The sequence below is a fragment of the Silurus aristotelis genome, assembly GCF_946808225.1.
Source record: "Silurus aristotelis genome assembly, chromosome: 6".
In the NCBI taxonomy this organism is placed as follows: Eukaryota; Metazoa; Chordata; class Actinopteri; order Siluriformes; family Siluridae; genus Silurus; species Silurus aristotelis.
The window spans coordinates 27706319-27850497 of record NC_139579.1 but is presented as its reverse complement, the minus strand read 5'-3'; the positions used below and the strand labels follow the sequence as shown (position 1 = coordinate 27850497).

The 144179-nt window shown below is 37.5% G+C and overlaps 5 protein-coding genes and 2 pseudogenes across 25 annotated transcripts in view; 2 read left to right on the top strand and 5 right to left on the bottom strand.

Moving 5' to 3' along the window:
* actn2b (actinin, alpha 2b) overlaps positions 1 to 11156 on the bottom strand; it is a 25667-nt gene extending 14511 nt beyond the window's left edge. Inside the window, exons 1-4 of the mRNA XM_083544597.1 lie at positions 10836 to 11156; positions 3106 to 3220; positions 2889 to 3008; positions 2538 to 2624 (exon numbers count right to left, since the gene is read on the bottom strand). Coding sequence (XP_083400723.1) covers positions 2538 to 2624; positions 2889 to 3008; positions 3106 to 3220; positions 10836 to 10961 — 448 coding nt within the window. The 5' untranslated portion in view covers positions 10962 to 11156. The remainder of the gene's footprint in view (positions 1 to 2537; positions 2625 to 2888; positions 3009 to 3105; positions 3221 to 10835) is intronic.
* Positions 11157 to 16525: 5369 nt separating this feature from the next.
* On the bottom strand, positions 16526 to 21685 carry LOC310727755 (cathepsin L-like peptidase; annotated as a pseudogene). The gene is made up of 7 exons (XR_014538368.1): positions 21451 to 21685; positions 19783 to 19949; positions 18976 to 19224; positions 17515 to 17706; positions 17116 to 17277; positions 16905 to 17008; positions 16526 to 16747 (listed from the first exon to the last, which is right to left on the bottom strand). The product of XR_014538368.1 is annotated as a cathepsin L-like peptidase (transcript).
* A 15026-nt stretch (positions 21686 to 36711) lies between these two features.
* On the top strand, positions 36712 to 44833 carry LOC310727754 (procathepsin L-like; annotated as a pseudogene). Its single transcript has 7 exons — positions 36712 to 36805; positions 36956 to 37098; positions 37676 to 37873; positions 38037 to 38225; positions 43512 to 43676; positions 44022 to 44127; positions 44734 to 44833. The product of its transcript is annotated as a procathepsin L-like (transcript).
* A 4462-nt stretch (positions 44834 to 49295) lies between these two features.
* LOC310727890 (procathepsin L-like) lies at positions 49296 to 53095 on the top strand. The gene is made up of 8 exons (XM_083544853.1): positions 49296 to 49392; positions 49607 to 49707; positions 49789 to 49931; positions 50709 to 50900; positions 51056 to 51247; positions 51682 to 51847; positions 52055 to 52160; positions 52439 to 53095. The coding sequence occupies exons 1-8, from the start codon at positions 49388 to 49390 to the stop codon at positions 52536 to 52538; spliced, it is 1005 nt and encodes a 334-aa protein (XP_083400979.1). The 5' UTR covers positions 49296 to 49387; the 3' UTR covers positions 52539 to 53095.
* Positions 53096 to 53214: 119 nt separating this feature from the next.
* LOC310728195 (uncharacterized protein) lies at positions 53215 to 56037 on the bottom strand. The gene is made up of 3 exons (XM_083545391.1): positions 55732 to 56037; positions 54437 to 54600; positions 53215 to 53836 (listed from the first exon to the last, which is right to left on the bottom strand). The coding sequence occupies exons 1-3, from the start codon at positions 55792 to 55794 to the stop codon at positions 53434 to 53436; spliced, it is 630 nt and encodes a 209-aa protein (XP_083401517.1). The 5' UTR covers positions 55795 to 56037; the 3' UTR covers positions 53215 to 53433.
* A 7843-nt stretch (positions 56038 to 63880) lies between these two features.
* slc2a1c (solute carrier family 2 member 1c) lies at positions 63881 to 70043 on the bottom strand. The gene is made up of 10 exons (XM_083544206.1): positions 69994 to 70043; positions 69461 to 69559; positions 68617 to 68777; positions 68304 to 68544; positions 68012 to 68174; positions 67675 to 67859; positions 66566 to 66670; positions 66255 to 66356; positions 65929 to 66132; positions 63881 to 64263 (listed from the first exon to the last, which is right to left on the bottom strand). Exons 1-10 carry the CDS (start codon positions 70006 to 70008, stop codon positions 64084 to 64086), a joined length of 1455 nt encoding a protein of 484 aa, XP_083400332.1. The 5' UTR covers positions 70009 to 70043; the 3' UTR covers positions 63881 to 64083.
* An 11372-nt stretch (positions 70044 to 81415) lies between these two features.
* Positions 81416 to 139724, bottom strand: smoc1 (SPARC related modular calcium binding 1). 19 transcript variants are annotated; one of them, XM_083544739.1, is made up of 16 exons: positions 139358 to 139698; positions 124000 to 124165; positions 123083 to 123166; positions 119393 to 119505; positions 118918 to 119017; positions 115588 to 115638; positions 114805 to 114852; positions 113499 to 113561; positions 111158 to 111214; positions 110951 to 111031; positions 102677 to 102869; positions 99477 to 99553; positions 98255 to 98360; positions 97262 to 97506; positions 95993 to 96046; positions 81416 to 83145 (listed from the first exon to the last, which is right to left on the bottom strand). In XM_083544739.1, exons 1-16 carry the CDS (start codon positions 139430 to 139432, stop codon positions 83129 to 83131), a joined length of 1530 nt encoding a protein of 509 aa, XP_083400865.1. In that variant the 5' UTR covers positions 139433 to 139698; the 3' UTR covers positions 81416 to 83128. The 19 variants fall into 19 exon arrangements, with proteins under 19 accessions (XP_083400865.1, XP_083400867.1, XP_083400854.1 ...); XM_083544741.1 differs by having other exon boundaries at positions 81416 to 83142; XM_083544728.1 differs by having other exon boundaries at positions 96013 to 96046.
* Between the last annotated feature and the right edge of the window lie 4455 nt (positions 139725 to 144179).

Sequence of the window (144179 nt, the reverse complement as noted above, 5' to 3'; positions counted from 1 at the left end):
CTTTCGTTTGCTATTGAAACGAAAAGATAATGTTGACAGAGCTGTCTTACATCAGAGTTCCCAAGTTAGCACCCTGATAGCGCCACTTACGCCTGTCAATCTCCTCACACTCGCATTCCTTAAATAACACAAAGCAAACCAGACAGCCTCTGTTTCCCGAAGTGACAAAGGAATCCAGTCGCCATTGCTCATGAGCAAACAGTGTCGAACCATCTGTGTTTTCTTTCTTGACCTTAACAAATATATAACCACTTTTATGTCGGAGTTGTTTTCAGCCTTCCTACAGTAGGTTCACCCCCTTGCTTTGCTCCTTGCACTGGCTTTTTGAAACTACTCGCATCAGATAAACACTTTGCCGGCAAGCATCAACCAAAAACAGACCAGCACCTGTCTCACCTGCACTGAATCACATTGCCTACAGGTTTAAACAATGCTCGACTGGTCTCAACATCTCTCAGGGTACAAAGAAGAAATGCCTCAAGACACTTCTATGTTCTGGTACCAAGATGGTGGAAGAAAATTCTGCTTGAGTCACTTGCAGCCTTCAAATGATGTCTAAAGACCTACCTCTTACAGAAGTACTATTCAAATTTCTCATAAGACCTTTAGACTGATGTGAATCTTAGCTTATGTCCTAATAAAAAATAAAATAAACCAGCATTAGCATGTATTTACTCACAAAGACCTTAAAGTAACGCTGCATAAAGGCATCAGGCAAATGTTAAAAATGTTAACTTATTCAACTTTACCTTATTTCTCACTTATATAAGTTTAACAAAATAATCCAGTACATGAGAAAAGGGTTAAAATCAATCTAGATATACATCTAAACCAACTCATTACACATAAAAAAAGGGAAATGGTTTATCCTCTATACATTATATAAGCTTACATTTCTGCTGAAGGAAAGATGTGCTTTGTACCTACTACTTAATTTACTACCACATACATTACATCTATCCTGAAGTACACTCTTGTATTTCAGCCTGATTTTATAACATCAGATCAGAAAGCATGAAGGTATTTACAATCTGGTTTCTCCTCAATGCTTGACTAAGTGTGCACTTACATGTATTAGAACTCCCCAAAATAATTTAACCACTCATCTTTTTCCACAATGAAATCAGAGTCTAATTCAGGACATGGCCGTTGTAACCAAGTGCACCGCTAAACATTGATATCAGCACCGATATACTCTGAAGATAACAATATTTCATTTTTTAATATACTAATTCATTTTTTTTGGAAGTTAGTTTCCATTCTAAGTTACATCTGTAAAAAGACAATCCTACCTTCACCAGCATCTCTCTTTTCTCTCTTTTCATTGTTAATAGTAAATCGGATATCTCCCTTACTTTTACCCTCTTCCTGTCTCAGTAAATAAGTGAATAAATGCAGCTTGCCTTACAGTACAACTCCTCTTCCCTGAATATGCAAGCAATGGGATTGTTCCAAAGTGCTTTACGTTAAAAAAATATCTCCAAATTAATGTTTAAGTCAAGTCAAGTCAAGTTTATTTGTATAGCGCTTTTCACAACAGATATTGTCTCAAAGCAGCTTTACAGAAAACAACAGTGAAGGTGAATGGTGTGCGTTTGTCCCTGATGAGCAAGCCGTGGCAACAGTGGCAAGGAAAAACTCCCTTAGATGATATGAGGAAGAAACCTTGAGAGGAACCAGACTCAAAGGGGAACCCATCCTCATATGGGTGACATCAAGAGTTTGGTCATAAATCTTTCAACAATACAGAACAATTTGTGATAATCATAGATCCAGCATCAGCTTCTCCATGCCAGGGCCTTTAAACACTCGGCATCTACTTCTCCATGATCATCCATAGATCCATAGGTTTATTTTCATATTTATTAATGCAGACTGCCCACCTGTGCTGTTACATGAAAACTTCTGACCAACTAGACTCCAGACTGTTTTAACTTGCCCAGCCGTTTCAACTTGCCTGGAAACTCATGAACTTCTCTCTAGTCATATCCGAACTTCCCAACAACCTTCACGACTCCCAAACACGGCTGCCACAGACTACAGTTCCCACTTACAATTACCAAGCTACAAATTAAGTGCGGCTGATCCTCTGGTTTCATCAGAACACTGCAGTTTCACAAAGCCATTTGTGTCTGCTGTTTCTCTCATTGCTGACTGATTGTCGATCCATCATTCATGTTTTTGTCCCCTTGAGTTTTCTTTATAGTAAAAAAAATTTACTGAACATTAAACAATGGTTGAGTCTGGTGGTGAATTGCACCAGATCATATTATAGCACACTTTATAACACAAACACTAACACCGCACTTTCAAACACACGCTCGCAAACAGCAGTGTGTCATGTGTGGTTAAAAGAAAGCTGGCCTTGGAGTTCACTTGTCTATATAATATTGTGTGTAGTAAACAATATACAATTTAGTTCTGAATATTTGATGTAATCCATGTCTCTTATTTCACATTAGGTTATGGTACAGTCTAACTACGTAGGAAATAGATTATTTCATTATTACATATATTCTTCTTATTATTATTTGTACCTTCTACGGAGATGTCCTGAATGGCGAATCTCAAGATGATGGTCCAGATCATTCCAAGAGTCATCTTCACGTTCCCGTCCACGATTTCTGCACACACAGCACATCAATATACACTCAGTGTGTCGACAAATGAGCTAGAGTTGTGTGAAAAGTCAAATACAACGAATCATACACTGTATAATATGTATGTTATCTACCTATATTGTATTATCAAAACAGCTACAACTAATATTGTGCCAGACACTGTGAAGAAAAAGGGAGGTGGAAAGAAAGGAAGTCAACGGGTGAGCTCTGAGATACTAAAAAAAAAATCAGATCATTGAACACTGATTTTGATTGATGAAGACGCACCTTCTGCTCCGATGGACACAAGCTTGACTCCTTTGCTGGTGATGTACTCGAGAGCTTTGTTGACGTTGGCGATTTTGTGAAATCGCATTTTCCCTCTGTCAGGTTTGGGTAATCTCTCACCTGTGACAGAAAAGAAAAAAGATGGCAAATTGATAAGAGGGTGGCTGGGAAATTATTTTTTTGTGTTTGTATATGTGCATGTGAATATACAGTATACCTGAGATAACTTCAAGCAGGAGCATGAGTTTGAGGCCATTCCTGAAGTCCTCCTCGATGTTCTCGATCTGTGTACCAGCCTTTCGCAGGTGGGAGTTACACCACGCAGTGAACGTCTAAGGGACACACACACATACACGCATGCAAATTTCAGACTATGTATCAATAACACTTATAGATTCTTTGGTTGACCATTGGGATGAACCTCTAAAAGGTTCTTATGGGTTATAAACAGTCATTTCCTTCACCAGAGTTTTTTTTACTTTCTTATAAAGTTAATAAAACAAGCTTTTGCAGGTTACCAAAACACTGATTTCTCTGTAAGTTAAAAGTCTAAAAGGCACATTTTTAACTGGATGTTTTAAAGCACCGACATTTGAGACTCCTTCCGTGAATGTCACAAAAACCCTCTTTCCAAATAAACTGTTTTTGGAAAGCAGAAAACCAGTGAAACAATTAGCACAATAACAACACAATGCTTATTAACAGACATAGAGAATTCCAGTCTAAGATATTACAATAGAAACTATAATGCCACTATATCTGTAGTGTATGCAATATTGTGTTTTTTTTTTATAGAAAACCAAGTCATTCTGTAGAATTAGAATGGAGAAATCAACATCCTTACGCTTAAATACTTGAAACAACTAATGCTTTATTGTTCCAAAGGTTGTTTGGGTGAATGTGTTACTCTAAAGGTATAAGATTACGGTTTAGCCAACGCCATCATCTCTGTGAGTCACACACCTGCCGGGTGGAGGATCACACACCATAAATCACCCTCAGACTTTCCTCTGACATGATGCCTGGGATTTCTTTGAGCAATTCCAGGAACAAGTCCATCTCTCTGACCTGAACTGATCTCCAGTAATATCTGACCTTCTCCTCACTTAGATACTGTAGAAGCCTTGTCATGTATAGATGGGGTTCATGTTTGTTATTCATACCCTAGGATCTCCGAATACTTATCCCTGGGCCACACACACACACACACACACACACACACACACACACACACACACACACACACACACACACACACACACACACACACTCCTATGTGAATAGATTGTGCAGAGCCAGAGATAACTGTAAGTCTAAAATGTCTTAACAATGTAAACTGAATAAAATGTATTTTTAAGTTTTTGTATTTTTATTTTTTTTAGTTGTCATCAGATCCTCCACTTAATTCAAACACAGTTTACACCATTCATACAGCACCCCCAAGCTACCATTTGGAGACCACTGACTTAGAGACCAAAATTCAGTTCCAGCATGACAATGCAGCTGTACACAAAACAAGATTGATGAAGACAGTGTGTTAAGGTTGCAATGGAAGAACTCGAGTGTCATTTAAAGAGCCTCTATCTTTACACTGAACACCTTTGGGATGAACTGGAACACTGACTAAAGTCTGCAACTCTGCATCTGCTTAATCTCACTAAGGTTCTTGAGGGTGAAAAGGTCTTTATACTTGTCACATGCACTTTACAGCACAGTTAAACTGTAATTCTTCATTTTAAAATCAGTCAAATTTGGGAAATATCAAGTTTTACTCATAGATGAGTCAATTAGGATTTTGTATGGTACCAAAGGCATGGAATTGGCACGGATTTATTACTCCACATTCCACTGACATCTCTCTAAAATGTGTCCCATAATAGACCATCTCACAAGACCTCCTACTGTTTATCTCCACGATAATCAACGGGTCCTTATCTAGTCATGTGCCAACTACCTTTAAGCGAGCGAGGGTTATTCCTATATTGTATTCCTATTCCTATTTTGAAACCTGCTCTGGATCCATTGGACATAAACAACTACAGATCGGTATCACTTCTCTCTTTTCTTTCTAAGACTCTGGAACACATTGTTTTTAACCTGAACACATTATTTCTGTCTATCTATCACAGTACAAAGTCCAAGATCCAAACCAGTCAGCCTACAAAGCAACACATTCCACAGCTCTTTTGGCTGTCTCTAAGAAACTACATGCTGCTCGATCAGCCAAGCTGTCATCTGTACTCATCCTTCTTGTCCTCTCAGCAGCATTTGACAGAGCCAACCATAAGTCTCTCATCTACCCTCAGGAGCCTCGGTATCTGCGGAGAAGCATGGTAATGTTTCCTACCTGGAAGGCAGCTCATACCAGGTAACATGGAGGGGGTCCACATCTGCTCCACACAGACTCCTCACTGGTGTCCCACAAGGCTCAATACATGGTCCTCTCCTTTTCTCCACCTATACTCACTATCTTGATGAAGTCATATCCTCACATGGGTTTTCTTACCTGTGCTATTCCAATGACACTCAACTCATATTCTTCCTTCTCTCAGATAACACAGATTCCACTCAAATCTCGGAATGCCTGGCAAATCTCAACCCCAGCAAAACCGAACTGCTGGTCATCCCAGGTAATTCATCTCCAGGTCAGGATCTCAGAATAACTTTTCATTAATCTCTATATAACTCTCTTCCCTTTAGCCACCACTCACAACCATAGGATAACTATGGACAATCAACTCTCCTTTTCCTCACATGTTGCTAATGTGACCTGTTCTTGCTGGTTCCTTCTTTACAACATCAGAAGGATTTGCCCATTTCTGTCCACACAGGCTGCTCAGGTGCTTGTTCAGTCTCTTGTCATTTCGAGACTGGACTACTGCAACTCTCTGCTGGCACGTCTGCCTCTAAACACTATTCGTCCATTGCAAATGATCCAAAAAGTAGCTGCGGGACTTGTGTTCAACCTGCCCGAGTTCTTTCACACCACTCCACTGCTACGCTCCCTCCACTGGCCTCCTTCACGCATCAGATGCAATACTGGTACTTGCCTATGAATCGAAAAATGGACCAGCAGCCCCTTACCTCAGAGACCTCATCACTTCTTTCACTGCACTACACTGTCTGAGATCATTAAGTGCTGCTCAACTGGTACCACCTTCTCTCAGGGTAAGAGGTAAGTATACCTCAAGGCTCTTCTCTGTTCTGGCACCGAGGTGGTAGAATGAACTTCCACCAGATGTCCCAACAGCAGAGTCACTGTCTATCTTCATGCGACAGGTGAAGACATACCTCTTCCTGAACCACTTAGACTAGCACAATTCCAGGTTTGCTTTGTCTTTTACAAAAAAAGGAAGTTGCTAAAGACCAGGGACCTACTAATTTTTAGCATAGAGTACTATAATTTGGGACACAGTAATTCAAATTCTTATATCTGTTTTAGTAGAGATAGCATTATAAAATAAAACATAGCACTGCATTTTAATTAGATGCAAAGCTTTACAAATTGCCTGCAATATTTAAAAGTTCTATATGTAATTCCTTGTAGAGCTACCTCATCCCTTATTTTTAGCTTTTGCCTAATGGCCTACTTCTTCTATTAATTATTTTTGCTCAACCTTTGGACTGTGTCTTTGACTGGATTTGTCTATGACCTTGGGCTGTTATTTTGACCCTGTTTTAAACTCTGTAGATAGGTTCGTGTTCTGTATCTTGAGATCTTGATTACAGTGACATTTACTGAGAGAGAAAATCACACAAGGCGTAAAACTTGTTTGAGCAGACGGAGTGCTAGTTGAACTAGACCCTTTTACAACATTATCTTTAGAGGAAACAGGAATACAGTGTATATAACAATACTATTAACAATACTATATACAGTATATATATATATATATATATATATATATATATATATATATATATATATATATATATATATATATATATATATATATAAATAATTAAATCTAATTAAATTTTTAACAACAATCTACTTTTAAACAAAACAGATTTGTAGTCTGAGCACCATTCCTTAGATTTTCATTTGTTTAGCAGCTACTAAGTAATAGAACAACTCATAGATTATAGTTACTGGTTTCTGGCATCACACACTAACCAACTGTCGCAAATTCCCAGTGCTATTACCAGTGTGCGAATCCTGCTTTAATGTCACATACTTTTGCCTATGTTCCCATGCCTTTATTCTGTTGTAGTACTGTCTCTATCCCTGACCTGTCATTGGTTAGTTGCTCTATTCTATTGTTTTCACCTGTTGTGTGTTTAGTTCATGGTAAGTTTAGTCTATTTATATCCTGTGCTGTCATAATATGGTCACAAAGTCAATACGTCTGACCTTTGTTTTCTAGCTAACACATTTGTTCAGGTTTTTAGACCCGTATTTTGTCTTGACTTATTGATGTTGCCTGGTCTTGGACTGCTCTAAATAAGGCACAAGTTGAGTTAGTGACCTTTCCTCACTTGCTACATGTCACAGTCATGTCATAAAATATTAGATAAAGTTTTACACGCCTACAGCCTGAACATTTATACATAAAATTGTCTTGAATGAATATCAGTCTATGCTGATACAAGCTTTTATAACTTAATTTGTATACATGGGTTTAAATCCCAGCACCACTAAGCTGCCATTGCTGGGCACTGCCCTTATCCCTCAATTGCTCAGCTGTATAACTGAGATAACTGTAACTTACTCTCGATAAGGGCATCAAAATACTGTAAATGTATATGACAAAACGAAGTCATGTAGACACACTTCTTTTTATGATATTCAGTGACATAAGGTCTTTAGTTGTTCTAATATGTATTATCAAATAAGGTTTAAATTATATTATCTAATACAGTGTACTTTAATTAACCTAGTTACCCATGCACATTAAAATCAACATCCTTAGAAATAAACAAAACTGAACAAAGGGAATGGTGTTTGAGAGAGAGTAAGATTGTAACCCGAATCATAACTGAGCTTTAAGCCATTAAAAGCAGGACTGAACCTGGTGTTGTCATCACAGAGATCAAAGCTTTAACGGTGCAGTCCAGAGCGCATTCTTGCCGAGGTAAGGTAAAATTAGCTTGTTGGCAGGGTATGCTGTGATAAGAGAGAGAGCGATGGATTCGAGTACGTGGGATGGGCACGAAGATGTGGAAGCTGGCCGTGACCCAAAGACTAGGATTGGATGGGAAAGAATTTCATTCATCCGCGGGGAGAGTGCGTGTCAGTTTGCTGAAGAGTGAACGATGTGGTGTGGTGTGGTGTGATGGACAAGTATTGATTTATACAATGGAAAATGCTAGTTTATGATTGGCTGGGTACAATAACAGCACATCCTAAAGTGTAAAGGAACAATGTATAAACTTGTGATGTGCCCTGAATTCAGTTCAAACAGCAATCAGAGCTACTGTTATAGAAAACCAACGCCTTTTGCTCAATCAGAATCAAGAATTTTTATCAAAGTGTGCTGTAATTAGAAGAGGAGAATGTATGGAGAGTTTGTGTGCTAAAGATGAATAGATGTCCTAGTTATAGCAAAGCCCCGCCACTTCACAGCTACTCAGCTATTGTTCCAAACAAAGGAATTCCTTGTCAAGGACATCGGATTAAACCACATACAGCCTTTTGGTCCTGGGGGTTAAATTTAGCCTCAGCATCCTCGCTAATCCTGAGCACGTCATCATGTGTCAGAAGCCATCTGTCGACAGCAAGCACATACCGAGCCTCTCAGGCTGTCCAAGTGCCGCTATTGTTAGCGATGATGCAGGATTGGGTGGTTTTCTGCATTATAACAACTATATAGCTAGTAATTTTTACTCACTGAAAGAAGGAATGGAAGTCCTGACATTTCCATCCCATTCAATTTTCCCCATCATGTAAAGTAGGAAACCCAAACCTGTTTCAACATCACAATGCCTCTGTGAGTGTCATGAACAGATGGTTTACTTTGGTTTGAGGGGTGGACAATCTTGAGTGGCCTGTTATAGAGCGCTGACCTCAACCCTATTGAACACCCATGGGATGAATTGGAATGCTGACCGCACCCCAGGCCTCCTCACCTCACCTACATTGGTACCTGACTTTTCTAACACCCTTATGGATACAATGGGCACAAATCTCCAGAAGCACAAGCATTTTTATATACAGGGAAACCTCGGTACTCGCGAACTTGACACTCGCAACCTCGATAGTTGTACTTAAAAACGACATTAAAATGTTTGAAAATCTATGTTATTACTCTATTATTCATTTAAAGTAAAAAAATAACATTTAGGACAAGTAATATACAATGTTTGTTGAGTTTACAGTACAGTACATGTACAAGTCTCCTTGAAAAAGGAACCATCAAAAGGCGAGAGTCAAAACCTTGCCATATTTTGTTACTCGCGACGGGTCATAGAACGTAACCCCCGCGAGTATCGAGGTTGCACTGTGTATTAAATAGTAGCAGCAGCAGCTCTGTGTGTCAACAGTGACATTATGCATCTACTATGTGATACTATGCGATTGCATCCTGAACGTCATCCTATGAACCATCAATCCCATGTGATGAATTGTTCAGTGTCTCAGAGTCTCTTGTCTGTCATTTTGCATGCAGTGTGAAACAGTTTTTTTGTTTTTTTTTAATTAACAACTGACTGCTGCAAAAGCTAAAAAAAAGTCATAGCCACATCTTGAAAAAAAGATTAAATGACTAAAGGTGGATATGTACATTAGAGGTGATGATACAGTGCACAATATAACCTTTTCGAAAGTTTATAAAACAAAATAGAGATAAATAGTGAGCTTTCTTGGGATGTAGTTCACAAAGTTCTAACTTACCTGTGCAGTATCTGCTTGTTCTGTAAATTCTGTAAAGCTGCTTTGAGACAATGTCCATTGTGAAAAGCGCTTTAGAAATCGACCTGACTTGTAGTCTTAAAAGTAAAAATTGCCCTATTATTGAACATTATTTAAACAGGAGAGTTGTTTCAGGCTGAAATAATACACTCTGAGAAAAGGAATCTGCCAGCAACCACTAAAAGTATAGTTTAGAAACTTTCAAGGAATTCTGAAGTACTCTTCCAAGAGTGTATATTTGGAAAAAGAGAAGCAGAAACTAAGCATACAGTATTTGCTGTAACAAATACATATAGGGATGTTTTGTACATTTATTTTGGGCTGAAATGCTTTTTTTATTTATTTATTTGCATTTAATAAAGAATGACATATCACAACATTTCATCAATTTTTAGGTTAACAGTTTATCCAAGCGTCTCTCTCTCTCTCTCTCTCTCTCTCTCTCTTCTGTTCTTAAAGTGTCTTAATTGAAAAGATTGTGTTTAATTATGTAATAACTTTTGGGATGTTTTGTTTAATGTAATTTTGACTGAAACACTCCTTCAAGGGTATTCTAGGAACTAAAGGTCATGCTAAACTGCGAAACAATGCCATTCGTCCTGGGCTTTAATGAAGGAGTATTGAACTGACATTTCAGTGTCTGAAATTATCCACTTAAACATAGTAATAAATAGATGGACACTTTTTTCAATTAATAAATATATGAAAATGACTACGTGGAATTTTTGCACAAGTTTCTTAGTATCCACTAATACAGACTTCACAAAGATCAGTTCAAGCAAAACTTCATGATCTGCTCCGAGTTGATCTCGTGCTTAAACAGACCAGATTCTCAAAACACAGCAAATTCTTTTTAAATATTTTTTTCTTTCTTTTTTTGTTGTGCAAAACAGTGCACATGAATCAACATCATGTATTTTTTATATGTAAGCTGAAATGCAGAAATGCATAATTATGACTATTAAACATAAAATATATGGAACATGTCGTTTCATATTTCTCAATGATGATTTTTTTGTTTGTTTTAAGCCAGATTTTCATTGTGGATACGTGTGTGTGTGTGTGTGTGTGTGTGTGTGTGTGTGTGTGTGTGTGACCTTGCGCTGTTGTTTCTCCCAGGCCGGGTCCAGCAGAAGGTCTCTGTCCCACTCATCCTCCTGCAACATGTACTCTTCCTGATAGAAGCCGTTATCGTACGGTACCGAGTTCTCCATCTCAATCATGTCGTTCTCCTCCGGGGCCGCGCGCGCGCTCACGTCTTTATTTTATTTTCTTGCTCAAAGGGACAGTTTTTTCTTTATTTTGTTCTCGCGTTTTTTTTTCTTTTTTAAACCCTCGAGTGTATTTGGATCTTCCTTTTTTTTCTTCTCTCACTCCTGCTGTCCTCCCGACCTGCTGGCCACGCGCGCGCACCGGCACAGCTGCCAATTAATACTGGCAGGTCACGTGATCTCTCTCTCTCTCTCTCTCTCTCTCTCTCTCTCTCTCTCTCTCTCTCTCTCTCACACACACACACACACACACACACACACGTTCTCTCTCTCTCTCTCTCTCTCTCTCTCTCTCTCTCTCTCTCTCACACACACACACGTTCTCTCTCTCTCTCTCTCTCTCTCTCTCTCTCTCTCACACACACGGTCTCTCTCTCTCTCTCTCACACACACACACACACACGTTTACTCTCTCTCTCTCTCTCTCTCTCTCTCTCTCTCTCTCACACACACACACACATACACACGTTCACATACAATCCGATTTCGTTTACGAATCAAATCCTTCTGTCTGAATCACTTAGTGAACGGATCCAAGCCTCATGAGTCCTTTGAGTCAGTTGAGTCAGTAGGGATTCTGCTTGCTTTTCCCATGGAATTCCACTAGAGGGCACTCGCCGAATTCTTAGGATTTACCGAATCCGTGGACTCATTAATCCCACTCACAAATCCCTCTGATCCGCCAGATCCGCTGAATCCCACTATTCAGGTGGATCAGCCAAGACACGTATAGGACCCCTGAAACTGAGTCTTTTGTGTTTCTGACCATGCAGGAAGTTTTCTGAACTACTTTAGTCAGCTACTTTGTTGCTACAGTTTCTTGCTAACAACCACTTTGAACAACTGTGGTGGTCAAGGCTGGTCAAGAATAGGTAAAAACAACAACATGGCTTTTTAATTGTAACTTCCACTATGTAAACTGCATTTAAAGATGGAATATAGGCTGTATTAAAATAACTGTTTTTATTTACAAATAACAAAATGAGTTTAAAATCATTAAATACAATCAAATTTGATAAAAGTAGTGGGCTACATTAATCATATAAGATATTTCCCACCTGTTTTTCCTTTGTTTTTCTTTTTTTTTTTCTTTTTAAACAGCTGGGGTCTTAGCTGGGGTGATAACGGCTATATCAAGATGTCAAAGAACAAGAATAACCAGTGTGTGATTGCCACAACAGCCGCCTATTCGCTAGTTTAAAGGGACATGTATTAATGGTTAAGTGATGAATATACAGTATAATATAATATAATATATATCCCTCTCCTTGAACTGCCACCTTAACGTGGTGGAGGGGTTTGAGTACTCGAATGACCCTAGGAGCTATGTTGTCCGGGGCTATATGCCCCTGGTAGGGTCTCCCAAGGCAAACAGGTCCTGGGCGACGGGTCAGACTAAGAGCGGTTCAAAACCCCTTATGAGAGATACTACATCAGGGACCGTGACGTCGCCCGGTATGGCGCAGCCGGTATGTGAGCGCCTGGTGGCCGGGCCTTCCCCCACAGGGTCCGGCCGGGCTCAGCCCGAAGGAGCGACGTGGGGCCGCCTTCCAGTGGGCTCACCACCTGCAGGAGGGACCGTAAGGGGCCGGTGCTAAGAGGATCGGGCAGCAGTCGAAGGCGGAGGCCTCGACAACCCGATCCCTGGACACGGAAGCTAGCTCTAGGGACATGGAATGTCACCTCACTGGCGGGGAAGGAGCCTGAGATTGTGCGTGAGGTTGAGAGGTTCCGACTAAAGATAGTCGGGATCACCTCTACGCACGGCCTGGGCTCTGGAACCACACTCCTCGAGAGAGGATGGACTCTTTACAACTCTGGAGCTGCCCATGGTGAAAGGCGTCGGGCTGGTGTGGGTTTGCTTATAGCCCCCCAGCTCAGCCGCCATGTGTTGGAGTTCACCCCGGTGAACGAGAGGGTCGTTTCCCTGCGCCTACGGGTCGGGGATAGGTCTCTCACTGTCGTGTGTGCCTACGGGCCAAACGACAGTATAGAGTACCCGGCCTTCTTGGGGTCTCTGGGAGGGGTGCTGGACAGTGCTCCGACTGGGGACTCCGTCGTTCTACTGGGAGACTTCAATGCACACGTGGGCAGCGACAGTGACACCTGGAGGGGCGTGATTGGGAGGAACGGCCCCCCTGATCTGAACCCAAACGGTGTTCAGTTATTGGACTTCTGTGCTAGTTACAGTTTGTCCATAACAAACACCATGTTCAAGCATAAGGGTGTCCATCAGTACACGTGGCACCAGGACACCCTAGGCCGTAGGTCGATGATCGACTTTGTGGTCGTTTCATCTGACCTGCGGCCGTATGTCTTGGACACTCGAGTAAAGAGAGGGGCGGAGCTGTCAACTGATCGCCACCTGGTGGTGAGTTGGATCCGATGGCGGGGGAGGAAGCTGGACAGACTCGGCAGACCCAAGCGTACTGTGAGGGTCTGCTGGGAACGTTTGGCCGAGCCTCCTGTCAGAGAGATCTTCAACTCCCACCTCCGGCGGAGCTTTGACCAGATCCCGAGGGAGGCCGGAGATATTGAGTCCGAGTGGACCATGTTCTCCACCTCCATTGTCGAAGCGGCCGCTTGGAGCTGTGGCAGTAAGGTCTCCGGTGCCTGTCGAGGCGGCAATCCCCGAACCCGGTGGTGGAAACCGGAAGTAAGGGATGCCGTCAAGCTGAAGAAGGAGTCCTACCTGGCCTGGTTGGCTTGTGGGAGTCCTGAGGCAGCTGACGGGTACCGGCAGGCCAAGCGAACTGCAGCCCGGGTGGTTATCGAGGCAAAAACTCGGGCCTGGGAGGAGTTCGGTGAGGCCATGGAGAAGGACTATCGGCTGGCCTCGAAGAGATTCTGGCAAACCGTCCGGCGCCTCAGGAGGGGAAAGCAGTGCCCCACCAATGCTGTTTACAGTAGAGGTGGGGAGCTGTTGACCTCAACTGGGGATGTCATTGGACGGTGGAAGGAATACTTCGAGGATCTCCTCAATCCCGCCGTCATGTCTTCCATTGAGGAAGTAGAGGCTGAGGGCTCAGAGGCGGACTCGTCCATCACCCAAGCTGAAGTCACCGAGGTAGTAAAGAAACTCCTCGGTGGCAGGGCACCGGGGGTGGATGAGATCCGCCCTGAGTACCTCAAGTCTCTGGATGTTGTGGGGCTGTCTTGGCTGACACGCCTCTGCAGCATCGCGTGGCGGTCGGGGACAGTGCCTCTGGAATGGCAGACCGGGGTGGTGGTCCCTCTTTTTAAGAAAGGGGACCGGAGGGTGTGTTCCAACTATAGGGGGATCACACTTTTCAGCCTACCTGGGAAAGTCTATGCCAGGGTACTGGAGAGGAGAATACGGCCGATAGTAGAACCTCGGATTCAGGAGGAACAATGTGGTTTTCGTCCAGGCCGTGGAACACTGGACCAGCTCTATACCCTCTACAGGGTGCTGGAGGGTTCATGGGAGTTTGCCCAACCAGTCCATATGTGCTTTGTGGATTTGGAAAAGGCATTCGACTGTGTCCCTCGCGGCGGCCTGTGGAGGGTGCTCCGGGAGTATGGGGTCGGGGGCCCTTTACTAAGGGCTGTCCGGTCCCTGTATGACCGAAGCAGGAGCTTGGTTCGCATTGCCGGTTGTAAGTCAGACTTGTTCCCGGTGCATGTTGGACTCCGGCAGGGCTGCCCTTTGTCACCGGTTCTGTTCATAATTTTTATGGACAGAATTTCTAGGCGCAGCCAGGGGTCGGAGGGTGTCCGGTTTGGTGACGACACGATTTCGTCTTTGCTCTTAGCAGATGATGTTGTCGTGTTGGCTTCATCAGACCAGGACCTTCAGCATGCACTGGGACGGTTTGCAGCCGAGTGTGAAGCGGCTGGGATGAGAATCAGCACCTCCAAATCCGAGGCCATGGTCCTCAGTCGGAAAAGGGTGGCTTGCCCACTTCAGGTTGGTGGGGAGTTCCTACCGCAAGTGGAGGAGTTTAAGTATCTTGGGGTTTTGTTCACGAGTTAGGGAAGGGTGGAACGGGAGATTGACAGACGGATCGGTGCAGCTTCTGCAGTAATGCGGTCGATGTACCGGTCTGTCGTGGTGAAGAAGGAGCTGAGCCGCAAGGCGAAACTTTCGATTTACCGGTCAATCTACGTTCCTACCCTCACCTATGGTCATGAGCTCTGGGTCATGACCGAAAGGACAAGATCCCGGATACAGGCGGCCGAAATGTGCTTCCTTCGCAGGGTGGCTGGGCGATCCCTTAGAGATAGGGTGAGAAGATGGATGGATGGATATAATATAATATAATATAATATAATATAATATAATATAATATAATATAATATAATATAATATATTCCTGCAATGAGTAAACCTTTTGATACTCTCCTACAGGTGGGTAGAAAGCAGGGCCAGCGCTAGCTATAGGCAGAGTAGGCAATTGCATAGGGCCTTAGGCTTGGATGGGGGTCTCCATAATGTAACAAACCTATACACTAGTTAACCAATAAAGATGGGCAGCTTAAGACACAGTTTTAAGCACAGCCACACTGCACTGATGCTTTTTTTTTTTTTTACACTTTCTATCAATATTTTCCTTTAACATTAGCTGCTCTTTTATATAAAATCCCATATATTTTTCCTCTGGACTCTTCTATTCACTTTTTTTATTAAAATGTATTTAATGAAAAACTTTTTTTTCCAATTTTCTATAAATGTTAATCTAGGAACTGTATGTTTTGTAACTTTGGAAACATCCATACCTATTTTGCATAGAATAGTGAAGTCATCACTGGTCATTGTATTTTCCCAAACATTCCATTCACATATCTTACATGCCTGTTCCATTCCTTTATTTACTAATGTTAAATCTGTAGCTGGTTTACTTTCATTTTCATATCTCCATGATATATGTCTATAGATAACAAGAAGAAGAAGAACAACAACAAGAACAACATCTACAACAAATATGTTTATTATCAAGAATTTATTGTGTAAGGTAAAATGATCCCATTATCTCAACGGTATATAGTGAGATTAGTGGAATGGAGATTTACTGGAGATAAAAAATCTTGTGCAGTATTGTTGGTGACAATGATGCATCCTCAGTGAGTCCTTATTGCTTAATTATTGGTTGTTGTTTTTTTAATCTTATGTTGTTGAGTTTTTTTTAAATATAAATACATTTTACTAAGATATTTTACAGTTACAAAGATCTAACACTTAAAACTTAACACAATAGCGATACTGTATGTATGTATGTATGTATGTATGTATGTATGTATGTACTGTGTATATATATATATATATATATATATATATATATATATATATATATATATATATATATATATATATATATATATATATATATATATATACACACCTGCTCATTCAAAGAGTTTTCTTTATTTTCATGACTATGGAAATTGTAGAGTCACACTGAAGGCATCAAAACTATGAATTAACACATGTGGAATTATATACATAACAAAAAAGTGAACTGAAAATATGTCATATTGTAGGTTCTTTAAAGTAGGCATCAAGAGAATGCCAAGAGTGTGCAAAGCAGTAATCTAAGCAAAAGGTGGCTACTTTGAAGCATGCATCCCAGTACAAAGATGGTAGAGCAAGTCTCACACCGAACAACCTGACTTTCATTGTCAACCAAAGGATAGCTGGTTTGAGAGGCAATACCACACAGGTTACCTTTGTTTCTGGAAATCTTCATATAGCCTTTATTACCCCAGCCAAGGCCCCAGCTTCAACAATTTTAGAATAAGGTAGAAATTAATGTTGGATTTGAACCATTTGTTCACCAAAAAAAAACACTTAAAATAATCTCATGATATCCACTTAACTTTGAGATGTTAACATTCTAGAAAACTAGGCAACTGCATTTATCATGAAATTATTTTTCTGTTCTTGACCAGCCAGTAATCTGTTCCATTACCAGTGCCGTAGCCAACAACAAGGACAGCATGGTTCAATTGTGAGTTGTTACAGGCAGGGTCATCATAGACACCTAAATCCATTGCAAAGATACACTTTGTAATTGAATGCAAACTGAATCCATTGTTTGAAGAAAATTCTACAGTAAAAAGTTAATGTCAAAGACTCTTTGAAACAAACCTGATGAATACAGTTTGAAGGAATCCAGGCCTACAAATATTGTGACAGAAATGGGTCCAATAGTGGCCACTGCTTCCTGCAGAGCTCCCTCAGATGGGGATGGCTCTTATAGCCAGTGCACTTGGCCCCAACAGTGGCTGGATTAAATCTACAAACCCCATCCTATGGTGGGAAGATCGAAAAGAATTCAGTATTGCTTAAGATCAAACAAAACAAATCAGATTATTTTTTTTATTACAATTTTTTTTAACCAGCAGAAATTTGCAATTTATTTTACACCCTATCGTTGTTGTTAATTTTTCTTTAAAAGAATGCCACCAAGTGTTTTATTTTCTTACATAAACTTATAACAGTTAATAAATAAATAATAAATATAACAGTTGCTGTCTGTTGCTTCACCTGATTCTCATAGGGGTAGGAGTCCTCTGTGTCAAGTCCTCCATTTTCTTGTACATATAAAAATGCTTTCTTCATAAAGCCACCTTGACAGCCATTGTTTCCATATTTTCCAGAGCAGTCTACCAGCTGCTGTTCACTGAGTGACACCAGTTTCCCAGTTTTCCTAAATGTCTGACCCTCCAGCGCTCCTGTCTGAGAGGATAGATATACAGTTGTAAAATAGAAAACAAATGATTGTCTTGTTAAGGCTCGTATACATTTTATGCATGTAATATATTATACAATGCTTTGGGAATGCTTCCACATGACCACACTTTAAATCACGTGTGTAATTTGTCCAAAGAAACGGTGCAACCTCACCGGCGGGGTGACGTCATGACCAGGACGTGCAGTGGAGACGGTGATAGCTACTGTTTGTTCAGGAAGCACTCTGTGTGTGTCTGTTATATACGAAAGGTAAGGTGCGGTTAAAATATATTTATGAATAGATAGCAAGCAATCCTTCTGGCGTGCTGCTTGCTTGGGAGCGGAGCATCCTCAGTCGGCTCTTGAGGAAGCCTTCTGCTTACATTGCCATAGGCTATCATAGGGCACTCTTCGAGGAGGGCACTCCTTGTGGTTCTGGCCCCGCTTTACGTCGCTGCCTCCATGCCATGATCTGCCCCTTTTTTCCCCAGACTTGCACAATGAGGTTACCAGGTCATGGAACAATGCTTATTTGGCCTGCCTCTTCATCCCCAATGTTTCTCTCTACACTAATGTATTAAGGCTGCAGGAATGCGTTTGTAGAACGATGCCCCGGGTTGAAGAGACGCTGGCTGGCTATCTCGCTTGACTGGTCTATGTCTGCCCTAGTCTTTACGGAGAGACACCTTTGGCTCACCCTGACAGGGATAGAGCTGTTCTACTGGACACCCCTGTGGTGCAGACTTGCCTTTTCAGCAAAGCCCTGCCCCAACCCCAGCCCTATTGTGAAATTCGGAGACGGAGTGTCGCCACTCGCACTCCCCCAGAATCTAGGGACCCTGGGAGGTGCTCCAGGCTGTGAATTGGGTTTCCGTGAGCCCCTCTTGTCTGGCCAGGCATGGGTAGTGCCTTCCTCTACCCTGGGTTTGTTCCCAACATGCCCTTGGTCTCCAGGCATTCTATCCTCCTTCTTTTCAGGCCCCCGACCAGGAGAAGCTTAACCGAGTGTGCCCATACGTCCACAGAACTGCATGTGGAGAAAGTTCGACCAGCTGTTTGCTGCAACGGTCCGTATATATATATATATATATATATATATATATATATATATATATATATATATATATATATATATATATATATATATATATATATATATATATATATATATGATTAAGAGCATGGTCATGTGGAAGTGTTGTTGACGCAGCGTCTTGTTCCCTCAGGGAACCAGGGTTACATGCATAAGCTAGAGACCTCCCTATTCCTTCTTACCGTTCTAAAGGCCCAGCAGGAGCCACAGCTAAACTGGTCTTTAATGTCAGTCACATAGCCCTTCTTTCTCCAGTCCACAGTAGTAGGCAAATCAGCTCTTTCTGACTGTTGGACAAATGTATCTGCATTGTGTTTCATGACACTGTTGAGAGATGCCTGGCAGCCCATAAACATGGTCCTGTACTCTTGATTAACCTGTTTGACAAAAGAATGACAGAGGAGATTACTGCAGCTACTTTCACTTTCTTTTTTTTGTCAATTCTAAGGATTGATTGTGTTCTAAGAACTGTGCTGTACAGTTAATGCCTGCAAGTAAAATGGCAAAGTGAAAGTCTGTGTGTGTTTCTTTAAAACTTAGAACATATTTACAGTATATTTATATACTTTACACTGACCAACTATACAAACCACCTGCCTAATATTGTGTAGGTCCCCTTTGTACCACCAGCAGCTCTCATCAAGGCATGGACTACAAAACACATCTAATGGTGTGCGGTGGTATCTGGCACCAAGGGGTTAGAAGCAGATTTATGTCTTTGTTGTTTTAAAGTTGTGACCCCCATAGTCAAGCCATCATAATTTTGCTCTTGTCAAGTCCCTAAAAATATTAACTTCAAGAATTGACTGTTCAGTTGCTGCCTACTATATACCACCCCTTGACAGGTGCCACTGTTATAAAATAATGAATGCTATTCACTTTACCTGGATATATGTATCTGAAGGATATGGTTAGTTACCAGGCCATGCAAATTTTTAATTTAGGCTTACAAATATGCAATAAAATATACCAAAATTTGCAACTTAAAAAAAAAAATAAAAAAAAAAAATCATCAGATCTGCAATTGACGTCATGCCAAGTCTGTAGCTCTCAATGCCTTGGTCAGCGAGGAGGTTGTGTGCCAGAACTAATTGGTGATTTTCCAGCCATGCCATCTTACGTTGACATTCCTCCTCTACAGACGAATAGATCTTACCTATGAGAAGACCACACTACAACTGAAAAAAATTATACATTTAAATTACAGTTTAAAAAGTTGACTGAGAGCAAGTACCACTTACGTTGTTGCTATTTTCAAACAAGCCTAAACATTGCAACCACAAATTCTGTATGGCTGGTATAGGTGTGTTCAACTACTGTAATTTCCGGACTATTAAGCGCACCCAAATATAAGCCGCACCCACTGAATTTTACAAAGATTTTGATTTTGAACATAAATAAGCTGCACCTGTCTATAAGCCGCAGGTGCCCACATTGAAACTAATGAACTTTACACCGGCTTTAACGAAAAACATTAACTGTTACACGGCTTGTATCTAAACAGTAGCCTACCAAGAAAGTCATTGTTCACTGTCTTCCTCCTTCCTTTTGGCATCGTCGTGCGTTTAAAAATCACCACCGGTGAAGCTTTTCTCCCGATGCCGTGCAGCTCAGAACACAGGTGAAGTGCATTTTTTCATGCCCGGTTGTTTTCAGCATGACGAATGATTCGCATTTCCTGTTGACAGTCTGAGTGAGCGGCAGGTCAAACGTCAGAGGAACATCATCCATATTTATGATGTGGTGCGGCCCGATTCAGTGGGAGCACATCTGATTTAATATAAAGAGTTTCAACCCGTTCGGTAATTTCATTGGTCTAATGTTATGGGGCTCAGTTTTTTGGCATGACGTTTGAGAAACCGGGAAAAACCCAGGAAAAATCCATAAATTAGCCGCTTCATTGTTGAAGCCGCGGGGTTCAAAGCGTGGGAAAAAAGTAGCGGCTTATAGTGCGGAAAATACGGTTTATTCAATAAAGGTATGTTTACCCATATCAGCACGTAATTAAATAAAATGGATCTATTCTGAAATAAAATTGTTACATCAACTAAAATGAATGATGTATTAATTAACAGTTACATATAAAATAAATACAGAAACCTGCACAGATCTGCATATATGCATACACATACACACAAACTGTGCCATGTACTTATACCATCAAATTACATAAAGGTTTTTATCCACTTTAACCTACTGTAACAATTGCTATGTCCAAATTTTCACTAATAAATTGTGTACATTTCCTGTAGATACATTTTCTGTGCAGCTTCAATGTTACTATTATATTGTTACTAGTGTAATTATTATAATTACTATGTATAGTAATTATTATTATATCCTAGATTTAGTATAATTGCTAGTAAATAGTAAATACGGTAAGATTAACAAAGAATTGAGATTAGAATTTAGTAGTAACAGATTAAATGCAACATGTGCTTACACTAGAAAATAATACTGACTAAACAGAAATTAAGCCCAGCTTCAATAGGATATTTGCAAGCATTGATAAAAAATTTTATTAATTAAAATATGGTTTAATCTATTTCTTAATTCTTTACACATCATGACTTAAAAGTGTTAAAAAAAATTTTCATTATCAATAAATACAAACTTAATATATTTTATACCCAATATTAAAAAAGAAGATTTCTTACCAAATTTAATTTTCCAGGCTTCAAACTCCACATCTTCTGGAGAGATATTGGTCTGACAAGCCAGAGTAACCAGAGCACTGACAACAAGCAAAACCTTCATTCTGCAAAGACTGGCAAGATATCTGGCCTGTGTTTTATCGAGTAAATAAACATTAAAAACCAGTAGCTTTTTAATTACTTCCCAAACATTACTCCTCCCCTCAACTCTCCCTGTGCCACATGTTTACTGCTTTTACTTTAATGAGAAATTAACACACTGGAAATCTAAACGTGAAACCAATTGTTGGGTTTTTCTAAAAATTGTTCTGTACAGCAAAAACTAAACATTTATAGACTTGCTCCCACTTAGCATACTGTGTGTATAGAAGTGTAGGGGTTATATTTTCCATCTTAGATTGGCTGGAATATAATACACACCTAGAGCACCCCTTATGTATAATATTTAATCATCACATTCAATTTTTGGATGGATCACCATGGATCATTGGTCTTGCCCCATTACAGCCATATTGCTACTGATTCAAAATGAAGCAGATTGTGCAAAATATGGATGCAGGAAATTATTCACTAAATATTTTATCACATGTTAAAATAAACTCATTACAACCTACTTGTACCCCTTTCTAAAAAAATCAATTTGGGTTTACTAGTTTTGGCTATGGGCTACTTATCAGAAGTTCTAGGGTTGGGGTTCATGCCCTAGCACTGCCAAGCAGCCATTATTGGGCCCTTGAGTAAGACCCTTAATTCTATCTGCTCCTAGGGTGGCACATTATATCTGGTTCATTATATCTTGGTTCATTTAAACTTCAGTTAATATAAAAAAAAAAATCATATATATATATATATATATATATATATATATATATATATATATATATATATATATATATATATATATATAATTTGTTTCAATGTATTGATTGATGCTGTTAAGTACTCATTTCTTTATTTATTTTACAAATTATTGTATTTCATTTGCATGACACTTACACATGCAAGGATTCCATATGTTATGTTAAAACTTTAAATGTAACATGCATTAATGCAAGGCTTTGACATTTATAATGGTTTTATTTTAGTAAAATCTATAAATAATAATAAATCAATCTGGCCTATTTACTGTATGTTCAGCCAAAATGTTCTGTAAAAAATATCTCCAAGCCTTAGCTTATCACCTGCATGATATGAGCTTGAACTTTTAAATGCCTGCAATTGTAGTGCATTTTTAGTCCATTTTTAGTCATCTGATTTTGTGGGATATTTTTCACATATGACATAAGTAGTTAATTTTTAGTTTATGTTTAAAAATCTAAAAGTAATATTCACTTAGTGCTACAGTGAAATATCTGCTAGACCTAACCACAACTCCTCTACTGCACATTCAGGTTTCTCGTTCACTAGCATATTTGACTAAAATATAAACAGAAGACATTATGAATATGATTTTGTCTCGATGAAGAATTTCCAAATCCACCTTCCATTTACACTGCCACGTTACCACTTCCCACTTTAACAATACACCTAAACATTTTGTGAATGCTGAGGCATCTTAATGAACAAATTAAAAAAGAATGATTGTGTCACGCGGCGAATGCGGAGACGGAGGCGGAAGTAGAAGCAGGCGTGTTTAATGAAAACAAAAAGGCAGCGCCAACTCAAAACACCCGCAGCGCGGGATAATCCGGTAAACGGCAGTTCGTAAATACTAGATCCACGGAGCGTGAGGGAGGAAGCGCGGCGAGGAGGCATCGACGGGAAAGTAATCCGAGGTGCGCTGGGGAAGAGGCACGCTACCGTGTAGAGAACGCGGAGTCCGGGAAGGGACGGAGCGTAGCAGGAGCCGCATACGCGGAGAGACGCACCACCGGGAACCTGCACAGAAGTACACACACGTACATGCACAATAACGGAAACCGTGAGGGTGTGAGTGTGGGGTTTTATATAGGTGGTGTGGGGGGGGCACGCACGCGAGCAGGAGCGCGATGCGTAAGGGAATCCCGGCATATGACAGCCTACGAAGGGGGCGTGGCAGGGGGATTCCTGACAGATTGTCATGTTTACCAACCCTTGGTGGCAGAATCTTGATGTCAGTTACCAGAACTTGTTTATCTTTCAGTCTCATCAACTATTTTGACATAAAAAAAAAAAAAAGATTTCCTTATTTCTTTTCTGCTAAATTTCAGACTTTCTACACTGTAAAAAATCCAACTTGCAAATTGTTAACTCAGTTTAAAAGTACAAGTTAGGTGGACAAATTTCTGAGCACAGTGTTGTTTTTACTTATAACAAAGATTTAACTGCATGTTTACTACTATTTTGTCCAATATTAATTAAAAATTAAGTTGGGAAAACCTAATATTTTGATGATGACCACCTAGACCACCAGGGATTGTTCAGGTAAGCTTTGCACTTTGCACAATCGCACTTAAATGGCTGAGTTCCACGGCTTTTTAATCGTCTTTTTATTGTTTTGGTTATTTTTTCCATCAAGGGACTGATTGCGAACATAGAATCTAGGTGGTTTTCTCTCTTGTTTGCAGCAGACACTGTCCAGTTTAACCCCTGCAGGTTTGACACGTAGCTTCCACAACTTGCTTCCAGAGGATCAGACAGTTCGGCAAGACAACCACAGTTTAGAAAATCTAATAACTGAATTTAAACTAACATAAAACACCATGTTTTTTAATGTTATGTTTATGCACATTTTGGTTGACGAAACAGCATTAAATAACTGGCATGATAACATCATCTTGTCTATCTGTTTCTTTCTCTTTTTTAGGATGTCATTAACATGGACTCGTATCAACAAATTCCAGTAGGAATCCTTTGTTTTGACCCAGAAAGTTCACACTAAACCCTTCCTGACTGTGCATCTGCCTCAGGCCTTCTGTCTTCTTATTGGACTAATTTATGCTGTGTGATAGAACTATCCAAAGTGTTTGAAAAATAATTAACATTTCACCCAGCAGGTATTTCTTTACCTTGAAAAGGTTGACTCTTGTTTTTAAAAGATGTAAAAAACTTTAAACTTGTTTGTATTTTAAAATGAAAAGTTAAGTAGAAATAAGAAAAAAGAAATGTTCTTCGTTGTTTGCTTGCTTTAGTATATAATTAAATGTTAGCAAAACGTTAAGTGGAGTAATTTGACAGAACAAGATACTTAAAAGCATTTAGTCTATTCAACTAAAACTAATTGTTAGAAAAACTTAAAATGTAAAGTTGTCTACTCAAGTTCAACATATGTAAACACAAGTTTATCAATTAACCATTACTTAATTTCTTTAGGGCAACCGTTTTCATCAAATAAAAATAACCTGAACTCATCCCGGCTTAGAGTATAGTACAATACCCAACTTCCTCTTTATCTCTGAGATTTAAGACAAGGATGTTGCACAGTTATGCTTATCCATAGGATATTATATTTATAAACTGTATCAATCAGGATTTTTGCCTCATCATAGCACAGAGATAACACTAGTTAAAGTGGTAAATTACCACTAGCCACTGATAAAAGTTATATATTTTTGCTTGGATTGTTGTATCTTAGTGCAGCTTTTGACTCCATCTATCATAAATCATCATGTACTCTGGCTCACAAAGTTTACTGAAATTAAACCACATATGGGCTGCTGATAAGAACACTCAGATGGGACTAAATAAATGCATAGCCAGTTTCTAATTAAATGCTGTTTATTTAAATAAAAGCATTCAAATCTGACAAAAGGCATCATTAAAAAGGCATTGTACACACATTCTTCCTTGTTTTTGCAACCATGAGCAACCTTTCTGGCAGTACAGGGGACCAATTGTGCTGTGATTGAACTAAATGATATATTCACAGCCATGCTTCAATATTAATTAAAAGCATAAGATTGTTTTTTTTTTTTTTTAGGAAGAAAAATGTAAAAACACACTACTCAATGCTATTCATAGTGATATACACTGATTACATACTTAACATGTACGTGTGTAAAAATGGCTTTTATATTTTGCTAAAAGTTTTCAATTGATTGTAATTGATGGTAATGGTAGCTCAGTCTTAGGCTCAGTAGTTGAGATGTTGGACTGGGTTATTTGAGTTCAAATCTTAGCACCATCAAGTGTGCTGGATAATTATTTTCACAAGTAACAAATTCAATAACAAAATTAAAATGGAAAGCAAAATAAACAAACAAAGTTCTGGATGCAGGTTTGTGGTGTCAAAGAAGACTTTATTATGCTTAAAGTTTAAAAGAACCATACAAGCTGCTGCTCCTGGGCCATTAAGCAAGGACTTTATCCGTCAACTGTACTGCTGAAAATTATATTGTTACGTTTCCACTGTAGCTAAGCCTAGGGAGAATGCAGGAGCAATTATAATGGTTTAATTGTCACAGGCTGTTTGGAGGTTAGAGAATGGTTCTTGCTTATAATGACAAACTAAATATGAGGAGACATCAAATAACATTTTAAGTGTGGCAAGGAAACTAGACTCACAGAGGATGGGGAATATAGAGAGTGCTAGGGTTAGGGTAAGACAGCATGACACCAAAGACAGGATAACAAAAGGGTGCCAGATACAGCAAAACAAAAAGTGGGGTGGGGGGCTGTTACGTGCAGAACAGCTAGAATGCAGTCAGGTATAGAGAAACAAGATAAGATAACATACCTTTATGTAAGATGTGTATGCATGTACACAGGCATAATCACAATCATCAGGTCATTTGAATTTTTTTACATGAAATACCTTTACCTTTACAGTACAAACAAACACATATGCAGTGTTGTACAGTTAGCTGTTGTGGCCCTTCACAAATATATGGATTAAAAAACTTTCCTAATTGTGAAATCCTGGGATGTAATAACTCCTTAATCTTTAAAATTTTGGTTTTTAATGTAAAACATGAAATTGCTTGTATTTTTTTTTATTACTGTAGTCATGAAAAATTAAACAATTTACATTAAAATAATAATAATAATAATAATAATAATAATAATAATAATAATAATAATAATAATACAATGACTGTTTGGTTAAATTATATAAAATATATACACTTTTTTATTATATAACATTAAGTGATCAAAGAATTGCACAAATTAAGCTGAATAAATACAAATAAATAAATAAGAAAATTGAATTAATTAGTTTACATTTACTTATTTACTCACTCAATATGTGTAATTGTCAGGAATTTCTCCTTTCAAGAGAAATGATTGAATCTGGACATAAAATGGTAAAAAAAAATCCATAGCGCTATTGTTTGATGCTAGCTACTTCCTGGTTGGTGGCTAACGCTAGCATTGTGGATTTTTGTGTGTTTTTATGCAAGCACAAAAAAAAAACTTATTTGTTCTGAGCATGCAAAACGTTTCTTTTATACCCCTGTCACTGTTATATATGTTTTGAAGTTTAATAATAATAATAATAATAATCATAATCATAATCATAATCATAATCATAATACTAATAAAAAATATTATTATTATTATTATTATTATTATTACTATTATTATTATTATTATTATTATTATTGTTATTATTATTATTAATAATAATTATTTAGTTCCTGAGGGAACTCAGATTTTAACCATGTTCCGCACATACTGTAAGAAGCATTAAATTTGGTATACACAAAATTGAAAGCCCTGTACCGAACAATATTGGTACGAATACCTGTACCGTTATACCCCAAACAAATACACATTACTGAATAAACACCACACTTATACACATATAATAAAATATATGGTATATATATATATATATATATATATATATATATATATATATATATATATATATATATATATATATATATATATATATATTTTAGACTGTTAGAAATGTAAAGGGAATAGAATTGTTTCAACCATATATTTTATTATATGCTTCAATTAAAAACATACAGTGAGGAAAATAAGTATTTGAACACCCTGCTATTTTGCAAGTTCTCCCACTTAGAAATCATGGAGGGGTCTGAAATTGTCATCGTAGGTGCATGTCCACTGTGAGAGACGTAATCTAAAAATCAATCCAGAAATCACAATGTATGATTTTTTAACTATTTATTTGTATGATACAGCTGCAAATAAGTATTTGAACACCTGAGAAAGTCAATGTTAATATTTGGTACAGTAGCCTTTGTTTGCAATTACAGAGGTCAAAAGTTTCCTGTAGTTTTTCACCAGGTTTGCACACACTGCAGGAGGGATTTTGGCCCACTCCTCCACACATATCTTCTCTAGATCAGTCAGGTTTCTGGCCTGTCACTGAGAAACACGGAGTTTGAGCTTCCTCTAAAGATTCTCTATTGGGTTTAGGTCTGGAGACTGGCTAGGCCACGCCAGAACCTTGATATGCTTCTTACAGAGCCACTCCTTGGTTATCCTGGCTGTGTGCTTCGGGTCATTGTCATGTTGGAAGACCAAGCCTCGACCCATCTAATAAACCAGCAAATAAATAGTAAAAAAAATCATACATTGTGATTTCTGGATTTTTCTTTTTTAGATTATGTCTCTCACAGTGGACATGCACCTACGATGACAATTTCAGACCCCTCCATGATTTCTAAATGGGAGAACTTGCAAAATAGCAGGGTGTTCAATTACTTATTTTCCTCACTGTATGTATTGGAAAGTGTGGTGTTTATTCAGTATTATATGTATATAATATATACATATGCATAATATAATATATGTTGCATGTTAAACTTTATATAATCAGCTTAAATAGTTTATAAAGTTTAATATATTTTAAACCTTATATAATTAGCTTTGTATAACCAGCTTTGAATATACAGATGCATCTCAATAAATTAGAATATCATTAAAAATATTTATTTTAGTAATTGAATACAAAACATAAAACTCGTACATTATATAGATTCATCATACACTGACAAATATATATAAAGTGTATATTTCTTTTAATTTCAATGATTATGGCTTACAGCTAATGAAAACTCAATATTCAATATCTCAGAAAATTAGAATATTGTGGAAAAAGTTCAATATTGGAGACTCGTGGTGTCACACTCTAATCAGCTAATTAAATCAAAACATTAAAACTGAGCCTTTAAATGGCATCTCAGTCTGGTTCAGGCTCCACAATCATGGGGAAAGTCTGCTGACTTGACAATTGTCCAGAAGATGATCACTGACACCCTGCACATGGAGGGTAAGACGCAAAAGTGCATCGCTAAATAAGCTGACTGTTCACAGAGTGCTGTATCCAAGCACAATAATGGAAAGTTAAATGGAAGGAAAAAATGTGGTAGAAAAAAGATGAAACCCATCCAAGAATTTGGGGGGATTCACAAAGAGTGGACTGCAGCTGGGGTCAGTGTTTCAAGAGCATCCACGCACAGACATATCCATGGGCTACAACTGACGCTTTCCTTGTGTCAAGCCACTCCTGAACCAGAGACAACGTCAGAGGTGTCTTACCTGGGCAAAGGACACAAAGGACTGGACTTTTGCGCAGTGGGCCAAAGTTGTCTTTTTTACCAAAGGAAAGAAAATTTCGCATTTTATTTGGAAATCAAGGTCCCAGAGTCTGGAAGAAGAAAGTAGAGGCACATAATCTAAGTTGCTTGAGGTCCAGTGTAAAGTTTGCACAGTCAGTGGTGATTTGGGGAGTCATGTCATCTGCTCGTGTTTTATCAAGTCCAAGGTCAGCACAGCCATCTACCAGGCGGTTTTAGAGCACTTAATGCTTCCCTCTGCTGACCAGCTTTATGGAGATGCTGATTTCATTTTCCAGCAGGATTTGGCACCTGCTCACACTGCTTAAAGCACCAAAGGTTGGTTAAATTACCATGGTGTTGGTGTGCTTGACTGGCCAGCAAACTCACCAGAACTAAAACCCAATCTATTGGGTATTGTTAAGATGAAAAGGAGGAACAAGAGACCAAAAAATGCAAATGAGCTGAAGGACACTGTCAAAGAAACCTGGGCTTCCTTACCCCCTTAGCAGTGCCACAGACTGATTACCTTTATGCTACGCCGAATTGAAGCAGTAATTAAAGCAAAAAGAGCCCCTACCAAGTATTGAGTACATACATAGTAAATTAACATACTTTCCAGAAGACCAACAATTCACTGAAAATGTTTTTGATTGGTCTTATGAAGTATTCACATTTTTTTAGATAGTGAATTGGTGTTTTTTTGTTAAATGTGAGCAAAATCATAAAAATGTAAAGAAATAAACACTTAAAATATATCAGTCTGTGTGTGATGAATCTATATATTATGAGTTTCACTTTTTGTATTTAATTACACCATTGAATACAATCAACTTTTTAATGATAGTTTAATTTATTAAGATGCACCTGTATAGTTACCTGATTTATGTTTGGTGTTACTTTTTATGAAATAAGATAGGTAAAATTTGTTCTGGGATCTTGGATAATTGTGTATACAGTATCTTTCTGTTAAAATTCTATTTACTTTCTTTTTACAAAATCTTTTTCTTCTATTCAGGATTACAGGTATATATAATGCAACTGCAAATGACGTTTACAGCAGAGCAGAAATGTCCTGATTTTTTCCCTGTGATTTTAAGATAACATATGTTTTTCTTGATAACACGATAATGACTCACAAGACCCAGAACTGATCTCAAGATAAAAAAAGTTTACTTGATTTTGTAACTTTTTTGATAGCCAGTTATTTTCCAAGATCATGTAATAGTAGTTGTAGTAGTAGTAGTAGTAATTATAGTAGTAATATTATATAGTAAAAGTGGTGGTATCAAATAGTTTTGACACTAGCTCTGTTCTCTCGTCATCTCTTTCAGTGATGCTCTTGAAGCGCATGTGCCACTCAAAACACCTCAGATGACTTATTGCAGAATCGCCGTATGTCAGACATATGCCATGTCAAACGTCTCTGTACGTTCACTTTTGCTCATGAAATCACAGACATGGTAACACACGGTCAGAATAGCACCAGTTCGCACCGTTAGCCTTGAAACATTTTGATACCAACTTATAGTTTAGAATAGTATAGTATAGTATAGTGTAGTTTAGTATAGTATAGTATAGTATAATTTTGTTAAAAATTTATAGTATGATAGTTATTATGCATTTTGACATACAGAAGTGTGGCATGTCTGTGGATGGGAATAAAAACAACAAAAGACTACATGATGTAATACTTCTTTTAGCCAATAAGAGAAAACTGTAGTAGACACAAGCTAATCAAAACTGAACAGTTAAAGACTGAAAGATCATAGCCTGGTTTGATGAACGTCTCCAGGTTACGTATGTAACCATGGTTCCCCAAGTGAAGGAGACACTGCGTCGGAATGATTCAGGAATGACCTCAGTGTTGTCTGTGCTCTGAATCATGTGTATAATCAAAAGCGCAGCATCACCGATGGGGTGACATCACGACTAGGAAGCTTAAAAGCACATGGAGTAAAACCAGCGGCAGCTTCTAAAAAGAGAAGGAAGGGATGCAGGCAGTGTGGCATAGAGACGCAGGGTCTCGTTCCTTCAGTAAACCATGGTTACATATGTTACCTGGAGACATTCCCCTTCAGGAACTTCAGCTGCGTCAGAAAGCTTTGGAAACGAGAGTCCAACCAAGCCAGGTTGACCACCATGGGGCCACCAGCAGGAGATGGACTCCATCCCGGTCAAACACCAATGTGGGAGGAAGCGCTGGAATGCCGCAGACTGTTTTTTTGCTTCCTAAAACTTTTTGCCGACCGCATTAACATTAGGACAGCAGGGCAGCCCTATCACTGTCGGAAATATCAGACAGGGTGAGTCAAATAGCCACACAAAGCTGCCACTCCTGAACCCCTGAGCAAGGCCCTTAACCCTATAGTTGCTTAGTTATAAGAATGAGAGTCGCTCTGGATAAGGGCATCTGTCTAATGCCATAAATGTTAAGTCTCTAACTGACAAGATATTTCACATTTAAGTGACAAAGCATCACCCAGGAGAAATAGCTAGTGAGCATCTTTTCGATCGGGGCATCGCCCCATAGTCACACTTCTTCAGTCCTACTATATTTTACACCTTAGGACTGATGGTGCGGTTCTGGGAAAAAAGGCAAGCCCCGGCCTGGAGGCAGTGATGTAGTTTGCAGGAAGCGCTCATCCAGCTTGCTAGGTCGACAAGCCTTCTGCTGTCCACCTCTAGGAGCTTCTTGAAAAAGACCGCCTGAGGGGTGGTCTCAGGGTACTCGGAGAACGCAAAGACAGAAGCAATGTTCCTCTTCCTGGTCACTTTTATCACCGAAAAGAAGGATCTAAACAGCTCCCACTTTTGCCGCACAAACACACACAGAGCGCTTCCTGAACAATAGAAGCTGCTGTTGGTTTCACTCCAAGTGCTTTTAAGGTTCCTGTTCATGACATTACCCCACCAGTGCCGCAGCACTTTCCATTGAACTGAATATACACATAATTCAGAGTGTGGAGAATGCAGAGGCATTCCCAAAGCGTTCAGATGCAGCTCGACTTGCTAAAGGGGGTCTCAGTTCATAATGAAGCACACAGAAGGCACGGTAAAATCTTAGCTCCACCACCATAAATCCATAGATCCAACCTGCCTTGTCTTCACTGTCCAGACTAGAAGTTGTGGTGTAATGGTGTGGGAAAAGTTTTGTTGGTAGACTTAGTTCAGTCAATCTTCGAATAATAAAATAGCTTGTATGAGAATTGTTAAGGATTATGCTGTTTTTTTTATGCTTCCCTATCTGTGAATGTCTATTTCCACTATAATAATGCACCATCACACAACGTAAAAGTCAACTTAAGCTGGTTTCATGAACAGGAAAATAAGTTCAGTGATCTTTACTTACCCTCCCATTTACGATATGAGAATCCAGGAGATTCACAGGATAAAAGTTCACCTGAAAAATCTGCAGGATTTGCATGATACAATCGTCACATTGACCAGAATCTCAAAGTAACAGTTTCAATTTCTGAATATATATTCCATGAAAAGTTAAGTTGCTTTAAGAGTAAATTGAGGATCTACCCAACATTAGTACAGTGTGATGGTGTATGTAAAATAGATGTAAAAAAAAGGACACATCTTTCTTTGGACCACTGTCAAAAATGCTTAATTGTGGATAGTTATGTGCTTTTTTTGCACCAAACAATTTTTGGGACATATACAATTATTATAACTTGATTTCATCGACTATAACACAATTTGTCAGATTGCATTCTGTGATTGATTTGATCTTGAATGTATTTTGTGAGAAAGCACTTTCCTTTAGCTACCCTACATGGGAGCCCAGATATGCAAAAGTTATAGGAGAATGTTGTCTCATGCAGAGAGTTATCTGTTCCCTCAACTCTGTATACAGGTATGCAAACATATGGAACATGGAACAATAAGTTCCATGAAGTCTGCATATCTGCCAATCTCATCACAAGAGACAAAACAGCTAGGGGTAGTCAAAACAATAACAGGCCTGGACAGAAAGTGCTTTTAGATACTTTCAAATACCATTTATCATTTTAGCAATGTGCAGCATACTGTATATCACAAAAGAGGCTCACATTCCTGTACAGAAAGTGATACTGAAATAAGTTAATGTTACACTATGTTTGGTCAAGATTAAAAATATATATGTATTTGGCAAATAGAGTGCAGGCCTGCAATAGAGAAAAAAATATTCTGGCATTGTCCTCTTTTTGTAGTGCTAATGTAATCTTAAACTTTTGATAAGGTCGTGCCAAAACCAGCATGATTATTGTTAACCAAATTTTAGCAGGATGTGTTGCATCCAGTGGCGGGCCGTGCATTTGGTACCTGGGCCTTCAGCGAGGACTAACCCGACTTAATCCACCTCTTAATACCACCACTATCACGTTGCGATTATAGAAACCATCAATACTATACAAAAACGCAATATAACAACACATGGCATTACAGAGAGAGAAGCATTTTTCATATGAAGGGGGAATACCATTTTACTAAAGCAAGAAACCCAGTTAATAAAACTCCTAACCTCTACACTACAACCGCAACTGTGCACCCAGTGTCGGCGCCAGAGCATACAGAATGAGCAAAAAGCTGCATCTGCCTTAACTGAGTTTCCAAGCCAGTCTCTTTTCTGAGACCACACCTGCAAAAATGACCTCTTTTTAGTACCAAACATGCGTGTTTGGATACATACTTAGTATGACTTGCATAGGTCCATCTATTCCCAAATCACCTGAGCAGGTGGCATCATTCCGGTTGAAACCAGTAGCTCTGCCATCACCGAGTCCTATCACTGGGGCGTCAACATTCTCATCAGTGGAGTTAGTAATACTTGAACTGAGCCGATGAACAGTTTTCTCTGTTGAGGTGGCGAACCATTTTCTTATATCCATTGTTAAAGATTTTTTTAATTAAAACAGTGTTTTGGTAAATGTTTTAGACGAACTTTAGAATAACGATTTCACTGACCATTTAGCCTATTGACTTACGTTACTGACGTAGTGGCAGCATGTATGTAATTGGCTGACTATGTTAGCACTGCATTATGGGTTAGTAATTTTTTACTAACCAATCAGAGGACGGAAAAATGCTGACGCTATTCTGTAAGGCGAATTTAAAATCTGATTGGTTAAAGAAACAGACCCGTTGGTAATATTTTCAATGGTAAAAGGCCAGCAGTATTGACTTTGAAGGCCCTGGGCAGATTAGATTGACATGTCGGCACATAGAGGCTGAAATCTAATTTGACAAAAAAATCTGACATCCACATACACGTACTGGAAGCAGTGCAGCCAAGAGAAATGCTATGAAAAGAAGAGAATAAACTGTTGGGAATTTATGAAATCTTAATGAATTAATGGTTGTAAATGTGGTTCAGTGCTCCTTGATAGTGTTCTGACCGCACGCAACTGGGTGCAACAAAGAAAATGGAAATCAAGTGAGTGCAAGGAAATAGAGTTCCACTGGGGCCTTTCAAAGCATACACTGCTGCTGGGTGAGATCACCAGTTCAAAAAACTGGTAGCTGTGCTATCAATTTAACAACAATTATTTTGTGCACTGGCAAGTCCCAGTTTTGTTTTACAGTGGTTGTAGTTACTGGTCAGATTTTAAAAGAAAAAAAGCTGACACTTGGAATCCTTTGCTGCAAAGCTCTGGCATTTTTAAAACCACTGATTGCTGTACATCATGAAGTTTGTTTTTTACTAGTTTTACAAATTCCAACATTCCTGGTAAAATAAAAAAAAGTCATTACATCACTGATAACAGGATTTCTCCAGCATTTTCAAGACTTTGTGGCTTTTGATACTGTTTATATTGGTCATATTGATTTCCCACAAATGTCTGATGTGCTGCAGGTATATTTAAAGTACAAGGTTGTGTCAAGTTTTATCTATTTTCACAGCACAAGTGGTTAAGCCTTAACACAAAACAAAAAAAATATTAAATATATGTTTTCTGGTAAATACATTGGCTAATGCATTCTTCTGTCAAATTACAAACAAAACAAACCTTCAAAAAGTACAGAGAAGAAAAGCAAAGGCACCCAGATAAACATAACATTCTGAATGCAAACAAACACTATTTAAATGATAAAAAAAAATAAGTATGAGCGAGTAATAGCGAGTTAACCAGCACAGACAGGAAAGCAGCAGGACCAGATGGCATCACAGTTCGGGTTCTGAAAGCCTGCACTGACTAACTAGCACCGGTGTTCACCAAGATATTCAACCTCTCCTTGGAACAGACTCTTGTCCTCTCATGCTTCAAACAGTTCATCTTTGTTCCTGTCCCAAAGAAACCCCAGCCCACCTGCCTCAACGACTACCACCCTGTAGCCCTGACCTCAGCAGTGATGAAGTGCTTTAAAAGACTTCATCACTGCATCACTAATGATGCTATCGCATATCTACACACAATGATTAACCAGAACTGGACTGCAGAAAATGAATTATGCGAAAATGCTACAGTTCAGCGTTTAACACCATAATTCCCTTCATGCTTACCTCTATGTTGAAGGTCCTGGTACTTCCTGTGTCAATGGATCTCCAACTTCCTGACAGACAGACCACAAGCCGTACAGCTCCTCAGAGTTGTGTTCTAAGCCCTCTGCTGTACTCAATGTACACTGACTCTGTGGCCACTTCAACCATAAAAGATGGTGCCAGGAGAACAAATCTTATATATATATACTGTATATACAATTCTTAACATTATTTTCATACTTTTAATATACTAATGCTTTATTTATACCTTGATTTATTTTTATCCTTATATTCTATTTCTATTTTTCATGGAGTTTTTTATTGTTCATGGACAGTCATAAAAAGCATTTTACTACAAGTCGTACTCTGTATGAATGTATATGTGACTAATGTAATTTTTATTTGAATTTCATTTATTATTTAGTGCTAAGGGATTGAGTCCAAAGTGCACAATTGTCTCAAACTGTATTGAAATAAGATATATTTAATAAAAACATGTTTCTGAAACATCTTTCCATAAATAGATATGACATAGTGTATCACACCCAAAGCCATCCTCTCCTCTATATAAAGTCCCAGACAGCACTCTGTTGCATCTTTATCTATAATTTATAAGATAATAGTTGGAAATTAGATCAAAGAATTTGTGGGATTTTTTTTGGTTCTTTTAATGAACCTAAGAACAAGTATTGTCTGAGCTCCTTAGTTACTTTAGTCTGTATCTGTAAATGAACTGACAAGTTCTAACTAAATCAGATATTATAGAAAGCACAACTCTGATCTTTGAGACTATATGTGCATATGTTCTATATGTCTGGTGGGCTTATTATGAATATTTGAAAATTAAAATAATAGTTAATTATTTCTTATTTGAAATCATCTTTAGCTAATACATCAAAATAATTTAATAGTTTATTATAATGATCCCATGGAGGTCAAAATACTTCAAAATAGAAAATGATTTTACACAACAGATTTTGAACAGATTTTAAGAAGGATTTAGAGCAAGTTCAAATCATTCTGGAGGAGCGATTATGGCTAGCATGTGACTCTAACAGACCAACAAAAAAGTTTTTTCTTGAAAATGTAATAATCTGAGCAGAGTCTAAAAGAACCACCTAGTGACAGAAAGGAACATTATACATTACATGACAATTTTCATCCAACAAGGAAACATGTTGTTTAAAGAACAGTTATGTTTTGAATGTAATGAAATTCAAATGACAAGGATTAAAAACATTTTATACAAATATATATATATATATATATATATATATATATATATATATATATATATATATATATATATATATATATATGAATGGTCTCATTATTTGCAGAATGAGAGTTTTGTTTTTTACCACTCTTGTGGCTATTGTGGCCAGTGCAGCCAGCATCTCCCTGGAAGACCTGGAGTTTAATGCCTGGAAATTTGGTGAAGTTTTTTTTTACGACTAATCAGAGTCAGGCATTTATGTAAATCCAAACTCTTCTAGATTGTCTGTCTTACATTTCAACAAATAATGCAATTAAAAGACCAACTACCTTTTGAAAAGACATGTCTAATTAATATTTCTCCTTCTAGGTAAGACCTATAAGTCTGTAGAAGAGGAATCTCAGCGTAAAATGACTTGGCTTGAAAATCGAAAACTGGTCCTGATACACAACATGCTGGCTGACCAGGGCATTGAGAGCTACAGACTCGGCATGAACAACTTTGCAGACATAGTGAGAAGATCATGATATGCAAATGTAGTATGCTTATATTATATATATGTCAAATGTATGCCTGAGGAACCAGCCCTATAGGTTTTAATCCAACCCATTACATTTATGGAGAATCTGTATCCGAAATGATATTTGTTCTCAGAAAATATTATTCCACTCTGGGACAAAATCAAGAAATCAACTCAGATACTGATACTTAGATATTTGGAAGTAATAATGATGTGTATTTCCTCATAAGCAAGCGAACAATTTGTCTCTAACTATGTATTTCTCCAAAATCACCTTCTTTCGGCCTGCTGCCATATTTCTCTTTGGCCTTTGTCTTCAAAATAACAAAGTGAATTCACAGCAACCTGAAAAACTGTAGAATAACTATATATACATATAGTTATTATAGTATATAATATATATTTATATATAGTTAGTTATATATATTTAAATATTAAATATTAAATATAAAAGAAAATTATAAAAACAGAAAGCATCATCTTTACTGCTGCTTATTGCATATAAGCTGCATGAGTAAGAACAAATTATCTCTTAAAAACTAATTTCACTGCTTCTTGATCTCCAACAGAGTAACCAGGAGTACAGAGAATCTGTGCTACAAGGCTGTCTGGCATCCTTCAACAGGACCCAGAAACACAGTGCAGCTACATTCCTTCGACAGGAAGGAGGAATCGATCTCCCACAAACTGTGGACTGGAGGAAAAAAGGCTATGTGACTGAGGTTAAGGACCAAATGGATTGTGGCTCTTGCTGGGCCTTCAGTGTGGTAAGGGCAAAGTTGTTTGTTACTGCAGATTGTTTTCTTAACTTCTGTCACCAAGCAATATTACACAGACAAGAATTGCAGGTCCTGGTGTAAAAAGACCCTTCTGTTACACTCCATTTACTGTTGTTTTTAAACTCTTCCTATATCATCTATATTCTCATAGACCGGGTCATTGGAGGGCCAGACATATAGGAAGACAGGTAAGCTGGTGTCACTGAGTGAGCAGCAGTTGGTTGACTGCTCCCATCAGTATGGGAACATGGGATGTAATGGATGCTGGATGGACCGGGCCTTTAAATACATTAAAGGCTATGGAATTGACACAGAGGAGTCCTACCCTTATGAGGCCAGAGTGAGTTAATCGTGGCACAATTAGTTACCCATGTGAGCAAAAAGGTAAGGACACCCCCAAATGTATTTGTACTAGTGTATCACATCAGGTGCAAATTATTAGAACACTATTACATAGCATTTTGAAGGAGTCTTACCTTATTTAAACCTCAGACATTTAGTTTGGTTTGCTTTTAATTGTTGAAGATTGTTGATGCTTATGAGTCTGGTAAAAGATATTTAAAAAAAAAAGATCTAGAAAGAATTTGTAATCAGCCATTCCACTGTCCGGAAAATCATTTACAAGTGGTGAACATTTAAACTACTGCCAACATGGCCAGGTCAGGCCATCTAAGCAAATTCACCCTGAGAGCAGCCAACAAGATGTTTAAGGAAGTCTCCAAAAACAGCACCTGTAGCAAGCTTTTGCTACAATTGATGTCAAATCGTATGAATCTACAATCAGAAAGAGACTGCACAACTTCAATTGTCATAGGAGGTGTGCAAGGAAAAAACCTTTGCTCTCTAAGTAAAACATGAGGGCAAGACTGAAGTTTGGCAAAGAACACAGAGACAAACGCCAAGACCTCTGGAATAATATGCTTTGGACAGATGAGTTTAGCATGTAATTGTTTGGACACCATAACAAAGCTTATGTTTGTCATAATCCAAATACAGCATTTTAGCAAAAAGGACGTTTCTAGGTTATGTATGTTACCCTGGTTCCCTGAGGGAACGAGAACGCTGCGGCAACAACGCTTTGGGAAAGCTTCTGTGCTCTGAATCACGTGTGTAATCAGTCCAACGGAAAAGTACAACGCCACTGGCTGGGTGACATCACAATCAGGAAGCTATAAAAGCACATGCCGTGGAGAAAGGGAACCAGGGTTACATATGTAACCTAGAGACATTACCTTTTAGGAACTCAAGCTGCTTCAACAACGCTGTGGGAACAAGTGTCCAATACCGCTAGACTGACCAATCCCTGCCTAGTGTGGATGGGCACAGCTAGGTTGAAGGACAGAGAGGCGGTCCTCGGAGGAAACATGTAATTAACGGGTTTTTACCCAGCGACTGCTCGGCAAGTGGAGCATTATAAACACCGATGGCGGACACGTTAACCCTTAGGGTGGAAGAAGACAACCCTTTGGCAAAATGTTCTTAAAGAAACTCAGCACTGGTCCAATTGGGCAGTTAACTGGGTCTAAATAGAGACTTACACACCCTGTAGTGTACACTTCGCGGCATTTGTGGAGGGAGCTCTGGATTGGAAAATGGTCTCTATGACAAGCAAAGTGCCTACTGCTTGAGAGAGAAGGTCCCTCCTGGGAAAAATTGGATCGACAAACCACGAAAAGACGGACTTCATCCTGGCGAACTCTCTCCAGAACTCCTGGGAGCAGCACTACAAAGGAAAAAGCATTCAGGTGGAACAGTCCGTACAGACCAGCACATGATGGCCACTTAGTTGTGAGAGGAAATCTTTTAGCGCCAGAAGCACAGCCAGCCCCTCCAGGCAGTTGATGTCTCACGAGAGATGGGGCCCTTTCCATAGACCTTAGGGGAAGTGGTCACTAATTTATTTTTTATTTTTTTTGGTTTTACCCCTTACCAATCGTCTACCTGAGTTCTCCGGCAAACACAGACACACACAGAGCACTTCCTAAACAATCAAAAGCTAGCGCTGTCTCCATGGCATGTGCTTTTATATTTTCCTGGTCGGGATGTCACCCCGCCGGTGACGTCACGTTTTTTCCGTTGGAAGGATTACTCATGTGATTTAGAGCAAGAAAACAAGAAAGCATTCTCAAAGCGTTGTTGACTCATCTCTAGTTCCTGTAAGAAAGCCTTATTTCTACTGTAAAACATGGAGGTGGTAGTGTTATGGTTTGGGGTGCTTTGCTGCCGCAGGACCTGGCCAGCTCACCATTAGAGAATCCACTATAAATTATACATTGTTTCAGAAGGTGTTTAAGAAACGTCTCTAGGTTATGTATGTAACCCTAGTTCCCCAAGTGAACGAGATGCTGCATCGTAACGCTTTGGGAACACGTGAGCTTTGAGAATGTGTGAGAGTGAGCTCTAAATCCGAATGGAGCGGGAAGACCAGAAGACTCATATGAGGAGAAAATAGCATCAATAATCTACCTGCTCAAGGTCTGCTTGTTCACAGAGAGGCCTCTCCTCAAAGGGCCATAGCAGACGATCAGTTGACCTGACTTCCTTCATGGACTCGTCCTGTGGACGTAAGTGTCTAGTGCTCAAACCAGACAGTGTCCCACCCAGGCCACAGAGAAAATGCGTCACCGGTGGGTCTTTGCTCAGTAATTGCCCCACAACAGGGGCATGCTACGCCAAAATCCATCCCAGCAAACTCTCTAGAACTGGTGGGGAAGGCATACAGGCGTAGCCTCGGCCATCCCTTAGCTATGGCGTTCATCCCTAGTGGGGCTTGAGTAAGGGAAAACCAGAGGGGACAGTGCAACGTCTCTTGAGAAGCAAACAGGTCCTTCTGAGCTTTGCTGAATCTCTCCCAAATCTGCTCCACCACATAAAGATGGAGCCGCCAGTGTTTTGACAGGGTGTCTGCTGCTTCTTTCAACCACCCCGGAATGTAAGCTGCTCTCAAGGAGAGGAGCTTCCCCTCAGTCTACAGCCTGTATAGGGGTGTGAGTGCAGAACGCTCAGATGTTTGATGTACATCACCAGCAAAGTGTTGTCCAAATGGATCAGCATGTGGTGATCTCTGAGGTCCGGGAGAAAATGCTTCAATGCTAGAATCACGGCTAGCATCTCTAGGCAATTGATGTGCCAAAGTAGACAGGGCCCTTCCCATAGACCTTGGCCACTCATGACCGCTAAGCATGACGCAATGAGCGGGAACTCCCAGCACGGGGCCCTGGGACAGGAACCCGGGATCTCTTCAAACATCAAAGGCATGTAGACATAATTGCGTGACCTTGATCGTACAGAGAGGGTTGCATGAGAACCCATGGGTCCTGAGCCACCAGTAAAGGGATCGTATGTGCAGAAGGCCAAGTGAAATCACATGCTGAAATCACATGCTGCCATAAGCCTAAGAAGTCTCTGGAACTGCTTGACAATAAGGGACTGCCCTTCTCTGACCCTCCTGACGGCTGTAAGGATGGACGCAATGCGGGCAGGAAAAAGCTGCGCACGCAAGTGTTGAATCCCATATGATGCCCAGATAAGTGGTTCTCTGTAATCGAGTGAGCACGCCAAGAAGTAACATCAACCAATTGTCGATATTTTACTTTGTGAAGGTCCAGGGTGAGAGGGCAAGGACAAATGGAAGAAAGCGATATTGGTAAGCTTTTGACCCGAAAGCAAACATCAGGAACTTCCTGTAAAAAGGGAGGATAGACACATGAACGTATGAATCCTTTAGATAATATTTGATAAAACATATGGCCCGACTTACAAATATATCTGGCCCACAAGATCATTTTATATATATATCTATTATTATTGTTATTAATGGCCCGCGATATGAATCGCTGATAACACACAAACTACAGATCCCATATTGCAGCGCTTCAGCTGCCTTGCCGAATGCTAGGTTACCTGGGAACATATCAGCGTTTGATTTGTTGTTATTTTGACGTTTACTTAAAAGCTAAATTTATATTTATTTATTCAGGGTTTTTTCGCAGCATGTTCATTTTTCTAACTGGTATAATTTTTTACAGGATATAGTTTTATGGAGAGCAAAATATTTTGTTATTTAAAGTTTAAATTGATTTATTCTGGAATAATAATCCTGTCCTTTTTTATTCATATTTATGTTAAAAAAAAAACATTTAGTTTTAGTGTTTTTATCCTGTTCAGCCCGTGACCTAATGTGTGCTTTGAGTTTTGGCACCCTGTGCAATTGAGTTTGACACCACTGCTTTAGATCTACAGTGATAAACAAGTCCTCGGATCTGATCTGAGACATGACCTGCTTGAGGGTGAGCACTCCCCTGGAGGGATGAAGGGACCACCTCGATGGCCTCCTTCCTTAGGAGAGTGCTTATTTCCTGTTCCATGACAAGAGCCTGCTCATCAAAACAGGGCAGACAAGACCTGAACTGAATAGTACATAAAATGTAAACCAACCTAACATGCTCTGCTCCCAAGCAAGCCACACCCGTAGCTCTTTGAAGCGTAGATAGAGAGGCGGAGCTGAATGCTCTCATCACAGGGGGAAGAAACTGCCGAAAGGCATGCTTCCGAAGACTGTGAGCGAGTGCTGGACTGGGCAGGTGAGGTTGGAGAAAGGGACAAGCCTGTCTCGAAATCCTCTCCGAGGTCTATTTGTGAGCCCCAGGAAGCGAGAGCAGGACCAGAACCAGACCAAGGACACAACTTGAAGAGTGCCCATTGGGAGCGGACCGATTGCATTGACATGCAAGCACAGTGCTCGCAGTCAGCGCCCTCGAGAACCGACCTAGCGTGCTCCACTCACAGTGGCTTGGATTTTTTATTTATTTATTTTTGACAAACAATAGACAAACAATTCAACATGAATACACGCAGAGCGCTTCATGAACAAACAGAAGCTGGCACCAGCTTCACTCCATGTGATTTTTATAGCTTCCTGGTTGTGTGACGCCAGGCGTCCAATTTGACTAATACCACATTATTTCAGAGCGTAGACAATGCAATCGTGTTCCCAAAGCATTGAGATGCAGCTCGATCCTGAAAGTGAACATTTTTCACAAAAAAATTAAGCTGAAGCAGAACTGGTCCTTGCAACATGACAATAACACGTAAATCCACCGAAGACTGGCTGAAAAATTTATGATTTGAAATGCATTGTGCATGCAAGAAACATCACTTAAACATCACACAGCTGAAAGAATTCTTTCATTGAGGAGTGGAGGAACTTTCTTTCAGGCAATGTCAGAAACTGTTAGATGACTATAAGAAACATCTCATTGAATTTATTTCAGCCAATAGGGTAAAGACTAGCCATTCGGGAATATTGTGTCCTAACTTTTTCCTCAGTTAAATGCTCTGCTGCATTGTTCTGCTGCAATCACATCACTTTCAGATACAAGTACAGATTAAAACATGATCATAAATTGACATGTTGACATTTCTTAACATTTCTTAATAAAGAAATATATATATATATATATATATATATATATATATATATATATATATATATATATATATATATATATATATGTGCTTATTGCAACTCTATTTAACTAGCTAGCTACAATTTCACAATATACAATAATATCCATTAAAAAAATCTATAGTGGTGTTAAGTGAGTATTTTTTTTTGTCTCTGCAGGATGGTACTGCAGGTTTAATCAAGCCACTGTTGGAGCTACCTGCACTGGCTTTGTGGACATAAAGAGTGGAGATGAGTATGCTCTACAGGAAGCCGTGGCGACCATTGGACCCATTTCTGTTGCCATAGATGCAAGCCATAGCTCCTTCCAATTCTATCAATCTGGTTACTTATAATGATAATGTGACAAAGTAATATTTAGTTGCTTACTTTTATTTACAATCATTTCTGGCGCTCTCACCGCCACAGCCCGGGTTCGATTCCTGGTCACCGAATCAAAGCCAGCCATTAAGGTTGCACAAGCCAGTGCACTCTTAGTGCCGGTCCCAAGGCCGGATAAATGGGGGGGTTGCGTTAGGAAGGGCATCCAGAATAAAAACGTGCCAAATCGAACATTCGGATCACGAATACGGATTATTCACTGTGGCAACCCCTAATGGGAGAAGCTAAATGAAAGTTTTTTTTAATTGCATCATTTTGAGACGTTTACCCTTACATTACTGATTAAAGGTATCTACATTGAGCCTAAGTGTAGCAGCATCATGGTCAATCATGCCGTTCTGATTGTCGGGTATGGCACAGAAGATGGAAAAGACTACCTGCTGGTCAAAAACAAGTAAAAAAAAACACCAAGAATACTAGCATGTTTTTTGGCTTTTGTGAATTCATCTTTGTACACCAATCAGGCATAACTTTATAGCTACTGATCAGGCATAACATTATAACCACTTGCCTAATATTGTGTTGGTTCCCTTTTTTTTTTTAATTTTTTTTTTTGCAAAACAGTCCTGACCTATCAAGCATTAACAGCAACTTTTTCAGCAAATTAAGCTACAGTAGCTCATCTGTTTTATCAGACCACACGGTCTATCCTTTGCCACCTATGACCCTGTTGCTGGTTCACCACTGTTTACCACTGCAGACCAACAACATCTCACAAGAGCTGCAGTTCTGGAGATGCTCTGACCCAGTTGTCTATCAATCACAATTTGTCCCTTTTTGAACTTGCTCTAATGCTTTAAACACATCAACCTTGTGAACAAAATTTTCACTTGCTGCCTAATTTATCCCACCCTCTAACATGTGCCATAATGAAGAGATGATCAGCGTTATTCACCTACCAGTTATAATGTTATAATCTCATAATGTTATGCCTGATCGGTGTATACTGTATTCTACTAATGTGTATTCTAAACTGTATTCCTTCCTTACTTTTTTTTAGCTGGGGTATCAAATGGGGTGACAATGGATATATCAAGATGTTACGGAACAAGCATAACCAGTGTGGTATTGCAAATTATGCCAGCTATCCTCTGGTTTAAAGTAGTGTACAAATGAAAGTCAATTATGTGACAGTATCTATAACGTTATAAAACTGACTTTAGCTGCAATTCTTTTTTACGTTAATCAATGGCAGGCAATTAGGGCCAGCAAGGACTTTTCTGCTGGTCTGAACCGGACTTACATATGTATAACATTCATTCATTCTCTCCCGCTTATCCGTAATTCGGGTCGCGGGGGCAGCAGTCTAAGCAGGCCCCTGCCTTTGACTGCTGCCCAATCCTCATAGCACCGTCCCTCACGGTCCCTCCTGCAGGTGGTGAGCCCACGGGAAGGCGGCCCCACGTCACGGACCTTGATATTTCCCTCGTAAGGGACCCCCGGAGCATAGAGGGTTAAGGGCCTTGCTCAAGGGCCCAAGAGTGGCAGCCTGGCGATACCGGGGCTTGAACCCCAGACCTTCCGATCGGCAACCCAGCGCCTTAACCGCTGGAGCCACCACACCCCCATATGTATAACATTTTTCTCAAATCTATTTTTTTCATTACATAGCTTTTCTCCAGCTTAACTGCTTCCTGGAGTGTATATTAATGTTAGAGTTTCTATTTAATCAGATTTCAGCCATCACTTCACATATTGCTAAGGTCAAAGGACTGTAGAATAAAGTACATGTTGCTTGAAGCTGTACCTTTAATCAATCAAATTTGAGTTGGTCACATCAATGACATCTAGCAGGTAAACAATATTGTCACTAGTCAGAGCTTGCAGCTGAATCAGTAGCAAACTGCTCAACATATTATTTATACATATAGTCTTTATAGCGTTGTTTAATTACTACACAATGGCAGACAGTGGGGAAAAAAAATTTTAGGTCACAAAAATCCTTACAAGGTTTTTTCAAGACAAACTTTTCAAGAAAATCTAGACATTGTGAGAAAAGGTCCACCAAAACAGTTGTTCAGTTTTTCATTAACCATTTATACTTGTGCAAAAACACACAATTTTCTTCATTCATTCAGGGCAGAGCAGTATCTTTGAAATAATTAAATGGCCAGGCCAAAGTCCGGAACCTATTTAAAAATCTTCGGAAAATATGTGGTGACAGTTATGAAGTTATGGCTCCTTATTATCGTTGGTGACAGCTAAGAAACCCACTACAGTCATCAAACTGTGTAGGAGACTGGGAGAAGAGTGGACAAAGATCTCACCAGAGCAGCAGCAGTGATGGCCTTTGGCCGCAGATGTGCTGAAGTCATTCAAAGCAGAAAATATTGTTTTGATCTCTTACCTCATGCTACAGTCATTGCTGTTCTATAATTTTGATCAATGTGTTTAACAGAAAATAAAGGTTTTTTGTTGTAGTGTCTTGGTTATTTTGAGGAAATACTTTTTTACTAGCACGGTATAGCCACAACTAAAATTCCTTACAATTTTAAACTATGAAGATTACAATAATAAAAAAAAATAAATCAAATGTTCATAAATGTTTCTCTTATTTTGAGCTCCACTGTATATATATAGATATACATTTGTATATATATTTGTATGTATATATAGATATACATAGAAATTGAATAATCGGATGTGCTCGAATGTGTGTGACAGTGATAACAATGATCAGTCCCTGAAGTGTTTTCTTGATTTGTCTTTTGGATTGACCTCAGTTTGTTTAAGTGGAAGATTTTTAGTCATCTCTTGCAATATCTTGCAAAAAATAACATTTGACTCTGTGTTGCACAATTCTGCAAGAAATATGCTAAAATGCAAAATATGGAGTCTGCTAGTAGTCGTATGACTTTTTGTGGACAAGCTGACTCAAACCACAGTTAAAACTTCAGAGATCATGGACAAGAATTTTGGGACAATATGCACAGTTTTTCAGTCACGATTGTAAAATATATTCTTGGAACCTACAACTTTTTGAGGGTTGATGAAGCTCAAAAACGCACTCTTCTGGGTCACCAGCATTGTCCTGCATCGTGGCATATTTATAGATGCCTGAAAAGTACTTGTGACCAGGATAACTCACCGGCTCCTTACATCCCTAAGATTATTCTTACCATTCTGTCTGCCCTAATTTCCTCTTCTTAACTCCTGTTTCTGATCCCTGTTCTGTCTCCCTGATTCCCCGGTTTGGACTTTAGACTCACTTTTGCTTTTTTGCTGAATCTCGCTAGGGGTCCCGCTCAGCCTTGATTGTCCACTAAGGGTGCTGCCTTGCCCCTGACACCTGCTGGGGGGGTTGCCCATCCTCAGAGCTCCACCTGAAACTCTTTCTGTGCATTAAAAAGAACACCCTTTAGCCTGCCTGCCATGCTACAGGCGTCGCTCTGCTCCTGAGCCACTTAGGACGTTGCTTCATTTGAGGATGTCGCTCCACTCCCGAGCCCTGCTAAGGGGCACCAGAGAGGGCACTGTTTCACTCCAGAGTCCCGCAGGGAGCGCCACCCAGCCTTTTGACTTTTCCCTTTCTTTCAAAATCAACAAATGAGTAAGAGCAGTTAACAGTGCTGGTCAAGGACACATTTCTGGAAGCCTGGTTTCCTAAACCTATTACTAATTCTATTAAATATACAACACAATAAAATTTATAATAGGATTAGGAAACCAGGCTTCCAGAAATGTGTCCTTGACCAGCACTGTTAACTGCTCTTACTCATTTGTGTATATATATATATATATATATATATATATATATATATATATATATATATATATATATATATATATATATATATATATATATATATATATATATACATTTATATATATATATATATATATATATATATATATATACACTTGCAATCAGAAATATTTAAACCCTATAGAGTTTTAGGGATTTGTAAATAAAAATCTTTTCAAAGTGCAGGAATTTGCTTTAGATGGCTTCTTAATGAGTTAAGTGATACATAAAATCAACACAGAGAATGTATATTGTAGTATTTGTGTGTAACAGTATATTTTGTTAAGATTGCCATGTCACAATTATTCAACCCCTATATAATGTTGTTGTTTTTGGTCATATGGACCAGCGGTATGTCTGTAGTGCACAAGGGCAGGCTTATGACCAGAAGAATACCATCCCCACAGTCAAGCATGGAGGTGGGTCAATAATGATGTGGGGCTGTTTTTCTGCGGCAGGAACTGGCAATCTTGATTGTGTACCTGGTATCATGGATTCCCAGAAATACCAGGTCATTATGAAGTAGAATGTGATGCCTTCTGTTGACAAATGAAACCTTGTTGATCATTGGATTTTCCAGCAAGACAATGATCCCAAGCACACCTCCAAATCAACCAAAGCTTGGTTGGGGAAAAGATGCTGGAGTGTCCTGGAGTGGCCTTCTCAGTCACCAGATTTAAATCCAATTGAAAATCTTTGGTGGGATTTGAAGAAGGCAGTTGCAGCACGGAAGCCGTCAAACATCACTGAGTTAGAGGCTTTTGCACGTGAAGAATGGGCAAAGATTCCACTCGAGAGGTGTAAGAAGCTTGTCAGCACTTATCGAAAACACTTGTTAGAAGTTATAAAAACTAAAGGACGCTCCACAACGTACTGAAGCTCGGGGTTGAATAATACTGCACATGCTCATGTGTTACAAGACTAACAATTTTCATTTGAAGTTCAAAGTTAAGTCAACTTTTGTTCTCAAAATAACTCAAATATGTATTAATAAATATTGTTTGTTATTTCACGAGGTTTTTTTTCATTTATTTTTATTACCTTTCATCAACATCACTGTATTGTCTATTGAGGTGAGGGGGTTGAATATTTCTGATTGCAAATTGGCCCCTCTGTCAAAATTTAGAACCCATTGTGGCCCGTGAGTCAAAAAGTTTGCCCATCCCTGGGCTAGGGAGTAGGGGATAAGGGCTCAGTGGCGGCATCTGGTGGCCAAAGCAAAAACAACCCAAAACTGTCCAGACCCTGACACAAAACTTCAGTTCTTGTGGGTAGTTCCCAGTCTGCAGTGGTCAGTATCCAAGGTGGTCCAAGGAAGAAACAGTGGTGAACCAGTGACAGGCTCATGGGCGGCCATGGCACATTAATGTAAGCAGGGAGAAAAGGTGGACCACTGGTCCAATTGAACAGACAAGCTCCTGTAGCTCAAATTGTATGTATATATATATATATATATATATATATATATATATATATATATATATATATATATATATATATATATATATATATATATATAAAAACTCACACACACACACACACACACACACACATACACAAACACACACACACACTTGTTGTGTCCTAAATATCAAAATATTAAAAAGATTTCATGTTTTATATGAAACATGCTTCAATTTTCTAATATGGTCGGCTCTGGACTAAGTTTCACCGTCTATATCATTGCGCTTTCCCTAATTTAACAATACATTACGAGAAACTAAGTAATGTATCAATTGCTACACCAGCATGTACAATCATTTCATGTTTAAATTACACAATTTCTCTAAAAAAAAAACTCTTTGTGGTCACGTGCAGCAGCTGATAAAAGCCACAGCAGGGTTATACAGACAGGAAGTGAGCTCTCTGCTTGTAGAAGAAGTCAAGAAAGTTTCAAGAAACACACAAAATGAGGTATGTACCATGTAAATCTGGATATAAGGATTAAGTAAACTGGCTCAATACAGTAAAGTCTGAGTTTTATCTAATGAGCTAAACACTTTGTGTAAAATTAAATGGTATTTATGAGGAAAAGGATGTGAGTATGAGTTTGGGGAAATGACACTGGCAGTTTTGAAGACAGTAAAATAAAGAAAACACACAATTACACTAAATGTTTTATTTGCAGAATGAAGGTTTTGATCATTATCACCAGTCTTGTGGTTCTGGTCAGTCCAGGCAGTGTCTATGAAGAAGACCTGGAGTTCGATGTCTGGAAATTGAAGTTTGGTGAGAACATTGGTATAGCAATTGGAAAAAAAATCTCCCTAAATATTGCTCTTTTGAATCTTTCTTTTCTTCTTTTCTTAGGTAAGATCTATAAGACCGTAGAGGAGGAATATAAGCGCAAGATGACTTGGATGGAAAATCGTAAGCTGGTCCTGGCACACAACATCCTGGCTGACCAGGGCATTAAGAGCTACAGACTTGGCATGACCTTCTTTGCAGACATGGTGAGCAATGAAAACATACAGTACGCTGTATACTATTAGCTGCATATAAGCATACAAGCTAGCTCCCTGGTGGTCTAGTGGTTAGGAGCGGCTCTCACCGCTGCGGCCCGGGTTCGATCCCCGGTCAGGGAACCAACCCCAGCCATTAGTGTTGCACAAGCCTTAGTGCCGGTCCCAAGCCCGGATAAATGGGGAGGGTTGCGTTAGGAAGGGCATCCAGCATAAAAACATGTGCCAAATCAAACATACGGTTGGTCCGCTATGGCGACCCCTAATGGGAGAAGCCGAAAGAAAGAAAGAAAGAAAGAAAGAAAGAAAGAAAGAAAGAAAGAAAGAAAGAAAGAAAGAAAGAAAGAAAGAAAGAAAGAAAGAAAGAAAGAAAGAAAGAAAGAAAAAAAAAAAAAAAGCATACAAGCTAGCATCTGTCCAATACAGGTTAAAATCTGACCAGGCAAAAAAGTGTGTTTGAAAATAAAATGGACCAAATGGACAATTGAGGAATTGAAAGGTTAGAAAAAAGACCTAACACATAAATAGAGTTTTCTGTTTTACAGTAGAAATGTATGTATACAATAATAAAATGTTAATAATTTCTACAGGATACAATATTTTTATTTAATAAAACACAAATATATTATCTAATGTTGATATTAAACAAAGAGTTACTTCAACGATGGATAATAATGTATGCTGCAGGCACTGTAAATTAAAGGAATAATTGATATGTTATTTGTCTACCTGTTATTTGTAATTACATCTTTACTGTATGTCTAACAGGATAATCAGGAGTACAGAACATCTGTGTTTAAGGGCTGCTTGGGATCCTTCAACAGGACCAAGAAGCACAGTACATTAACATTTGTCCGAGGTGGAGGTGTTTTGCCAAAAACTGTGGACTGGAGGAAAAAGGGTTACGTGACTAAGATTAAGGACCAGAAAGACTGCGGCTCATGCTGGGCCTTCAGTGCGGTAAGGATAGTGCTGAGACATGCAACATGGCCTTTTTATTCTTGCTTTTTACCTTAAAAGCCTCTAGATTTAACAAATGTTTATGTTTTTAGCTTGTGGTGTGTGTAGGCATGTTTATTTCTGTTTCACTCTGTTTTACATTTATTCATTGTTAGACAGGGGCACTGGAAGGTCAGACTCGAAGGAAGACGGGGAAGCTGGTGTCACTGAGTGAGCAGCAGTTGGTGGACTGCTCAGGGGATTATGGGAACTATGGTTGCATGGGAGGCTTGATGAACTCAGCTTTTGATTATGTTAAAGACAACAATGGGATTGACACAGAGAAGTCCTACCCATATGAGGCCATAGTGAGTAAAACATGAAAAGACTTTAACCAGATAAACAGATGTGCATGACTAGTTATGAAACATTTTGTAGGAAAGTGGTAAACAGTAGGTCAAAATTTTGCATTTTGTTTGAAGGTTGTAAATTCAAATCCCAGTATCACCTAATGATACTGTGGTGCCCTTACAGCTACAAGGCCTGTAGCTGCTCAATTTTAGAAATTAAATAATTGAAAGTTATTATAAAATATAACAGTTATTACAATACTAAATTAGAACATCTGCCAAATGCTATAAATGAAATTTTGTGAAATTGCATAAATCCCCTTTCTTGCTCATTGGAGAATGACAGCTGTTTTAGTAAATTGTAAATTTATTAATAATCCAGCTAGCATACAATTTCATAATATACAATAGTCTAGATCTCTGGTATGCCCTGTTCCTCTTTCCCTCTTTAGGATAACGACTGCAGGTTTAACCCGGACACTGTGGCAGCCACCTGCACTGGATATGTGGATATAAAAAGTGGAGATGAGAAAGCTTTACAGGAGGCCGTAGCCACTATCGGACCTATTTCTGTCGCCATCGATGCAGGCCACTCATCTTTCCAACTCTATAAATCTGGTGAGTCTCATATTTAACCAATATACTAATCCTGTTTTGACAATTGGTATTTGTTGATGCTGCCAGAACAATCTGAATCTTAATGCTGCTATTTAATTATAATTTTTTTTAAATATATATCATTAGTCCACTCATATACTGATTAAAATATAAAAGAATTGAGTATGTAATAATGGAATAATTAAACAATGTATGGCTGATTTAAAGGTATCTACAATGAGCCAAAGTGTAGCAGCACTTGGCTGGATCATGGTGTCCTGGCTGTTGGTTATGGCAAAAAAAAAACGAAAGACTACTGGCTTGTCAAGAATAGGTAAAAAAATCAAACAAAAAAAACCCATGAATTAATTTATAAATATTAATGTTTTATGTATTGCAACTTATAATAATTATAATAATAATAATAGTATTTTGTCTTTACATTTTTTTATTAAATAATCTAAAACAATGAAATAATTTAAAATAATTGTTTACATTGTTTAAATTTTTACTTAAAATTGTTTGTTAACTTTAAATGATATAATTGAGAAATACAGCCAGTGATCCATGTTAACCACTAAATTCCTTCCTAAAACGACAACTACTTCACAGCTGGGGTCTCAACTGGGGCGAAAATGGCTACATCATGATGTCGAGGAACAAGAACAACCAGTGTGGTATTGCAACAAATGCCAGCTATCCTTTGGTTTGAAAATCAATAAGACATATAGAACATTTACAGAACAATTATCATCAAAACCTCATAGTATAATATCTTCTACTTTTTGACACTAGCATTAACCTTTATGAACAATAAATTAATGGTGCTTATACAGTATAATTACACAAAATGATATTATGACATTACTGCGGCTACTGGAACTGTTAATCTCTAAGCTTAGTTTTCTTTGCTATGAAACCTTTGCCTTTTTTCTTTTTCTTGATGATCAAGGGTTATTAGATATTATGTACCATCAAACTATGAAATTTAACTGTCAGATAAAATCACTTAAATAAAAGTAATTTGACCCACATATCTTAGTGCACATGGTTATTTCAGCTTCATTATGCTCAACTCTAAACAATCTGTTCCTTTTCATTTATCTCATGCCATTTATTACCTTAATATCATTTGTCTCGAAGTGTAAAATGTTTAAGGTTGTAGTTGAATTCTAGGCCAAATAATAAACATTTGCACACAAATGTATGTCCTTTATTAATCACTTGCATTAAACACTTTAATAAAGTTAAAAACTGTGAACTATACAATTTGGCTACTTATTTAATAATTAGATTGTATATATATATACACACACACACACACACACACACACACACACACACACACACACACATAACATACTCATAACATACATGCATAACATCTTTACAGCTGACAAAGACACAGTTAAGAGCAGTGTTAGTACAAAGTAGGATAGAAATAATTTTAATGAGAGATAATGCTATGCATAATAGAGAAATTGCTGTTACTGATTAGTTTAGTAGTTTATTAGTTCATAGACATATTAATTACCTTATCCTCCTGGACTAAGCCCCTTATCTTGAATCCGCAATGTTTTGCTTGTGCCTGTCTTGGTGACTACAATTTACGAAAATTCAACCTTTATTATTGCATTGCCTACTGCGGACATTGTTCCAGTCACATTAATTCCTTTTCCAGAATGCATGATTTCATTCCCTGTTGCTTTTGCTCTTGTGAATGGACCCTTCTCATAATACATTTGATTGAACAGTGTCTCATTACATGAAATTTGCTCTTCATAAATACCAAAAGCAAAATAGTTTTCATACCGAATGTCGTAAGGTACAGAGAACATTATAGCAAGTTTACCGACAGAGTGCATGTTATCATTAAGGATCTTGTACATCAGGACTCCGGAGCAACCATATATTGAATATGAGCGTTTGGTAAAGGAGCAGACTTCAGTGGTCTTTTTTGCGACTGTAGGCTGAGGAGGATTGCAACAATAACCACTGCCGGTGTAGTTCCTAGAATAATAAGAATCAAATCATATATTCAAACAATTATAGTCAAAGATTTAAGGTCTAACATAATACATTTTTTAATAAAAAAAAAAAAGACGTAAAAAGAAGAAAGTAGTAACCAATATCTTAATATGTATTGTTGAATTAGGGGAAGTCCAATAAAAAAAAAAAAAAAAAAAAAAGGTAAAGATTAGTCCAGAACTAACAGTATTAAAAAATGTTTGCTTCATATTAAAATGTCAGCTCAGAGTATACAGTGTATATAGTAGTGTATATAGTGTATAGTGCAGCTGCAGTGTACTGTAACTATTTACAGAAGAAAGCATCATATACATAATATTTTTATTGTATTTATTTTCTATTTTTGATTCCATTTATGTAGACCAGGTTTCATTTATGAGAATTTGTTATTATTAAGATTTGAGGATGAACATACAAGTAACAGAAAGTTTATTTAAATTTATTTTGAAAAATGTATTTTGAAAGAATAAAAGCTTTAAAAAAAAAAATCTTTAATTAAGATAATCGAAAAATAAACAAACAGACAATTTTTTAAGTTACTGTACAGGTAAAAATGTGGTATAAATTAAAATTTGCACTTACTCTGGATTTGATAAGGTGTACATGTCCGTGAAATTTGTAATTTGAATGGACACGTTTAATATTGTGCTCATATTGCGGGATATTTGATCAATGTTGGTGCCACTCAGTGACACGCCAGCTGTAATACCTGGAGGTGTTATTTTAATAATAGTAGTGTCTGTTATCTGTTAAAAAGGAAAAACACAAATTATTCTCTACCTTGGAAAATACAGAACAGAAAATACTTACAGAAAATGAATGCTTTTATTCCATAATTAATATATGTCAAGAGATGACACCTCGGAGCATTGCATGTGTGGCATTTTCCAATCTCTTTTGTCACATGTTTAATGTGTGTTTGGTTGTTTATTAATTTAAATGTACATTTATAGGTTTTGGAAGATGCCCTTTTCCAGAGTGTCTTTGAATTATCTCATTCAAACAACTGGGCAGTTGAGGGTTAAGGGTCCTGCTTAAGGACCCAACTGTGGCAGCTCCGACAGATATTATTGATGCAATGAACAATGAACGCAGCTCATTATTGATACATACATTTGTAGTTACCTGTTGCACACTGAGTCAGTGCCTGTATTCAGTTCCTATTAATGTGCTTTGCTACTACAATAATCACACTTCCTGGACCCCAAGATTAACTGCTTCTGGCATCAGCAAATAATAGGCATTTTTATTACTGGTATGCATTATACTTTTTAGCTATACCTGCACAATGTTATGCTTAATAATTCTCTATAGCCTTAGTACCTTGGGAATTTTATCCAGTAAACAATATCTGTTTTCAGTTTCACAATGTAGTCTGTATCAATAGTCATTGTAATAAATTCTAGTATTCTATGGAACAAAGAGGTCTGTATTTAGCTTGTGGTAAATAGATGATACTTCATAGCATCCAGAATGATTGTAGAGTAGTGTTTTATATCACACAAAAATTGTAAGTCACTCATAGAATCAAATAAAGAAATATGTGAAGTTTCTTACCTAATATGCTACCAACTAATATATACCACCTTCTGGTATAACAGCAAACATACTGTAAGCAGCACTGTCATTAACGTGACAAAAATAAAGCCTTCAGTAGGCAATGTGCCCTGCGAGCCTATAAAGTCATTATAAAAGCCTAATTATTGTTTTATTGCTTATTATTTGTTTATTGGTTTTAACATATTTATTCCATTAACTTCAATATACCAGTAATCCACAATTATCACTTCAAGTGTAAAGATCACACAGTGATTTTATTTATCATATTTCATTATTCTTATTATTTATCATTCACTTACATTTCCTCAAAAACTTACCTCTGTCTTGCTTGTCCTATTCCGATAGCAGCAGAAGCATGACCATCCATAGGTTCCACACATACTAACAAAATGGTTCCAGAGATCTTCACAAACCTTTTGTATGTAATAGCCCTTGGTAGCATGGACTGACAGAAAACTCAGGAAAGCACCGATATTTAATGGAGATTTCAGGGAGTAAACAAGTATCCCTTTGGAATTTGATCAGGATAACTTTTGCTTTCACTTTTAAAGTGATCTTTGTCATTAGCCAGTGTAATAGATACTAGCACACTATGGAACAAAGAGGTCTGCGGTTAGCCTGGAGTGAATCGATGATACTATATAGCATCCAGAATAATTGTAATGTAGCGTATAATACCACACTTTTTTACACACAAAGCAGTGTATGTTACACATAGTAGCAAATTAAGAAATATTTACATAGAATCAGGTATAATATTGCTAACCACAATCATTCTGTACTGTACTTCCTCCAATGCTACCAACCTACCACCTTTTGATATGACAGCAAGTATATATATATATATACACGAATATATACAGTATGTATACCTCTCCCTTTTAGAATAGAATAGAATAGAATAGAATAGAATAGAATAGAATAGAATAGAATAGAATAGAATAACCTTTGTCACATATACATTACAGCACAATCAAATTTGTTCTTTGCATATCCAAGCTTGCCCAGTAGCTGGGGTCAGAGCCATGATATGCCACCCCTGGAGCATAGAGGGTTAAGGGCCTTGCTCAAGGACCCAAGAGTGTCAGCTTGGCGATACCGGTTTCTTGTTTTTGTGAAGTAACGTGTTCAGTAACGTGTTTCTATTTTAAAGGTGATAGTGTGTAAATGTAGATAAATAAAAGAACTTTCTTGCAAACAGAGCTAATCTTAAAACATTTTGATATGAGCTCATAATCATTATTACGGTGGCCGAGAAGTGCAAAACACATTAACAAATCCGAAAACAAATTAACAAATCCGAAAACAAATTAACAAATCCGAAAACAAATTAACAAATTCAAAAACAAAACAACAAATGGAAACTTACAGATCATTGGACAAGACACCTGTCAGTCAAGATATACAGGTGAGTGACAGGTGTCTCGTCCAATGAACTGTAAGTTTCTATTCACAAACTATACCTACCTTTTCCGGTTTGTCTGAATCGTTGCACGAAACAAATTAACAAATCCAAAAAACACAACGACAAGCCAGACAAACCGGAAAAGGTAGGTATAGTTTGTGAATGGAAACTTACCGATGATTGGATGAGACACCTGTCATCCAAAATATAAAGGAACTACAAAATCTTATAACTTTGTTTCTTGTACATGTGTAAAATTGTCCGTTTACGGTAAACTTTTTTATATTATTTGGATTAGTGCACCTTTAAATATTAAAAATAACAGAAATAAACATTGGCAAGCAAGGAGACACTGGAATTAATTCAACGACACTTTGAGGAAGGAAATTCAGATGTTGGAGATGCTGCAGTATATCATGACATAAAGATCTGAAAAATTGTACGATTTGGCACCTGTTTTACGCTGGATGACCTTCCTAACGCAACCCTACCCATTTATCCGGGCTTGGGACCGGCACTGTTTGTGCAACCCTAATGGCTGGGTTGGGTCCTGACCGGGAATTGAACCCGGGCCACGGTGGTGAGAGCACCAAAGCCTAACCACTAGACCACCAAGGAACCCAAACTGTGATAAACAATAACAGAGACGACTTTCTTGTTAATAATATACTTCTGATGGGAAAATTTTATATACAAAATCTAAATACTTGAAACCAACGTTTTTTTTTTTTGCATTTTATAATGAGTTTATTTCTTTTACAAAAGCCCTAAAAGTGATTAGAAAGAAAAATGCAATAAATCTTTTGTCCTTCATAGAAAAATATGATTTACAGTATAAACCATAGCCCTGTTTATTTTTTATAATTTTTTTTACTTAAATGTTATTATTATTATTATTATTATTATTATTATTATTATTATTATTATTATAAATTGTATTTATGTATGTGTATATATTTGTATTTTTATGCACCTGTTCTGTGTATTGTAATGTAAATTGTACATGTTATTGCCATGTTATTTGTATATGGTTAATTGCTTAATAAAAACATAAATAAATAAATAAATAAATAAATAAATAAATAAATAAATAAAAGGGGGGGGAAATGTTGTACTTCCTGTATATTTTGGATGACAGGTGTCCAATGATTGATAAGTTTCCATTCACAAACTATACCTACCTTTTCCGGTTTGTCTGGCTTGTCGTTGTGTTTTTTGGATTTGTTAATTTGTTTCGTGCAACGATTCAGACAAACCGGAAAAGGTAGGTAAAGTTTGTGAATAGAAACTTACAGTTCATTGGACGAGACACCTGTCACTCACCTGTATATCTTGACTGACAGGTGTCTTGTCCAATGATGTGTAAGTTTCCATTCACAAAACTATACCTACCCTTTCCGGTTTGTCGACTTGTGTTTTTTGGATTTGGTCATTTGTTTTCGAATTTGTTAATTTTTTTTCGGATTTGTTAGTGTTTTCTAATTTGTTAATTTGTTTTCGGAATAGTTAATTTGTTTTCGGATTTGTTGTTATGTTTTTGAATTTGTTAATTTGTTTTCGTATTTGTTAATGTGTTTTGCACTACTCGGCCACCGTACATTATAGCCAGTTTGAAACTGGGTATCCCCATGGTATCCAATGAAAAATGAAAGTACCAATGTCATTAATGCCAAACAAATAGCATCCCACTATAATGAGTTAAACACCAAGAGATCTCATGTCATGTATGGTCTTAAATAGTCTCAAATAGCCCCCTTGCACAGTAATACAGTGCTCCCAACTATCCTTCAACTTAGGTCATTTGTCCTGGAAGTCCTTTTTTCTTTTTTTTTTTTCTTTTTTTTTTGCAAAAACGTTACAGAGACAAATGTTAAAATTTATATTTGTAATTATTTATTTCTATAAAGCTGTTAACAATTGTTAACATTCTATAGAAAAAAATTGCAAAGAAAATTGTATGGAATTTTGTAGTTATATTTTTTTGTAAGTTATAGAGATAATAATATGAACTGCATCGAGTGTAATAAACAGGACTCAAGAAATGTGTGATGCATTCACAAGAGTTTGTTGTTTTACAATCTAAATATCCAAAAGTGTTGGTGCAAAGTTCATTAAAGAAGTGCAGCAAGAGTCCAAATACAAACAATTTATAAACACATCAGACAGCACAAAGCTTATACAATAGGAATTGTTGGCAAAGCGACGCGAATTTTAAATGGGAGTGTGCATTATATAGTGTACAGGAAATCAGTGGGGTAACTAAGGAAGTGTCCTAGAACTAAGGAAGTGTTCCAGGGACTGCTGAATTGTATTCTTTAAATACTTCGACCAAAACAAAACTTACAGAGATTTCCCCTTTGAACCGATCAGTGTTTGCAGTAGGGCTCAGCATGAGAAACAGCCTGCAGCTCTATGGCATGCTCTTCTGTCTTGTCATGTGTTTTCATTTTATATCCTCCACTGTACCATCATTCACTTCATCGCTCATGTGTCAGTAATACTTGCACCTGTTCTCAGTTTGACCTTTAAAATCTGTTTGTGTATTTAAATCCTTGTTATTCTCTGTTCTAGCCAAAGTAATGTTTAGTGTCTTCCTATCTGACTTTGCCAAGCCTGTCTTCTGTTACATGTCTCACTACAACAGTTATGGAGCTTTGTTTAGTTTTCTGATTTGTGTATTGTAAATGTCATAGAAATCAGCGTTTGAAGATCATTTGCCCATGCCTGTTTCCTCTTTCCTGTTTTACAGCTTTGACTCCCGGTTGTCTCTCAAATAAAAACGCAATTACGTCTATAATACCTCACAATGCATCACACATAGACACACGCATTCACCTCAAGTGTGCAATGGACATATGATCCACTGGAGGGCAGAATGTCAACATGAATTCCCTTTTACTGTATTTATTCATCTGAGGTGTAAAGAATAGCTGAAAACCATACTTAAGTTAACATATAGGTACCTTACTGCATAAGTTACTTAATTACATGCTAAAAATCAGTAATTCCAATTTGACTTGAGTAAAAGTCTCAGAGGATCTGCTTTGAACAGTACTTTAGTATTGGAGTACTCAGATTGAATGTAGGATCAAAGATGCACTAGTCCTTAATACTAAAACACATTAGTGAAAAAAAAAAAAAGTTGATTTGTAAGGTTTTATTTGTATTCCCAAAATACAAAAGAAATTGTACACCTTAAGAAAGCAATAATTTAAAAATTTTAAATAATTAATAAAATGACAGTATCATGTCACAAAGTTGAAGAACTATTATTATTGAATGGACAAATAAAATTAAGATTTCAATATCACCTCTTCTGCAGAATAAAAAAGCCATGGAAGATTAAGCTGCCATGCAAAATAGAATTGGTAATGGTCATTGTCAATTAGAATACAGTGGAGTTAAAGTAGATACTGAAACATTAATGTATTTGAAAAGAGTGTAAAAGTTGCTTATATCTTTGATACTTAGTAAAAGAAAAACTTGAAAAACTTAAGCTTTTTACCTATCTATCTATCTATCTATCTATCTATCTATCTATCTATCTATCTATCTATCTATCTATCTATCTATCTATCTATCTATCTATCTATCTATCTATCTATCTATCTATCTATCTATGCTCCGATTGTTTAAAATTACTCACTGAAATTTGGCTACTTATTTATTAATTAGATTATTTTGTGTTAGAGCTGAATTTTAGGTATGATGCAATTTGTAAATTATGCATATTACACTTAAAAAAGGGACCAGAAAAGACTGTTTTTAAGTGTGATGTTTTGCTAGATGGCACTGTTTTACCATTCAGACTGTTTCTCAGTTGGGAAGGATTCTGTTTTTTATCTTTTTTCTTGTTCACTCTTGTCCAGATGAAACTATTCTGTTTTTTTGATGCATCGTGATGCATCGTGCTCGAATCAGATTAAAATCATTGCAATTGCTTAATTCTGTTGAAAGATTTAAAAAGTTAAATGTCCTTTAGTAAAGATAAAATAAAAATGCAGTGAACTTAAAGAAAATATTTTAAATAACTGTCAGTTGCAAATGGTTTTTATTATTCTATCAAGTCAGATTGTTAAATAATGCTGCTATATTTTAAAGGTCTACTTAACTGGCCTGTAAAAAATTAGTGGCTTCTTTCTGGGGTTTCATTTTGTAACAAAACTGCATGTATTTGGATGTAGGTTTTTATAATTATTCAATAGACTTTAGCTACAAATTAGAAAGAAATTCCACTGTTCTTTTTTCTCGACAGTGTTATAGACAACAACTGATATATTCACAATCTTTGTGTCCTCAAGTCTAAGGTCAATTACCATTACCAAAGTCATCTGTTTTCTCTTGGAAATTTTTACTTCACCTTGAGTTATTTCACAGCCGTCCATATTAATCTAGTTTAAAGGTTAAAAGGCCTTGCTCATGACTCCAACATATTTGAGTATAGTAACTTTACCAAAAATCACATATGTTTCACATTATGTAATTATGTAAGGAATGTGATTCCAAAAGCATTTTGTCATTGTATGCCATGAAATGTTATATGTGCATGTATATATAACTGGATATAATATGTAGAGTATGTATTTACTAAATGTGATAAAAGAGAATCTATAAATGTGTGAAAAGAGATGCATCATGTTTGTAAGCTAATGACATTCTCCTGAATTTTCCCAGAATATTTCTATCACCAATACTTACAGCATCACCATATGTTAAAAGAAAAGTGTACAAGGGTAGTGAGGTAAACTGAGCAGATCACCAGGTCAGGACAGCACCAGCCTGCTGGTTTCTTATAGCAGGCATGTGCAGGACCAATACAGGAAATATCTTAAAGGATCCCCCAGCCAGATAACCGAATGTTTTGATGGCTACAGTCTGGAAAATATCTCCATAATTACACAGACAGGACTAAGGGGCTAAGGAGAAGCTTCTTCCCCAGAACCATCAAAACCTTGAACTTATGACCATTACCATGCTTCTGCTTAATCTCCAGCTGCATTACACATGACATTATTGAAAACGCAGAGAAATATACACACATACACAGACAAAGCACCTGATCATGCATTTTAAATATACATATATATTATATATAATATATACTATATTGCCAAAAGTATTGGGACACCTGACCTTTCCTGTTACACTATATGTGGCTCTTTTCCAAACTCTTAGCACAAAGCTGGAGTGCTGTAATGCCCCTGTGCATAAAGTGAGCTCCCTGAAGATATGGTTGGAGAGGAAGATCTTGATTGGCCTGCTATGGAGCTCTGTTCTCATCCCTAATGAACACCTATGGGATGAATTGGAACCCTGACTGCACCCCAGACCTCCTCACTTACATCAGTACCTGGGTTTCATAATTCCCTTGTGGCTGATGAACATAAAAATCCATAAGCACACTTTACAATCTAGTGGAACATATATATATATATATATATATATATATATATATATATATATATATATATATATATATATATATATATATATGAAATTAAAACCTCCAACACAACATATTTATTAACAAAGTCCTTTTTTTATTCATATTTAAAAATGTGCGATTAAATTGCGGTTAATCTTGACGATTTTGCGATTAAATATTTTCATCGATTGACAGCCCTAATAAATAGATAGATAGATAGATAGATAGATAGATAGATAGATAGATAGATAGATAGATAGATAGATAGATAGATAGATAGATAGATAGATAGATAGATAGATAGATAGATAGATAGATAGATAGATAGATAGATAGATAGATAGATAGATAGATAGACATGAGAGAGAGAGAGAGCGAGAGAGAGAGCGAGAGAGAGAGAGAGAGAGAGAGAGAGAGCGAGAGAGAGAGAGAGAGAGAGAGAGAGAGAGAGAGAGAGAGAGACCTTCACTGCTGTAACTTGGCTGAAGTAATGGGCTCCATGTTGACCATGCTGTTTTTAATTAAAACACTGTGCATGTGGGGGGATAAACTATTAGAAAGACACGTTAGCATTAGGTCAGTCCTCTGTCTCGTTCCTCTCCTCTTTGTTTCCTTGAAACTGATTATGAAAAGGAAAAGACTGTTTAGTTTCAGGCTTTTTGCTGTCACTGGGCTCGTCAGTTTATTCCTTCTTCTTAGAGGAACATCTCATATTGTTGATTTGGCCATATGCAAATTTAACATATGGAATTAACTACTAACCTTCTATCATCTGTATTTGTCATGAAATAAGGAGGAAGTAGCTCACATCTGTCTTTTGAACCGCTAATCAATCAATTGCCCTGTTACTTATGAGCCTGGGAAAATACAAGCACTATGTAAAAAATTGCTGTAATTCCTGTATGATTAATGCAATATTTTTGGTGCATTCCTGGAATTCAAATCCCATATTTTTACCAACTCATGTCAAATCCATCATTGTGGTGTGTTAAAAAGTTTTCCGAATACCTTTGGGCTTGACTGTGTGTAACCACATCTTTTGGTCCAATTTGTCCTTTTTTAAAACTTCGAAAGTCAAAAAAGAAAGCAACAGCAAGAAGTAGGCAATAAAGACAAAGCAAGCAAAAAAACAAGAAATTAAGAAAGCAAGAAAGAATGAAAGAAAAGAGGTAAAGCACAGATTAAAAAACATTCTATGTCCAGTGCTTGGACTGTTTTATGTCTAATGAATACCAAATGAACAAATTAACCTTTAAAAAATCTCATCGCCAGATGTATTAAACGCCAATTGATTTTGACGTATTATGGTAAAAAGAGCTATTGTCTTATTCTATTCTTGCATCCTAATAAGCACAATAAAAAGCTAATGTGGGTCGAATTTTAAGCATTTTAATACGCAATGCTGTTTATTTCTGTGCCAAACATCTGAACTCTTCTACCTCTCACTATTGTATGAAATTATTTTTATTATTAAGGAGTCTTATCAGCTTACAGTCTTGTTCTGTTTCCACAAGGTTCCATGGTTTATTAAACTTTGGATAACTGCTTTAAGCAAGAAAAATGTAAGATTTCATAAACAATAAACTCTGTTTGGGGTTGTTCATAGGGCTGTTTAATAGATGCATAACAATGTGTATATTTTAAATTATATTTTATACTTTATTGTAGATCAATATGTTTACAGTATGATCTATTCTTGGTTACTTTACACAAAACACTATTTCATTGCATTGACTTTAGTAATAGAAAGTAAAACTAAGATGTTACAATTTCTCAATATTTAACTATGGACCAATCATTGCCTACCTGAACTAGTTCTATACTGTTTTGGCTTCTTGTTCAAGTGAACGTATTAAAACCTGTTTTGTTATGCAGGGGAATGCTCTCAGCTCCGCGAAACTCCGCAGCAATGTCATCAAACGTCCGTCCTTTTGTTTCCGGGAGGCGGAACATAGTGTATGTGAATGCGATAAGGGCCATAGACATGAAGAGAAGGTAGACGTAAGCGCCACACAGGTGCTGGAGGGAGAATATGTCAAATGCATAATATTAAGAATAACCAGGAAGTGAATAGAGATATGCAAAACAGAAAAATATAGAGAAACTCAAGACTGCTGGTTAGTGATATTGAACTTTTTGGTTCCAGATATTTAATAATCCTACCAACTAAGCACTTATGTGCCAAGTTCATAGAGAGCACTCTATAAAGGCAGATGTTGAGTAAACACCTGAACTTAAAAAAAAACTTGGCCACAGTCCAAAAGTAAAATATTGAACTATTTAAACAAATAGATCGAGTAACTTTGTATGGGATAGTTTTCCCTTTGGATTTATTTAAATATGTAAGCTTAGGTAAACTTGTAAATAACATTTTACATAAAGAAAATTAAATATTGTTTCATTCAATATTGATGGCTCCAAATAGTTCATTAATAGCTGATAAGTGAACCAAGCCACGTGTTGAACTTTAATCATATTATGATTTTATCTTTGCACACAAAAAAACTAAGTAGAAAAAAAGATTCAACTTTAGATCAGACATTAGTATGAACCTAATCTACACAGATAAAAAAATCATAATATTACAATCCATAAAAACCTATATTTAATAAAGTTCAATTGCACAGGAAAAAGTATTGAACATGATAAAGAAAAAGCAGTACACAAGGCAAGGAAGCACCTGATTTCTCTAAACAGTTTACTTCTGGTGCAGATCAGATTCAGCCTGGTGAGTCCAGGTATAAAAGTCTAACCAGTTTCTGAATACAAGCATACAAACATCTCATCTCAATTCTTACTTGAGTGAAGACTTTTGAGGCAAGGACACTTATTAGTCCTTAGCCCTGTGTTTTCTGTTCTCTGTGACTGTTGTTGTATGTAGCATCAGGGTTCAGGAGGAACGTTGTTTTATTTCACTGTGTAATGGGTCAGCTATATGTGGTTGAAATGACAATAAAAGCTTCTTGACTTGACTTGACTTGACTTGACTTGACTTGACTTGATTGACTTGACTTGACTATGCATTTACCCCACTGTAAGTGAATTTCTCTGTTTCTAGCTTTTACCCAAACAGTTCACTGAAGGAAATGTAAATGAGAAATGGTTTCACAGGAGGCCGCAGGAGTGTATTCCATTAATTATTGCCCATTTTCTGACCAATAATTTGTTGTTATTAAAAGCACAATTTTGCCTTTTTAAAAAAGTATTTCTAAAACTGTAAGAAGTAAAACCAGTAGGTCCCCTTCGGGAACTCGAGCTGCGTCGTAAAGCTTTGGGGCGTTCCCAAAGCGTTACGACGCAGCGTCTCGTTCCCTCGGGGAACTAGGGTTACAGTCGTAACCTAGAGACGATAGATGAGATGAGATTGATAATGGTTGTCGACAAAACATTACATCATTCCAGTTTCCCTATTTTGGAGAGTGTACTTTTTATTACTTCCCCATACTTCCTCAGTTTATTTTTCCTGAAGCAACAACAAAGGGAGATCATCAGGTTTACCAAATTCCTTGGTGTTCAACTAGCAAAGAACCTAATCTGGTCCTTCCTGCATATAGGTCTGCTTTTGTATCAGTAAAATCTTTGGTGTTGTCTAGAGCACACTTATGTTGTTTTGTACAGCATGTTTCATTAAGTACAGTACTAACTGTATATAAATTGTTCTATGCAAGGAGAGAAAATACATACCATTAATGGTGGGAAAAGGAGAGCTAGAAGGAATTTCCCCCCCCAGTTAAGCATGCTGGTGAAAGCCATGGCAATGGGTCTGGCTGGCTGGTCAAAGAGCTCTGCACCAATGAACCAAGAGATGGGCCCTGGACCGAGCTCATATGCTGAAATCAGGATAAACACCACAAGTACCTGAAGACCACGAATGTCCGGGACAATGTACTAAGGAGAAGTAAAGCAAATTACATTATCAATACGAGTATTATTCATTACTATTTCTTTTGTTCCGTGCATTCACCAGGAACAAGTCATTTATTTATTTTTATTTGTGTAGTAAATCTTACCAGCAAAGAGTCTGTGATGGTCATTAGTAAATTGCAAAAAGCTACCAACAGGAAGCCAGTGAGGAGCAGCTTCCTGCGTCCTGCCCTTTCTACCAGGAACAACTTTGAGAAGAAAACAAATAGCAAATCATTTAATAAAACAAAGCATACCAAACTGTTAAAAAAAAGAAACATTTAAAAAAGGTTCACAGAGGCAAAAATGTCTGAGAGTTTCTAAATGCCCTTGTTAATACAGAAAAATAGTCTGTGAATTGTCAGTGTCCCCAAATCACACACAGCTCTAAACATGCTGGAATGTCCGAAACACTCACAGACACGATGGTGAATGCCACGTTGATCGCTCCCACTCCAAGCGTCAGATATTTTGCTTCTTCAAATTTGGCCTTTGTAAATATTTTTGTTGAATAATTTATGATCTGAAAATGAAGCAGGAGAGACAGTGCAATGTTTTATTCAGGAACTAGAAGGACTTAAAATGACTTTAAGAAGATGCTTGAGTTGTATTGAATTGATGGCTGGTGGTAGGAACACAGACATCCGTAAACACAGTGTCCACCACAAACATCTGAACCAATTAGTCATGAACAAGCAATGAAAAGATTCTGTGGTGTTGTGGGTTTTAAGATTATTAGCAGGAATTTGTACTATTCCTACTCAGTATTTTTTAGCTGGAGTGGAGAAACAGAACCAATGTTCCCTTTTAAAACCACATTTTTCAACTTAATGTTAAGTATAAAGCAAATCCCCTTCTGACAAAATATGACTGCATTTAATTGTTCTATTATTAAAATATAATAAACTTGTAATGATAAAAAAAGTATTTAAAGATTATTGCAAAGGTCTGCATCATCGATACTTTCTAAATGGACATTGGAAAAGTTTACCAATATTTTATAAATTATGGAATTTGAAACATTCATTGTTCTAAAAAATAACAAAACAATATTTTGCCCACAACATTTATGATTCTGGAACTGTTTTTAAAAAAAGAAACACAACAATGGACCAATGGTTGTAAATATCTAAAAATAAAGTACAATAATATTCTACAATTAATAATATCTTGTTTAAAAACCACAAAGTACTGTATCCTAGTGAACATAGATGTTAATGTGTATTTGAGGATATTCATTCATATGACACACATAATTACATTTTTTAACATTATTTCACACTACACATAACCATTATTTGAACATTTTTGTTTGAATAAATTTTTCTATCTTTTTTTTTATCATTATCTTTTTGCTAATGAAAAACAGAAGCTCGGAATCTGAATACAATAAATGTTTCCAATAATGAAATTTCTTCTTTATTGAATCCCAAAGGTGTGCAAACTTTTGCACTCTGCGCAAAGGGCATATCAGAGATAAAGGTGAGCATAAATAAAGTCATTCTATTCTGCTATTAGAACACTAACCGCATTGAATCCGGATAATTGGCTGCCCAGGTTTATGATTAGTACAAGTATTATGGGCTGTTTGTAGCAGCGTTTGATAAAGAATTCCCCAATATTCATTCTTGCTTCGCTGTGAGATGCTTCTTCTCTCATCTCATCCATTTCCTTTTTCACCTTATCAGCGTCTCGTCTTAACCTTCTTAAAGCTGCAGATAAAATAGACAATGTATTATGCAGATAAGATATAACGAAAGATGACTTGTAATACATTAAAGTGTGAAGTAAATATGACACACACACACACACACACACACACACACACACACACACACACACACACACACACACACACACACACCAGCTTCTGCTTCTTGTTCCTTGCCACAGTTTATAAAGAAATAGCGTGGGCTCTCAGGGCAAAAAGGCAAGATTATATACTGAAGAGCAGCTGGTATGAGGGAGAGAGACAGCATAAATGCCCAGTACTTCTGTGTGCCCAGGACTGTTTCTAAACCCACCACCTGCAACATCCCACACAAACAACTCAATTAGTCTGGGTTAGTCTTTCAGTGTTGAGACTCAGATCATAATTACAGGGTTTTTACAGGATAAACAAGAGATGAAGAGAAAGTGCGTGTGTGGTCTCTCACCATGCCCAGGAAAATGCCAGAGGCAAAAGAAACCTGGTTGAGAGTTGCAAAGGCACCACGGAGGTTAATCGGTGACACACCCTGGATATACAGCGGGTTTAGACTCATCACCAGACCACAGAAAAGGCCAAAAATGAAACGGCCCACAATTAGAAGTTCAAACGATTCAGCTGTTTTGCTCAGAAACATCAGACAGGTGCCCACTATGGACAAAGTGTTTGCTATAAGAATGGCATTTCTCCTACAAGAACATGAAGCACACATTAGAATCAATAAGTATTCAATAAGTAAAAGTCTTGAAGCCAATACTCACCTCCCATAGTGATCGGCCAGGCCTTTGACGCCCAGTGACCCCAACAGGGCTCCAAAGTCCTTGATGCTGACTGAGAGAGCCCACAGAAATGTCAGACTGTGCTCTGGCATGGACTGATTATATCTTGATTTCCAAGTCTCATTGAAGAAGTCTTCAATAACCTGAGTTAATAAAGAACAACAAATACTTTAGAGCCTGGCTTCTTCCTATTTATGTTTCAGCTTGCTCATTATGAAGCTTGGGATGTCTGTGAATTAGATTTGTGACAACATTTATTGTTTAAGACAACATGCAATTAAAATGTACTTGGATTTTGTGCAATGTGGGTGCATTATTTTCTTTTTTGGTTGGTAACTTTTCCCACTCTAAAAAATTCTACTGCATACCCAGGAACATATCAAATGTTGATGCAAAGGAGCTGGTTCAAAATTGGACATAAATCCGTACTAACAAGTGTTCTATTATACACATCAGCGAGAACGTTGTCCCAGTTTTGCAAAAGTGTATGTGTATTGCAGTTGTGACATCACATACTATTTGCATGCCATATTCAGTTAATGAATATACTTCTTAAGAGACTGCATTTCATCCACTTGAAAGACATGACTAAGACCTGGAAGGCCATCCTGGGAGCTTTGGAATGAAATACCAACTGAAGAATGCTGCACAGTATCCACACACCAAACCGATATATCAACACAATCCAGACATCATAGCTACCTGTCTGTAAACATAAAACCTTCCAAAACCATGGCTGGCTGAATAGAAAGCTTTCACCACTTTGTAAAGTTTACTCAGTGAGAAGTGCATGTTTGTGCCATGCTACCCAGAGCCCTGTACTCACTCTGGCTGGAGAGTTGACATTGCCCGTGTGGTATCCGATCTGTAGCGAGCCAAACACTGCCGCCACCACAGAGGTAAGCAGCGTGGCAGTCAGCTGACTCTGGCCATAAAACCAAACACATGTGTCACGGTTAAACAATTCTGTAAGCTCAGTGTAAACACACACTGACTAATGCACATGTGCGCTCCCACACAAAGCACGAACATCTCTTAGTTTCCATTTTATCATATAGTTTCAATTTCAGCCAATGGCTCAATATGTGTTATTTCTTTTTTGTTAATTCAAATCTCATTTACTGACATTTTAATAAACAAAAAAATCGTATTTACTGTTTATTGGAGGGAGTGAAGGTGATATTAAGATAGAGATTTTTTTGTTCATTAAAATCTCATTTACTGACCATCACCTTCACTCCCACCAATAGTCCCATACACTTGATATTACTTAGCATTATTCACACAAAACGGACAATTTCATAGGTATTTTAACACACCTTATTCTAAATATTAAAGAATGATAAAGTAAACACTAACCTCTGCGATTGCCATGAGCCTGTCCTATGACTGTCACTTCTTTAGGAAAAGGGAACGATTTTTGTATTTACTCTAGAGCTTGTTTTTCCAGCTAGAGTAGATACAGGAGAGGCTCTTAAAGTGGCATGTCTCAGGGCTGAAAACATATATTCCATATGATACCATTAGAGCAGTGGTGTCAAGCTCACTACAGGTAACCGGCTACTTTTTAATTATACTATAAGTGGTTCAGAGAGGAGAAAAATAATAAACCTCTTTACACACATGAATTAACAAATGTTTTCATTTATCAGAATTCATCCAAAAAGTACATTTCTAAATGCTCAAACCTTTTAAACGTATACTCGTTATTATATTAGATTAGAATAAATGTATTATAATAAATATTATAATTATCGCAGTATGCACTGGAGGGTAATTTGTAAATTGATTTGCTTATGTTTAAAAAAATTTACTTGCTTAATGTATAAGAAAGAGACATGATTAAAAAGATGTTTTGAAAAATGTAGATGACTTTGTGATAATTGCTCTATTTACAGAATTAAAAAAAATACTTGTTCAAAGTATTTTTATTTAACAATTAACAATTACATGACACTTAATTTTGTACACATGGATTCCAAATTAATTTGCTTGTCTGAATTAAATCCCTTTCTTGTTTTCCCCTTGTTTAATGTGTCCACCATGTAGCACTAGGAATGAGAACATTAGTAGTAAAAAAAAAAAAAGCACATGAACCATTGTTACATTTTGTGCAAATTCAGAGCATATTGCTTAATTATTTACAAATAAAATCTTCTTTAATTGATGCTGTGTTGATATACTGCCAGCCATTTCTTATTAGGACATATTTATGACAGCTCATTTAATCAATTTTTTATTTTTTTTTAAAGCAAGACACCCATGAGGTAAGTCCCTTACCTGTTTACTGGCTTGAAGAATGATTATATCTGCAAAAAATCCAACATCCACTCTTTCTTGGCACCTCTTGAGTGTTTATACACTTCATCCAGGGATTAGCACTTGTTCACACACATTGATGTTTCCAGGTCCTTCATTTGCACCCCACCCCTATATGCCCCCTTGCCTCACTACCATCTCAATGGTATCTCTCCGGGAAGCTTTCAGACACTTGTCCAAACCCAGGCTCCCATGTGATCCCTGATGAAGTCGCACCAGTGTGATGAATTTTGAGTTGGGTATGAAAGAATGGCAGCGACAGGCATCTCAGGTCTACACAAAATTCTGCTTCTTTCACTCAATAATCGTCCTGTTATTTTCTTGCTAGTTTGATCACAAAACTGAGGGACTAAATCAATTATAAAGACGAGCTCGACTAATAATTCAATGGTCTAGGCCCTTCTAAAGACCATGAACTGTATCCTGATTTCATAAGTCTGTTAATGCTTTTGTAAGTAAGACTGACAGAAACTGTGTGCATGTCTCCATACGTCTCAGTGTAAATGTGAGGTAAGTCCTGTCTGATTATTTTTTACATAAAGATATTAGAATGTCCATTAACAGGGATATACCTGGCTATTTTAACCAAAGCTCCTGAAAATCTTTGCTAGGTTTCTGTGAAGTGTGTTTTGGTTACCTGATATAGATGCTATATATAAAACACTAATTCACAGGTTTTTAAATAACAGTAGGGCTTTGTAAGAGAAAGCCATTCCCCTCTTGTAGCCTGTACTATTTTATTCTACTATTCTGTTTCTGTTTGCCTTAAACAGTGAACATTGTCCCAAAGCAGCTTTACAGAAATAAATAGAGATATATAATTTTTTTGTTGTTTTTGTAATACAATGCATTATCAGTGTTGTGCTCGTTACTAAAAAATAGTAACTAGTTACAGTTACTCGTTACTTCATTCAAAAAGTAACTCAATTACTTTGTTGATTACTTACACCAAAAAATAATGCGTTACTGTTAAAAGTAACTTTTTTAGTTACTTTTTTAAAGAAGGTTCTTTAATGTTCCCATTAATGCCCTTTTATGCGTTATGGTCTACAAACACAAAACTGACTTAAACACAAAGTCATTTTAAACACTATTTTATTAAAGTGAGACCAACACAAACTGAATATATCACAAGGATTTCTGAAATAAAGAACAAAACAAGCTGAATAATATATTCACAATCAAACTAAAGTGGCTTCTGCTGTTGTGTTGAGCTCTTAAAAATGTTCCTTTCACATCTGAAGTATGAAAACTATCCACAATGTAGAACAGAACACCCGGTTAGCTTCTAGCTTCTAGCTCCTGAGTTTCTGGAGGTGTTGCTATCGCAGTAGATACGACCTTCGAACCAGAAAGACACAGCTTACATTTGACTAAAAAGTTTTTGTATTTATGCTCAACTAAAGTGAAATAATGAGCATATTTCCATTTTGAAAAACTCGTGTTGCTCTCGCCTCGACTCGCCATTACTGACGCACAGACCCGAATAAACGGAGACATGCCCACAGCGCGTCTTCTTCGTGTTCACAGTGGTTTATCCACCAATCCTACAATGTGACGCTGCTGTAAACAGGTCAGACTGTAATCTACACTTCAGCCGAAATTAATTCATTTAAAAAAGTAACGGGTAACGCACCATACGGTAACGGTAACGGAGTTACTTTATTTTTAAAAGGCGCGTTACTGCCCAACACTGATCATTAATATAATGATGTTCTCTGAAAGAAGATGCTTATTTAAAATGTTTCAAAGAAGTCTTTCAGTAAGCTGGGTTTTTTCGTAGTAATTTTAAAAGACGATGCCGATATATGGCGATTTATAGCCACAAATATAGTTATTAAATATAACTATATTAGATTTTTATGCAGAATATCACATTGGGAGTGGTAAAAGTAAAAAAAGGTGTTTGTCATCAGCCCTTATCACTCCATCCTATCAATGGTTATTTTCCTATAACAACACTTCCTCAAGGGTTGTATTTCAGACTTGTCCTCAAGTGTTTTACTGAATAATGTAATCATATCTTGGCACTGTAACCGTGACTTGTTGAACAGCTTGAGCTGTTTGTTGTGTTTTCTTTCTTCACAATTTTTTTTTAAGTCAAAAATTAAAACCTCTCAGAGTGTTGATGACGAAAAATGACTACAATGAAAAAAACATTGTTATGTGTTAATGTAAAAACACAGAGGTTCCTACTTTGGATATTTGAACTTATCTCTTGTTCTGTCAGACATTCCTGTAAAAATATAGTAGATGTGTAATGGTTTGTAAAAAAAATTTAATCAAATAAATAATAATACAACAACAACAAAAAAAAACAACGTATGCAACCAAAAAAACAGATTTTCATAAGATTGAATAAGGGCGTAGAAGCAAAGGCAAGGATTAAATGTTTTGCATAAGGAAACGTTTAAAACATTTACCAGTGGATTTGTAAACACTGAACATTACTCACAGCTTTCAGTGGTTTACCAAAGCACAGTCCTCTAACATTACTAGAGGACTGTGAGAGGATACTCTGATTTGAGCCAGACAGCATCTCTATGCTATACTATAAGTTTAAAGGTTTAACAATGATGGATTTATATATTACACTACACCAATATGCCAGCTAATCAATTATAATATAGTGCCACCCAGATTCTTCCTCATTTCATCTCAGAGATTTTTATTATTAGTGATATACTTATATGCACTAAACTTAATGGCACAAATGTATACATTAAAATGTTATATCCTCCGTATGTCTGTAAAGATGCTTTGGTCAATGCAGATATATGAGCTATACAAATAAAACTAAAATGAACTGAATTCATTTACCAATTATATGAACAAAATCCTATTGATGTATAATGATATGTTATAAATGCTAAAGATAAGTATGTGCTCAGAGCAAAGCATGTCTATTATTTATTACAAGTCTATTAATGACATGTAATAATGTAATTTTTTAGCAACCTATAAAGGACATGGCCACACTGTGTACTGACTCAGACCATCATCTTGTCCATGAGTCTGCAACAGTTTCAAAAGTCTATTCATTGTTATTACAATTTGTTTTTGGACTGTATTTAAACAATATACAAGGTTTTTTTTCAATCACATTTACTCCCATGTGAAACCAGTATAAAAGAGAGAATGAAAAGTAGGAATGCCTCCTTGGGGTGAGGAGGCATTCCTAGGCGTAGACCACATCAGACGCGGGCAAAAAAGCCACAGCTGTAAAAGTTGAGTGGAATACTATAAAACTGAAGTGCCCCGAATGTCCCCTTGGAGTTCCAGGTAATCCCTCCCGCAATACCCCGCAGATGACATCATCACGCAAATGATTCATCACATATGATCTGTCCCAGAGGCAGCGAGGCCTCAGCTACAAGAGATGTCTCTGCTTTACATTTTTGAAATAATTATAATAATAATAATAATAATAATAATAATAATAATAATAATAATAATAATAATAATAATAATAAAATCATGTAAATAATGTTTTTTCTGTACTGAAAAAAAGCCAGGGCTGTAAATATTACAAATGCTATACAGTAACCTCGGTACTCGTCGCAATGAAATTCAGTCTTGTGGTAAAACAGATGCATGAAGAGTGTCATGTTAGCTCGTGAACAGTGCCATAGAGTGGTCACTTTGTAAATTTTCATTATTCCTTATTACAGTACAGTACTGTATTAAAACAATTGTTTGGTGTTCCTGCACTTTCATTCAATTGCCACCAGGGGGCTCTCTTCAAAAAATAAGCTTCCAGGAGGTTTTGCTCAAAAGGGCTTTAATGAAGCAAACTAATTGTATTTCTAATTCCCTCTACATTTGCAAATCTATGTATAAAAGATGTATAAATACAATTACATCTGTATTTTCTGTATTGTCCCGTATTGTCTGTATAGCCTGTATTGTCTTGTATATTATTTATGTCTGCACTTTTAAAAGTCACCAACAGCTGGAAACTAATTCCTTGTGTGTGTCAACACACTTGGCCAATAAACCTGATTCTGATTATATCAACTAAATAAACTCTGTAGACTGATTATTTTTTGAAAATGGATTTAAAAGTTATTGTATACAAGCAATAAATCACATACAGCCTAAATCGAGTTAATGATAAAAAAAGGGAAAAATTAACGAAATTACATGAAAGCCTGGCTTCATTCCAAACCGCAGTTTTAGCCCTGAAACAAGCAATATGCGAGGAAGGAACCTTTTCCAGGCTTTTTTTTTAGTATTGGCAGCTCTGGAATTGAAACATAATCAGGGCTAATCCTGAATTTAATAGAGGACAGATGGTGCAATATCAAATGTAACATTGAATAAGATCTCACATAAAAAAAAAAAAAAAAAGAAATCACATTTGTTTTACTAACATGAGTTTTGTGAATCTAATTTTATGACACCTATGTACCAACCATAAAAAAAAAAAAAAACACAAGGACAAAAGGTAGACGAAAGACAGACACCTGACCTGAAAAGGCCATCTGTATTCTCAATCATTTCTGACATGCTGTGACATGACTTTTGACTCTAGGCATTGACCTTCTGACAGGTGACCTTTGGGCATGCAGGGCAGGTTCTAGTCCAGAGAGTCAGGCATGGCATCAGGCACAAATGGTTCACAGGGAGTGCCCCTAAGCTCTAAAACCAATTCCAGCAATCACAAACACACACATATACTAACACACCAACTTCCTGACCCCCTCAGACCCTCATTGTAACTATTAACTATGTGGTCCTACAACTGAGTGCATTTAATAAGCTCTAATGGCCTTGGAAATATTCATCAGAATCAGTGGGTGCACACAGGCAAAGCTGCTTATGTAACATCTTTGTTTCTTATAGCAAACTTGAGTGGGAGCTGGAAAAAAGAGGACTGCTCAAATATTATATCACTTTCCCACTGAAATTATATAAAAGCTATGGCTTTAATCTTGCCATTCAAGCACCAAATCATTTCCATAATGAACTAGAGAATAATTAAAAAACCTAGGTGAAAAAAATTCCCCACTTTTACACCTTTTACATCTGCACATACACACATACACACATACACACACACTCACATCCTTAAGCAGCTGCATCATTATAAAACTTCTTTTGAACTTCACAAATGCCACATGTGTCAGTGAAAGACAGATGTAGTGCAGCTGCGTGTAAGGGTTTTTTTTTTTTTATGTCTCCACCCACCCATCACCTTCTGATATTCAAACACCCCAGAGACTCCATCCTGCACCACCAGCATCAATACCTTCACCTACCAATGAGCATCACTAAGCAGCTAACACACTTAACTTCATAATTCATAAACATGTGTGACAAGTCTGGTTCTGTTCGGTTTTCCTATTAGATGAATTAAAATGTAATTTAATACAACTTAAATATGTTATTATTATTACTCTGTCTAGTTCTCTCACCTCCACATCACAAGTCTCTACTGTATATTATACTGTATGTTTTTCTGTTTCCGCTACTATTACTTAGGATTTCCCATTTATATGACATCAAATATCTCCAAACCCAAATAATCTCTTTGTCTCGCTCAATGTTAAACATTGAGCGTGGTTCGATTTTTTTTACATCCCATATTGCCGATGCATCAATGTAAAAGTATGGAGGAAAAATATTAATACAAATAAAAATAAATATTTCATAAAAAAAAGAAAAGAAAATTGTGCCAGGTGCAAGTTTAGGGCAAAATTATAATAGTATAAAACTGAAAAATGAATCTAAGTTAAAAAAAAGTAATAAATGCAGTAAAAATCTTTCTCTAGCTCTCTATATGTATATTTATATATTATAATTAGATTTATAGAGCTTGTTGTTGGCGGTCGTTCTTATTGTTCGTGGTTATCGTATATTTTGTCTATCAACCACGTCTATGGGGCAACAAATGACAAAAATGCAATATAAAAGGTCAAGTATAAAACACATAAGGAAGCTCTTTGGTTTGTGTCTCTTTAGTTCTATGTAGAGTTTTACACCAAACAAACTCTCAGTGAATATAGGTGTCCGATCTCTTCACTGCAGTTCTGAAGTTTCTATCAGGAAGTTGTTTCATTTGGAATCACTTGCAGATCCTTTATTAGATTTATGAATGCCTTTCCTGCAACTTCGATAGTAATCTACATGCCTTCATGCTGATAGCTTGATTAGCTGTGATTGCAGCCATGTTTTCTGAGTCGAGCGATTTTAAACGGCTGGAGCGCGATGTGCTACTCAGCTGCAGTCTGGAAGCACTTCAGGGGGCCACGCACACCGACTCCTGCAGGTGGGGGTCGGGCAAAATGGAGGGCAGCTGTGAAAAGAGGTGTGGGCTAAAAAACAAAAAAACAAAACCCTCATCTGAGCCTTTAGCCAAATGCTTAGCACATTACCACATGGCAGCTCACACCTAAGCTGCTCATTAAACCTGCTTTGACTTTACTTTACATGATTAACAGACCTCAATGTTCTGCTCAACCCATTTTTTTATAGTATAAGATGGTTCATCTTCTAATCTTATGAGACTGTGTGTATATACAGTATATATATATACTACTACTACTACTACTACTAGTAGTAGTATATAATACTACTACTGACATATAAAGCACTTAATGGTACTTCTGTATTATTATGATCCTCCACGCCAACTTAGATCAAAAGGTGCAGGCTATTTGTTGGTACCTTAAATAATAAGGACTACAGCAGGGGGCAGATATTTCACTTATAAGCCCCACAGTTATGGAACAGCCTTCCAATCAGTGTTCGGGACTCAGACACAGTCTCAGTGTTCAAGTCGAGGCTGAAAACATATTTATTTAGTCGTCTTTTATCAGTAGATTTTTCTTAGGCAAAGGAGCAGATCTGGAGGGATAATGTATATAGAGTGTTTGGTGAACTGGGATATTTGTATGCTGTCATCCTCTCATTCTTACACGTTCACTCAGGTTTGTTGACGGTGGTGTGGTGGGTCGTCTCCTATCCAAGAGATCCCTCGGGTCTGTTACCTTCTGGCATTGGCAGGCCGTGCATTTGGTACCTGGGCCTTCAGTGAGGATTTACCCGACTTTATACACCTCTTAATACCGCCACTATCACGTCTCAATTATAGAAACCATCAATACTATACAAAAACACAATATAACAACGTGTGGCATTACAAAGAGAGAGGCATTTTGTGTATGGAGGGTGAATACCATTTTACTAAAGCAAGAAACCCAGAACTAGACAAGACAACTCCAAACCTCTACACTACAACCGCGACTTTGCACCTACATCATCTGGATCAGTTTAGAATCAATATTTGTCTAATAACATGACAAAAACATAAAAAATTAAAATCAAATACAACCTATTCACCAAGGATGCATAGTCAGAATTTGCACCGCTCCTCAGAGGCTGTAAGCCAGTGGTACCGCACTTTTCACTGGTCGGGGAGTAGTAAACAAACCCTTTCCTTGGGCTGAGACAAGCTAGCTAGCTTCCGGGTTGGCCGACCTCCCCATTTTTAAATATATCTGAGATCAAATCAATTTCTCTTCCTCTGTAGGCATAAAAAGTCTAACTTAGATGTACTAATGTGTGCAAAGAGCTACAGACGTGTTTTGTCCAGCGACTCACTCATCAGGGAAACTTACATCTATAAAGAACATCTTTAAAATTTTTATAACCACATTATCTGTGTGAAGCTGCTTTGAGAAATTGTTATAAGCGCTATACAAATAAAAGTGAATTGATCTGAGTTACAGGCTAGCCTGGCATTGCCAGGCACCACGAAACTCAAGAGCAGAGAGCAGGCACCCTTTTGAGGCACGGGTCGAGGCCCGGGGAATAGAGACTCCACCCCAATGCAGTAAAGCAGATATGGCGGAGGTTTAACAGAGTTCAGGTGGATCTTTGGATCTTCAGGAGACATCGCACTGTCCCCTCTGGTTTTCACTCACACAGCCCCCCTTAGGGACACCATGGAGCAGACATTGCCGAGGCTACGCCTGTACACGTTTCCCCTATTGTGCTGATTCCAGGAGTTCTGTAGAGAGTTCGCCGGGAAGGAGGCCGTCTCCTCCTGGTGGCACCTTGATGGCTGGGCAGACCATGGTTCACGAACCTGGTGTTCCTCCTCGAGGAACCTTCTTGGGAAATTCCTCACAGGAGGGATCTCCTATTCCAGGCAGGGGGGTACTCTGGTTCACCCCCAGAGTTATGGAGGATGTGGCCCCTGGGGGACTTCTTAGCAGCTGGTCTCTCTACTGAGGTAGTGAAGAACATCCTTCATTTCAGAGCTCCCTCTACGAGGAGGTTGTATGCCGCTAAATGGTACTTGGTCGCTGCATGGTGCGAGCACCACCAATTGGACCCAGTTAACTGCCCTGTTAGTTCAGTGATGAAGTTCGTGCAGGAACAGCTTGACGCAGGGTTAGCTCCTTCAACCCTGAAGGGTTATGTGTCCGCTATCATGGCCTATTGTGCCTTGCTTGCTGGGCAGTCGCTGGGTAAACAATCCTTGGTGACACGTCATCCTGTGCCTGTATGGGACTTGGCTCTTTCAAAGCCCCTCTTCGAGCCATTGGCGAAGGTGGCACTTAGGTATCTATACCTATTAAGACTGCTTTATTTCCTCCCGAAAGAGGGTCGGGGACCTACAGGCTCTTTCCCTGAAGTTTACCCCTGGCATGGCCAGTGCCCTCCTTTACCCTAAACCAGGGTATGTACCTAAGGGGCCCACAGCTCCCCCATGACCTGCCATGCTGCAGGCATTCTACCCTCCTCCTTTTCAAGTCCCTGACCACGAGAAACAAAAACAACTATGACGAGTCCGTGGAGGAAGTCAGAGCAGCTGTTTGTCTGCTATGGCCCCTATAGCAAAGAGTTTTCTGCCAACAAACAGATAGGTGGATTGTGGATGCTATCTCATCTTCATATGAGTCCTCTGGTCTCCAAACTCCTTTGGGGATCAAGGTTTGGTCTGCTGGAGTCCCACTCCAGGACATTTGCAACACTGCAGGCCGGTCCACCCTGCTGACCTTCATCAGGTTCTATGACCCTGACCTTATAGCCACTTCCGGCTCCTCTGTCCTGCACTCTGGTTGTGCTCTCACACATTAGGCAAGGACTGGTCAGTGTGGCATGATTGGACACTCGTTCCCAAAGCGTTGACGCATCTCAAGTTCCTGAAAGGAAATGTCGTCTAGCTTCCTGGTCGTGACATCACCCTGTCGTTGACGCCGCGTTTTGCCGTTGGCCGGATTACACACGTGATTCAGAGCATGAGCAATGCGGAAGCCTTCCCAAAGCGTTGTAATGCAGCATCTCGTTCTCTCAGGCAACTAAGTTTATTTATGTAACCTAGAGACATTTCTATCCAATCAGATTTCAGCTGTCATATCAAATGTTGCCAGAGTCAAATGAATATGCCTTATAGCCCTGAGCCCTGTTCATTGAGTTCCTTTAGCATAAAGTACATGTTGCTTGAAGCAGTTGCTTAAACCAATTACATTTCGAGTTGGTGACACAAGGGGCTATCCAGCAGACATATGATCAAATCTGTATTTTTAAGTTCTATGTTTGGATGCTCATAGAGCGCAAAAGCCACATCTGTAGCAAACTACACAAGCTCAGATATATTCATGTGAATTTAATAGCTGTTTTTTAGGAGATAAAATTGATTTGTTTGATATTTGGTTGAAAATATACCACATAGACTTTTTTAAGAAAAGCTGGAAAAGAATGGCCAAAAAAGTTAAGCTTTGCCATGAACCATTCATACTTTTGCGCTTACTTTCCTGTAGAATTTGCTCAAAAACACACAATTTGTCTTGATTTCAAATCCCCAGCAAAACATTAATCCACAGAAGAAAGTTGCAAAAAATGCATGGAAAACCTAGGGTCATTTTATGAGGTTAATATTGATGCTTCTGCTATAAATGATGTATGCGGGCAGTGCAGCTGTGGCTGCAGTAAAAGGAGAGTTGTTGAAATTATTATTTTGGTTTCTAATTTTAGTAATGGCAAACATGCTCGCTGTATGAGACCGCTGTATGTACCTGTCTATAATTAAGCAGGTGTGAAATGCACTGCCCACTACTGTATCTGATTGTATTACTATAAAAGCAAAGATGTAAATGAACAATAAAGCATAACAGCCACTGCTACGCACAAAGTTAAAGAACATAAGGTTTGGCTTCAGTGTGTTGTCTGAATACCAAGTCTATAAAATTAGAGCATTGTTAAGAAAAGGATTGTTAAGGACTAGTTTATTGTTAAGGACTAGTTTACATTAGGTATCTAAGGCTAAATATTTTATACCATAAATGAGAAAAAGTCTCTCTACACATGCTCTGAAGCAGTAAAGATGACTAATGAACCCATCCATCAAAACCCCTTAAATAAACAGACAAGTTACAGATTTCATTAGAAATGTGTATTTTCACACACAGGCATTGAAACGGAATGAACAAACTTTCAAACAAACTTAGGCTGATGGCAAAACACTTTAATTACACAGTTTACTCAAAAAAGGTTCTAAATCATGAAAAAAAAAAAAAAAAAAAAAAAACTGTGTTTAGAAAGTCTTCTGCATGACTGATGCTGAAAAACTCAAAAGACCAAATGGCACATATGATACATATTTACAACTTTACTGGTGCGCTTTTTTTCCCCTTTCACAAGCCGAAGCAATCACGTCCAAGGACATCTTCACAGACACACACACAGACACACACACACACACACACACACAATCATCTACCATCTTTCTTTGATCGGAAAGATCGTCTCACATGGCATTCTGTATTTTTCTTCTTTGACTTTTCTAATTCTCATTATTTCAAGGGACTACATGAGCACTGTGTAACACATAGATAAGCGATTAACGCCTACAGGCATTTAAAGAATAATGTTACCATTGATACTTATCACGTGTGGAATTGCATAACGTTATATATGATATAGGTGTACATTCTTTGTTTAAATGTGCTGTGAATTGAAAAAATACATGTTTTTGATGAATCAGATGGAAAAGATTTAATTGCAGTGTTTAAATCCACTCTTTTTTTTATTCATTGGAAGTGTTTAATAATTTAGTCTAAATGCTTTACATCCTGCAACGTGCGTTTACTCGAAGCTGGTATAGAGTTCACTTTATAATCTGACATGCCACCAATATATTATATGAATTTCTATAAATAAACTCATTACACAACATGATCACACTGCTGTATCTGATACGGGCATCCGACTTTCCTGGATGTGACCCGAAAGAAACTCACTAGTGCCGCGTTCACTGTGCGCAATGTGAATTTCCTAACCGTAGAGGCAACATTTCAACAGATTTTCCATTTTGCATCAAGCTGTTATACCGGATAAAGGATTTTAACAAGCACATTAGCATATTGTTTCCTCTAATGTAAAAACAAAACAAAAAAAATGTAGGTTGATTGCTTTCTACAGTGCATTGCAATACTGACAACCTGTTCATATATTACAATGGATTGTTACTTGGTTTTATTATGTAGGTGAAAAAGGTGGTATTTGTTAATATTATTATTTTTATCATCATCATCCTTTTAGAAAAGAATTGACTGAATAATTGCATGAATTCGCAGGTGTTCCTAATAAAGTGGACACTACAGTACCAATGTCATTTTTTTTCATCTGTCACATTATATTCAGGGTACATGGGAGTTATACTTCGAATCTGTATGTGCTTAGTCGAAACGGTGCACATACAATGTAAAAAAAAAAAAAAAAAGAAAATCTTTACAAATACAAACAATAAAAAAACTGGCTATGTGCAACTATGACCGCTATTTCAGAAGACTACATGGCAGGCTTGTGAATAAATTCTGCTGTGGTGTATAATACTGACTAGACCTCGCTGTGTGTTGAGTACTTTAATAAGTTCGAACGTGTTGCGCCGGGTTGAAACGGGTTTTTCTGCCACGTGCGTGTACGAGTGCCATTTCTTTTGCATACATCAGATCATATATCATAAAATGTTTACAACCAAATCAGAACAAATGACTACTGCTGGGAGAAGAAAGTGCAAGTATTTTGGCTCCGACGTTATCGTTTCAGCTTTTTTTTCTTTTCTTTAGGACATTTTTTTTTTCTCTCTCTCTCTCTCTTTCTGTTCAAGTCGTCAGCCACTTCTTCTCTCGACTCTTGGCTCATCTTCTGGAAGCTTCTGTTCTCACACTAGACGGCCTACTGGGAAGAGACAGGATAAGAAACGAGAGTCAGAGATTCAGTGTTCACTTCAATGCACATCACGTGACCAACAGCAGCTTTGCCGATCCCACACACACAAACACACACAAACACACACAAACACACACACACACACACACACACACACACACAGGATGCACACTACAGGACATTACAGAAAGTCTTCAATCCCAGTGCGTGTGTCTAAGAAAAGGAGGATGAAATGTGCGTTCTCTCCCTTGCGGAAGTCATGCGGGAACCCGATCTCTCCTCTGTGATCACATCGTAACTCTTTCTTAGCCTCTACCTTCTTATGCTCATCCCTCTTTCTTTCTCACTTACTATTTCTTTGTCCTCCATCCTGTCTACTGACCCCTGTCACAGTTTATTTAGTGCTGACGTCTGTACTGTACTTTATGTCTACGGTCGGAGTGTGTCAAAATGTAAGGCAAGCTTTTCAGAAAACAATTGTTTAAGGCTGCAGATGAAGATCCTGTTCACAGTTCTCTTTATTTCCTTCACACCATTTAACTGCACCACTGAACCTCTTAGTTCTAACCATGAATGGATAAAAAAAAGAAAATCCTTTATTATATTATAATTGTTAGAATTGGCTGAATGCTTTGCTTTAAAAAGGTTAAAACTATTTACGCTGGAATACTGTAGGTCAATTGTTAACTTCAAGGTGGGAACAGTGAGCAAACGTCACGCCAGAATCACCCTCAAGTGTTTTTCTCAAGATTCAAGAATCAAGTTTTTAATTTGTTATGCGAAATACAACTTGCATTAGAATAGAAACTGGCTATTAAGAAAACTGCTAATATAAAATAAAAAGTAAGAGAAAATAAAAGTGAATAAGAGATTTAAGAGAATATATTTGTGAATTATAAATAATTGAAAACGCATTAATTTACAAACGCATCGCTCTATCATTTTCAATCGTTTCCCAAAAGTTGCTTATCCACGCTAAAACATCTTGAAAACGCTCCCTGTACTGCGCATGAGTCAAATGCGAGACGATTTCCGCCTGCCGTTTACTTTCCGTCTCTTTGAAACTTTGCAGCGATGTCGAGGAAAGGCACTGTCACATGACTGAAAATGCGTCGTTGTTTACGAAAGCCTTTTCACAGTCCGCACTGCGACACGAAATAAGCGTTTCAAAAAGTTTTCGGTTGACCAAAAAAGCAGTCTCGGTGTGGACGAAAGGCCAAAACGGAGGGGAAATTATGTGTTTTCGAACGAAAACCTATTAGTATGAACATGGCCTGCACAGTGTGATTCGAATCCTAATTACCGCATTCATATTCACATTACTATCCTGTAATAATGCGACATAAGACAAAATCAATCTAACATCTAAAGGGATTGTTGAAGTCAGCAGCATGGGGTATGGGACTCCTTTTGGGCCCATTAATCACAGTAAAGCTGGAGAGCTGAGGAAATAAAGGGCTTGACTGGGCTAGAGAGCCCAGATTGCTTACAGGTGGCGCCTGAAGACAGCAGTGGGAGAGTTCCAGTTGAGCTTCATAGCCCATGGGGGAAGGGCATGGGGAGTAGATGGGGCTTTTGGCCCTGGAGAGCAGTGTGTGTGTGTGTGTGTGTGTGTGTGTGTGTACAAGAACCAAAGGTTAACAGCAGGTTTCTGAGGGGGAGTGGGGTGACGCAGGTGTGCTCCAATTCAAATACTGGTATGTTTGTGTTTTATTACACCCGACAGATTTACTGCTTACACTATCTCTGCTGAAAAGTAGATGCTTTGTATGTGTATCACAACAGACAGTGCTATCAACCATATATATTTGGGAGCTCACAAGATAACTTGACTTTTATGTCCATTATTTAGTGTGATGGCCTTTAGGAGCTTTTTTGGAGAGAACTCGAGAGTTCTCGTTTGTCCACTGGTTCTGAGGACCTTGTAAGATCTGAGTGTCTGCGCACTCAGTCTTCTCTATAGCTTCAGTCCCCTATGGCAATTAAGAGGCTTTAGAGAAGCAGTCCACTTTGGCCTCTCCTCATTCAGCAGGGGAAAGTGGTGAAATGACTGCGCCATTAAGGACACAAAGCTGCTCCCTGGACACGATCAAGTGATAAAGCGGAGAAACCAGATCCGGTCTGTCTTCGAACAGCCTCACTTGAGTGCTGATCTGTGATTAGAGCCAATCACACTACGGCCTGGTGCAAAATGACTACACACTGACACTCAGGTTGATGCTCTGGTATTCACAACAAGGTTTTACACCAGCCCGTTTACAGGGGGAAAAAAATGCAAGACTAAAATGAAAGACTAAATGTCTTATGTTGCATTTTCATTGGATCACAACATTTTTCCAGACAGAATTCCAGGGTTTTGAAATAAACAAGAATTTCTAAAAAGGAATATGGCTCTGGACTATGATTCCCATCAGCCACTGCACCATCACTTGTCACCTGTTCCATTTCTCCAATGATTGCCACGTCTATAAGTCTCACGTTTTATAGCCCTCTAGGTCTGGAATTTGTCTGCAATGCTTTTCTCTTCATGCTCAGGTTTAAATGTATGTTTAACGTTATTTGGTGTAAGTTCTATAATCTTTGTTTATTATTTACTTGTCATTGCACTTGTATCTGATAATCCACTTATTCCATGGCATTTGTATTTTACATGCAAAAAGACATAAAACCATGACTAACAATTATTCCTAGGCATGAAATATATACGTGCACATCTCCCAGTATCACTCTTTGTTTAAACAGAATTTATAAGCGAACTTAAATGATTTTCCATAGTCACCAATCTAGTAATAAAGAAATGGCAAAATTTGATGTGAGTAGATCTGAATTATTATTAAGTTGTCCAATGGCAAGGGGGAGAGAAATGCACAAAACCGTCTACAGTATAGCCTTACTTGCACCATGCAAAGCAAAAACAAAGTAATGCTGCACTGACGATTTCAAGTGGAATATTGACCCCTAATCTACTAATCCACTTTGTGGTCCAAATAAACCTAATGTTTATCCAGGCAACACTACTAATAAACTTTCTTTCAGTTGCTCCCATCAGGGGTCGCCACAGCGGATCATCCGCATGTTTGATTTGGCCCATGATTTTACGCCGGATGCCCTTCCTAACACAACCCTCCCCATTTATCCGGGCTTGGGACCGGCACTAAGAGAGCACTGGCTTGTGCAACCCTAAAGGCTGGGGTAGGTTCCCTGACCGGGAATCGAACCCGGGCCGCAGTAGTGAGAGCGCCGCAGCCTAACCACTAGGCCACCAGAGACTCCCAGGCAACACTACTAATGAACCCTAGTAATCAAGAGCATACTGATTTTGGTTTTGCTTGATTTGATTTACCTATAAAAAACAGGAGAACGTTGTCAAAGCCAGGTGACACCAAAAAACACTAACAATGAGGCAGTAATATATAATAATAACAATATACAAAAATGTGTAAAATGAAATGTGCAGGGCAGGCGGGCTTTAGGGTGAGAACTCAGAGAAAAGCAACTCCCAAAACAAATGGCCTGGAAGAATTGGCCACTGTGGTTTAATAGGCCTTCTCATTTTTAGTAAGGACATAAAAGTTAAACTGTCCCTTTGCAGGGTAACAATTAGTGTTTTGGCTTCCTTTAGTGAAAGGAAAGGAATGTAGTGTGTGAAGCACTGTTGAAATCAGCGTATATCAATATGTATATGGCAGAATGTTCTTCATATTCAGATTAATTATTTAGAAACTTAAGTTGATTGTAAAACGAGCGCATTTCTATAATTTATGAAATGCAACCAAAAAATCAGTCTACAATACAATGTCATCTAGAAGCAAGAAGTTTTACAAATGTAAATAAAAAAGCATTAATCATATTACAATATATAACTTCACTCACTAACATACACACACACAAACACACACACACACACACACACACACACACACACACACACACACACACACACACACACACACACACCTACAGTGAGGAAAATAAGTATTTGAACACCCTGCTATTTTGCAAGTTTTTCCACTTAGAAATCATGGAGGGGTCTGAAATTGTCATCGTAGGTGCATGTCCACTGTGAGAGACATAATCAAAAAAAAAAAATCCAGAAATCACAATGTATGATTTTTAAACTATTTATTTGTATGATACAGCTGCAAATATGTATTTGAACACCTGAGAAAGTCAATGTTAATATTTGGTACAGTAGCCTTTGTTTGCAATTACAGAGGTCAAACGTTTCCTGTAGTTTTTCACCAGGTTTGCACACAGTGCAGGAGGGATTTTGGCCCACTCCTCCACACAGATCTTCTCTAGATCAGTCAGGTTTCTGGCCTGTCGCTGAGAAACACGGAGTTTGAGCTCCCTCCAAAGATTCTCTATTGGGTTTAGTTCTGGAGATGCCAGAACCTTGATATGCTTCTTACAGAGCCACTCCTTGGTTATCCTGGCTGTGTGCTTCGGGTCATTGTCATGTTGGAAGACCCAGCCTCGACCCATCTTCAATGCTCTAACTGAGAGAAGGAGGTTGTTCCCCAAAATCTCGCAATACATGGCCCCGGTCATCCTCTCCTTAATACAGTGCAGTCGCCCTGTCCCATGTGCAGAAAAACACCCCCAAAGCATGATGTTACCACCCCCATGCTTCACAGTAGGGATGGTGTTCTTGGGATGGTACTCATCATTCTTCTTCCTCCAAACACGTTTAGTGGAATTATGACCCAAAAGTTCTATTTTGGTCTCATCTGACCACATGACTTTCTCCCATGACTCCTCTGGATCATCCAAATGGTCATTGGCAAACTTAAGACGTGCCTGGACATGTGCTGGTTTAAGCAGGGAAACCTTCCATATCATGCATGATTTCAAACCATGACGTCTTAGTGTATTACCAACAGTAACCTTGGAAACGGTGGTCCCAGCTTTTTTCAGGTCATTGACCAGCTCCACCCGTGTAGTTCTGGGCTGATTTCTCACCTTCCTTAGGATCATTGAGACCCCACGAGGTGAGATCTTGCATGGAGTCCCAGTCCGAGGGAGATTGACAGTCATGTTTAGCTTCTTCAATTTTCTAATGATTGCTCCAACAGTGGACCTTTTTTCACCAAGCTGCTTGGCAATTTCCCTGTAGCCCTTTCCAGCCTTGTGGAAGTGTACAATTTTGTCTCTAGTGTCTTTGGACAGCTCTTTGGCCATGTTAGTAGTTGGATTCTTACTGATTGTATGGGGTGGACAGGTGTCTTTATGCAGCTAACGACCTCAAACAGGTGCATCTAATTTAGGATAATAAATGTAGTGGAGGTGGACATTTTAAAGGCAGACTAACAGGTCTTTGAGGGTCAGAATTCTAGCTGATAAACAGGTGTTTAAATACTTATTTGCAGCTGTATCATACAAATAAATAGTTTAAAAATCATATATTGTGATTTCTGGATTTTTTTTTTAGATTATGTCTCTCACAGTGGACATGCACCTACGATGACAATTTCAGACCCCTCCATGATTTCTAAGTGGGAGAACTTGCAAAATAGCAGGGTGTTCAAATACTTATTTTCCTCACTGTATATATCTGTCAATCAACAAAAGAATTGTCATGAGTTAACTCGTGATTAATTGCAAATAAATTGCACATTTCTATCTGTTCTAAATGTACCTCAAATGAATACTTTTCAAATTTTTACACTAATCAACCTGGTCATGGACTAATATGGATGTTTTATGCAAATGTATGTTTATTATTAATGAAACCAGATTTAAAGCATTAAGACAAAATATTTTTGTAAATGTTTTAAAGCAATTCTGGTGTTACGTAAATCATCAGGACACCAATCAAAACTTTTGCTATGTTACCACACGGACAGTTTTAATTGCCGGATGTGTGCATTATGGAGGATTTTGGACCTTGATTGGAGTAAAACAAATGTTTTAATTAAAATTTAAAATACATTTTCAGTAAATAAGTTTTTCAGTAAAGAAAGGATGTCGTGAATAAATGTGGCAGAGAGAAGGGTATCTGCGAGAGTGAAAGGGAAAGTTTATAGGACTGTGGTGAGACCTGCGATGTTGTATGGTTTAGAGACAGTGACATTGAGTAAAAGACAGGAGGTGGAGCTGGAGGTAGCAGAGATGTTGAGGTTTTCGTTGGGAGTGACAAGGATGGACAGGATTAGAAAAGAGTTTATTAGAGGGACAGCGCATATAGGACGTTTGAGAGACAAGGTGAGATTGAGATGGTTGGGACATGTGCAGAGGAGGGACATGGGGTATATCGGTAGGAGAATGCTGAGGATGGAGCCACCAGGAAGGAGGAAAAGAGGAAGGCCAAGGAGGAGGTTTATGGATGTGGTGAGAGAAGACATGCAGGTAGTTGGGTTGAAAGAGACAGATATAGAGGACAGGGGGGTATGGAGAAGAATGATCCGCTGTGGCGACCCCTAATGAGAGCATTCGAATGAATAAGATATACATGGCTGCCATTTGACTTTTGAGTCGGAGTCCTACCTTACTGAAGGACTAAGCGATTAGCTATTTTATCCAAATCCACGTGAATGGCCCTCTTAGTGTTAAGTACTGCAATATCCGAGAGTCTCTCTTGGCTCATTGTGTTTCTCATTTATTGTATATACAAAAAAACATGATCGATGGCAGAACTATATTTAAGCCGTTTACAATTGACTGCTCAATTAGCTGTCCTCCATTAACAATATCTGTTTAGTTATTTAGCGTATTGGGACACTTAGCCATGTACTTTTTAACTAAAAATACAGTGGGAGGAAATATAGCAGTGATAATAATGGTTTTTTAACAACTAATAAAAAACACTATCTACTATAGAGGGTGTCTGGGCAATTTTCTAAGACTTCAAGCTGCCAATGCTGGGCCCCTGAGCAAGGCCCTTAACCCACAACTGTATAGTTGTATTAATGAGATAATTGTAAGTCACTCTGGATAAGGACAACTTCATAAATGCCATAAATGTAAAATATGCACTCACAATAATGTGGCCATGAGCTACTACAGTACATTAAGTTCATGATTTTATAATATGAAGCTATTGAAAATAGTGTTATTAATCTTTTTTTTGCCACATTAACTATAAACTTTCTTTTGGCTTCTCCCATTAGGGGTCGCCACAGCGGACCATCCGCATGTTTTGATTTGGCACATGTTTTTACGCTGGATGCCCTTCCTAACGCAACCCTCCCCATTTATCCGGGCTTGGGACCGGCACTAAGGCTTGTGCAACCGTAATGGCTGGGGTCGGTTCCCTGACCGGGGATCGAACTGTAATCTTTTTTTAACTATAATCTTTTTTTTATTTGATGTTCTCTTCCGCAAATAAAACATGTTTGTAAAGATTTAAAGCATTGTAAAGATTTTCAGATCCTATTTTAACATGCCTTTCGGTGGATTTTTAAGGGATAATAAGCCGATTATTCAGGCCGATTTTTTTGTTTATTAAACAGTATCTGCAGATTGTGCTACAAATAAGGGCGATTAGAAGGCAGGTACATCTGACACACCAAACTGTGCGTGTACATTCAGCGCTTGCGTTAGAGTACATAACTATCCCTCACCAGCAGAGGGCAGTAGTCTGTAACAGGCATTCAAACAGGGAAACCGAAAGAGGTAGAATGTGAATCTAAAAAGCAAGTAGCGTGTCCACCTACTGCGATTATTACTAACGGATTCGTGTAGGTTTTTTAATCATGTCTGCTAAATTGCAAAGACAAGTGCAAGAATGTCAAGCTATTTTTTGTGTGCTCATTTGCTAAGCTAATTAGCCAATCTGATTCTCTTTCTCGCCAACAAGCTCCCCCGCTGATTCGACATACAGAATCTGCCGAAAAACAGCTGATGCCGTCTGACTAAAGACATTGGTGCAGAAAAAACTAAAGCTGACACTTGACCCTCACCCCCGACATTCCCCAAAGGCCCACCATCAGTTTGGTGTGTCTCGGGCTTTAAATTCTTATCATTAGTTTTTAATCTAGCCTTATATATTATTGTTCAAGAACTATGTTGCATTTGAAGAGAAAATAAAGAGAGAATGAGAATAACATTTGGAGAAAAAAAGAGAATAACATTTGAAGAGAGAATGAGAATAACATCTGGAGAGAGAATGAGAATAACATCTGGAGAGAGAATAGGAATAACATCTGGAGAGAGAATGAGAATAACATCTGGAGAGAGAATGAGAATAACATTTGGAGAAAAAAAGAGAATAACATTTGAAGAGAGAATAAGAACATCTGGAGAGAGAATAAGAATAACATCTGGAAAGAGAATGAGAATAACATTTTAAGAGAAAATGAGAATAACATTTTAAGAGAGTGAGAATGAGAATAACATTTGAAGAGAGAATGAGAATAACATCTGGAGAGAGAATGAAAATAACATCTGGAGAGAGAATGAGAATAACATTTGAAGAGAGAATGAGAATAACATCTGGATAGAGAATGAAAATAACATCTGGAGAGAGAATGAGAATAACATTTGAAGAGAGAATGAGAATAACATCTGGAGAGAGAATGAAAATAACATCTGGAGAGAGAATGAGAATAACATTTGAAGAGAGAATGAGAATAACATTTGGAGAAAAAAAGAGAATAACATTTGAAGAGAGAATGAGAATAACATTTGAAGAGAGAATGAGAATAACATCTGGAAAGAGAATGAAAATAACATCTAGAGAGAGAATGAGAATAACATTTGGAGAGAGAATGAGAATTACATCTGGAGAGAGAATGAAAATAACATCTAGAGAGAGAATGAGAATAACATTTGGAGAGAGAATGAGAATTACATCTGGAGAGAGATTTAGAATAACATTTGAAAAGAGAATGGGAATAACATCTGGAGAGAGAATGAATAACATCTGGAGAGAAAATGTATAATATTTGGAGAGAGAATGAGAATAACATTTGGAGAGAGAATGAAAATAACATCTGGAGAGAGAATGAGAATAACATTTGAAGAGAGAATGAGAATAACATCTGGAGAGAGAATGAAAATAACATCTGGAGAGAGAATGAGAATAACATTTGAAGAGAGAATGAGAATAACATTTGGAGAAAAAAAGAGAATAACATTTGAAGAGAGAATGAGAATAACATTTGAAGAGAGAATGAGAATAACATCTGGAGAGAGAATGAGAATAACATCTGGAGAGAGAATAGGAATAACATCTGGAGAGAGAATGAGAATAACATCTGGAGAGAGAATGAGAATAACATTTGGAGAAAAAAAGAGAATAACATTTGAAGAGAGAATAAGAACATCTGGAGAGAGAATAAGAATAACATCTGGAAAGAGAATGAGAATAACATTTTAAGAGAAAATGAGAATAACATTTTAAGAGAGTGAGAATGAGAATAACATTTGAAGAGAGAATGAGAATAACATCTGGAGAGAGAATTAAAATAACATCTGGAGAGAGAATGAGAATAACATTTGAAGAGAGAATGAGAATAACATCTGGATAGAGAATGAAAATAACATCTGGAGAGAGAATGAGAATAACATTTGAAGAGAGAATGAGAATAACATCTGGAGAGAGAATGAAAATAACATCTGGAGAGAGAATGAGAATAACATTTGAAGAGAGAATGAGAATAACATTTGGAGAAAAAAAGAGAATAACATTTGAAGAGAGAATGAGAATAACATTTGAAGAGAGAATGAGAATAACATCTGGAAAGAGAATGAAAATAACATCTAGAGAGAGAATGAGAATAACATTTGGAGAGAGAATGAGAATTACATCTGGAGAGAGAATGAAAATAACATCTAGAGAGAGAATGAGAATAACATTTGGAGAGAGAATGAGAATTACATCTGGAGAGAGATTTAGAATAACATTTGAAAAGAGAATGGGAATAACATCTGGAGAGAAAATGTATAATATTTGGAGAGAGAATGAGAATAACATTTGGAGAGAGAATAAGAATAACATCTGGAGAGAGAATGAGAATAACATCTGGAGAGGGAATAAGAATAACATCTGGAGAGAGAATGAGAATTACATCTGGAGAGAGAATGAGAATAACATTTGGAGAGACAATGAGAATAACATATGGAGAAAAAGCGAGAATAGCATTTAAAGAGAGAATGAGAATAACATTTGAAGAGAGAATGAGAATAACATCTGGAAAGAGAATAAGAATAACATCTGGAGAGAGAATAAGAATAACATCTGGAGAGAGAATGAGAATAACATTTGGAGAGAGAATGAGAATAACATCTGAAAAGAGAGAATGAGAATAACATCTGGAAAGAGAATGAGAATAACATCTGGAGAGAAAACTAATAACATATAGAGAGAGAATGAGAATAATATTTAGAGAGAATGAGAATAACATTTAGAGAGATTGAGAATAACATTTGGAGAGAGAATGAGAATAGCATTTAGAGAGATAGAATGAATAACAGAGAGAGAGAATGAGTAAGAACTGTATTGTATATAATTTAAGCAGTTTTCTGTATCATGTAAATTAGATTTTATTGCATGAAGGAGGAAAGAAAAATCAGCATCATATATCGGCCATCGGCTGCCCCAATATCTAAATATCGGCAGTGGCCAGAGAAAAACCCATATCGGTCGACCTCTAATTAATATTGTCAGATTTAATTTGTATTTATACAATGACAAAAATGTAAATTCATGATGTATGTATATGTGTATTGAATGATATATGTATTTTGGTTACATAAACCTGTCAGGCAGTGGCTCTGGTCTTTCTTCTGCTCCTCACATGAACCCAAATCACAAATATCTGAGCAGCGTGCAAGTCTCTCTAAGAGTCTCACGACGCTGAATAACTTTGATTAGCCAATGTTTTAAAACTATTCGAGGTCGAAGTTTTTATTTTCTTAAAATCTGTAGACAGTTCTAGAAGAGTTCTTTTTTAAATACGGCCTGATCTGTTCGATCCGACACTGGGTGAAAAACCGAGCCAAGAAAAACCGATTTATTTCACAAATCAAGGCTGCAGCCTCCGAAATGCTTACAGCCTAATAAAGTGAGTGAGAGATTTCAAGGTGTAAAGGCAACTATTCGCTGTGGGAATGGTGGTGTTGCTACAGATACAGAGTATTGCTTTAAGCCAACATACTTACAGTGCTCAGAAACAGAAAAAAAAAAAAAAGGGAAAAAAGTCCATTTTAGCTTTCGGCTGCTGCCAGATTCGGGAAAATGGGCACTCGCACTCATCGTGTCTTAGATTTTTTGCCAGCTGTGCGCCCCAAACCTTGAGTATACTCATCAATTTTCAATTCAGTGTATTCCAGTGAACTGACATAAAACTGTCTATTTCGAAGACATTTGCGCCAATTAATCAATCCCCGACTGTGTGCTGGGGAAGGCATGCATGTCTATGGGGATCTAAAGCAAACCAGTGAACAGGGGGCAAAAGAAACCCCCCTTGGCTGTCCAAATGAACCTGATGTTTATCCTGGCATGTCTGGCCATATGCTGCCTTGCCTGATGTTATGCCCCTTTTCAGCCACTGTTTTTCAGTGTGAAGCACGTAGCGCCAGGGTAAACACATGAGCTCAGGCCTCGCTGGCCCTGAAGCAGCCCGCAGGCCAGGGTAAACAGACACGACGCTCCTAATAACGAGACAATCCCACCAGACAGAGAAGAATTGAGTGCAGTGGGCTGAGGACCTGTCATCACGTAGTGACCAGCAAACTATGATAGAGATTCTCAGGCTGAGAAAATCAGACTCGCAGGGAAAGAAAGAAGAGAAAAGCTAAGAAAAAAAAACTAAGAAAGCAGTAGCTCCGTAACATAAATTCGTCCGGGCAGTTTAAAATGTAAATTGTTTTCCCCCCAGTACACAGAAATCAAATACAACCAATATAATAAAAAGAATCCTAATTAACAGGTGACATGGGAGAAGTCTGAAACTGTAGCCTTCCCATAGAGGGAATAAAAATCCGTAGACAAGCTATCCGGCCGCTAATAAATATAAACCTGCACTGTCTTTTTTAGGGTGTGTTGGAGGATGATGATGTCTTCCATGAGCATCCATTTTAGCGCAACATTTTCCTACATGCGATCCAAACATGATCTGCTGTTTCACTATGTTCCTAGAATATACAGCATTCTGAGAGCGAACGGAAAAATATACATAGAGAAAGACACGTGACTGGGTGGAACCCCCTCGTCTTGATTGCTAGTTCTTATAAAAAAGAATCGCATCCTCATAATTTGGGGTTTCGTAACAGTAGAATGATTACATTCAGTCCAAACAATGTGTCATTTCATATCTGTAAAAGTAAAAGAAAAGACGGGTTTTAATCCAATACAAATTACAGAACGTTTCATACCACGGCTAGTGATTTTTGATTAATGAGGTGGGACAGCTAAGCATGTAGTTTCACTTGAGCATAGAAACAGGTGCATCCTCCTCAAACAGGCCTGCATGCTCAGGTCAACTAAGGGCAAGGAGTAATTATTCCCAGTCGAACATGATGACCCTGCCTCCTTTAATTCCACTACCTCATTGCTCCACGCAGACTGGGCTATTGAGCTAAACTGAATGGCTGACTGTCCTGCTACGCTCTGTTTACCTGCGCTAAGTTTCTTCAGCATGAAATATTAACACTACCCTCTAAACATCTTCCTTACGACACACATATATCCAAATGAATTGCTATTTCTAGCTCTGCCAACACACACACACACACACACACACACACACACACACACACACACACACACACACACACACACACACACACACACTCATCCTTTCGCTGACATGCTGCAATTCTGTTCTGTGTTAGTGATTCTGAATGTTAATGCATGATATTCAGAGCCATCTGCACCCACTCATGTTAGTGAAAGCGATTAGTGTGGCCTTACTGAACAAATTAGTTCCTTGCCTTGTCCCCTGACTGCTGCTGCTTGTTGTTGTACCTGGAGAAGAGAGAGAGAGGGAGGGAGAGAGTCAGAGAAACAGATTGAAAGACGTATACTTATCTCCATTACTCACAAATTCTTTTTGCAAGGCTTAAAAACTTAAACAACGTTTTGCAAGGCTAGCTGTCTTTTTCCATCAGTGTACACTTTCAGCAGTGAGATGAAACTTGCTTGTGGGACTGCATTTAATGCTCAGGAGTTCTTGAGTGTCCAGAACTAACTTGAAAAGCTTTCTTATACAATTTCCCAGTAATTTCTTACATTAATGTAATATAATGTAACTAATATGAAATGTAGCGTTATATAACATTTAAATACGTATACATTAACAAAACATTAAAAAAATTTACCAGATTTGTTACAAATGCAAATTGCAGTTTAATTCATTATTTTTGTTATTTTGCAGTCAATTAATTTCTTATTTCAAATTAAAATTGTATTTGTCACAAACACATTCATACAGAGTATGATATATAGTGAAATGCTTTTATTGACTGTCTGACTTGTAAACATGAAAGGGAAAAAAAAGTATAAAAGTAAGTCTGACTATAGAGTATAACGGGGAGTATATAGAGTATCTAAAGAAAATAAAGAAACAAAAAACAAAAAACAAAAAAAAAACAACAACAAAAAAAACCAAATATATATATATATATACCCACCCACACACACACGCACACACACACGCACACACACACGCACATTGGAAGAAAGTTATTTCTGTATTCTATTAAATTCCATGTCCTGTTTTCATTTTAAGGTTTCATTCCTCTTTCACCACAGCAATTTTCAATTCTAATTTATTTTTAACTACATATAATGTTATGGAATGTCAAGTTAGGTTCTAATTCGTGTTATGACAGCTTGAAATCTTCTTTTAAAAATCTCTCAAAACACAAAAACCTACATTCCTAAACATGTTTTTTTTAATGCAAAAAATCAAAACAAAAAACCCTTATTGTGGCAGTCGTTCTACAAAAAGCTTTACTATATCACCAATGATATTATATAAGTATATGATATAAGTATTAGTCCATTAGCCAGGAATTAACTCTTACCTTAGACTATAACATTAGAATGCAATCTTTAATATATTTATTTTGTTTTGCACAAAATAAATGCCCCCTTATTAAATAACATGATATTTTAAATAATTCACATATCACAATAATCCCCAGTTCTGCCTATAGATTCACTTCTTATTGTCCTAACCTTCTTTATTGACCCCAAGGCATCCTTTCAGCTCCTGCAGAGAAATGGCCTTGTCCTTGTTCAGGTCACAGTAATCAATAAACTTGCGAGCACATTTCTTAGGCTTGGCTTTCTTTTTTACGTAACGCTTGAAGGGCTTCATCTCCTTTTTGCTGATGTCGTGGCTGCGGTTGTTGTCCAGCTGGAAGAAGTACCACTGAACCACACGTTCCTCCAGAGTGTGGCTCGGGTCAGGCTCTGCAAATCTGCACAAGATTTCTGCAGGGTAAGACGGTTATCATGCAACGCATATACGCATAAAACAAAACATGTTCGGAAACATCAGCACGCTTTAGTAGTGCGTATGAAATAAGATTGACGTGTTGAAATACAAGAAAAATCCTGTGCCTTAATCATGTGCAGTTATCATTTGATACTTGAAGGAAATCATGCAGAAATATTGAGAATGTTTATAGCAAAATATTTGCATGATATAGGTGATGATCGTATTAGCAAGAAATTTGTAGGCTTGGAAGATGATCTGTTTGAGTAAAGTCAACAAATGATCAGGATGAAAAAGCTGGACAGACAAAAGGAATAAAATGCTGATATACTTAAAATAATAAAAAATAAATAAATAAATAAATAAATAAATAATAAAAAAAAAGGTTTAATTTCACTATTGAAAATTATTTTTATTTGTAATTTTTTTTTTTACATTTTTTACTTCAAATTAATATTTATGCATTCAAGTGTTATATTTATTTGTATTTAAAAGTCTTATCAGGGTCAATTTATCCTTTTAGGGTTATTGAAATCTTAAATAATTCCAAACTTTAAGAATATATATATATATATATATATATATATATATATATATATATATATATATATATATATATATATATATATATATAGGTTATACATACTTTATTTAAAAGTTGCATCATAGGACCATTTTTAACATTTATTCATTGCTATGCATATCTAAAAAATAAATAAAAAGCATCTTACCTCCCGCCACCAGAGGGAGTAGGTGAGTTAATGGTGTTTACCATGTCTGTGGTTAGAGCATCCAACAAACTGGTTATGAATTCTACTTTCTTGCCATCTGGGCAGCCTGTCAGATTGAAACAAAGAGGAACTACATGACCACACAAGCTTATACAATGAAAAAAAAAGCAGAATGTTTTTGCTAATTTGGCTTACAGTCAGATACGCTGAGAAAGTTGTGCAAAAGTGCTTAACGTTAGCTTTACAAAATAGATGTGGGTGTCTGCATGCATAAATGAATGAATAATAAAATAAATAGACACATGCAAGGTGACATAATCCAGCTTTTTATAGAGCATTGCGCAACACTTTGGCTAGTATCTTGCCTAATTGCTCCAGATGTAACGCCTTAACCGCAAGTGTTTTCAGCCTAATTATGTCTTTCAAAGAGCAACTTCAAACACAAGAACATAAACGAAGCCACTTTTACCCCCAAAATCACTGCTTTTGCATTCTCTCACACTCTATCTGACCTCCCTGTGCACCAGTCCCTCTGTTCCTCTTGTTTGACCTCTGGGGCAGTTTGGGGTCTTGTTGCATGCAGGTGAATCCGATTGAACCGTTTCAAACTCCTCAATGGATGCGAAATATTTTAGCTACTTCCTTGTTTGGTTTTTAAAAGTTACAGGAAGGTTTCAGGAAGGTGACCCTTGCTAGATCACGTCTCCAGATAGAAAAGTCATATTTTACATAAAAGGATGTGAATCTTTTTTTGAAGAGTGACAAGTTACATAGGAAGAGTACATAAAACAGAGGAAGAAAAAAAAAACACCCTGTATTATCCCACCGCCTCTTAATGAAGCCCCTCTCCAACCAGCCATAAACCACGACACACATCTGCTGCACAGTCAGGAGCCATGTTTTACTCTGTAAATGTACCAGATGTGGAATTAAAGAGCAGTTATAATGCAACTTTGAATGAAGGGTAGAAAGTAGATCAACCAAAGGAAAGGAAAGGAGCAGAAACCACTGAAAAGACCCGGGACCCTTGTGAAAGCTTCTCGCTTGAAAGAAAGACCACCTCGAGGTGGCAACACATGGGAATTATAATAATCCCATAACCGTTTCCCAAATCGTGTTAGTGAGCGCAAACAGACACCGAACACTTAAGTTCACGACTACAGTATAGAGCGAGATTATTGTCTCTGTTTAACACAGTGGGTTTACAGGCAGCAGTCCTCACCATTCAGATCTCTGTCTCTGAAAGGATCCTCCATATCTGACACAGGGGGGCGGACTGCACATTCTGGCTTTTTATATCTAAGAGAAAGCAGACGATGAGAGAGAAAAAGAAAGAGAGAGAGAGAGAGAGAGAGAGAGAGAGAGAGAGAGAGAGAGAGAGAGAGAGAGAGAGAGAGAGAGAGAGAGAGAGAGAAAAGAGAGATTTTTAACTAGTTAAGACACAATAGTCAGAATAAAATCCGGGAAATCGGGGGAATGGAAAAAGCCACCCGAGCCAAGACAAAAATAAAAACCTGGACATTTAGGGGAAAACATCTATTGTCTCATCAAATGTAATGACTCAGGAACATTTTTAAAGCGAAGCCATAAACCTAGTGACTTGCAATGCTTGAGAGGTTTTTCAAAAAACAGCAGTTTTAAGTTGTTTTGCACAACATGCCTTGTCTTATATAGTCATTTATGAAGTCTGCATTTAAGATTTATAAGTGAGAATTAGCTGAATGAATGAATGAATGAATGAATGAATAAATTAATAAATGGATGAATGAATGAATGAATGAATGAATGAATGAATGAATGAATGAATGAATGAATATTTTTGTTATGGACCTTGCTCTTGGTGAAATTTTTTGTACTTCTAAAAATGCTTAGTGATCTAAAAGTAAGTGTTTAAGGCATGAGCATTTTCCGTTATTTTTCAATAAAAGCGATCACTCAAACCATAAGCTTTACTCAAATACTAGGACAATACAAAAACTGCAGTCACCAGGGCAATATGTGACTTTATTTAATAAATATTCAGATATATATAAATATTTAATAAATATTCAGATTCATGGCTGCTTAAGAAGCTTTGTCATTATTTTGTCATTACTTGTGGATTATTTTGATGGGTAAAATTGACCAGCGTGTAGTTCATGCCAATGAGGTTACCAGATTTGTCTTGAGTAATGGTGTGTGAGATGAAGCATCTGGACCAGGGGTATCTAATCTTTTTCACAAAGGGCCTGGTGTGGGTGCAGATTATCATTCCAACCAACCAAGTGTGGCCCTTGATTGGATGGAATGAAAACCTGCAGCCACACCAGCCCTTTGTGAAAAAGATCTGATCTAGACCAAGGGTCTCCAAGCTCCAGGAGGGGGAGAGGGACTTTTGGTCTGTACTATATATATATATATATATACAGACCAAAAGTTTGGACACACCTTCTCGTTCAAAGAGTTTTCTTTATTTTCATGACTATGAAAATTGTAGAGTCACACTGAAGGCATCAAGGGCTATTTGACCAAGAAGGAGAGTGATGGGGTGCTGCGCCAGATGACCTGGCCTCCACAGTCACTGGACCTGAACCCAATCAAGATGGTTTAGGGGTGAGCTGGACCGCAGAGTGAAGGCAAAAGGGCCAACAAGTGCCAAACATCTCTCGGGGAACTCCTTCAAGACTGTTGGAAGACCATTTCAGGTGACTACCTCTTGAAGCTCATCAAGAGAATGCCAAGAGTGTGCAAAGCAGTAATCTAAGCAAAAGGTGGCTACTTTGAAGAACCTACAATATGACATTTTTCAGTTGTTTCACACTTTTTTGTTATGTATATAATTCCATATATAATTCCACATGTGTTAATCCATAGTTGTGATGCCTTCAGTGTGAATCTACAATTTTCATAGTCATGAAAATAAAGAAAACTCTTTGAATGAGAAGGTGTGTCCAAACTTTTGGTCTGTACTGTATATATTAGGGTTGTCAAAATTAACGCAAATTTATTTTGACGGCACAAATTTTATTAACGGGTGATAAATGCAGTACGCATTGCTGTTTCACCATTTTTATTAAAAATAGTATTAAATATTTACAACGTCCTTTCTTTACTCAGATACATAAAAAAAAAAAATATTTAATCAGTAAACATTTGTTTTACGGATACAAATCCCAAAAGAGGCACCAAAATCCGCCATGATGCACATTTGCACATACATTTGCATAGAGCATCCATATTTGCATATATATAATTTCTGATAATATATATATATAAATGGCGGATTTTGGTGCCTCTTTATATATATATATATATATATATATATATATATATATATATATATATATATATATATATATATATATATATATACATAAAATAATCCAATAATTTGTCTCTAAATGCTGCTGAGTTTCAAGAGGCAGAAGGGATTTTGAGGGCTCTGTTGACTTATTTAGCTAATGTATTACCACATATTACACACGTGGGGTTTGGAGCATGTGAACTGCCTGTAGAGACGGACCCATATTTCAAATACGAGTCTTTATTTTTTCAGTTAAAGACTGCTTTCTTGTTTCCCAAGTCAGTAGTTGTCTCCCAATTATCGCTATTGCATGGATTTTTCTTACATACTCCTTAAGATCCACTAAAGAACATTTTGAGAGATGAATGTTCAACAATCATGATCAGAATTAGCAGAACCTGTTGCATATGTAAACGATGTTTTCTGAAATCATGCTATATGTAAATTTAGATAGGTGCTCTTAAATGGCCAAAATGCACAATAAATAATACAGCATCATATTTAAATACATTTTCCCCGAAAGGTTTTAGCAACCTGGAAGCAAGTCTTGCATGGCCTGGGACTGGATCATGAATATAAAAACTAAAGAATAGATAAAAAGGATAGAAAATGATGAGTAAAAGTACAAGATCAATATAGTTATTTTTTTTGTGTTTTTTTTTTTTTTTTTAAAGAAAAGAAAACGTGACTATGGAAAAAAGGATAACTATACCAAGCACCCATATTTAACATTTACAGCTCACTCCATGTTCATTTATAATTTTATGAATTCAGAAATCTCTCTGCTCCAATAGGCTCTGTCTGGAAAAAAAATAAACTGTAATATGAAGATATCATTAATCTATTAATATTAGCCCATATATGTATTTAATGGTTTAATTCCATAAACAATTCAGCATGCAAACCAGTAGCACAGGATTTACTGGATACTGTATGCTGCTGCTTATTCACAAAAAATGGCTTTCAAGTCAAAAATATAAAACTGAGACACACCTTTGATTTACTCAGACAACTCAAATACAAAAATATGCATTAACTCAAAGGACTATTTCGAAAACACAGTATATAAAAAGGCAAGTGATTAACCCTGCACTGTGGTCTAAACGTGTAAATGATTTAGCGCTATGTCCTGTATTTACCTGGCTGAAGTTCCAGGAATGGGTCGTCCTGTGTCTACCAGCACACACCAGCAGTAACCGGTGGACTGGTGGCACTGCACAGGCTTGTACAATCCCAGCGGCCCACAATCTGGGACAAAGATGCCCTCTCTCGGGTTATGCCGACCCTCGTCAAGCGCACTCTGTCTCTCTTGGTCACAAGAAGGAACTTTCTCTAGAATCAAAATAAATGCGATTAAAGAATGGAGCTTATAGAAACACTGGAACTTTCAGTAACGTTCTTTTAATACAGGAGGAAAAAAGTTGAATTGCTACAGCTGAATATAATACGAACCAATTTGAATTGAATTAAATTGTATTTTATTTGCATAGCGCTTTTTACAATGGACACTGTCTCCAAGCAGCTTTACACAGATAAAGTGGTCATAAGGTTATATAAAAGAATGTGTAAGTAATTAAAGTTATAAAAATATATTGCCAATAAGTATGTTCCATATAATTGTTTTATCCCTGATGAGTGAGCCAGTGGTGACTGTGGCAAGGAAAAAACTCTCTGAGATGGCATGAGGAAGAAACCTTGAGAGGAACCAGACTCAAAAGGGAACCCATCCTCATTTGGGTGACCCTGAATGTCCAATTCATTGTAATGACATTGTTGAGGTGTGTAGTAATAGATGTGTTAATGCAGATCTTTTCATGGAAACTGTCCTGAGCCACTGTAGTAGACGGTTGATATTAATTACAGTCCGAATCAGGTCCTCAAAGTTCTTGAGTTGCTCAGAGGCTTTATGAATCTATAGTCTGTAGATGTAGAACCATCCCCAGCTGCACAGAGTGGTCTCAAGTGAGAGGGACTCCATCCAGAGGTAGGACATCAGGATGAACCAGGCAGATCCAAATAGAGGAAAGGACAGGAACACTAGTCACTGGAATCCCAGGGGGTATGTTTACTCGACAGAGGTGAAAAGTTGAGACAGCAAAATATAAATCCACAATAGTAATTTCTCAACATCATAATGTCAAACTAAAAGGGACAAATTAGGATTATGTCATACATCTACACAAAACAATTCTAAACCTCAGTATAGTTTGCAATTCACTCTATGCAGTGTAATTAGTAATATATTTGATGAAATATTTCCTAGAAATTCGTCCCAAGCCTGTTTTAATAGGTCTTTGGTTGTCATGATGAACAAACCCTGAAACGACCCAGAGACAGAAGTATAAGGTGGCGCAGGAAAATGGGACATTTTGGAAGTAGGAGTTGGTAACCCTGGTACGTCGGCAATTGTTTGGAAACAGTGCAACCTCGTTTATAACCCCTTGCCATTAGTTCTAATGGAGCAGTGGAGTGGTTTAGTGTGTGGAGGGTGATAAGATTTCGCTGTAAAACCGTTTATAAGACTCATGATGGTCTTCTGCCACCCTGTATTTTTACTGATATTATATAACAGTTTAAAGGCAAGCAGCTCAACTCCAATTATATAAATTATTTATATTTCTTATTTTCATTTTTATTTTTACTTTTATCTTTACTTTATCTTTTTTTTACTGTGAGCAACCACAACCAATTTCCCTATGGGATCGATAAAGTATTCTGATTCTAAATTCATGTTGATTGTGTCAGACCAAATTTAGGGTGTTTATCACACACACACACACACACACATACACACGCACACACACACACACACACACACACACACACACACACACACACACACACACACACACACACACACACACAGCAGCTACTTTGCAGCAGTTTCTTGACATAATCCCAAAAACGCTTTCAGTTCCATAGTTACGCATTATACAACGTGATAAGTTCACAGGAGCAGCCGAAAGAAGGAGAAGAAGTATATAAAAAACAGCAGGACACCAGTGCTCGACACTTTTAAGGGACAAATCAGAGATCATTGTCAAAGTTCCAAACCAGTGATCACAAAACAGACTATAGCATGACATGAGGATAATCCATAATCAAAAGGGGAGAAACAGACAAAGTTCAAAAACCAGGAAGTAAAACAAAAGTTAGGAAGCCATTTAAAAAAAAAAAAAAAAAAACGGACTAATTAGGAAGTTTAACGATACAGCAGGATACAATTAAAATGATATGCACATGACACAAGAAGGAGCAAAGACAGGAAGAGAAAATGAAGAGTTTTTAGAGATAAAAGGAAAGCTTATGGCACTGTTGTCAGCTCTATTGGTTGTAATTATACAGCATAGAGCTCTACTCTCCTCATGGATGATTCAGACTGACTACGAGTGCCAGATAAGATCCAGCGTTGACGCAAGATAGTGGATGGAAAGTGGAAGTGCTTGTTTAAATTAGCACATGCAGAAGCTTGGTGATGGAAATATTTTGAAGATATTCTCTTGTCCCTGACCTTTACCTAAGGCCTGAAACACACACACACACACACACACACACACACACACACACACACACAGACACACACCCCCTTCCAACCATTATTAACACTTAACAGATGTTTGTTTAAATGTTTTAACGCCTTGTCTCATAAATCTCTATTTATGTTGGGATCCATTTAGCACATTGCTGGAAGTGTAGAGGCGAAGTGCCACAGTGCTGTACAACACCTTGAAGCTAATCTAGCTAGCTGTGCACGTAGAGAGTAGGGCTTTCGCAGCACTGCTAATTCAATAGAGTGATTACAAAGAGTATCCAAAACAACAGCCACTTTGTCGTGCTCTTTTTCTCTAAAGCTCTTATTCAACCAGGTGGACCAATAAAACAAACAGGAGCTTGTAGAGTACACACTTACACACATATACATACACACTCCACATGCCCATTTGAGACCATCCCACCTAAATTGAAGAAACACTCCAATGTCCACCCCTTCTCAAAATCTCAATGTATTGACCCAAGTAATCTTGTACAAGCTTGTGTTACTTATTGAGTTTATATTGTGGGTAAGGAGAATTTCTCAAATAAAGAAGGAACTGTGGGACTTTAAATGGTAGACCATGCCATGGGCCAGGCAGAGGCTGCAGAAGCCAAAGGGATGTCTTAAACTGACTGGAATACATGATATATGACCTCTTTGGCTGTAACTAAATACTAGTGTTTTTGTTTTTGCGTCCTTTACAAACAGTTCTGGATCACGGCCTGACAGTACTGACATGTTCTGGAACAGTCCTAGGGCCATTTAAGTGGGACCTGGCTGAAAGGGAGGTGTGCGTGTATATGTGTGTGTATTTGTGGGGCTGAGGTAGTGTGGGAGGATGAAATTGGACCTGTTTTCAGGAAGCAGTTGCCATCTGAGCATGAGTGCAAGTCTGCTCCGAGCTGCTATGAGTTGCTGTCGCTCCAAAGTTCCTTACAACTTACAAAAAAATGTAGCATTTTTTACTACTCCCAATACTCTAAACAGATTCCTGAACAGTCATGAATTCAGCCATCAACCCTCGTTTTCTGCTAATGTATTTTGAACAAAAGAACTGAGAGAAGAACTAAATTGTTGTCATTCTATTTATTTATGTGTTGTTTATTATTTAAAGAGAAACGTGAGCTTTCAGGAAAGTGCTTGGATTTCCATAGTAGTCTCCAACAATGAGCCAAAGTATAACAGATCAGAAAATAGGACACCATGTACACACTTATGGACCTAGTGCAAAATTCTCAAGAACCGCAATACCACTGTCTGGACTATAAGCCGGTACTTTTTTCCCACGTGTTGAACCCCGTGGCTAAAACAACAAAGCGGCTAATTTATAGATTTTTCCTGGGTTTTTCCGGGTTTCACAAGCTTCAAGCCAAAAAAACTGAGCATATCATTAGACCAATAAAATTGCCAAACGGGCATTAAAAAACGCACTTCACCTGTGTTCTGAGCTGCACGGCATCGGAAGAAAAGCTTCACCGATGGTAAATTTTTAAACGCACGGCGATGCCAAAAGATAAACTCCCGAGAGAAATAGTTGTAAAAGGAAGGAGGAAGACAGTGAACAATGACTTTCTTGGTCGGCTACTGTTTAGATACAAGCCGTTGTAACGTGTTGAGTCTGGGTTAAGGAAATGCTCGCTAACTCCAGTTACAACAGAAATCATATAAGCACAGACAGGTTTCCTCGTGCTTTTTTATTTTTCTTGGCAACATCGTTACGGGTTAGTCAAAGAAACTTAAAAATGAGCATCGGAAAATAATAAGGAAATATTCCTCGGTCTTGCACACATGCAGTAATACCGGAAAATTTGGCGGCAGGCTATTCCCAAAATGTCACTCTGCTCTTAAAGGAGCCACAACATATTTCACCCGTTACACCAAGTAACAGACACTGTCTTTTGTTAAAGCCTGTGTAAAGTTCATTAGTTTCAGTGTAGACACCTGCGGCTTATAGACAGGTGTGGCTTATTTATGTAAAAAATAAAAATATTTGTAAAATTCAGTGGGTGCAGCTTATATTTGGGTGCGCTTAATAGTCTGGAAATTACGGTACATTTGGAATACAATGTTTACAGATCATGAGTGTTACAGTCAGGTGACCACAGGCTTTTGGTCATTTAATTTATTGTATTGGAGTCCATTGGCGCTAAGACGAACAATCGTTAAACATTTTATCGATTTAAAATGTTGTGTTACAAACAGTGCTGTTGTCAGCAATTGGTAGTTTTGACTCAAGTGGTATAGATGGTAGTCCTCACTCAAAAAACATTAAAAGGAATTTGGACTATAATTATTCTAAACAGTTTTCTACAATGGATTAGGGCTGCAATTGCCATGAACAGTTTTTGCGTTCAAGCACCCATCACACAATTTAAATATTATTAATAGACACTCGGGGTCATCAAAGATGAGGATGGGTTCCCTTTTGACTCTGGTTCCTTTCAAGGTGTCTCCCTTTTACAATCTCAGGGAGTTTATAGGGACAAATTTATGACGCAAAAAATTTGTAAACCCATTCTGTTTAATTCTGCAAAGTTTCTTTGTCAAAAGCGCTATACAAATAAAATAAATTAAATTGAATTAGACGGGAAATTTCTTTTGACAGTCCCCTTAATTGGGAGAGTAACTGCCAGTAAACTAAACTGTAATGGGAGATTTCCATGTGTTGATTTTGGCATTAAACAACTTGTGAAGGCTAACCGAATGGGTCTCTAAAACAGGTCTTTTAGATTGTTACTCGCAATGTCTAAAATACCTGGGTCTTTAAATTATAATGTAAAGCTATACAAAATATAAAGTATCTCCCCAAATCGCATACACTACATGTGTTGGGAGACCTGAGTTGTCCAGCCATATACTGTAGGGTATGCAATGGCAATTTTTTGCAACTAGTTGTAATTTCCCTTTAATTGTACTAGGTGCCCCAAACCTGATTCAGCAAGACGTTACATTTCTTGAGTGGCCTGCTATAGATCTCTAACCTCAAGCCTATTTAACACCTTTGGGATGAATTGGAATGCTGACAGCACCTCAGGTTTCCTCACCCTCTTCGGTACCTTGACTTTACTAATGACTTTGTAGCTGAATGATCACAAATCCCAGCAAACACATTCCAAAATCTACATCTCAAGGTTATTATAACAGCAAATGGGGATTAAAAGTGGAATGAGATGTTCAAAAAGCACCAATTCTAGAGTCAGGGGTCTACAAACTTTTGTCCATATACTGTAGTTTACCACCGACACAATCACATAATGCAAAATTTATCACACGTTATTATCAACTCATAATATAGTAAGTGTCCCATGCTGATATCTCTTGCAGATAAAAAATCAATTTCAAAGTTACTCTCGCTCTCTCTTGTAAACCACCGCATGGCCTTTGGGTTTCATGCATGAGAAGTTACATTTACATTACATTACTCCACAGCCTCTGTCAACTGCCCCAAAACTACCACCAGTCATATGACTGATGGTCTACTCTTCATCTCATTACATTACATGTTAATCAAAAGCAGGAGGATCCTCGAAAGGGATCCCAACCAGCTGTCAGCACGAATCAGTTTTTACGCTACACTGACGGAGTGTTTGCTGCACCACAATATGCCCTGAAACCTTTCATGGTGGACGAGAAGATAAACAGTTTTTTTTTCCCTCGTTACCAACTGTAACTGATGTGTGCAAAATAAACACAGAGTGATCCCACAGCCATGTCTTAAAACAGTTTTTCCATGTGCTACTGAAATCTTCAAATGCAAATGCTTTACACACACATACTCGTACATAATGTACGTTTGCTTCTGCTCTCAATCACAAATCTCTCCTAGACTATAATCCAATCTTCTCTTGCGCCCTTTTCCTGCCAAGGCGTGAAACTCTCCCAGCCTCGTGGAGCTGACAGGGCATGCCCAGAGGGCGCCGTATTCATATGAGGGAAATTGCAGAATAGAGACACACTAAACAAATCACCCCAAGGAGAGCCTTGAGAGGAAGAGAGAGAGAGAGAGAAAGAAAGAGAAAGAGAAAGAGAGAGACAGACAGGCACCATAATCCGAGCAGAGTTAGGTTTCCCACTCCTGGACATGTTTTATATTGAATCTAAAACAAGACCAAACATATTGTATAATCGTCATCACTTTAATGCTTTGGCAAAACTGCTTTAATATGAGACGCTTTTGAAATCTATCTGTCTGTAGAAGGAAAAGCCTTGTGAAATGAAATGTTTCAATATACCCTTGACTTTGTGAAGCTAATGATAATACTGACAAAGGAAGCATTTAGAGAATTTTTTAACGCCAAAGTGAACATTTTGGCTTCGTAAGATAAAATAAAGTTTATTAAAAAGATTAAATTCGAATTTATTTTACGCTCGAAATTAGAAATGTATTATCATCTAAATAACTGGTACAGTATGTGATAATGAAGTGTTTAAGGATCTAAGTTACTGTTAAGAAGGTTCAAGCTGCCTAAGGTGGGCCCTTAACCCACTCTGCATTAGGGGCTGACCCTGTGCTCTGACCCCAGTTGAAGTAGAAGTTTGAAGAAAAAAAGGACAAGTAAAATCCTTCCCTCCATAGGTAGTCTAAAGAGAGCACAAACGTTTGAGCTGTGTTTGATCCACTGCACTCGGGTTAGGCAAAGTACTGATCTCTGGGGTGATGTTTTCATCAGGGGACTTTGATACAGAGTGAAGAAACGCTTTCACTTATTTCAGCAAGATCATCCCCATCAGGGTCACCGGACACAGGAGATGTGATATGATCTGTTACATCTCTTTTCTTCTGATGAGTTCCATTGTCCATAATTAAAAAGTAAGTGCTTTGTTTGTATATGGGATGCCTGGCCATGGCTTTTTCTTAATATCCCCCTGCCTGTAATGAAATTATAAAGATGAAAAAGTTCTTGACCTGGAGCCATTATTTCTCTTTGTAAACAGCTCTGTTGATTGGGATTTTAAGCCCATTTAGGGTGTAGAGGCACATGGGCAAATGTTGATGAACAAAAGACACCAAATCTAAGCCCTTAATTGCTTCAGACAAGCCCAATAATTTCATGCCATTCCTGTGACTTCTGTCATTTTGTTCAGTTTAGCAAGCGGCTTCTCAAATTCTCATTTCTCTTCCTGGAAAACAGCCGGAGTAGCCAGTGTATTGAATGATGTCAAACTGGGACTGAGGGTGGCCTTTCTTACTTTCCAGCTTGCCACTGGGAAAACTGCATGCTGTCTGTAACCTCCCGAAATCCGAACCGTAAGGTGTTCCCGTTGAGACGATAAGATATTAGCTAAGGCATCCATAAATAAAAGAGCAGCTGAGGCAGCTGAAATAAGAGAGTTCAGCCTGCTTTGCTGCTCAAAATCTGCTTGCACAAAAGCAGAAATAAAAAAAAAGTTTGACTGAGACCATTATATCCTTACATTTGTTTTTGTCTGAAAAGAAGTCATTTGCTGGCTTTCGTGATGATTTGGATGGAGAAGTTGCTGTCGCTGTAAATCTTATTTTTGGTGAAAGAAAGCTAAGTAAAATAAACCTTAAACAAAATTGTTGCCAGGGTGAAGGTTGTTCTACCTTCAAAAGTATAAACGTCTAAAGGAAATTGCAAAAATAAGACACATCAATGACCTCAAGGAGAGCCATGAGTAAGAGAGAGAGAGAGAGAGAGAGAGAGAGAGAGAAAGAGAGAAAGAGAAAGAGAGAGAGAGAGAGAGAGAGAGAGAGAGAGAGAGAGAGAGAGAGAGAGAGAGAGAGAGAGAGAGAGAGAGAGAGAGAATAATCCAAATTCAAAGATGATACAATCTAAAGGTATACCGGAAACTAATCAATGTATCTAGTGCGTAGAAAATAGAATTATATAAGCAGAAATAGTATGAGCACTCCCACCTGGTTTTCTGCTGCTGGAGCTGTTCTGCTTATCTTTGGTGTAGGGCAGATGCTTCTTCCACAATGTGGGGGCCGTAATTTCTGTATATCGCAAAAAAAAAACAAAAAAACAAGAGCACTCTTTAGGATTTCTTCATATTTCTAGCACATGAATAATCCGAGATATCACCTAAAGGATTGCAATCGTTATTTCTGAGATGGACTTACCGTCACCATCTGGGATGATATAGGTCTCCATTGTGGGTGTGGGTTTGGAGCCATCATCTGGGTTGAGGGTGAGAAAGAACCGGAAAGAGACTACCATTATTGAGGTTAATACAATCTACTCTCCAGAACTGTTGAATGGTTGGGATTTGCACATGGCCCGGCCAAGAGCACAGGAAATAGAAAGGATTCAAAGGAAGACATACAGGAGGAGTAGAGAGAATACAAAGAACAGAAAGAATCATCAGTGCTGTTGTTGTGGCTATTTTTCTATTTATAGACATATTGAGCAGTATCATGACTGTTGTGTCCTACAGTACTTACCCAGATATGTGGCATTGCATTCAGCTCTCTGCATTTTGGGCCCCATCGAGCACATGCAAGGGAGTCAAGCTAATGCTATAATCAGCTGGTATAAAAGGCTGGGTTACACACAAGGTCAGGATTTAAACTGCAAGTAGGGAATGCAGCTGCCATTCGAAAAGGACACTCCACTCAAAAACCTCACTGAGTGTAAACAAATCCTTCCAACTGACATGTAAAATTCTGTAACATTCAAATCTATAGTGCATTTAATATATTTTTTAAATGTATGCTAAATGCCATTTTAAAGACAACCCAAATGCCCAAAAAGTTGAAACACTGTGTAAAATATAAAGAAAAGCATAGAACAATGGAAATGTACCATTTTAATGAAAACAAGGTCATTTTCCCTGTGGAATGGGCAGCTTGAACATTTGGAAACTCTCCATCAATGCTGAATGGTAGATACAGGTTTTAAAGCAACAAATGCTTTCCAGGCCTTTCACCCTTTGAAAACATTTGGCGCATCATGAAATGACAAACACAACAAAGAACACCCAGAAATGTTGAGCAGCTAGAATCTCGACACAAATGGGACAACATTCCGCTCCCAAAAATTCAACAACTGGTTTCCTTGGTTCACAGATGTACACAGACAGAAGATGTGATGGTACACATGGGGGAGTGGTAGTGGTTAAGGTGCTGGGTTACTGAAGGAAGGTTGGTTGTTGCTGTATGCAGGCTGACCCTGCGCTCTGACCCCAGCTTCTGAGCAAGCTGGGATATGCGAGGAAAGAACTTTACTCTGCTTTAATGTATATGTGACGGATAAAGGCTATTCTAATCTACATTGTTAAACATGGCAATTTCCCAACTTTTTAAAAACCTATTGCAGCCTTAAAACTCAAGATAACCTCATTATTTCCTTAATGTGGTATATATTCTGCGTTAAAACATGTTTTTTTGTTTTTATTGTCAACAGAATATGGATTTATAAAATATGTTTTTATTTTTATTTTTTTTGACATTTTACACAGTGTCCCAACTTCTTTGGAATTGGAGTTGTACAACCCATAAAAAAGCACATAATACATTCAGAAATATTGCTGTTTAACTCTGTGTAAAATTATTCTCAGTCGAATACACAAAAAGCTAGGATGATTGAAATTTAAAATTGTATTGTTATATTACAATATTGTTCTTTTATATTATATCTGAATATTACTCCTGCCCAACGAAACAATTAGACAAATATATATATATATATATATATATATATATATATATATATATATATATATATATATATATATATATATATATATATAATGAAGTGTATTGAATGCTCAATAAATATATATTGAGCATTCAATTTTCCCTTCATATGAAGGAGACCCAAATCTGTTCCAGCATGACAATGGCCCTGTGTGCAAAGCCAGCTCCATGAAGATACTGTATAGTGTACATGAGTTGAAGTACAAGATCTTGAGTGTCCTGCTGTAGAGCTCTGACCTCAGTACCTGATTTTACTAACACCCTTGTGGCTAAATGAGCACAAATCTCCACAAGCACTCTCCAAAATCTAGTGGTACATCTTCCCTAAATGAGTGAAGCTTATTACAACAGCAAACAGGGACTAAATGTGGAATAGGATGGTCAAGTGTTTACAATCTTTTATCCATATAATGTATGACTTGTATTTTAGTTGTGATGTCCAATTGTGCAGGCATGCTGCCATTTTTCTTGATCATTACGTATCATCACTGTTCTGCAGAGATTCTTACTTTCTGGTATGTGTACGTTTGTTTTTGCATTTAATTTTGCATTGTGTTTTGGCACTGATTTCTATCTTCTATTTTGGCTTCACATAACTCCCTACATACAATTGTTGTATTAAGCAGTGACCACACCTCATCGTCAATTTACACAAATGAAACATTTTTGGGCATGTTGAAATTTTTCCACATTTCGACTTCCATACTTCTGATTATGCATGCGTCTATTTAAAAATAAATAAATAAATAAACATATTTCACCATACCTTTCGGTAGATTAGGAATGTGGTGGGTAGCATAGAGGTAGTCCAGGATCACTGCACTGGATCCTGCCCAGGAACCAAAAATGTAATTTTTTAATTGAAGGAGTAAAACTTTCTAGCATGCGGTCGAGGAATGAGGCTTTATTCCAAATATGAGATGCACTTACATAAGTCATGAACATGAACAGCATGAGTGACATGAGTACCATGTGGAGTTCGGTAAGACCAGGCTTGGGCCATAATCATCATGAACAGAAAGTTCAGGTGAAAGTGTTTAAAAAGCCCTAGCTATATTTCCAAGGGTACTTCATAATGTAGCCAAAATATAACAAGATTATAAACATGAAATTCTGAAGACAACTTTGAATTTTTAAACTCTTCCATACACACTTAATTCTACTTTTCTGCACTCTAGCTACACTGCCCCCAGGACCTGTAAATGTCTAGCTTTCCAGAGCATCTTGGCTACTTATAACCTCTGGATGAGCGGTTTGAGATTTCATTGTGTATCATGGAAGAGAAAGAAGTAGGAACATCAATCCAAAGGCTTTGATCAGCAATAAGTCTTTGCACCAGTTATAAAAGTTAACAACACAAATATGTTTTAATTTTTTATGGCCCAAGAGAAGCCAAGCACCTACTTGCATAAGCATGGAGTTGAGCTCAATACAAAGAATTTGCTTCCTGTAAAATAGGTGTAGAATAGAAACTCTTGAACAAGCTGACTAAAGACGAATGGAATAAAATAACGTCATGATAAAGAAATAAATGTCATATGCTACATGGACAAAAAAACTGTGAACACCTGACCATAACATTATTCGCTTTATTACCCTCCCGTTCCACATTTACAGTCATAATAAAAGATCTCCCACTCTCCTTGGAAGATGCTCCACTGGATTTTGGAGTGTGCTTGTGGAGATTTGTGCTCATGCAACCACAAAGGTTTCAATGAAGTCTGGTACTGATATAGGTGAGGTGAACACTCAAAGGTGTTCAATATTGTTGGGATCAGAGGATACAGGAACAGGCCACTCAAGATCTTCCACTCTAACCTATGTAAAGCATATCTTCATAGTGCTGGATTTGTACACATGGGCATTGTCATGCTGGAACAGGTCTGGGAATTTTAGTTCAAGTAAAGGGAAGATTGAATGCTAATACATCCAAAGATATTGTATACAAGTGTGTGTCTCACAATATCATTATCTATATTGTGTACTGAATGTTCTATAAATCCACACCCACACACACACACACACACACACACACACACACACACACACAGCTTCTGTAGATCTCATCTCACCTTTTTTGCCAGAGCCAGGTGGTCCTGGAGGTTTATCAGTTACTGAACCTTTTAAAATAGAGCACAGTATTAGTAGTTTGCATCATAATTAGAACACAAACACCTAAGTCACATTTTCTAAAAAAGCATGCACATATTGCTGTACAGTCTGAGAAAAAAAAAGCACTCTTTATGGTTTGAATACGAGGTCACTGGAGTGGGTTGTGTTCATTGTAAATGGTCTTTTTTGGATAGGAAATTTGGTTGTAGGAGTGTTTTCACACGACCTCTTTTGAGCAGCATTTTAACCAAAGATTGATGTGCATTTTCTAAGATTGTACAGCCAAGGGAAAAAAAACTGTGACTTGTCTATAACCTCACCCAGATACGACAATAACGTAACAAAAGGCCGATTTGTGCGGGATTTGTTGTCATGCATGACTTTAACAGGGATTAACTGTAGATTACTCTGAAATTATTCCACATACAATGTACTTGAAACACATTTTATTAACCATGTTTCAAAATAAAAAACAAAGACCGAAACCCTCCCCTAAAAAAACTAAACAAAAAAAAAAGCAAAAACAAAAAACCTAAAATTAAGAGATATCAGTGGTGCATACTGACATCATTAAATATAGATCACAGGCAGTTATGATATTTGCAGTGACGATATTGTGCAAGGTCAGTGAGTAGATCGAGGCGCATGCACATTTTTAAGTAGGCATGCGTAAAAATCCACCAAATCAGAATGACACCAATTGCAACGGGAACGAGACGCGAAGTCGGAGTAGAATTTACTACCTGTCATTTCACTTGTCCCAGTATGAGTTCCCATAAACTCATGGAAGTTTCCTGAAAACGTGTTTGAGATATTTAACTTTTTTGCCATAATTTGTTAGTATAATGTATTTGGTTTTTTTTGCTGCAATTTTGTTACTGGTTGCTCTCTGCATATATCCATGGAAGAATGAGCGGTTGCTTTCCCAAGAAACAATATAATGATATAATTGGATCATATGCAGGAAAGCAGGGCTCCAGGTAGAGAGCATTAGCAATAATTCCAAAAAAATTGAAAAATAATAAAAAAAAAAAGCCGCCTGTGTAATATCGTAATGCGTGAGATGATCAACAATGTAAAACAGTCTGGAGAATTTATAGAAGCTCGAGTCGAGTGTGACATATCTCTTAGCTATGTGGTTTAAAAACACATGGCGGAAGAAAAAAAAGAAGAAAGAGACTAGACTAGAAACAGGTGCTCTGGACATATTGCAATCTATTCCTGGCAAATGTCCACGGATTTATCTTTCGCAGGAAAACGATCGCGATTACAGCAAAGTATTCCCATTCCCTTTTCCCTTCTAAACATGTTTCCTGGAAAGCGACTGCTTTTGTTTTTTATTTGTTGTTGTTGCGATGGTACGATTTGGCGAAAAAGTGCCGTGGAAAGAGGCGGTTGAGACGCAGGGGAAAGAGAAAGCACGAGAAACTCTGCCGCAACATCCATCAAGCGGAGACGCAGTGCACAAACACAAGATGGGTAAAATAAACACGGTGGTGGCTGAAGTTAAACAACAGAGGGACTCCAATAAAGACTCGGACCTGGATCAAACGAAAGGTCCTGAGGTTATGCTGAACAGACTCGTTTATGATAGAACATCCTCGAGGACATTAGTGGTGCTTGGAAGTTTCTGAACCCTTTAGAAATTCTGCATGAATCCGATACATCGTCAGATTTTTCTGTCTTAAAAGTAGACAAAGTGAACCCAATCAATATAATGCCGGGAGCACATTGTGCTATTATGAAGAGTCACACATTTCAGTTGCCATAATGTCAGACTGTACAGCAGACAAAAACTGACCAGACTGGCACGCACAAGAAAAAGACTAGTTTTAAGTCATCGATCTGTCACACGTTCAGACCCGTGTTCTCTCGCTAAGTTTGGCTAGCAGCAAATTTGTAGCGTTCATTTTGATCAAGATATGACTTGATAATACAAACACTCCTCTATAACTCAATAAGTATCTCTTCTGTTATACTGTCCACATGACTTTTTTTGACATTTTTCCCATCGGTGGTTTTAAAGTTCACGCAAACTGCATCATCAGCTGAGGCGCTTCTGTATATTATATAACATGTCAAACCATCAATCAAAGACCAAGGAACAGGAATCTTTTAGGATTTCCAAAATTTATCTCAGATGACCAAATCGTGTCCAAAATCACACAGTGTGCACCTGGCTCTACACAAAAATACTTGATTGTTTACTTATTGAGAAAAATTATCCAATATTACATATCTGTGAGTAGAAAAAGTATGTGCACCTCTAGTTTCTTCACAGAACAGGAATCTATTAATGTCTGATCTTCACAACACGTGTTTGAGGAACTATATCATAGCACAAACTAAGGAGAATAAAAAAATAAATTGCCATTCGTTAATATTTTCTGCTCATTTGCTCAATTAGGTTCACTTTGTCTACTTTTAGGGCTTGCGTAAAAAAATATATATATATATTTTGGGCTTCATACTTATGCATTAGTGGCATTTAGCGTTATGCAGAGATGATTAAAAAAATAATAAATTGCTAGAAATATATAGAAAAGCACCACTGTAGATTTGACTACGACTGAAGTCAGGCTACTTAAATCATAATTAAAAATGTGTGTATGTTCTGTTTGTTCACACACATATGCGATCATTAATTGTTTCTTAATTGACACTATTAGAATAACCATCATTCATTTGGCCACAATGAATCTAAGAAAACATGACTTATACCTATCATCCCTGCTAATACCATAAATGCATTTAAGACATTTTAACAATGTATTAAAAGAAATATGTTACTTGATATATTTTAGGGGGTGACATGGTTGTTGTCAGGTCTATGAAAAATGATTCCAGCATCCCACATGGCCGATAGACATGGCTTACACGAACTACCACTGGCAAAACACACACTCACAATCACCCAGCTTCTAATAAGACACACAATTTTTCATTTTCACACACCTCTTTTAATATTAAGGACATGAATCCATAAGAACAATGATATTTGTTCAACACAAACAGCACTGATCCGTGCTGTTTAAATTGGGTCTATACTAAGCCTTGTTCTCGTGCTTTCTTCTCTAGTCTGATCTTTTGCTCGGTGCTCTGTGCTTTGTGGCTACTTGTCTCTGGATTACTTTGTATACATTGTTTGCTGACCGCCTGATGTTGTGCCTGACTTGGACTTTGATATTTGGAGTACGCTCTGGATTAGTTTGTAAGCCTTTCAGTAAAAACTGGCCAAATTGCAATTGCATCTGTCTGTGCCTTCATTATATGAAAGTGGTACTTTCCAAGTGGCCTTGTGAGTCAATGTTATAGTGTAAAAGAAAAACCAGACAAAACAGCTCATTGTTCTTCTCCAAAAATCTTCTGGAAAGAAGAAAAATTCCGTGTTAAAACTGGCACTTATTCAGAGCGAATGTGTTAACACAAAGCAACAGAGTTCATTACTGCACCGTCTATGTAAACATATGACTTGTAATTGTAAATAGATAATACAAATGTATGTATCTGAAGGTATTATCTGTCAGTCAAAAACGTAAAAAAACAATAATAATAAACCACTGGCAAATTGACGAGATGAAAGTTGAATAAAGCATTTCGGAAGCATTTAATAAAAATATTCTTCATAGAAACATTAACCTCAATTTATGTTTATATCACCGACTATATTTTTTTTAGAATTAAATAATATTAAGTATAAGAATTTATATTATGAAGGATGAATAGGCTTTATTTTTCCTTAACCTGAGTTAAATATATATACCAGAGAATATATATATATATATATATATATATATATATATATATATATATATATATATATATATATATATATATATATATATATATATATATATATATATATATATATATATATATATATATATAATAGAATACTCTGGTGTTTGTATTGACTATAGATATTTTTTTGGATTGTGACTGTAGTTGTGGAACCCATTTTTGACCCATAGATCATTGAGCTGCTTTTCCACCCACCCATCACACACACACACACACACACACACACACACACACACACACACACACACACACACAATCACCCACTGGAGTACCTGTGCACACCGGAGTTTTGTTTTGCACCGAGGACCCACTGACTGGTTTTCCGTCTGCTGTTACACACCAGCAGTATCCTGTAAGTGTGTGACACTGAACCTAAAAAAAAAATAAAAATTATTTTAAAAACTAGTAAATCTTTAAAATGTTCACTAGACAGACAGATTGAAGAGTAAGCTTTAGCAATAACTTCTCTTCATGGACAGCTAGTCTGGATTTGGCAAGCTCTCTGTGACAAATGAAGACATGACTGGAACACGTCAGTAGAGCAGGTCCCTGAAGTGAGTTAATGTACACTTTTTTTTAAACATCTTCCAAAAATTCTGCTACTGATGAGAAATGCAGAGACGCAACGAGTCCTTTGAAATCATTTAAGGTTCGAGGTGCCGTGTGAGTCCCAGAGCAGCTGTACGTTTGTTTTCAGTAGTGGCAGATGTAATGTATAGGGCATGGTGATCCAGAGCTCTGACATACCTGGGCAAACGTTCCATCTTCGTTGCACTGCGGGATAAAGATGGACTCCTGTGGCATCTTGGCTTGCTCCAGAGCCTGGCTCCTCTCCACAAGGCACTTTGACTGCCCTGAATCTGAAACAAGTACACAGATGGACTTAAGATTTCATACATAATAGTATAAAGATATACTATTATAGTATAAACTAGTATAAAGATATATATATATAAAGATATCATACTTTTATAAGTATGATATCTTTATTTGGAACACTGGAATACTTTCAACTTTCAAACATCTTCATTTATAATTTCACAACTTGCACACAAATGTCCTTGGATGCATCTTTGGATGCGGTATAATAATATTTTGCGCTCACTTGAACTTGGAAACTCAAACCTGTTCCAGCATCGCGATGCACAAAACGACCTCCATGAAGATCTGGTTTGCATGGTTTGGAGAAGAAGATCTGCTACAAAGCTGTGATCTCAACCTTTACTGAACACCTTTGAAATGAATTGGAACACTACCTGCACCCCAGGCCTACTAACCTCACCTTCATCAGTACCTGACTTTACTAACACCCTTGGGGCTGGGCTGAGCACACTCCAAAATCTAGTGGAACATCTTCCCAGAAGAGTGGAATTATAAGAGCAAATTGGGACTAAATGTGGAATGTGGTCCTCAAAAAGCAAATTCCGCATACCATACTCTGTCAGCATTCATGTTAGCATGCTTGGAGAAGTAAAATGGTATTTTACTTCTCCAAGATTGGATAATAAATTGACTATCATGACAAATCTGGTCAGTCAAAATAAAAATATGGCAAATATTTTATAAAAAAAATATGTCAAAGGTTTTAAATTGGAAAGACCAGTGTGAACATATGTGCCAGTAAGTAAGCTATAAAAAAAAAACTGGTTGGTGTTGGGTCATATTATACAAATAAACAATGCTTTAAGCTTGGATCACAGTACTGGAATGCTTGGAGTCAAGCACTGTAATGGCAAGTAATTTTCCTGTTAAACAAACACGTCTCTGTTTGGGTTTTGTACGTGCTTACAAAATTGGTAGGCATATATTGACAAATAGAGTTATGCATGTTAAAAGCTATAAAATGTACACAAGCCTGAATCGCTTGCGAGGTCGAGTCAATCTGGGTTTACTGTTAATTTCAGTTATAATTACATCAATCTGTGTGGAAAAAAATAAATAAATTGTGTGTTATGTAGGGATTTCTGACCAGGAGGTTGTGAGTTCAAATCTCAGCATCACCAAACTGCCTCTGCTGATCTCTTGAGCAGGGCTCTTGACCCTCACCTGCTCAGTTGTATAAATGAAATAATTGTAAATTGCTCTGGACGAGGGTGTCTGCCAAACTTTTATTATCATAATACATACAAACCAGAACACAAAGTGCACTTTCTTCCCTCATTCAAATGCAGCAAAAACAATATTGAGAAAGTGTTGACAACTAGCAGCAAGCGATTTTGCACGTTTACCTTTGCCAGCTTAAATGAACAAAATTCTAAACAAAAAGTTGCCAGGTATGCACATTTTGCAGAGAGAATACGTGCTTTTGCACTACCGATAAAATGTTATTCTTCAAAACTAATGTGCATGTACAAAAAAAACAAAAAACGCAATAACCCAACATTTTTAATACACCAACTTGTACAGATATGGCAACCCTGGCCGACTAAAGAAAACATGCGCTTATAATCAGACTCTTATCATACTGTGACTTTTTTTTCATGCCAATATTGATAGTTTACAGCTTGGCAATGAATTCGGACCCTGGCAAACGGCAAAACGTTGAGAAATGTAACAGGCAACACCTGTTTGCAGCAGATTTCACAATTTTGTCGAATTTCGTTAAAAGCCTCCTCAAGCTTATGTTGGTCTGACCTTTCTTTTCTCAAGCTTTGGAAACGCTTCATATTACTCACGTTGGTAATGGAGTTGCCTAAAGCATGCGCATTATACAATATTTTATAGTAGAAATGGTTTGAACAATAAAAATAATTAATGAAAAGAACATGTGATTCCTTGGCGTAATGAGAGGAAAGTAGTTAGACTAAGGCGCCAGACAATTCTAATTGGCTAAGTCGATTCAGGTGTGTGTTTGGCCTTGTCTGACTTCTAAAATACTGGTTACCTGTTCCTCAAAAATAGGAGCAGATCAATAACAACTTTCCTGCATCTGTAAGACTGGAAAGTTTTATAACCCTTATGCATCCAAGAATGCTGGAAGTGCACGCATTCTACTTGCGTTGCAAAACAATGCACTAGGATAACGTGACAAGGGGATGTGTTGCAACCATAATATTTGCATTCAAAAGACAGTCACTAAAGAAACTATTGTTGTCTCAATAAATCTTCACTGCCTTTGTCAAGTGTGTTAAAAAAAATAAATCTCAAGTGGTACACTACTCAAACAACCGGTTGTGGACAGACGACACAAAAGTAAAACTTTTGGGTAAATACAAACAGTGTTTTGTTTGGAGAATGCAAAACTTTGTACACCAACACCGAAACCTCATCCTGGCTGCTTTGCTACCTCAGGGCCTGCATGACTTATAGTCGCTGACAGAAAAATGAACTTTAGAGCAACATGTCTGTCAAGGATCTGAAAATCAAATGACACTGGTAAACAACAATGAAATCTGAAACATAGAAATAAATAGGGGGAAAATTTCACAAACCACCAAGAGACCAAACAGAAGAAATTCCATATCTAAGAATGGCCTGTTTCTAGTCTCAGTCTTACTAATAAAGCTTGTCGTTTAAGCAGGACATTTTTTGCCACTTGTTGGAAATCCTTATGAATTCTTCAATACTTTGCATGGCTGCATATAGTGTAGTGGACACTTTATATTCTAGGAAAATCTAGTAAAAAATTATAATAGACGTAATCAGTGGCCATATGATGAGATAGAAAAAGATGAAAGAAGCTTGTCGTATTACTGTACTTAGAAACATAAAAAGAGCAAAACCATCAGTCCTGAACCTTTCCTGTGGTGTAAAACATTCAGTTAAAGCATATTAGTGTTAATATAGAGGTCCTAAACAGTGCTGTGCTACAACTAAACATGATATGATAGATTATTAGCTACATCAATATCCTGCGCACATAAAGATATGGGGTACATGGGTTTGGAGTGAAAGATCTCAAGTGGCCTGCTGTAAAGCACCAAACGCAATGCAACTGAACACCTCAGTACCTGAGTATACTAAAGCCCTTGTGGCTAAAATAGCACAAAGCTCATAACATCAATTTTTTAAACTTTGGGGGCTTTATAAGAGCAAATGGGGGCTAAATGGGGAATGGGATGCTCAAATGCGGATGTAAATCTTATGGTCCGTGTAAACCTTTTGTCCGTGCAGTGTAACTCCTAGTTTATTCTTCACCCTTAATGCCATGAAACACCCTTTGAAATAAAGTGCAATGAGTAAATGCCATGTTCCTGCCTTCCCTGAGTGTAAACATGGTCTGTGAACATTGTAACGCATACCAATGGGCATGTCGTGAAAACTCAACACTCAGCACTCTAATCTAATTCATACAGCTGGACACTTGTCTTGTAAAGTCCAAAAATCTGATACAGTTTAGTTCTAGTGACTTATTTGTGAAATGGTTTTGTGTGACAGTTTTATGACAATCCTTGCACAAGTACATTTTCTGGGTATTGAGCGACAGTTTTGTGTTACCTTTGATTTCTAGCTCTTTCCCTTCTGAAGCCAGCGTGGGAGCAGTAAGCATGGGTGGCTGATCAATCCGCCCATATAGCTTACCTGAAATGGAAGAGAAGAACATGGGAGCCCATTATTTATTAAAATCGAAGATCTTCATTTGTTCTTGCCCATTTGTGATACGCAGGTCTAACAGTCGATAAAAGTATATATAGTTTGAAACAATGAACTAATTCGTATGTGGTTTCTTAGATACAAGTGCTGTTTATGATTCACTACATTTTAACTAAACTTTCTTTCGGCTTCTCCAATTAGGGGTCGCTACAACGGATCACCCGCTTGTTTGATTTGCCACGTGTTTTTACGCTGGATGGCCTTCCTAACGCAACCCTCCACATTTATCCGGGCTTGGGACTGGCACTAAGGCTTGTGCAACACTAATGGCTGGGGTTGGTTCCCTGATCGGGGATCGAACCCGGGCCGCAGCGGTGAGAGCCCCGCATCCTAACTACTAAATCACCATGGGACTACATTTTAACTAAACTAAACTAAATAACTAAATTTTGTGACAATCTAACTGTCTATTTAAATATGTGAAATAGAAAATTACTACGATAATATCATACTGTTCCTAAACAGTTCTAATACTACTACTATTACCATTCAATATAATAATAATAATAATAATAATAATAATAATAATTATTATTATTATTATTATTATTAATATAATAATAATTATTATTATTATTAATATTAATATAATAATAATAATAATAATAATAATTATTATTATTATTATTATTATTATTATTATTATTATTATTATTATTATTATTATTATATCAGTAATAAACTTCAAACTTCAACAACACTAAAATAAAACAGGCCCAAAGAAGTGAAGGTGAAAAATAAACCTGTGTGTGGTTACTGACCTTTGCACCGGCCCCTGTTGGCTATCGTCAGTGTACGATCCTTGCATTTTGCCCTCTGTAGCTCACAGGCCGTATCGTAACTCCGTCCATCTGAGCCACACACTGGTTTGGTTTGACTTTTTGAGCAGCTTATTGGGCAGTGACTGTCTCTATCACCAATCAACCACTACACACACACACACACACACACACACACACACACACACACACACACACACACACACACACATACAAAAAGAGCACGATGTATGGCACAGTTGGTTAGATCTCCAAATAAATGGCACATTGATATAACCCAATATTGACAGCATGCTTTGGTCCTCTAATTCCACATAATTTGCAGTGATTTAAATAATAATATTCTCACTATTTCTTAATGACACGTCCTATTTTTATCACAATAGAGCATTATTTAATGTTATGGAATGTCTGAGAGACAAGTCCGTTATTGCCGTTCTCTCATCAGCCTTTTTTTTACTCCTTTGAAAAGGAGTTTTAAAGATTTAACAGAGTTTCACCACTAAAAGAAGAAAAGCACTCTGATCCCATCTGTGCTGCTATTATTTACATGAATCATGTGTCTGGAAAAGCTGAATCCAAGTTGCTCAAAGTGCTATTACTGCTGATGTACTAAATGTTATCCAAACAAAACTAAAGATTTAATAAGCAGTCAGATGGATCTATTCGTGCCGTGTAGATAAATACAGTTGCAGCGTCATGTGTTTCACAGATTCACGGTCTTAACATTCATGAAATTTTCCCCAGCTGAGCATAACCGCGCAGAATAGAGGCTGCAAATCATGCAGCGGACAACGATAATGGCGTTTCCCTTTGCGCTAAATTAGACACAGTTAGGCCTGTTGTTCTGACAGTAATGACCACACATTATTTATCTCCCCACAGTTCCCTCAAACATTCAAACAGTTTCACGATTTGGTGTCGGCGACTCCAGCACAAAAAGCCAGGCGAATAAATACTTAATGTCATGCGAGGAGTGAGATATTGCTCTAGAAACACACTGTACTCTGCTTAACACCCGATTCATTTGTGCTGTATTGCTGTCCAGTGGTCGGTCGATCAGCAGGAGAGTTAGGTTACACTAAGAAATGGATTAAAAACAGCTGACCGTTTCTCAGCAGAAGTGCACTTAGTCACTAATCCTCCAAATGTAAAAGCAAATTGGTTAAGCCTTTGGTGGATCTAGGTTTACGTTCGTCACTCGTGTAACTGCATACCTCTTCTGTTGGTTTCAATGTACTGTTTGGATAATTCAATGTCGTTACGAAATAACGTACTTTAAATGATGAATTATTCCTTGTATGATTTCCAGCCCTATTCTGCCGTCTCAGACAAAATCACACGTTGTAAAATAATTCTTGAGGTCGTTTAAAAGCCACCAGTAAGAGGATTGCATAGGAGGATGCAAACATCTGCAAATATAGAAATATCCAATTACATTTTTTTATATCTAAAAAACTACTTCAGTAATTTGAGCTACAGGAGCTCGTCTGTTGGATCAGAGCCAGCCTTTACTCCCTACATGCATCAATGAGCATCGGTCGCCTATAACCCTGTTGCCGGATCACCACTGTTCCTTCCTTGGACCACTTTTGATCGATTCTGACTACTGCAGACCGGTAACGTCCCACACAAGCTGCAGTTGCTCTGATCCAGTCGTCTAGCCGTCACCATTTGGGACTTGTCAAACTCCTTACGCTTGCCCATTTCTCCTGCTTTTAACTAGTAGAACTAAAATATTAAATGTAACACACACACACACACACACACACACACACTTACACACACATCTTTATTACCCAAATTGGGTCCAACAAATGTAAACTGTTTAATTAAATTTTTCCATTTATTTAATTTGTGCAAATTCGTTGATTATCTAATTTAATCAATTTAATAAAATGTGTATTGCATTAATTTGATTTATGCTATTTTATTTTTAGAAAGAATCTTATAAAATATTATATTATATATTATTTAATTTACAGTTGTACCTGTGAAATTTTTGGACAAGGTACAACTGTGAATTAAATAATTGTGAAAGTTGTGTTTTGCCTTTTAAGGTGCTTTATAACCATCATTTGTCTGTGCAAAGGAAAGTACCGAGTCAAAAGCATTATTACTGCTACTTAAACTGTACAAATCCATATTATGGTGAGAAACAGTCACTTTTCTTAAGAAAAGAGAAAAGACAGTCCATCATTACTGTACACAATTACAGGAAGGAAAACCAAAAGCTACCTCTTTGCTGGTAAACACTGTTTTAGTCAAAATTGAATGCACACTTAACCAGCACGGCTACGACTGAATTTTGAGGCGAAATGACATCCCATATGGTTTGCATTTCGTGCACTTAGATATGTTTAACAACAGGACAATGACTCTAAACACACCTCTGTGTTAAGCAGGAGCTATACGTTTTAGAAGGAGAATGATGGAGTGCTGAATCAAATGACCTGGCATCCACAATTCCCCATTTTAGGTGGATTGGGATGAGTTGGGTCAGGGACTGAACAAAAGGTGGCCAACAAGCACTCAACACCTCTGTGAACCTCTGGAAACTCAAGATGGTTGAAAAGCCATTCTAGGTAACTACCTCATGAGGCTGACTACGAGAATGCCAAGAGTGTGCAAAGCTGTCATCAAAGTAAAAGGTACCTGCTTTGAACAATTGGAAATATAAAACACTGCACTCAACCGAATATCATTAACTTGTATTGACCTCACAAATACACAGAATATTAGTAAACCATGATATAACAAAAGGCTCCATGATTATATACTGTAACTATGATTTGCAGCATGTTCGAAACAGTTCAATAAATCTGAAGCAATATACTGTGTCCGGTCTGAAATTTTAAATGTTCATTCAGGCCCTTAACGTAAATAATAATCAGAAGATATTCACGTGATACAATTTTCCACTTGCACAAAGCAAAAACTTACCATATGGAGTTATTCAAATCAGAGATTTTGTCAGATTTTCATTACTTTTTGGAAAACATTAAATAGACAGCAAACTAACACCTAGGTTTCGATAAACAGAATCCAAACAAATTTGAGTAAATAAATGTTGGACCATTACAGGAAAATATACAGTTTATGGACAAAATATTGTGGACACCTGATCATGTTTTGTTTGTGCTTATTAAAAATCCAATTCCACATTTGATCCCCATTTGCAGTTATAATAACCTACACTATTCTGGGAAGATTTTCCACTAAATCAGGGGTCCCCAACATGGTTTTTCTAAAAAATAGCTCACCATAGTGCCAAGTACCAGTAAGCTGCATCTATCTGTTTCCTACCTTGTTAAATCATTGTTGATAATTATTGTGAGAAATCATTAACATGATCAGTGTCTTCACATAGACGAATATCATTAATTATCATAATAATATATGAATAAAGGTAAATTGAGCAAATGTGTTATTTCAGAAGTGTGTATCAAACTGGTAGCCCTTTACATTAATTGGTACCCAAGAAGTAGCTCTCAGTTTCAGAAAGGTTGGTGACCCCTGCAGTAGATTATAAAGCAAGCTTGTGAAGATTTTTGCTCACTCATTCATTCTTAAGGGGTGTAGTAGTGTCAGGTACTGATGTAGGTTGGGGAGACCTGGGGTGCAGCCCCAAAAGTGCTTAGTAGGGTTAAGGTTAGAGCTCTATAGCAAGCCACTCAAGATCTTCCACTCCAAACCATGTAAGTCACGCTGGAACAGGTTTAGGTCTCCTAGTTTAGTTAAAATTGGAAATTGAATGCGTCCGACTTTGTGGTAGTTTGGGGAAGAACCACATAAGGCTGGAAAGTCAGGTGTCCCAATACCTTGGTCCATTTGGTGCACTTTGCTACTGTAATATGTGGTTAGTGAAGGTAGGACACAAATAAACTCAATGTTTGCTTTATAAAAAGCAAATCCAAAAATCAATGCCAAAGTCCATAGCAGGGTTAAGAATATAAGTGGCCAACACCATGCAGCCCAACACACACTGAAGTCAGGACGACCAGGAAAAAACATCTGAACTATAATAAACAATGAACAATGAAATGAACAATATAGACACACATATTGACAAAGAAACAACAGGGTATAAACACAAAAACTATTCAGGAATTTAACATAGAACAGGGGAACACCATGGCGCAACAAACCAATGACTTGAGGAAAAAACAAAAACACATGGCAATACATAGTAATGTAAACAAAATCAGATTGTGGTACGATGATGAAAACCGTGACAATTAATTCAGTAATAACAATTTGTGTGATCAGCATTTTCATGCCACAAAGCCTAATAAATTGACTTTTTTAATGTTCTAAGTCAATCGTTGAGACTTTAATGTCTCCGTTGAGTCAAAAATAAATAAATTAGCAGACTTTCTGATCACAAGTCAGAGCCATAGTAAAATCCCATTATTTTAGGCTACAAGCAGAGAAAAAACAAGCTAAACTTTCAAGTAAATTAAATAATAATTTGTTTTTCTGGATTTATTATAATGGCCCAAAGCCTGTAGACATTCGACTGTATAACGCTACTGTTATTTACTCAGTAGCTACTGCACATAGCCTTGTTATTTATTTATTTTACTGTACACGTACAATATTTACATATTCACTACATGTTGATAATTTGCACAATGCTACTATTTGCTTTTGTGGTAGATACTAAATGGAATTGCTGAGTAACTGCACCATGCAATGATAATAATGCTGTTGTACCTGTATCTATGTTCATATGTACCTAAACCTTCCTTAAACACCGAAAACAATGTCAATAGCACCGTAATGCACAGTATGTCTTTGTAAAAAGTCCAATCACACTGAAACTAAAAGGCCTAAACATTTTTCAGACATGACATGACAAATCTAGCGGAAAGCCTTCCGAAGAGTGGATGTTATAGTAATAATAACTAAATAAATACGCTTGAATCTGTCTACAAGTCATAAGTTTAGTAAATTACTAATAAACATACCACATTTAAATGTTATACACTACCGTACTGTACTTCATGTTCTAAATACATAATTAAATCTGATTATGACCCCATAGTTGAAAACACAGAATTTAAAGACAAATCTCTCCAGAAATTTAAAAAAGGGTTCCTTCTGCAAACGCTCCGACTCCACTTTACAAGCTCTCCTGATGTAGTTTGAGTTGTGCGACCATAAAATTAACTATGGATTTTACTCCTGCTGGATAAGATTACATTCTGGACGGTATTACAACAAAACATAAAACCTTTTCGCTGCAAGTGAAAATATTTATAGCATATTTACCTACGTAGTAACCACACATTTATGATGGAAGCAGGGAGTCGTTGCTTTTTTTTTTTTCAATCGTCAACCTGAAAGCGATGAGAAGGAGCACGGCGAGCTTTCTTTTTGTTTTTTTCAGCTCTAATTTCCTTCTGGGAAACCATCCTCTTAATTACATTCAACTGCAGGCTACACATTTTGATAATGTGCTTGAAATGCTTGCAATATTAGTTTTGGATTTAAAAACTTTAAGTTCTGGCCTGAGTGGTAGAAGACTACCATAAAAAATTATTCTGATGGGCTTGCTAATGATTATCAGCCAAAATGGAACTTCAAAAACGAAACGATGAGAAAACATCAAGTGAGGGAGACAAAAGGAACAAAGCGATGGTCAGTGCTAGGTGTGAGTTTAGATTTTTTTAAAGCCAGTATACCGGTAGTAAAAAAATTGGACTATGTATAACATCAGGTCATTACACAGAATACAGTGTACTGTAATGTTAACAATATGATGTTCCTTGTTCATTTATTTAAATGTCATATTCCTCTGTTTTTTTCTTTTACACACAGAAACAAAAAATAAAAAAGGTAAATAAAAGAAAAATCATTTTTGTTGATTTATTGCTTTGCTTTAAGAGTGCTTAAGCATTCTTTCTTTGTTTATTCCTCCTTTTCTGCACATATATGAACTAAATATGCAACTAGATACCAACTAGCTTGTGAGTGAGGCCTTCTTGAAGTGATACAATTATCTAGCATTTTACTTGTTTGATTAGAAAAAAAAGAATGCATTAATTAAACAAACAAAAATAATAATAATATAATTGGAACCTACGCTAATATTAAATATTATTTATATACAGTATATTTACTGTATAATTCCTGTCATATGTTAAATAAATAATCTTCCTACATCATATACTCAGTGTCATACTTTTATAATCTATGATGAGGCCACCCAGGATACAGGAAGGACTCAGGCCAACTGAGAGAAAAGGAATATGGGAAAGTATTGAGCAACACACAAAGCCTCTGAATGTGCTGATAGACAAAGACAGCAAAGGAAAGGGTTTTGAGGATAACGATTTCTCGGTTGTGGCTGAAAATGACGGTCTTGGAGGTAGTACGGGTTAGCGATCTCCCTTAACGTTTGGTAGCTGTCGTATGAGAGGGCATGAGAATTGGCAGGTGACCAGCTAGTACTAAAAAAAGCGCCTTTGCAACAGAATCGGTCTCAAAAGAGAACCAAGGTTTACGTGGAGCTCATTCTCTATACGCAGGACTTACACTCAAGTCTGATTAAACACCCCATTTTTATGGTCCATAAATATTAGGATCAAGTTTACAAGTTGCTCATCTTTTCTTGGACAAAAAACAATACAATGATCTAAAATCATTACTCATAAGACTTGATCATGTAGCTGCTTTTTAGTTCTGACTACTTATGGCACAATAAATTGTACATTTTATAATACATGACTTTGGTTAGGCTTTTGTAATCCATGTACACATGGCAGAAATCTTCATAATTAACACATGCTTGATCTTATATCCGATCTAAATTAGTGACCCTGAAAAAGCCTTTAAAGCCCATCATTTTTAAGAATTTGTAATTTTACTTAAATGGGGTCAGGGGATCAAGAGATGCAGAGATAAGGGGCTTCAAGATCAAGGAAACGGACATGCTTGCGTATTTACTGTAGTGTGTGATATTAGTGTAAGCATATGGTATAAATCCCACCCAAACGTCCTTACTTTTATGTTTATTTTATGTTTATTCGCAAAGAACCGAAAAAGAAAAGTGACTAACGATAAGGAAAGAATTCAGACTTGTATGAAAAATGTAGATTCAGGTTGGCAGATGACGCTCGCTTCAGAGTCTGTTGTAGAACGTTCTCAGACGTGGCTTCGTTCATATAAACTCCATCACTCTTTTTCCTTATAATTCCTATAAATACGCTGAAATCAGGTTCATCCTTCTATATCTTGTCACGTTTCATGAAGGGCAATAAGGCTTAGCAAATAACAAACATGTAGGGAAAAAAAAAAAAAAAAGATTTTCCAGCGATACACTTCTCAGGGGAGGGGAAAAAAAAGGGTTGCTTTATCCTGTTGTAATTGAAGGCTCTGGGAGGCTGGCAATCTCGCCGGCGTTTCCCACAGTGTGCCATATCACTCGTCTGATACCCACTGCTATCTCTCCATAGCGAAATGCCTTACCACTGACCCAGAACACATTCTCTGTGTCAGAAAGCCTCCCTGATCCAAATCCCAGCTGTCTTTCATTGTGTGTCGAGTACACAGCCAGCCTTCTATCCTCTCTCGCTCGCTCTCACACACACACACACACACACACACACACACACACACACACACACACACACACACACACACTTACACACTTTCTGTATCTTTCAGTCTCTCACTTTCTTTCAAAGACTCGGCCCAACTGAGCTGTCTGCCTTCTGTCTGTTGGTAGTAAGTGTCAGCATGTCACACAAAGAAAAGACACTGTTAAAAGCATGCTGTAAAATGTAATACTGGACATGCTCAGTGTCTCTCTGTCTCGGTCTCTCTGTCTCTAATACACACACATTGTACATTTGCTGCCTGTGTGGGTCGTGATGTTGAGCTAATTAAAAGAGAGCTGGGAAAGGTACAGGGACCAGACTCTGGATCTGTAAGGCACTGAGAATGCACTCTTGGCACACACTTGTCTGCATTTGTTCGTCATGTAGCTTTACAAGGCTTTCTGGTGATGCACTAGCACAGGTATGCTGCACACGCGGCATCTGAGCTCATCGGTAATTTACACCTTTTTTTTTCTTTTCTTTTTTGAATTTTATTACCCAGCCTCCAACCTCAGCGATCTTTAATAGGTGCTTAAAACGAACGTGCGACCGCCACTTAAAGCAGCGTGAACCAGATTGATGGAAAACATCAATCGCTTTGCAAAGGCCTGAGGATCAAGTCTGCTATCCATACCGTTCTTTTAAGTTAGATTTGAAAACAAAAAAAATAAATAAATACAATGAATTATTCAGAGGTTTTGTCATGGAAAGTTTGACATGCTGAAACAGAACGTATTTGGGCATATATCGCAATTGTGAATCTGGTCTGGTGGAGCTATTTTTCTTTTTAATCCGGTGGCCAGAATTCAATTATACTACCAAGATGAAATCATAGTAGAATCTTTGGTCTACAGTGTTTATTCTTAAACATATCATCGTATTTCACTGTAGTACAGCCAAACGCCCAGATGGTCTTGCTCAATTTTATTCATGAACAGAGCTTCACTGTAAAAAAATTGAAAAAAATAAATAAATAACAAAAAATTTATATATATATATATATATATATATATATATATATATATATATATATATATATATATATATATATATATATATATATATATATATATATTAAAAATCTTGAATGTGGGCAAATATATATTTCTTCATTTTTTATTATGAGATTATTACAAAAACATTATTTCATTTGGATAATATTTTTAAATGCTTTTACTAATCACAAGCTTACAATTGTCTCAGTTTAAAAACAGCTAAATTTGTTGTTTTCTAAAAATAAATCATCATTCAAAATTAGGGGAAAAAATAAACAATAAACCAAAAATATTTAATATGTAAAATATTAAATGTATATTTGGTTCGTTATAATCTTATAAGGAATAATAGATGTATTTGATGGTATTTTGGATCATTCCTCATGCCAGGATGTCATTTTTTCTCTGGTGTATTTAGTTTGACATGCATGACGGTGTTTTCAAATTCTCTTTTAAAAATCGTGTCACCAGGAAAGTTATATTAAACTTTACATTTATTTATTTGGTAAGTCTATGTATCTGATGTCCAAGTGAAACAGAATTCGATCCAAGCACAGAGCTGTTACAGGAACCAACAGTTACGGTTTGGGCCAAATACAAGTACAAGAGAGAGCGCAAATCACTCACACACACCCACACACACACACACACACACACAAACACACACATACAAACAAAGAGGGGAAAGAAACAACTTGTGTGGTGTAGGACCGGTCACACAGCAAAATAGGATTGTGATTGATGATCAAAAATGTTTTTGGTGAATGTGTGAGTTATTTTCAGAAAAACAGGACATTTGTAAGATAATTGAACTAAATGAACTGCTTTATTTTAGAGCCTATATTAAAAACCCTCTGCGAAATGACTTCATGGGGTTTTTAAGTCGAGGACAGAACTGAAAAAAGCTGAGGTAAGCCAAAGGTACAAGTGGCCAACTGCCCTCCACAAACTAAACTAACATACTGAGAACCATTAACATACACTGTACTTCTTTGGAAAAAGCACCAAATGCAAGCAAGGTCAAATGAAAACAATTAGGGTTTCAATGCTCCTAAAAACAAATCACTAGTCAGAAAATAACCACTAAAATCTTAATATTTGACCATTTTGTGTTTTCCTAATTTTTCGACATCAATCTTGGACAATTCGACTAATAAGTGTTAAATGGTTTGTTAATACTTTTCATAGGGTTTGTTTTTAAGCTATTGGATATTCATAGTGAACTGAATGTATAATATTTGGTACAGAGATCAGCACAAACAAATGGTACTACTTGAATTGGACCTTGTGTCTTAAACAGCATGTCTTGCCTTATATATTAGTTTTGGATATAAACCCCCAATTCCAAAAGGTTTGGGACACTGTATAAAATGTCATTAAAAATCAGAATACAATGATTTGCAAATCTCATAAACCCTATTTTATTCACAATAAAACATATCAAATATATACATTTTTAACTGAGGAAATGTACAATTTTAAGGAAAAAAAAAATAAGGTAGTTTGTAATTTGATGGCTGCAACACGTCTCAATAAAGTTGGAACAGGGGACCAAAGTCTGGAAAAAATAAGTGATATTACAATGAAACAATTAAACTAATTTGGCTAATTGACAATAGGTCAGTAAGCTAAATGGGTATAAATCGTGTACAGTATGTTAGAAAGATAGAGTCTCACAGAAATAAAGATGGGCAGAGTTTCACCAACTCTTCTTCTTCTTCCCTTTGTTGCCCCATGCCATCAAATTTGAAATAAGCTCATTTTGTGCATAAAAGTGTAAAATGTCTCAATTTCAACATTTGTTATGTTCTCTACGTTCTATTGTAAATAAAACATTGGCTCATGTGATTTAAAATTCTAATGAAATACAAGCCACCCAGGTCGCATCCCTGTAGACCTATCCTAATGATTATAGAAGATGTTTCATTCAATTTGGTTCTTCAGCATTTGTGGCTTTGACAGTTACTTGACCTTTGCTCCATCACTCTGGTTCATAATTGGTCTCAATGGCATTAAACTAATCCCAACAAATTTAGTATATATAAATTTAGAAAACTAGCGATCTAGTAGATTACTAGAAACTAGCAATCTGTGTTCATTTAGTGGTAGTGGTTAAGATATTGGACTTCTGATCTAAAGGTTGTGAGTTCGAAGCCCATGTTGCCAGTGCTGGTTCCCTGAGCAAGGCTTTTAACTCCTTATGTGCTTAGAATATGAATGAGACAACTGTAAGTCGCTTTTGATAAAGGCGTCTCCGAAATGCCAGAAATGTAGTTGACGATTGACTCGTCTGGCTGACAGTGTAATTGTCCTTCGCTGACTTGCATAGTTACCTGCAAAATCTTACTTAGCCTTCTGTTTCGGTAATTTTTTTATTTTCATCTTATTTTTTGAACACAATGTCCAGGCCTAATTAATGACAACTAGCTGAGGATGATGGACTTCTGATCGGCAGGTAATGAGTTCAAATCCCAGCCCTTGAGCAGATCTGATTTTTTTTTTAGATTTTTTAGTATTCATATTAGGATTGTAAAATATACAGGTTTAAACACGGATGAAACGTCAGATCTTATATATGTATTCCTTTTACTGTACTCTCTTTTCTCTGATTGATTTTTCAGATGCATGCACCTTGTCCAACACAAATACTGTAGATCTTGTTTTTTTATTAGCATTTTATTCATTTTACAGCTGGGTGCTTCCCAAGGTAGTGTTGAGAAACATCTCTTGGGGCTAAAAGCATAACAGAGAACACATGTTGCTATTGGACATTTAACCCTTACGCTATCCAATAAATCACACATACTATGTTGCGCTTTTGAAAAAGAGAAACAAGATGTTCAATTATCATTCACTCTTCATTTATGTCATATAGTGAGAGTTCTTTGGTGTGCTGATTACTGAAAGATAGAGTTATTAAAGGCATGACAGACCCTTTTCTCTTTTTCTACTCTGTCACGAGAGCGATACAAGGGTCATGTTTGTCCAATTGAGAAATAAACACAAACGGTTTTCCTTTGGCATTTATACACTTCGAGTGGATGATATCAAACTAGATGTTGAAAAGCAGAATTTTTTTTAACCTCTATCTAGCTTTACAGTGGTATGAAAACGTGTACTAAGGCCCTCAGTTCTGATTACATGCAGAAATCTCGCTGTACATTTCCTCCGGTGGCCAGGAAGTTGATTGGAATTTGACTTTCTGTCAACCGGACATGCAGAATCCGTTTATTGGCTTGAATGCACCTTCCAGCACGGCGCTCATAACTCCCCATAAAGCTTTCCGTTCTCACAACCGTCAGATAAGTTCGCTCTAATGAGGCACGAAGGGGAGGAGAGGATTTTTTTAAACGTTTATTAAAACTCCAGCTTTTTTTTTATATCATAACCCCTTTGACCTCCAGTAATGATTACACCGGGGTGTTTTTCAAAAACCTCTCAGGCACGAGAGGGAGGATTTGTTTAGTATTGCCGACTTTTTCTTTTTTTTCTCTTATAGAACACACACTCACACACACACACACACACACACACGCACACCACCTGTTAAAAGAGTCATCTTGTCTCGGGAAGCCCAGTAACTGTCAAGTGTGAATAGAAATATCTTTTTCAGTGTTAAATTGAGAAAAGAAAAGAAAAGAAAGAAAAGATTTTCGTGCTGGAAACTGAAGCAATTCATTATCTTGAAATTGCTCCTAATGCAATACTGTTGTTTTTGCTTTAAGAAATACTAAGATGAACAGACTATTTCACAAGTGAATAAAATGCTTTGGTGCCCCGAAACCTTGAAAAATATATCGATTAAAACTGCTAAATTAAAACATGTGGACGTTCCATATGTTTTCATCAGCAATTAAGCTGAACAGATGCTTTCACATGAATTAACCTTCTTTTTATATATATATATATATATATATATATATATATATATATATATATATATATATATATATATATATATATATATATGAATATATATAAAATGGCAATGCATTGCTTTGTCACTGATTCGTCTATGAGTCAACACACCCTCAGGCCACATTTATGACAGTCCCCAGTCTGACATCCCGCCAAACTCTCTTTTGCTCTCATCCTACGTTTTTCTGGCTTTTTCTGCCTCTCTTTCGCACACATTCACTCATTCTCTGTTGTCTCTGTGGCTCATTAAACAGACATTATCTGAAAAAGACAATCTTGCCAAATCATTCTTGGGCCTAAAACGCTGGCCCGTCAGGTACTTGAGGTTTCCTTTCCTCTCACAGATGGAAAAAATGCTGTAACTGGGGCACATTGTAGAGTTTTGTCTGGCCAGTGTCGTATCATTGATTCAGACCAGAGTATAAAAGGGGAGTACACAAAAAAAAAAAAAAGAGCGAGAGAGCGAAGAGAAAGTGAGCAAGGACAGAATAAAGCTCATCGCCATGACTCAGACTTTCTCACTTGTGAAAATGACGGCCTGACAAATAAATGGAAAACAAAAGCTGAACGAAGGAAAAGTATTGCTTTTAAATACAGCTATATAGTGCTACCATTCAGGACATCCCCCCCCCCCACACACACACACACACACACACACACAAACTGATTCAGCTGTGAGAAAAAGAAATCCACAATGTTGCCTTTGTTGAAATTGTAAAAAAAAAAAAAAAAATTGCAGAGCCAAGAAAGCAACCGTTCGCTTCTTTCTTACAACCCAGAGGGGTGCAAGGGGAGCAATAGACATATACCACAAAAGGGCAATGGGTTCAGTGAAGTATCACCGGAAACCCGATGGACAATGTGGAATCATCTATACACAGCTGGACCGTGCAGCATCAATAAATAAAACCAGCCTGGTTTGTTCCTGTGTTAGTGTTATGCATGTTTAGTAATAAGTATAAATGCCTAGAATAGGTCGAGTCTCGGTGTGCACCATCTCATATGGATATTGTAGTGTTGTCTATATTTTCTCTGGGGTGTGTGGAGAGTCAGGGGTCAGATCTCTTTCAAAGAAATGGTGGTTCGGTTTTTGGAGGTTTTTCGGGCTGCTATCAAAAAAATCCCAGTGACACCACATCCTACTTGAGTGCTTGCACAAAACCCCGAATGTTGTGTTTCATCCTGTCTCAGTCATGCTGAGCAAACCACGAGTTTTGATGCAACTCTGATCGCGCGTGTAAATATAGGATTAACAAATGTCCGAATATGTGCAGTCGTCGTATATCTATTTGATAGTTTGATTTTTTACAAGTGTCAAAAGAACATCATGTATTGTCTGATACTCAGAGCTCGGAGTATTTTATTATAAATGATTTCATAAATGGGATGAGAACATTCCTAATCATGATTCATACTATATAAAATAACACCGGCTTTATATTCAGTTGAATTCAATTCGGTTTTATTTGTATAGGGCTTGTTACGATTTACATGATCCCAAAGCAGCTTTACAAAGATAACGAGGTTACAAATTCTCAATTAAGAGGTTTCTTATATATCTATACGATTATCCCTTATAAATTCATCCCTAATGAGCGAGACAGTGGCGACAGTGGTGAGGAAATGGTATGAGGAAGGAACCTTTTCAAAACTCAAAAGAGAACTTTAATTCAGTTCAGTTTTATTTGCATTGCACTTTTAACAATATCCAAAAGCGGCTTTACACAGATAGGTGGGTTCTGAAGTAACGTATATATATATGTTATGAACTTATATGTATAAGAATGTATACGTTCACTGTCTATAAGATTATCACTTATAAATGTATCCCTAATGAGCAAGCCAGCGTCGAGGAAAAACTCCCTGAGATAAAACATCTCGACAGACTCAAAGGGTGACACCAAATGTCCATTCATTGTACTTCGTGCATCCTTTGAGCTTTTGAAAACTGAGAAACTTCATCCCATGCATTGAATTTTCTTCTCACCAAACCGGCAGATGTTTAAAGTACAAAGAGAAGAAACAGATTTCGTGGCTTTCAGGTATGTGAGACAGGTCGTAAAGTCATGTGACTCGTTCAGGTGCATGCACGTGACTATTTGATGGATAAATTAAAGCAAATAAATGATGATTAAGGTGCAATGGATGTAGAAATACTTGTAGATGAGTAATCCTATAGTGGAAATGTGTGTGTGCTTTGACGCTGACAGCTTATGTGTTTCTACAGATTGGTGAGGACTAACAAGGTGACAGACAGACAGACAAACAGACAGACAGACAAACAGACAGACAGACAGACAGACAGACAGACAGACAGACAGACAGACAGACAGACAGACAGATAGATAGATAGATAACTAAACAGACAGACAGACAGACAGACAGACAGACAGACAGACAGACAGACAGACAGACAGACAGATAGATAGATAGATAGATAGATAGATAGATAGATAGATAGATAGATAGATAGATAACTAAACAGACAGACAGACAGACAGACAGACAGACAGACAGACAGACAGACAGACAGACAGACAGATAGATAGATAGATAGATAGATAGATAGATAGATAGATAGATAGACAGACAGACAGACAGACAGACAGACAGACAGACAGACAAATTGGTTACTGGGATTAAAGTGGTTTGATTCAGGTGTTATCATTAATGAATCAATCATCAGCATACATTTAATTAAACAGTTATAATTAATAAGGACTATATCCGAGAGTCCTCACCAGGACTAAGACAAAAGTGTGTTAAGACAAAAGTGTGTGCGGGCGCGTGCGTGCGTGAGCGCGCGTGCTTTTTCTCACTCACCCGCTGACCGTTGGATCTCTGCGGCGGCACGAACAGGGTCAGAGAACACAGAAGAACCCAGTGAGGAGGAAACATGGTTCCGAAAGCCCAACACTCACTCTTACGGACGAGTCAAACAGTTACTGAGCAGAAATTCCCACCCAAAAAAGAAAGTCCTCTTCTGGTCCACTTTTTGTTCTCCTCGGCCACCGGTGTCTGTCTTCTTAAGGTGTGTATGAAGGTGCGGGTTCACACGGCGCTCGCGCTCGTTCAATGACCGGTGATCGCCATAGCAACCTGCTTTTATCCTCCGGGACGCGCGCGCGCTCCTCCTGCGGCAGCTACAGGTTGAATCCGCTCACTTTCTCTTTTGGCGCTCATTTAAAAACCCAGGAGGCGGGACTAACGGGGATGATGGACATTAGGGATTGTCCAAGAATGAACCCACCACGCTTTAGATATTTTACCTGTAATGGGCATAGATAGATAGATAGATAGATAGATAGATAGATAGATAGATAGATAGATAGATAGATAGATAGATAGATAGATAGATAGATAGATAGATAGATAGATAGATAGATAGATAGATAGATAGATAGATAGATAGATAGATAGATAGATAGATAGATAGATAGATAGATAGATAGATAGATAGATAGATAGATAGATAGATAGATAGATAGATAGATAGATAGATAGATAGATAGATAGATAGATAGATAGATAGATAGATAGATAGATAGATAGATAGATAGATAGATAGATAGATAGATAGATAGATAGATAGATAGATAGATAGATAGATAGATAGATAGATAGATAGATAGATAGATAGATAGATAGATAGATAGATAGATAGATAGATAGATAGATAGATAGATAGATAGATAGATAGATAACAGACAGACAGACAGACAGACAGACAGACAGACAGACAGACAGACAGACAGATCAGATCAGACAGATCAGATCAGATCAGATCAGTATACACTTGTATACTTGTATAACTCTTACCAACTTATCCACTTGTTAAATGAATGAAAAATGTAATTTTTAAAATCATATAGTTTATATACAAGTCCATATTTGAAATATATTTTATAATATATATTATATTTATAATATAATATATACATTTTAACACTTTTTTTGTCTTATCGACTTTAAGAAAGAGCCTTTGGATGTGCTTTTATAGCTGATATGTCATTAGGACAGTTTCTTGGGTATTACACAACATTTAAAAGTACGATGTGACTTATTATTACATTATTTACAATAATTGTAAACAAAATAACTCGCTATGGTATGAGAGAAAATATTTCAGATTTGCCACCATGTTGTTGGTTATTGTTGTATTACAGCATGGCCTCATACTGCTTGATTTCGAGCACAGTGTTGCTGGCATTTTTTCTGGGTTTCCGTCGTATGTATAATGTAGTTCCTGTGTATATAATATATATATATATATATATATATATATATATATATATATATATATATATATATATATATATATATATGTAGAAATATATTTGATAAATATTTATTTGTATCATTGTATATATTGTATTAAATAAGCAAAACAATTGTACAGTGTGTTAGAATTTGGTTGACCATATAGACACACCTGAATATAATCATGTTCCAAAAATATATGAATGACAAAATTAATGAATGAATAAATTAATGAATGAATGGATCAAATCAAATACAAAGCCAACTTTAATATGAATATGTTGAGCAAAATATGAAAATCTCTTCATGCTAATTATGCAAAAAAAAAAAACTTAAGAACAATGGGAAATATGTTACTTACAATGTTGTACCTTTACATTTTTATTTTACCTGTGTGTGTGTGTGTGTGTGTGTGTGTGTGTGTGTGTGTGTGTGTGTGTGTGTGTGTGTGTGTGTTTGAAAGTGTGAAGCCGAGACAGAAGGGCTTTGAGTCATGTGCAGGTGTCCTGCCCCCCTCCTGTTCCCTCAACTTGCTTCCACTCTGGTACACAACCACACACACACACACACACACACACACACACACACACACACACACACACACACACACATACACAATAGGTCATTATGGTTAAGAGATTAGCACTGAACAAGCTTTTAATGAGATAGAACAATATCTGTACTTGATAGATTTTTTTGGTACGGATATGTGGTATTACAAGTGCAGAGTTGGGCTGTGTCCTGATCCATGCCTGAATCTCTCCCTGGGGGCTTTAGCTGGGCTGAACTACTCCTCCCTGTGCCAGCTGGTCCACTCCTGTGTGTAGTTATTCTGAGGAAAAGGGAGGGCATGGCTGCGAGGGGAGATCAAGAGCGTCTAATGGAATGTTAACGAGATCACTTAATGTTCTGTATCCACTTTCGCTCTGCCCTCTCTATTTTAACTGTGCCCTCACACCAGGCAAAAGAACAGTGTGGAAACAAAGTGCTGCTCGAGTAGAAAGTTGCCCAACACAGTATGGTGTTGTCACTTGGCCTGGGTTTGAAACATCTGCTTGACAAAGGGAGAGGTGGGGAAGAATTAATGCACGAACCCGAAAGGACTTGCGCTGCCCAATTATCACGCCGGCCCTTTTTGAAAGAGCCTCAATTCACTGTCCAATGTCTGTTTTTTCAGAAACAGGCCCACCAGAAAATCAGCAGGTGTCTGTAGACAGTGCCTGCCAACTCGGGTTTAATTATCACCAGGCTGTGCTCATTGCATGCCTTTAATCAGCATTGATGAACAGATGAGAGAATGCCTCCCCTGCTTGGATATTAATTTGATGTCTAAGATAAGCATGACAAGCTCAGTTCATGTTCAGGGATCACAATACCTGTTTTTCTTTTTTTTTATTCAGTTGGTTTTGTGAAATTAGACATCTGGAGCGAGCTTTATTGTGGTTTTGCCAGATCAAGGGGGAAATTTCTTTCTGGCTATTTTTTATACTTAAACGATTTGAAACTCTTATGTTATTGTTCTTTTTGTATTTTGTATTTATTTCTGAAAAACATAGTATACTTTTACAGCGTTTCTATAACACAGCCCAGGCTGCTTTTTTTAACCTCTACATTTCTGGAACATCAAGGACATATACAGTATATATATATATATATATATATATATATATATATATATATATATATATATATATATATATATATATATATATATATATATATATATATACATTTATTGAAATTCTACATTATCATTTGTGATCCGTGTTCCAAGCCCATAATCATTCCATGTCTGTTGTGAACAGGAAGCAGAGGAAACAGAACAGCTGTCATTATTTAAACATTTAAAAAAAAATATATAATTCCTTTACTAATTTGTGTAATTTGTCTAATTTGTATTTTAAGTTGACAATTTTTTATCATTAATTATTTTTTTTAAAGTGCATTTAGACCAAATTATGAAAATAAAATGTTTAAAATTGTTTACTTCAATGCAAAATCTTCCTGCTTCCCAAAATGTAATCTTTACTATATACAGTTTGTGCTATAAAGAAATCAGCCTCTTCATTCTACTTTTACTTACAACCAATTGGTGGTGGTGTTTTACTCCACAAAAAAAAAAAAAAAAAAAACAAATTTTTGCGATAAAAGACAGCCGTGTTGCATTTAATACTTGTAGTCAACTATTCGGATTACTTTTGTAGATAATCATGCAAAAAAAAGAGAAATGTCCCCCTATAGAAAAAAATGATTGATTGATACAGTACATTTGTATATTTCTAGCGCCTTTTCAGGGAAGTAAATAAAAGTCAAGCAGGATAAAGAAAAGAAAGAGGAGAATGGACAAAGAGGGGACTTTATAGACAAAAATGTGAGGTCAGAAGGAGAGTCTACTCCCTTTAAAGCCTCTCATCTGGCTTTCATTTGATGAATTCCACATCTTTTACATGTTCTGGTTGCAGTGGGTTTCTCGCTCCCGAATCAGATGTGCCTCTTCGTTACAAATCTCCCTGACTACTGAAACGCATTTTTCCTTCTATGTAAGTACTTAAATTCTCAAAAGTTTTTTTCCAACCCTGTCATTGTTGCACCTTATGTAATCCTCAAAAAAAAGTAGAAAGAAGGAGCGAGTGAGGAAGTGCAGAGGGAATCTGGGTGTGAAAAGGGCTATTGAGACAGGGCTTGGGTGTCCAGCACCTGTGCTGCCTATTCACCCAAATGTTTACACACTGTCATTCACAATTAATGGTTCTCCAAAGTTGGGCTGCCTGCCCTCCACAGGGCCCCGCAGACTCTTTCTGGGCCCTTATGAGTGCCTAATTGAGCATGCCACACTCCTGATTGAATTAACAGCTTGGTTTCTGGAACCCTTTCTCAATTGCAAAGGGGATTCGCTTCATCCGAGCCAGAGAAAGTGACAGTGAGAGTGAACAAAAAAAGCTGGGAGTTGTCAAAACTGTCAGGAAAACGTGGCCCTTGCTGTTGACAAAATCCACGATGAAAATGTCAACTGGGGGCACGCAGAGGTCCCGGTCTTTATGAGAACAAGCCTGCCTGGAGGATGCAGGGTTCTACATTAGGGCCGATTTATTTCCCAAAGTACTAAATGACTGCTAAACTTGATCTAAACATAATTCTGAGTATGAAGTATCCTGGTATTACCTTTAATTAATTATTATTTTTTAAATCTAACAATATACGATAAGATATACCTTTATTCGTCCCACAGTGGGGACATTTTTTGAATGTATCTAATATAATCAACGTTTTATTCCACGCATTCGGAGAACATTTTCTTTTAATTCGACTATTGAAAATTAAATATATAATCCAATTAAATATATACATATATTGGTACGATGATGTGATATGATGGATTTTTTAC

Excerpts from the sequence above, each read along its gene's own strand:
- LOC310727890 (XM_083544853.1), top strand. Across the intron at positions 49,708-49,788 it reads TGTCTGGAAATTGAAGTTTG|GTAAGATCTATAAGACCGTA; the intron begins GTGAGAACATTG and ends TTCTTTTCTTAG. Across the intron at positions 50,901-51,055 it reads CATGCTGGGCCTTCAGTGCG|ACAGGGGCACTGGAAGGTCA; the intron begins GTAAGGATAGTG and ends ATTCATTGTTAG.
- LOC310728195 (XM_083545391.1), bottom strand. The coding sequence starts at position 55,794 with ATGTGTGGAACCTATGGATGGTCATGCTTCTGCTGCTATCGGAATAGG. Across the intron at positions 54,601-55,731 it reads ATAGGACAAGCAAGACAGAG|ATAACAGACACTACTATTAT; the intron begins GTAAGTTTTTGA and ends CCTTTTTAACAG. Across the intron at positions 53,837-54,436 it reads TACACCTTATCAAATCCAGA|GAACTACACCGGCAGTGGTT; the intron begins GTAAGTGCAAAT and ends TTATTATTCTAG.
- slc2a1c (XM_083544206.1), bottom strand. Across the intron at positions 68,175-68,303 it reads CTGGCATTTTCCTGGGCATG|GTGGTGGGTTTAGAAACAGT; the intron begins GTGAGAGACCAC and ends GGGATGTTGCAG. Across the intron at positions 66,133-66,254 it reads CCATCACAGACTCTTTGCTG|TACATTGTCCCGGACATTCG; the intron begins GTAAGATTTACT and ends ACTTCTCCTTAG.
- smoc1 (XM_083544728.1), bottom strand. The coding sequence starts at position 139,432 with ATGTTTCCTCCTCACTGGGTTCTTCTGTGTTCTCTGACCCTGTTCGTG. Across the intron at positions 115,639-118,917 it reads CAAAACTCCGGTGTGCACAG|GAAACTTCCATGAGTTTATG; the intron begins GTACTCCAGTGG and ends ACACGTTTTCAG. Across the intron at positions 97,507-98,254 it reads ACTCCCTCTGGTGGCGGGAG|ATTTGCAGAGCCTGACCCGA; the intron begins GTAAGATGCTTT and ends AATCTTGTGCAG.